Source organism: Lampetra planeri, chromosome 2 (genome assembly GCF_965212315.1).
Source record: "Lampetra planeri chromosome 2, kcLamPlan1.2.h2, whole genome shotgun sequence".
NCBI lineage: Eukaryota > Metazoa > Chordata > Hyperoartia > Petromyzontiformes > Petromyzontidae > Lampetra > Lampetra planeri.
The window spans coordinates 14436746-14580924 of NC_136108.1; the positions used below are offsets into that span (position 1 = coordinate 14436746).

The 144179-nt window shown below is 45.0% G+C and overlaps 3 protein-coding genes, 1 long non-coding RNA gene and 1 pseudogene across 6 annotated transcripts in view; 2 read left to right on the forward strand and 3 right to left on the reverse strand.

The window, feature by feature from the left end:
- LOC144728684 (uncharacterized) overlaps positions 1-4727 on the reverse strand; it is a 14603-nt pseudogene extending 9876 nt beyond the window's left edge. The window contains exons 1-3 of the transcript XR_013587553.1: positions 4494-4727; positions 1348-1553; positions 440-532 (exon numbers count right to left, since the gene is read on the reverse strand). The product of XR_013587553.1 is annotated as an uncharacterized LOC144728684 (transcript). The remainder of the gene's footprint in view (positions 1-439; positions 533-1347; positions 1554-4493) is intronic.
- Positions 4728-18731: 14004 nt separating this feature from the next.
- Positions 18732-19550, forward strand: LOC144728707 (uncharacterized). The gene is made up of 2 exons (XR_013587561.1): positions 18732-18860; positions 19415-19550. It is a non-coding gene; the product is annotated as an uncharacterized LOC144728707 (long non-coding RNA).
- A 23-nt stretch (positions 19551-19573) lies between these two features.
- Positions 19574-25980, reverse strand: NAGLU (N-acetyl-alpha-glucosaminidase). The gene is made up of 6 exons (XM_078608304.1): positions 25388-25980; positions 23891-24038; positions 23431-23577; positions 23158-23243; positions 22546-22802; positions 19574-21153 (listed from the first exon to the last, which is right to left on the reverse strand). Exons 1-6 carry the CDS (start codon positions 25915-25917, stop codon positions 19949-19951), a joined length of 2373 nt encoding a protein of 790 aa, XP_078464430.1. The 5' UTR covers positions 25918-25980; the 3' UTR covers positions 19574-19948.
- A 2205-nt stretch (positions 25981-28185) lies between these two features.
- On the reverse strand, positions 28186-79826 carry LOC144728694 (cyclin-dependent kinase 6-like). Its single transcript, XM_078608319.1, has 8 exons — positions 79560-79826; positions 67646-67901; positions 55747-55882; positions 50379-50546; positions 40897-41006; positions 40549-40599; positions 37216-37351; positions 28186-36232 (listed from the first exon to the last, which is right to left on the reverse strand). Exons 2-8 carry the CDS (start codon positions 67873-67875, stop codon positions 36071-36073), a joined length of 993 nt encoding a protein of 330 aa, XP_078464445.1. The 5' UTR covers positions 67876-67901; positions 79560-79826; the 3' UTR covers positions 28186-36070.
- Positions 79827-83967: 4141 nt separating this feature from the next.
- On the forward strand, positions 83968-103593 carry ZSWIM2 (zinc finger SWIM-type containing 2). 2 transcript variants are annotated; one of them, XM_078608327.1, is made up of 9 exons: positions 83968-86478; positions 87633-87709; positions 88350-88390; positions 88546-88771; positions 89562-89819; positions 92555-92639; positions 95539-95639; positions 97764-97935; positions 99586-103593. In XM_078608327.1, exons 1-9 carry the CDS (start codon positions 86329-86331, stop codon positions 99793-99795), a joined length of 1320 nt encoding a protein of 439 aa, XP_078464453.1. In that variant the 5' UTR covers positions 83968-86328; the 3' UTR covers positions 99796-103593. The 2 variants fall into 2 exon arrangements, with proteins under 2 accessions (XP_078464453.1, XP_078464459.1); XM_078608333.1 differs by lacking the exon at positions 99586-103593 and adding an exon at positions 98897-99556.
- Positions 103594-144179: the final 40586 nt, after the last annotated feature.

The following is a 144179-nucleotide window of genomic DNA, read 5'->3' on the forward strand; positions in this document are numbered from 1 at the left end:
GAAAGGGACCGACACCGCAACTTGTAGACATTTCGGAATTGGAAAGGGTTAAGAGCAGATTATAATTTATGTATGAGAGGTTAATTTGTGTATATGCTAGTGGCTATAATTAAGAAAATTATAATGTTATTACTGATAACTGATATCCCTTGATATTGTGCTTATACGCAAAATAACAAGAAAGATGAGTAAGTTATCCCAAAACAAGGACTAATCTAAAGACGAAATTCACCTTAAAAATGAAAATTATTATAAATGGTGGAACTCTTTATAAGATTAATGAAAACTGGACCTGCTAAAAATATCACTTCAAAGAGTTGCAGGGAAACTGATTTTCAGTTGTGAATTATAAACTTGTAACATTTTGCTACACTTAAAGGTGCAGAACATAAGGGACTCGATGAGGGGCCATAGAACACAGAATGACTGGGATCCTCACCTCATTTTGAGTTGTGCCATCATTTACAACAGTCACGAAAGGACTGTAATCTTGTGCCCACGCCTTAAACTTAGCATGGAAGAGCTCATTCGTCTGCACACACAAACGAGAGCCTTTAGTCACAATCGCAGCATCAGCTCCAGGCCACAGGAAGCCATGTTCGCTTGCAATGATTTTCTGGATAACGGTAAATGTACGACTAAGAAATACTCAAAAGTTTACCTAATAATATGTTCATATATCAATTGTCTCCAAATGTCAGCTACCCACAAAGCTCTCACTGCCTTAAAAATATATTATGTCTGTCCCCTTTGGTCTGCAGAAGGAACACTGCTTTAAAATATAGGCATGCAATGATTCACTGTTCCCCCATCGTAATTCCATGAATTGTCACGATTCAGGATCACAACTTTATGCAACAATCAATGATATGCATGCATCTTGAGAATACGCAATCACGTATTATTTGTGCAATCAGTTGAATTTGAGTTACAAAGTGCCACACAGTAAGTCGAGATAAGAAAATAAAAGATTAAATATAAATTCACGTTTAGGGAAAACAATAAGCAACAAACATCAACAGAAGCATCCGAAGATATCAAGTACTGTAGTAGAAAGAATGTATGTTCATTAACTTGATGCGAAAGAAAGCATGCAAGAGCTTACGCATGTGTGATGTACACAGACAATGCAATACAAGATTACAGATGTTCGGCACACGAAGAACTATTCTGCTTGCATTTTAATTTTTGTCGTTGCTTTCCTCGAATTTGTTGAGTTGTTGATGGTGACACTAATAATGTGGATGAACATCAGTGCTACGTTGTTTCCATGTCGACTGGAAATTCACGCAGAAGAGCGGCAGAACTAAAACCTGCTCAGGGAGGCCCACAGGAGGATGCACTGACCACCACGTAGACGTGCTCGACATGGCGGCCACGTGCGTTGGCCTCCCCCAGTGCCTGCATCCAGTGGGAGGCTAGGGGCAGGGTCCCCACTGGCAGTAGAGGCTTGGGGCAGCCGAGCAAGTGGGAGTATACACCAGTGACGTCCGCCCGGACGTCCCGCTCCAGTCTCGTGCCGTAGCCCGCAGCCAGGACCACGGCCCTCATGCCTGCAAAGCAATTAGCCAGGGGTCAGAACTCGGTCACCTCCCGCGTAGGCTTTCGCAATCGTGCTCTTCAGCAGTGTTTTTCATCGCAAGGCCCGCGGGCCACTGGCGGCTCCTCGTGGCCTCTAGTGCGGCTCATGACGTGCGGCCTCCGGCAATACACAACCCCCATCGTGCTGTCAAACCCAATGGTTTCTAATGTGTGGTGGCCCTCACACTGATATATTTAGGGGCGAAAGTGGCTGCCCTCCCAAATGAGTGAACAAACAACACTGTTCTACAGTATAGCTATTTGATGTGTTTTCGGGTTACGTGTCAATGTCCGTTTTCCTCCACGTGCCGAAGAAGCTCCTAGGACGTGGAGAAAAATGTCAAGACATCGTACTGAACAACGCATGGAACACACAAAAAAAAAACATTTAAAAAGTGAATTTGACACGAGATAATAACGCCACCATGGTCAAGTGTGAGGTGTGCTGGGATAAGGCATGAATATGTTGTATAGCACTTCAATCGAATATGCTCGAAAATAGATGTTGGAACAATGGTGTCAAGTCACACAACCTTGCAAACAGTAAATATGAAGTTAAAATAAGTTTTGCATTTGAAATCTACACTGCTGTTGATAATTATGGAACGGTTGTAACCCTGGCTGTGAAGTTTGATTCAAGTAATCAAATCATTACATTTGGCGTTCGCATCATTTTTTTTATAGTGCACAGCTAACATAAAGGAGTCATCGTCTGCAGCAGTTTTGCAGTTGAGGGCAATGTTTCTGTTTTAGCCCAATTGAGTAATTTGTGGAATATTTTTTTCAAACTTGGACCGTGATGCTGGCACACATGGCCCATTCTTTTTCGAATACATTCAAGGGATCTTTGACGTCCACTGTGAAGCAGACGGTGTGTTAATATATTAACCACCGCAAAACACTGCAAGCGACAAACTTATTTACCACTTGGCCATGTCACAGTCTATAGAACGCTCACCTCTGTCATTCCTCACCCCCATGCCTTTCTAATCTCCTCATATTTGCACCTTTTACCTACATTTTCATCACACTCACTCATTACCCAGTTGAAATCTACAAAGCAACAATCGCCACCTACTCCAATACCTGAAAGGATCAAGAGACTCAGTGAGTTTCCTGGGTAAACAAATGTCATTATTTTGATAACTGTTGTCATGCATCAACGTTCATCCAGCAGTGGATAGATCACGGACGACAGTGATGACGGTGACATCCCTATCCTGACATGCCAGTGGGAGTGCTGTAGAATCAGAAAGTGGTCTAAATTGTATTCACAAATAAGCGCATACAAAAACGCCATTTTCAATGAAAATTTTAAAACGTAAAGAACCAACACACCACATCACGAACCCAACAGCAAGTCCCTGGCTTCGACCTCCCTCGAAGACAGTGGGTGGCACCCAACCTACACAACAGGCCACGGGCTGCGATGCGGCCACATCGCTTGACAAGTGGAATATGGGAGGGATGTGACCCCAAGTGCGATTGTGGTCACGAGTCCCAGACCGAGGAATGTATCGCATCAAACCGCATTTCGTGGGAGGTGCTTCATTTCTCCATTTAGCATCTCAGGAAGCCACGGAGTGGATAACCATATAAGACATCCCATTATAAGCTTTGCCCATCGTACGAAATAAAAAAAAAATTAATGTCAGGTCGGGCAGGGGACACCAGCAACCGCCATGCTGGTGGTCAGCACGGACGCCAGGGCACAGGGTCACAAGACCATGGTGATGGTCAGCACGGGTGCTTGGGCATGGGTCACAAGACCATGCTGGTGTTCACAGGTGCCAAGGCACGGGGTCACAAGACCATGCTGGTGTTCACAGGTGCCAAGGCACGGGGTCACAAGGTCATGCTGGTGGTCAGCACGGGTGCTTGGGCATGGGTCACAAGACCATGCTGGCTAGTACTCACAGGTGGCAAGGCACGGAGTCACAAGGTCATGCTGGTGGTTATCACAGGTGCCAGGGCATTGGGTAACATACTACTATTATTTTACCAGCTATGGCCAACTCAGCCATTTACAGCATAGCTCTTTTTCAGAAGCGATCTGGATACAAATGATAGCTCAACGAAGTGGCTTATCACGTTGAAAATTATAGCAGCAAAATACTCTAAACGCGGTGTTGTTTCTAAACGTAGGGGGAAAAAACCAGAGGACCCGGAGAAAAATCCACGTGACCACAAGGAAATGAGACACCGCAAGCTTCAAATATACAAACCTGTCAACCCCTTATCAGTGGCTACCTTATTACGGCCCAATTCAGACCTTATTGGTCACCCCGTTCCCTTATAAATCTCAACGTTCATCCTACAAAGTCCCATTACAAGGGATAAACACTATATTTCTCCCCGTATTGAAACGGCTTCCGCCATATGGACCTGACAACTCAATTTCCCTGCACAAAGAATACGCGACAAGCCGTATGGGTTGACAGGTATGAATATAGATCAGGCATCAGGGTCAGGATCGAACCCACGACCTCCTGCGTACCAGGCGAGGGTGATCACATCTCGAGGCCATGCGGGTGGCGAGTCTCGTGAAAGTGAACCGGATAAAAGGCAATCGGGCTCGTACTGGAATTAAACGTAGACACCTCTAAGTGGGACGTAAGTTCGTGTAAGAAAAAAAAAACACATGAACAGTTTTCCGTGTGTACGCGTCGTCGTTGTTGATTCAACCGCAGTGAAGAGCACGTGGGGGCAGTGCGTGTGGCAATCGCCGTCAAATGCGTGGATTTAAAGCCAGGATAAATACCTGCCGCGATCTCACCGAGTCGAAGGACGACGGTACTTCTGGCTGTTGTTGTACTGCGTGTTGGTGTGTGTATATATGTTAAATGTATTTACACAGTAACCGGAACTGTGTGCATTGCCAAGTCGCTCTTCAGGGCAAGTGGCAAAGTCACCGTCGGTGGTCGTGGCGGTGACGGCGGAGACCCCCTCGGGTGGCTGAACCTCGCTGGGTTTTTCTGTTTTGTGTCCACCACCAGCCACCACCAGCTACCACGACCACCACCACCACAAACAACCAGCACGGAGACGGAACTGGAAGAGAAGACGCGGCCCACTCGCACTCCGACAGACACGGCACCTCCGCCGTGGCCCCTGTCGGCCACGTGGCGCTAGTGCAGTGATGCCATCTGTGGGATGAATTGGCTTCTCTTTCTAATGAGAGAGACCCACCACCACCACCACCATCCGAGAAGAAACATTGGCGCGCAAGCCTCAACGACGACACAATGGCCACACGTGCAGTTCTTTTGATAGAGAGAGAAAAAAAACTGGATAGGAACCCACTGTCTGAATTGTATTCTGCAGTTTGATGATCATGATGATGGCGACATAAATGATTAAAACCTTATAACTCTGTATGGTGTGGCCGTTTCTCCAAAGTGACATTGGCACGCAGAGAACGAACATGTTTGCATATTTAACTTGCACACAAATACTGTACCGGCATACACTACATTTAGTTAGTTTTTCTTGTAAAAAAAAGAACAAGACTTGACTTCGTAAAATCACTAAAATGCTGTATGAATATCGTTCCTTATTCTGGTATTCGCAGTTTCTGCCACTCAACAGCTATGAATTCTGCCACTAACATTCTTGCAAACGTAACGAGTTCGCAAACACAACGGTTTTTGAAAACCACAACAACAGCTGTCACTTGTACAAACGTTTACTCTCCGTCAATAGCTTCCTCATCGAAATCATTCTGTCGAGACATAAGACATGCATCCCTTTTCTGAGATAACCTTCAAACCGAATCCAAGAATGGCAAAATAAATGTAACCACTGTAAATGTTCTATGATACCTCCTTTACCAGTGGCAAAATATAGTAGTAGGTTTTTACCCTTTAAACTGGTACAAAACTGACACCTTTATACAAGGCATCATGTTTGCAATAACCGCAACACAAGCAGTCAAAATGCAAACAAAAATAAACAACTCTGATAATGGTAATGAGTTGTACGCCTTTTGACATCATCTGGTCCAACACCAATGGAGACTAGGCTCTAAGGAAAGCTGTCTCGGGTGTGGACCAATCAACTTCAAGGACAGTGCATATCATTACCATTATCAGAGTTGTTTCTTTTTGTTTGCATTTTGACTGCTTGTGTTGCGGTTATTGCAAACATGATGTCTTGTATAAAGGTGTCAGTTTTGTACCAGTTTAAAGGGTAAAACCCTACTACAACAACACTGTAAATGTTGTTTCGTTCCAAACAACATTTTGCCGAGATTATTTTAATCTCCATAATATAATGTTGGGAAAAATAAATGGCCAATTAAAACAATATTAGTTAATACACAGTGCATTGATGTGCATACAAATATCCTTAAGGAAAACAGGATGGGAAAAAACATCGTTACAAACAAGCAACTGACCCCGTTACAAGCCCTCTGCTTCTTGCCATTAACCCATTGTCCTCCACCGGAGATTAAATCAGCTATTATGTTCTCAAAAACAAACGATGCACCACTCTCGGCTTTTCTCTTTGTCAGACTTTTACTCCCATATGCCATGTGGAATGCCACTTCACTTGTAAATTGGCCATATTAAAGAAAGAGACCGCAAATGCAGCATCTTTTTGGATAGTACAGTATGTTGTTACATTTTCTTGTAATCTTATGAAGCAACAATTTTCCACTTCAGCCCAAATTGGTCCCAGGGAGAATGGGACTTGTATTTGCAGGAAGTAAATTTGCAGGCAGCATATTACTAAATAAAATACATTACAGTAGTTATTTACAAACCATTGGCGAATTCAAGTATCGTAACAAAGAATGGCCCTAAGTAGGTAAAGGTTGCAAAATTGTTTAAATTAATGCACATTTTCTGTATGGAGCCCTTTAAGGTTTGTGTTCATCGTTCACCATGAGGCACATGTTCGGCTTAAAGGCCACGCTCGTCATCGTTTTAAAGGCAGAGGCATCTTTAAACAGGTTGTTAAAAGCAAAAACATTAATCTCCAAAGCAGAGCAATTTAAAATCAGAATTGAAAAGGTAATAGTAATGAACTTGATAAACGTTTTGTTCTGCAATTGACTGAATACATTCGTTTACCTTCTTTGTGCAGGGAATTTAGCCAGGCTATTTTAGTTGATAACATGGCCTAAGTACCTCTGGAAAGTTTCGGAGTTTACGTCATTATCATCCTGGATACGTATACGTCATTATTAATGAGCAATGTCCCTAAGTGGAAAGCTGGTCTGTACGTGCAGATTTTAACAAACATACAGGGATGTTCATGTGTCATACCAGTTAGCACACTGCACCCTCCGTCTTGCCTCTTTCGACCCATCAGTAGAAAGGGTTCACTACAGTTTGCCGATCAGCAGATCGCGCATGGTAGGGTAAAGTATGGGTATTCCCACATCTTCCAATAGTCTGGCCTGTGTTGAAGAGCGAATAAAAATACCTTCTATAGTTTTCCTCGAGAGCTCCCTCCAGTCGACGCAAATGCAGGGCTGCACCTTGCTATTTTACGTGATTGTATATTAAATGTCTCTTAACAATGGAGACTTTGTTTTTCAAATCGACTTGTTTTCTGAACGTGTACCACGTTAAATCAACACACAAATACGTCACCTCTTGGTACATTACAACTCAATTCCAGTTTGTCCCTCCAACGTATTAAGAACTCTTATTATCCACAACCCTAATACACACGACTCCCTGGCAGGTGTAGGATCCTTGAAAACTCCTATTTTCTGTGGCCCTGTTTCTTCCTATTATCCATGATTAACCATAATTTCACCCATCATGCATAGCAAGGATGCTTTCAAATATTCGTGATTGTTTGCAGATAAGAGGAGTTGCGCGATTAATTATCTTATTTGTGGGTTATCCGTGAAGTTTTTACTCTGCTGCTAAGAGGGGTAAGATCGCAGATTACCCCGCAGAGAATAGGATCGACAATATTGGTCCCCCATATCAGCGTGGTTAAGAGGAGTTATGTATTTTCAATTGTTTAGCAAATTTGTTGTGCATGACTTTTGTCATTCTCATATTTATCTGGACCCTAGCTATCCAGCCTTATTTATTAAGTTATTCAATAATATTCTGTAGTTCACTTCCATTGATTAGAAAATCTGCCTTCTTTAAAATTATATATATTATTAATATATCAATAAACATTTCCCGTTTTCTCTTTGATGTGAATACCTTTGTCGAAAATGTGTCTCCTTGTCTGATGCCCATTCTATTAACTCCCCTTTTAATATGCACATCAGAGTGTTATACCTAGGGCAGTTATTGAAGGCAGACTAGGACAACATTATTTAAATAAAGGGGCAAGCTAGAGAAGTATGATGTTCGTTTCAAAGACTGAAAAGCAATATACTGATTTGCCTAATTAAGTACTTTTACATCAGTTAATGTTACATGCAGTGGCACATATATCAAAACATGGACATTAAAGAAAATGGAGTGTGAAAATAAGCACGAAGAATTACACTGATAGGGTGCCTTAAAGGAAGGAAGAAATGAAGTAAATTTGGAAGAAAAAAACGTCTAAGAGCTTGTGGGCAGGAGCTACACTGTGAAAGATGGCGAAAGCTTGACAAGGCCTTCATCCAGTAGTGCATAGTTCACGTGTGAAAATAACATCTTCATATGCCCATAGCCTTCACAAAATAATGGTTATCATTTATAATAAGGTGAGAGCCCACTGAGATAGAAAGTATATTATCAAGGGAAATCTTATAATTTTTCAGTGATAACATGGATTTAAGAGGGGCAGCTGATATGTGTGAGTTAATTGGTGCATGCGATTTCTCCGAATACATTAACTATGTCATATACTACATAACGGTACCACTTTGCACCGAACAAGTGTTTATACTGAGCTCCTCGCTCTTAATCTCTGGGTACGCTCCACTGACTGCAGCTTGATTCGCGAGGAGCTTAACACAGCGGGGTGGCTGTTTGCACATGTCAAGTGGAGGCCTGAGCAAATGCTGCCCTTGCCAAGAGCAAGGTCAGAAGTGCACAACAACAAAACTTTATCCAGTGCCGTATTCTCCTGGTCACAAGCTCACACTTTAGGACACCTGCTTGTGTAAAACCCTGCAAGACGTCACCACCGACTGACATCCAACTACACGTGATTCGTATGAAAACAACGGAGCACAATTGAAAAAGTCACTTGGAAAGGAGATTGTGAAGCGATGGATAAAAGATGTGAGAACTTAACTGTAAAGCGATCTGTATATGTGTACGGTACGTCTACAGAGACATCGACATATTATAAGCAAGAAGGCAATCCGAGCCCTTGGTGTTTATGAAATCATTATTTAATGGTCTCAACAGGGAATCATGTAATGTGGGCCCTTGCAGTAAACTGTAATTCTAAAATCACGAGATGTTTTTGTGCTCGACTATGTTGTAGGTGGTTGTTTTACCGTAGCCTATATGGTGCACAGTTCACACATTCGATAACCATTCAAGGTGTGCGCGTATTGCTGCCGCAACGAGAGTGACGAATTGGACTTAACACCCACGCGCATGCTGCCTGAACACTGCAACCGTGAGACAATTAATCCGAGGCTTTTCTTTCGGGTCGAATCCTTGCAGCTCCAGGTAACAAGTCAGGACGACAGATGGTGACCACCAGTACCAGCAGCAGCAACAGCGGCGTCGGCAGGAAACAACCCCAGAGGGCATCTGACCTCGTGCACGGCACGCTGTCTCCAGCGCGCCTGACCCGCGTGTGTCGCTGGGTCGTGGATGTGGAGAGGAGCCGGGGTCAGAGAGAAGGGCACGAAAAGATCACCGACTCCCGTGCGTCGTCCACATTCAGGGGTGCTGGAGAGACGCTCGCAGTGGCCGCAGCACTGACCCACAGGCAGTTCGCAGCACGTGCCAGCTCAATGCACGTGCCCACGGCTCGTGGAGCCACAACAACAACAACAATAATGCAAGGGTGCTTGGAGTTTTTGCCCCCCTCCCACGTTCTCATCACCGGCGGCAATCGCGTGGAGGGCTCGCACGAAGCGAAGGCACCGTCGTCGGTGCGCGGACGCGGTGCCGATCTGCTGTCCTCCGCACATGCGAACGCGCGCCCTGCCGCGTCGGGCGTCGTGGGCAGACGGGCCCAGACTGTCAGAGCCAAGCCCGGCGAGGTGAAACGTGAGGCCACAGAGGGCAATTGAGGACACGCGAGAAATGGACTTGGCCTGGCTGCGTCCGCGTCTTGCACAGCACATCACATCGACTCCTCCGTGGGTGTAATGCAATCGTCGTAACACTTCCCTGTCTGCCGCCCACGCCCCACCTTATATATTAAGTGAAAATGTAATTCAGCTTCCACCTATGCTCTTGTCAGATATCTAACCACCCTATCACCATTAAAATAAAATATGAAGTGTTGCTCTGGGCGTGTTGTTTTTACGTATTGCATGTTATCCATCTTTGATGTACTAATGTATATAGACATAACTGTGCCGTGTTGTCATGAATTGGTTGGTAATGACCGATTTCCCTGATCAATATTGATGTTTTTGGCGATGCCTACTTGCTGGACTGCTTATGTGCTGATCAATGCACTGTTTGCCCATGACGATGTCAGCAGGCTCCATGTGCCTAATCTCCAGTTTTTGAAGCTCAGCAGCAGATCGATGTGCAAGATGTTCACCTGCAGGAGCCCAGTGTACTCCCTGTGTGTGCAAGTAGTACAGCAAGTAGGTATCGTACAGACTGTGTGCACAGTTTGAGTGTGATCATTTCCTTCGTGTTGATTTCCTCAGAGTCCTCTAGTTTTTGTCAACATGAAGGATCCCTGTAAAATTGCTGTTTAGATTTCTCCAGAAGGAACTTGCTGGATAAGGTACAGTACAGGGTGCTTAAATATGTATTAACACTTATATGGGACTATCGTTTTTAATGGAAAAAAGAACGGATGATACACTTTAACATGATAACAAATGTATGTTAATAGCTTCAAAGAGTCTCCATTTGTTCGCCATCATTGTCAACACATGCCTGGAATCTTTCCCAGGTGGTCTCCAGAGCCAGGAAGCACATTTATTGTGGTATTATTGCAATGTCTCAAAAGTGTTAAGGTTTTTTTAAGCACCCTGTATAGGAGATTCAGTGAGGCTTTCTTGGATGAAGACAAAAGATGTCACAATACCGTTAAAATTATCCTTAAAGACTCTGCCGTACGTCCAACATCTGAATGTGATTGTGACTCAAAGAGGCAGAGTGATTACGAGCCCTTGTCATTATCCCGTGTAATTATGATTCACTGCAGCTGCGCACAAGAGCAACCCAATTATCATTAACGAGCCTACAGAATTGTGTCGAGAAGACTGATGAGTGACGATTCTAATGCAGAAGGCCTACCCGGACATGAATAATTTTAAAAGTATGTTGGGTGATGAAGAATTTTGAATCTACGCTTATCAAATCACTGAAATATTCACTGACATGCATGAAACGCCCGTTGTCTGCAAACCCCATGATAAATAGGAGACTGCAGAGCTTGGAGAATTTTTGGTGCCAACTCACCTCCTGGCTGCCTTCCAGTTTGTCAGTGGTTCCTCTGCGATTCTGAGATGCAATGTGCATGGACGCTACATTAAACTATACATTATTGTACTTTGGTTGTCAGTAGATAATACCTAACATTTATGTATTCTAAATGATTAGCAGTTGCTTTGGATTTTCTAAACATCCGAGTTTTGGGTTTCGTGTGACTCAAGTGTGATTATTGCAAGTAATTGTTTATACAATAATACATGTGCCCGCAATGAAGTGCTCCCCGTCCATGTCTCCAATTTCACGGAGAGGTTTCAGAAGAACATGCCAATGGAATCATGGGATGTTTGACGTGAGAAGTCTTCGGTTTCGTACGGAACTTGGCGGGGTGGTACTTTTACTTTCCACATCGTGCTTCCTGATGCTGACATCTGACACCAGCCACCCATCTTCGGTTGAATCAATGTAGGGGAAGCCCTGGATATCAACACATATCACCTTGCCACAGATGAACATGGGCTGAAAGTGGAAGGTATCGCAAACTTAGCGGTGCGCTAATTCCAGCACAGCGTGGAGGACTTTATCAGGCTGATTGGCACTATGGTTCAAGGCCGTAATTATAATATATATTAGGGGGGACACATCCCCCCCAATAATCAAATATGCTCAAAATGTCCCCCCCAATATATTGCTATAAACAATATAACAAAAATTGCTATGCTATGTAAATAAAAACAACAATTTGATAAACCTTGGCCACAATATCTGGACTTGTCTTCATATAGCAATGCATAGATTTCTGTTCATATGATTGTGGTTATGGTTGTACTTAATCCCTAATCTTTGCCATTACATACAATGAAGCAAAAAATGGTAAAAAAAAAAGAAAAAACAGCAATGTAATACAATACATTATTAGACATTATTCTAACATTTTTATAAAAAGTCCATCCCATGTGTTTGTGAATTTTTTTATATTTTAGGCAGGAAATTCGTTTCAAATTTAGATTTTTTTTTTCTGGGGGGGGGACCCCTAGACCCCCTGGAAGATTTGGTCCCCCCCAATGTTGATTCCATGGCTACGGCCTTGCTATGGTTATCACATTCAACTCAAAATTGCACGGTTTAAAGCTTATATTCCAGTTGGTGGTCAAACAAGCCCAACATTCCTCTAGGATTATTTTAACGATTACCGCTGTGCTCGTCGATTAATAGACTGGCTTCTGCTAACGGAGTGGTGGGGTTTCTACCACTGGCGGAGAGCCATCTAAAGATGAATGCCACCTCAATGCCCATGTGGACAAGGATACATTTTAACTTTTTGAAATGATCAGAGTCCGCTACTCTGAAGGGCAGAGTTCAAGTTGAGTTGCACATATTCTTTAAATTGTTGCTTTTGACATTTAGTTGCGTCGTCCAGTGCCTCTGTGGAAATGCCTCTGACCCTCTCCAGCCCACCTCTAAAATTGCCTTTCATTACAGGCCTCCGTCTCCCTGTGAAGGACTAAATTGCTATTCATTGTAAATAATTGCACGCCATTACATCAAATTTTCTTGTAAACAGTTACGCTAACAATGTAGACGAAGGTGCATTTAATGCAGGCAGAGCATTATGGAGCTTTGCATCCTGCGCGCAACAGGTTGTGGCCATTTACTACTATTGTAGCGTAGCGTTATATCTTTATTATTAAATTGCTCCACGCACTTACCGAAATGTAAATTTGCGAGTGCCTAGTTATTTTTTGGTCTCTTACAATTGCACTCATTATACCGCTCTTGTTACACCTTCAAAATATGAATCATCCATTTGTGCAATTTGGTCTGTTGCTTATGTAAATGTTGTGCAAATGTATAATACGTGTTGTGTACAGTTGGCGGCATCGGTTGCACTATTGTAGAGAGTGGCTCCCACCAATGGAAGATGGTATTATCACCGCGGGCTCCACCATACTTACTTAAGTGGGGAAACTGACTTTTACGCTTTAATATAAACTTTTTTTTAACCAGGTAAGGCCCACTGAGCTACATAGCTCTTTTTCAGAAGCGACCTGGCCACAGATGATAGTTCAATGAAGTGGCTTATCATGTGGAAATGGATAGCAGCCAAACACTCGAAAACGCATGTTTGTAAATGTGGAGGGAAAAACCCGGAGAAAAAATCAATGCGACCACGACAAGAACATGCAAACTCCACATATACAGGCGTCAGGGTCGGGATCGAATCCAAGAACCTCCTGTATACCAGGTGAGATGTTATATTCCCTCTTCCAGATGCCGTAGCTGCTGCACAGTAGACACGCGATCTCCATGACCTGTCCGAACAGCAATCGACCATCTGATCTTTGGTCATCACCTTGGTCGCCTGACCACAGTCTTAAAAACCATGTTTATTCAGGAAAGCCTCACTGAGTCTCAAGACTATTTTTAATGGAGGATCCTGCTTGGGAAGTGTGAACAACAACTAATTTAGATTGTTTTAATTGCTGCTTCGGTCGTCACCGGGGAAATAAGCCAATGAAAAATACCTCTTACACGAATGCTTGGATTGAACACCACAACTGAGTGACACGCGGAGGTGACTTGAAACTGCGTAGGCTGCGGATAATGAGAAGCCATGTCACACGTGCAGCTCTTGACGTCAGTGCCGCACAAACAGCGCGCGTGTGCGTCCTGCTTGAGGAAGTTCAATGACTTTATTTGAAGCGGCTCCACACTCACGAACCTACGGTCCCGAATATGAAACAACAGCAACTGCCCAGAACTGCAAAATGTTTCGATTTAAAGCTTTCGTGACTGCAGGGATTCATCTTCTTGGTTCTTTCGGTAAAGTCACGTAGAAGGGAAGTAATAAAATAATAAAAATAAAACATAATAAAATAAAATAATATAATAAAATTATATTATATAAAATAATATAATAATAAAATAAAATAATATAATATATTTTATTTTATTATGTTTTATTTTTATTATTTTATTACTTCCCTTCTACGTGACTTTACCGAAAGAACCAAGAAGCTGCAAAACGTTGTGTTCTACAAAACACCTCGACGCACTTAGGAGCTAGTGAGAAACACTGGGTGCATCTCACTGCTGCCCACGTGCACTTTAATTAGCCTTGTATTGTCATAACATTTGGGCTGCATATGAATGTGTATGCACAAGAACATTGTCACATTCTCAAACGCACAACTGACAATCTAAAGCAATTTGGTTTAATAATTAATTGCAGCTTCAAGCAGAGGCTAAGAATTATTAGTCATCATGAATCCACTGCTGGATGAAGGCCTCTCCAAAGCATCACTATTTCTCATGGTCTTGCGATGCACCGATCCGTCAAACACCTGCGATATGAGCGGATGTGATTACTTCATCACAACGGGGGATGCCCTCGTAGACTTGTTTTCTGCCACTCCACGTTCGTCTCAACCACCGGCCACGATCCCTTCTCGTGATGTCTCCTTCCCAAGCAGTCAACATGATGTCTCTAACTTATGTTCTATTTTCTTTGCCAATGTCCATATTGATGATTACATATGCCATAGGTAATATTCGTTTGCTGTCCTTCCCCCGCACCTTTAAATATCATGGTTGGCTATGCACGGTGTGAAAAAAGTAAAAAAAATGAAAGTAAAGTTTTAAACAATCGCTCTTATCTGCTCCTGTATGCCTTTTATTTCCCATGATTTTGAATCCTGACCTCCATTAATAAATGTCTTAAGGTTACATAAATTGACATGTTTCTGTGTTTCTCTTGAACAGATATTTTCAATTATTTAGCAAATTTGTTCATGATGAGATATTATTATTCCTATTTATCTTCAGCCCCAGTTTTCAGCCTCCTTTCTTATGTCGTGTCGTTCAATTCCATTGTTTGCTATCACGACTAATCATCACATCTGAGATGGGTAATATTTTCTAAATTTAAAGTAAATGTATGCCTTTATTTCTGTAGCTGTTCCCATTTTGTAAATTGTTTAAAAACATGTTTTATTCAGGGCTGTGTTTATGAGAAATGACTGAATCAATTTCCACTGATTAAAATGCCTTTTTAAAGAATAATTTACAGAGGTTAGGCAATAATAGCATTTGATATTCATTAGCCTTTCCCAGAATATGATTGATGGTGTTTGCTAGAGAACATTTTCCTTAATACATCTTGCTCATGCGGTGTGGATGGCTTATACATTTTAATTACTCTGTTTCTAGCGATCTCCATAAACAATTATTTATCTACGTGTGATAAGAGGCGAATAGGTATAATTGTTTTAAGTCAGTTGTATTAAATTTCTGAATACACGTACTGTAGAGGTCCGCTGATATTGTTGAGTACTAACACGTGGAAGGCGTAATTAAATACATGTATAAACGCGCAACGCTTACAACCCAGCTTACCACGAGTGTAAGCTGTATTAAACAGCCCTGTCTCGCATTTTCTACTGAACTGGTTAAATGTCTGTAAACAGTCTCGAACATCGCGCAGTGGCAGTGGGTTCCAGGCCGATGGACTGCTGCACACTAAGCTGCAAGGTGCAAGTGCGTGGAATTATAACTATTTTCATTTTGCCAGGTAAGGTCCACTGAGCTACATTGCTCTTTTTCAGAAGCGACCTGGCCGCAAATGATAGTTCAACGAAGTGGCTTATCACGTGGAAAAATATAGCAGCCACATACTTGACAATGCACGTTGATTCTAAGTGTGGAGGGAAAACCCGGAGGACCCAGAGAAAAAATCCTCGTGACCACGGGGAGAAAATGCAAACTCCAAATATTCAGGCATCGTCAGGGTCGGGTTCAAATCCACGACCTCCTGTATACCAGGCAAGGTAATTAACATCTAATCACTGCAGCGCCCTGCATGATCGGGGTCACCATAAACTGCCGAACGAAGATGGCGATGATTGACAATGTCGTGAACCGGCACACACATGTTCATCAGATAATGGGGAGTGGATTGGTGTACACGGCAGTATACGAATGTGCACATCTTGTAAGCAAATCCTTTGTTTAATTGGCAGCCAGTGCAGGTCACCATGTGGCTGAGTTCAAGACAAACTGGAGTGAACGTAGATCGACGGCACTGGCGCAGATGAAGACACTATAAGAATTCGTTTCCATGACTGGTGATGAATGCGTGGACTAGTGTCTTAGTGATGAATGCGTGGACTAGTGTCTTAGCTGCATCAAGTCAATGAACGGCGCATTGTACGCAGCTGCTGTCCTTAGTAATAGCACTTTCCCGCCAGACGTTGTGTGTAGAGAATGTCAGTGCAGGATCAAAGTTAACTCCCAGGCAATTGACATCAGCAGATAGTGGGATGTCTGTGCCTGCCAGGGTGGTGATCCGACACTAAACCTTGGCGAGTTGCTGCCTGGTACCAAGCCAAACGAATTGGCTCGAGGAAACTGTAAAATGGAGCAGATGCTGAAAATACATACGTGTGAGGGGGCAACACTCTATCCCATGCAGATTGAACAGGTGGAGTCCTCATTTTTGCTGTATCGCCTTCTCCTGGCAAGCTAGGGTATGACACCTCAAAATCCACGGGAACGTTTGTGTGATCCACCAACCACCGCCTCCACCGTGGTCGATTACAGGCATGTGGCATTGCCGGCGTAGCTGGATGTTCGAGTATAGATTTGAATTAGTGTAACATTTAGTGGTTTGAGAGCATAAATGTTAGCCAGGCAACTCTTTCCAATGTACCCTGAAAACCTAAAACCTACATACAACACCATGTGAGTTTGTGAGTCACCCAAGGACATGAAAGGGTGACAATAAAAGCCTGGTTACATTAATATTGGACAGATAAAAGAGTAGTACAAGTAGCAAAATATATATATACTCCGCTCCAGAGCCCCTTGAGGGCAGAAGCACAAACAGCCAGGCTTGTGAGTCTACTCACAAGACACAAGACGGTAAAAATAAAAGCCTGGGGACATCAATAAAGGACAGATAAAATAGTAGCAGAAATAGCAGTAATAAATAAATTTCCTGCGTAGCCTCTTGAGTCTAGGGGCACCTGCAGCCGGGCTGGGCAGAACGGGGTTGGTCACGCATGCGCCTCTTCTCCCTTATATAAAGAACGTCGGCTCAGCGAGCAGAGAAGTCCCCCTCCCAGCCCTCGTCCCAGCCCTCGTCCCATCCCTCGGTCGGTGGCCGCTCTGCTCGTCCACACGCAAGGCTGCCCCAGGATGAAGAGCACACGGGTCCTTCTGCTGCTGGTGGCGCTCGGCTCGTGTGCGTGCGGAGCGTCTGTCAACTGGAAGTCCCTGGAGGACCCCATGGCGAGGGAGATGGTATGGATCGCTTAACAACACTATTTTAAAGTATGTATCCCCAGTTATTGGTTGCATGCAAGCGCTGATGTGTTTGCCACGGCTTCTACCTGGTCAGGTGTACAGCCATTGTTTGGAGCGCTTGACTCACACAATTTACGGTGAAGAACACAATTTTGGTTAGTGGCTGACTTGACCCATCATCTTTGGTGGGGTTGTCATAATCGTTACTACTTTGTGGGACATAGGCGGAATATTTTAAACTCCATTCCAGGTTTCAACAATTTAACAATCAAAATAAGTGTGCACTGTTATTGTTATTCAATGTATATCCGTATTGAGATTGGTAAACCTGTAAAGATGGACCTCGGGGAGATGTGTCGACTAAAATTTAAGGGCGATCTTGACTTAATCCGGGGTGGCTGGGAGACTGAATGGAGTCAGTGTGGCTGGACCCTCAGTTGGTTCGTGCTCCGGTCTAAAATGTGAATATTAGTTAGGGATAACATAATCAGTGTGAATTATATTTGCAGCACCCATTGTGTAGAATCTGCATCTACTGACCCTCCTTACACCATATCCATGCTGCTAGATTCCAGATGCTTCTTTGAGGTGTGGTAATGGTTATTTCAGGAGGACCATCAACTTTTACGCCTTTTGGCGTCCTCTGGTCGAACACCATTTGAAACGAGGCTCAAAAGAAGGCTGTCTCTGGTGTGGAACAATCCGTTTCAAAGACAATGCATATAATTATCAGTATGTTTTTTGTTTGCATTTTGACCACAAGTATTGTGGTTAATGCAGACATGATTCCTTGTGAAAGGTTTCAGTTTGGTGTTTTAACAACTTAACACCTGCTTTGTTGCCAGATAAAAGGGGAAAACCTATTCTCAACACCCATTCTTAGGATATTTTATGGAAAATTAAGATGTCAACAGGATTTCATGCATTATACTGGTCTCATCATTTCCTCATGTACTGTGATGCTCTCAATAACGTGCTCAAAAGCAGGATTTTTCTCCTTTGATACGTCATACTAATAGGTGTATTCGTGTGTGTAAATCTATTGTGGGAGCAATGTTATACTGCTAAATCAGACCGAGTTCAGATCCTGGTGACTTAGATAAAATTTGAATCAAGGAAAATAAACAAATGGCAAGCTGTGCATGAAACTGTCCTGGACTTCACTGTTTCCAGTATTAAATGAATGCACGGTGGAATATAAGAGCATCACTAATGGGAAGATATAGGCAGCAATGCTAGTGCTGACCATATCACCTCATCCTGTGCAGTGCTGGCCTTGGTAGGTTACCAACAGAATTTGAACTCAGGTCTTTATAAGGCTAAAACTGTCTTTGTCTTTTATATGTGTCTGTGCAGTTTCTACGGACAATGCAAGCATTTCTTTATGGCCAAGCCAAGGACGGTGAGACAGGTGGGCCACCGGTGTTCCCATCTGTCTGGCAGCCCCGACGCCCACCCCTCACCTTCCCCCCGCAGTCTTATATGGTGAGCACCAGACACCCAGGGCAAGCCTTGGGTCTATTTTATGGGACCAAGGTTTCCATTGAGAAAGGGAAGTGGCAAGGAATGATTGGTTTTGAATGAGTCACCGGTGGCTAACAATATATATTACGGCGCAGCTCTGCAATTACTTGCTCACACCACTGGTGTTGAAAGGGCTCCACTAGAGGGAGCTATGGAAAACCTGTCCAGGGGGTACTTAACCTACTCTTCCACACTAGCCAGATGTCTTGGAAGAGGTCAGAGTACCCACTTTATCCCGCTATACACGACCTGCCGATCAACTGTGTACACATTTATTCTGATGGATGGACAGAGGCAGTGGGGATTGTTTCAACTGCCGTGCAATGAAATTGAACCGTGATCTCTGGATTGCAAGCCCGATGCGCTAACCATTAAACCAGCATCCTCAATGTCTACGCACCTCCGATTAGCACGGTTGGTGACGTACGGTGCGAAAGAAGTTCAACATACATACTATTGCTGTTCTACTTGTGATAATTTAATTTAACGCCATTTTCAATTGTTTTGTTTTTCAGATGAAAAACTACTTCAAACCGAAACAAATGTCCAAGATGAACGATCTTGTTTAAAGCATTCTGTTATCTTTATGAATATCTGTGTGTGTGCATGTTTATTGTTTAATTTGTTGAAATAAAACAGGCATTTCCCATTGCCCGCGTTTTTTCCATGAAAAATAACAGTGAAAAATGTCTTTATTTCAAAAATATTTATATTCTGTTCAAACATTTATAAAAACAATTATACAACTTCTTCCTCTAGTTTAGACATTGGGTAAATTTTGCACATAAAGAGAATGCTGCACATACCAACCGATACACACCCAAGGCAGTTCACCCATATGTGTGCAAACAGTATCTGTAAGAATTTTTTTTTTTAATCATTGAAGACCACATTATTAACCGTGTACATATAACATCAACCATATAGTGTCCCTCGAGATCTATATATCCACTGCACATTATGTGCATGACACACAGGTTACGCCAGGAAATGAAATGCAATCAACATCAAGATAGTGCAAAGTGACTGTATAATACAAATAGAAGACATCACCACCCTATGCCATGCAGGTAACTCTTGTACTTCTGAAAGAGCTTTCTGGCAATGCTCAAGGTGTCTCCCACGGGTGCTGTGGGGTATTTCTTCCCATTGGACACAAAGGCGCTCTCCAGTAGGAAAGCCTGGGCATTAAACTCATCCTGGTGGAAGGGCAGTCCACTGCTGATGCTCTCCACGAGCATGTTGACAAAGCGCTTCCAGCGTGGGGCATAGTAATCCTGCACCAGTCCCGCCCACTGCTTGTTGCCATAGTCAAGGATGTTGCCTTTGGGTCCCCACAGCGTGATCTGATTGCGGGCGTTGAAGTCGTACATGGCGGCCTCTGAGGGCGACGTGGCCATGGCAGCTGCATCGCGCAGCCAGCGACCCAGCAGGAAGTGACCGTCGCTCGCCAGGAGGGCATCCAGGTCAGGGAAGAGATCCTCGACAATGATGCCACTCGCCTCAAGCAGCTCGCGGAGAGAACGTGCGGCAAACGCAGAGCGCACCCTCTCGTAAAAGTGAGACACCAGCAGCTGCATCGCTTGCCGACTCACGTCCGTCAAGTCGTATAGAAAGGTCTGACTCGTGCCGAACTGCTCAGAGCCATTCAGCAGCAGCTCCCACGCCAGGGTAAGGTCGCTGGCATTGTACCACGTCGCCGTGCTGAGTTTGAGCGACGGTCGCCACACGAGCGGGCTCCGGTTGTGGTCCACAACATCGGTGGTGCAGTTATAAACACTCCGGAAGAGCAGCCTCCACGCCGCGATGGCGTTCGCGTTTGCCACTCCGTACCTGCGTGTGCCGTAGTCGCCAGCCCAAGTCGCGAGGTCCACCGGCTCATCGCTCCACCCCTTCTCATTCATCAACTCGTACACCACGTCGTTCTGCTCGATGCCCTCAGGAGCGAGTCCGGTGCCCACCATCGTGGATCCCTCGAAAGCGCGTGCGGCCGCCGGTCCCGTGTTCACGCTCTCCACTTTGCCAAATAGACCGTGGTTCCCCCCGAAGTTGTGCAGCATGCACCAGATGAACGGCTGGCCATAGAAGGATTCTGTCATTTTGTAGACAGGGAAAGTTTCCGCGAAAAGGTCGAGTACCAACATACTGCCTTGAGGGACGCTCTTAAGCAGAGCCTGGACTTGGGGTGGCTGCCAGAAGTCTTGGTTGTGGTAGAACAGCCAGCCTTGCATCAGCCACACTGCTTTGCTGTCCACTAATTTGGGCGAAAAAAGAAATACAAATTAACCTTATGGCGGGACACCGGGGTCCTGTAAGCCCCCGGCTCTTACGTAAACTGCGTTGCGACGTAATTGTATGTTGTGTTGAAGGTGAACGATACGGCAATCTGTTCCTCTCGACGAGCTCTACACGATGCGCTATTCAAAGTTTTGTTTCTTGTGCGCATTCGTCCTTGCTGCGCTTGGACGACATGACAACAGAATGATCCGTGCCAGGTGGGTTACGGAATTTATGTGCGCGGTGGGACGGAGTCGCCAAAAATAAATTGATCAATTACGATTTTGACTTCCGTTTATTCTGGACCCCGGGGTCCCACCATAAGGTTCCAATGATAAATCAAAATGCTGTACACTTGTAGCAATGAAATTTGTTTAGGAGCTTAATATTTAACGAGAAAACTGACACAATTTACTGACATTCGGGTTTAAATATTTATGCGGTAATATAATCTGGTGGAATGGTAGTGGCAGACTACATGACTGGCTCGCGGAAGATTGAATATGTTAATCCGAGTCAGGAGTTGACCCACCACCACAGTCCTCTGAGGTTTATAAAACGAGTACAGTGCCACCTTGTGGGAAGTGAACGATGGTTGCGCTTTGGAGATAAAGGAACCTAAACTAAAACAAAACGAAATATTTTTTTATTTTACCAGGTAAAGCCCACTAAGCTGTATAGCTCTTTTTTTAGAGGTGACCTGGCCACAAATGATAGCTCAATGAAGTGGCTTATCATGTGGAACTTTATAGCAGCCAAATAATCTAAATGCATGTTTATTCTGAATGTGGAGGGAAAAACCAGGAGGGCTCTGATAGAAATCCACGAGACCAAGGGGAGGACATGCAAAGTCCAAATAGACAGGCGTCAGGGTCGGGGTCGAACCCACACCCTCCTTCATACCAGGGGAGGAGGATGGCATCTAGCCACCGCTGTGCCCAACAGATTTAGAGCCACCAATTAAAACATTAAATGACACCAAGGTTACTGCTCGTTTGAGCAGAGAGGCTTTGTGACGTTGTGCTTACAATAAGTGTATGTATATTCTTGGTTCTTTCAGTAAAGTCACGGAGAAGGGAAATAATAAAATTATGACGTTAGGAAAAACCGCCACTTTTTTCAAATATTCTTGCTGTGGATTTCACACCTGATGGTGATTGCTGGTGGTGTTGCAGTCGAAACGTCGTGATACTTTTTATTGTTTTATATCTTTTTTATTTTATTATTTCCCTTCTACTTGACTTTACCGAAAGAACCAAAAATATGAATCCCTGCAGTCACGGAAACTTTAAATAAAAAATAAGTGTATGTTTACGAGTTTAAAACAATAAGGTGGGTAAAGCATCAGGTGCGAACCACTCACACCTACCGGCTGTCATGGACTTGTAAATGGAGGCGCTCAAGCTGCCAAGGTAGGTGGGCTCCGAGGAGGAGGGTGTGTTTTCGTTGAAGGTATCGGCACTGTACACATGGTCTGTGCCCAGCGTCGCGATGATCCTGGAAAGGAATGCGCTGCTGATGGTGCGGAATAGTGGATCCTCTGGGCTCAGCAGGAACGTGCAGGAGCAGTTGCAGTCAAAGTGGCCCCACGTGCCCAGACGCGTCACGTTGGCCTTTGGAAACACCCTGCAAGAAAAATAGGACATGGCATCATGAATGATGGCCTCCTCCCACACAGTGATCGTCCTTGAAAGTTGTTCATTACAATGCAAATTGCTGCTCCACAGCCGTTAATAGCAATACATGTAAACCCTCCATAGACCTAGCTGAAACATTCAGAATTTTCAGTTTATTCCTCGAGTTGTCGTGATTGCAAAAAGCAGTCATATGATAGTGTAAAAAAGGACATTTTAAAATCAGAAAATAACCATTACCAAAGTCGAAAGGACCACATTATTCAGAAAATCATTTTGTTTCACAACACATCTCTACATCCTCATGAGGCACAGCCCGAGTCTTGTTACCCGGCGTGTTGGCTCACCGAGTGATGGCCTCAGGAACATGGCCAGCAAACGCGGGGAGGACGGGCATCATCCCAAATGAGCGCATCCGTTTCACAATCTTCATCTGCAAAACACCGCATCACAACAGCCTCACTAAAAATCACAAGAGTACGCGTAACGTGATTCGATAATGTTCAAAGCGTGGGCAACCGAACAGCGTGTTGGTTTGAGTCTGGGAAGGAAGTATTGCAGCTTCGTCTGTGTGCCTCTGTTACATAAACATGCATGGGGAAACATCCGGAGGCAACAACCTGAAGGGCGAGCTGTCCTTGTTGCCAGCTCTGCGGCAGTGGTCCTGCCCAGCTGTGCAAGTTGCCCATGCGCTGCCAGGCCAGAAAGGCAGGGCCCACCATGAACGCATCAAACTCTGCCTGCGTTAGCCCCAGCGCCAGGTAGACCTGGAGTTACACGCGAGGGAATAGGGATAGTATTAGCATGAGAGAACATCAATGTCAAGGCACCAAAACAAGGGCATGTGAAAATGCACTCAAACAATGGAAGGTTCTGCACTTTTTAAATGGTGTAACAAAGGTCAGCTAGTGTGCAAATACGTAATCGCAGATACAATTTACTAATCTGCACAAAGGTTATGTATTTACAGTACATACAGTAGATACATTGTCACATGAATTAATGATTTCTCAATCCAACTGAAAGTGCAGTTCGAAGGTCTTTATTCTCAGAGCAGTATTCCACACTGGCAAGCAGAACCTTCTGCCAAATGGCCTCCTGTCCGGTGAGGGCGAGTGGGAGGTTGATGCCATTCAGGGCCATCCAGTCGATCTCCTGCTGCCAGCGCTTCCAGCTCCACCACACAGCCGAGTAGCTTGGCGTACACACGTTCTGGTAATAGCGGAACCTGAAAGTGCACAAGCCCCGGGTTAGGGGTCAGGTTTATTTACATCAGGGTTCAGCCAATGTCCTGTTGCTATGGCTGCAAAAACGACATTTGGAGGACCAGGGAAAATGTCAGATGAGGTGCCCTGTGGCTCATTCTAAGGTCCATGATGTCCTTTTTGATGCCACCTTAGATCCGAAGACTGGGGCAAACAGATCCACCTGCCCCCGAACTCGATCGGGTCATGTCAGCGTCAGGCTAAATGCAGGACTATGCTCTCTTGGTGTTTTAATCGGGGTTAATGCCAGTAGGATGTGGCATTGTTTCTCCATCACCACATAACCGTGCAGGCTGATGGGCGAGGTTTAAAGGATTAGATGTTCACTTGAGTGTTGGGGTTAGAGGCAGGGCAATATTCTGTTAACATTGTTCCTTTGAATAGGGATAGATTTAGGACTGGCCAAACACGCCACTTCCCGTGAACACATCATAATTAGCGTAGTTGTGGAATAATAAACCAAAATAAATAAACACATCTTCACGTATCTGTCCGTCCACGTAAAATAAAGTCTTTGTTTACACTTCCCATCAACCACAAGGGCTTCTGAGAGTGCATAATGTAAGCAACATTGTGGTTCAACACAAGCAAACCTTTTTTATCAATACTTTCGGACAGATATATGAATATATATTTAGTTTCTTCACGTTAATGTCAGAATAATCATTAGATGCATGTCCATTTCTTATATTGTCCTCTAAGTGGGTGTTTCAAGATCAGTGTGCCATGGTGAATTTTTTTTCTATTTTGCACTCCTATTTGGATAGTTTGTATTGTTTGATGCTGTAACTTGCTGACCCGAAAACACGAGATATCTGTGAAAAACAGCTTCATAGCTCATCGGATTCCTCCAGGATAAATACAGATTTTGATTCGAAAGGGGTAGGTCAGTGTCAGGGCCCTGGGATGTGTCAGGATGAAGGGCAGGGCCAGTGTCAGAGTGAAGGGCAGTGTCAGAGTGAAGGGCAGGGTCAGTGTCTGGGTGAAGGGCAGGGTCAGTGTCTGGGTGAAGGGCAGGGTCAGAGCGAAGGGCAGGGTCAGTGTCAAGAGGGAAGGGCAGTGTCAGGGTGAAGGGCAGGGTCAGTGTGAAGGGCCAGGGTCAGTGTGAAGGGCAGGGTCAGAGTGAAGGGCAGGGTCAAAGTGAAGGGCAGGGTCAGGGTCAGAGTGAAGGGCGGGGTCAGTGTCAGGGTGAAGGTCAGTGTCAGTGTGAAGGTCAGGGTCAGAGTGAAGGGCAGGGTCAGAGTGAAGGGCCAGGGTCACTGCCAGTCAGTCAGTGGCGGTGCTGTCCCCGTGTTCTCCACCCCCCGCTCGCCTGTTGGGGCTCTCCACACGCACGAGGCCCGGCACCCGAGGCAGGGGCCTCTGCAGGCGAAGCTGCGCCCCGGACCACGACACGTGACAGCCGCAGTGGCGCTTCAGGAAGAAGTAGAAGCCCGAGGCGGCCGCTACGCCGCTGCTGCCCCGCACCTCGAGGCGGCCGTCGGCGCCGCTCTGCAGCTCGAAGGCACCGCCGGGTGCCGCACGGGCCACGGCCGGGTCCACGGACACCGAGAATTCGCCCGACCGGCCCGGCAGCAGCCGCTCGATCAGCAGCTGCACCGCCCTGGACTGCGTGCGCGGCTCGGTGGGGGAGGACAGGCCGAACACCCCGGACCCCGAGCCGGACTGGCCCTCCGGAGAGCCGAACACGACCCCGAGCCGGCAGAGGAAGAGGAGAGGCCAAGCGAGCCCCGAAAGGGCCACGCGGGACCGGGTGCCAGGGGACCCGCCTCGGTCCGGCGGGGACCTCGAGCGGAGGCATGGGGACATCGCAGGGAGATGGGCGATGGAGGGCAAGATCATCCACCACTACCGTTGTCCCTCTGCTTCTCTCTCCTTCCCCCTCCTTCCCCGCACCCACCGTGTTCAGGGCGGAGCGAGTAGAGGAAACACGCACGCAGAACCGCCCTGAAAGCAATGCTGGGGGTGGGTGGGGTGGTCTCGCTTGACATTTGGGGGCATGGCTAGTTTTAAACAATGCACAGACGTGTGTTCAACGAGCACTATTGCCACCGTCATGCAAAAAGAACCACCAACACTTCACGAATAACTGCATTGTGAACTTCCGTGTGTTGTTTGAAACGTATGCTTACTTGGCCTGCACTGGTTTATGATGGTTTGTTTCGTCATTTACAGATTTTATTATTGGGCATGGCTGTGTTACATGGGGGTCTGGGAGCATTGCTGGGATAAATTTAAGTCCCAAAGCTAGGGCCGGGCTACACAGGGGCACTGGTGCATAACAAGGTCCGATTGGGATGTAATTGGGTCTAGGGGCATGGCTAGATTTAATAGTCATCAGATTATAACAGATCATAGCCAGGCTGCACGTGATGGCAAGGTTACACACGGGTCCATGGACAAAGTGGTAAATTGTGACTATCCAGCCCAGCGTTCTTCATTGCTAGGCCCGCAAGCCACCTGCGGCCCCTGGTGGCCTTTAGTGCGGCCCCTGGGGACCTTCAGTGAGGCCCCTGGTGGCCTTTAGTGAGGTCCCTGGTGGCCTTTAGTGAGGTCCCTGGTGGCCTTCAGTGCAGCCCCTGGGGACCTTCAGTGAGGCCCCTGGTGGCCTTCAGTGCAGCCCCTGGGGACCTTCAGTGAGGCCCTTGGTGGCCTTTAGTGAGGGCCCTGGTGGCCTTTAGGGAGGCCCCTGGTGACCTTTAGTGTGACCCCTGGTGGCCTTTAGTGTGGCCCCTGGCGGCCTTTAGTGAGGCCCCTGGTGGCCTTTAGGGAGGCCCCTGGAGGCCTTTATTGCGACCCCCGACAATACACAAACGTGAAAACGCCTCATTATGCTGCAAAAACGAATGGTTTCAAATGTGGCGGCCCTCACACTGATGTCTTATCGGCGAAAATGCTCCCCCCTCGCCCCCTCTGAAAATTAGTGAAGAACACTGGTCCAGTCCATAATACATCAATCGTAACTGTCCAGTCCGATTAGCACGGTTGGCTAGGTACGGTGCGAAAGACGTTCAACATATACAGTACTCTACACAGGGTTTAAATTGACGGCTGTGTACGAAACACCACCTCTCACGAGTTTATAATTAACTTGCCATGTCTTAAAGATGTACTTCCTACAATGTTATCCACCTACACATTTTTATAAGGTACAGTATTTTAATGAGGACAATAGTCAAGTGTTTTTCAAGTTTTTAAAAACGTGTTCTTTTTACCTTTTTTTCTCCGCTTGTGAATTATATTTTACAAGGCGGAGAACACTGATGGACAACTCTTGTAAGACACACCTGGGAAATGTTGATTTTAAAAACAAAAGACTGGCAACTTAGGAGAAATAAAAGGTTATGCGACCAAAGGTGTGGTGTTAACGTGTTTCAACCAAAGCTCTATATAAACCTGTGCCACCAGTTGCCAAAATACATGACTAATTATAAATCCCTCATGGGGAATCTGCAGTAACACTTGCAAAGAAAACATATCCAACAATACATCTCAGTAAATTCTAGATTTTAAAAGGCAAATTGTATATTACAGATAGTCCACAGTATTTTTAAATTGGAAGAAATATATAATTTTCAATTGGCTACCTCCATCACGTCAATGTAATGCACCCTCCAAAGTGGATTCATTTTAAAAGCAGAGAAAATAGGTAATGTAAACCACTCTACTGCAAACATAAATGAAAATATTTTGATTAAAGTGTTGGGAAAGAAATCAATACATTTCATGAATTAAAGCAATATAGAACTCTTATTACCCATGACCCTATTATCCGTGGGATGTTGGTTCCACAGAAACTACAATTATCCGTGGCATTCTATTTAGTGCAATTCGTTTTTCCCATCCTGCTTTGCGGAATGGCTTCCGATTATCCACAGAATATATAGGGTTAATCAGCAAATTCATCCTATTATCTGCAATTATCCATGATTTCCCCCGCAGATAAGTAGTCAATTTACGGATTGCACAATGGATAATAGTGCATCCGATATTCGTCCCCACATCACCACGGATAAGAGGTGTCCGTGTTCTGTATTTGCAAAAGAGTGCACAACCGATGTATTGAACCCTTTTCCAGAAAATAATACGAAACACGCAAGACGCACGGGCTATGCAGAGTTTTACTTTATTGTATTCAAGTGGTGTACAGTGTTTTGATTGGACCATAGTGTTAGAAGGTGTGCAGTCCGGCACCTTTACTGCCGGGGTGGGAGGTGGGCCGATGGCACCACACAGCCCAGCGCTTTTGTGGAATGATGGGAAGCATTTTGCAGACAAAACACAACGAAAAGTATACTTCATTAAATAATACATCCAATAAAGCCCAAATTTGAAAGCAGGAAAAATGATGCCCCGGGCACGCACGCAGGGAGATATCTGAAAAGGTGTGTGAGACCACATGCTCAACGTTTCAAACATTTAGCAAAAACATTACACATTAAATGCAAAGAGATACTTTCTGTCGACGTTGTGAATTTTCTTCAACAGATCATGAATACAGATTAAAAGCTCTGTGACAATCTTGCAGAAATAAACTGTCATTCAAGGTGAATCGTAGGTTTTTACATGATTTACTGTGTCTCACTGGCAATTCTCAGATGATACACAACACATCAAACATACTCAAGCAGCAACAAGCTCTTGGGAGGTTTGCAACGTTGTGGCATGGCACTGCATTACAAAATAAGTTGTAAATAACTTTCATTCGATGTGTGTGAGCCACTCAGGCCTTTGTGCCAACATCAATTCCCAGAGCGAATCTGTGACCTATTCCATAGAGGTCAAGTTACTGCAACTACCGTACGAGAGAATAATACATTGCTAATGATGCTTGTGTTTATCATTTGCATAAGCAATTCAGTTTATTTTTAACTCCACTCCCCTGCAGATTCATTTTTACCATTAATCAAAAAGAGCTTATATGCAACGTTTCAATTTAATCTCCTTAAACTGGAGACACGGTAAACGTGATACCTGCGAGGTGGAAGACCTCTAGAAATGTAATTAAACACGGTCCTCGTAGGCAGTGAGGTGTCCAGTACCAAAAGGGCACGTGACACACGAAAACCATCCTCACCGCTCACTCCCACTTCTGACCAATTTTCTGAGTTATTTGCCACAGATGTTGCAACTGGCAAACCTACACTAATGCATTGGAATACTGCACTCAAGAGATGCAGTAATGGAAAAAAAGGCATGGGCTGTCGCTTTCCGATTTTCCTGCACGAATATGCACAAAAGAACCCATATCAACCGTGCTTTTTAATGCGGAAAAAAATTGGCAGGTGATAAATTACTCCCAAGAGCAAATTCTAAAATAACACATCAGTGAGCACGAGTGATGTCAGCAATGTGAGTTCCATATCAATATTGTTGTTTGCAACTACAACTTTGAAATGCATTACATGCCCAACACTATATGTGTTTACATCCAGTATTATGTTCATTTTGCCATGGCAGCATTGTATAAAAACATTTTACTGAACATCATAATGAACCATGCATAAAACTAAGACTCCAAACACAGTCAATTAATTGCACCAAAGAATTACTGTGATTTTCCCATTTTTACTTTGCATTACAACGGTCAACTAGCACCACACAGCGGCAATGCAGAAACGAAACATTTACATTTTCGAGTATGAGACTGAAAGCAAAACAATACAAAACGACTTGAAGATACTATTTTCTAGGCACTTATTTTGTGTACCAACATTGGCAGTAGAGACATTTGTGCACCCACTCTGGCAGCAGAGACAAATCATTCTTCAGCAAAAGTCACTTATTGACATTATTTTGAAGTAGCACAAAGCATGCCTTTGCATGCCAACGAGAACGGCAGTGATCTTGGCTTGGTAGCCAATCTTCATTGAGTAAACACGCATTCCAATGGAAGGCCATGAGAAATAACAAGGCAGTGATCTCTGGTTTATGAAATTCTTTAGACACGTCGTTATCACGAGAAAAATCACAGGACTTAAATACCCCAAAAAGGCACCATTTTTACTTCTCCAACATTGTTACAACAAATTTAAGATTTTAAAATGTTTTTTTTAAACACACGTGAGCAAGCAATAACAATTCCCATCAAAATGTTGATGACACAAGTTTTGAAACAAATTTTTTTTTTGATTTTTGGTAATGACAGTTAAGACCGTTATCTTAAACCCTTTTGCGGCAGTGAGGCAACATATGAGTCGGGTCCCATGACGAGACCACTCTCTGGTTCGAAGGGTTCAAGTATGGCTGTTGATGCTGCATCCAAAAGGCCTGGTTACAGGCCAGAAAATATTGTGTCTCCACTGTGGTGCAGGTTGGAAACAACAAAAACCAACGTGTGAAGGAGCAAACGTGAACACATAAGGCAAACATGTCAAAGACATGCAATTACCATCATCACCCTGCGACTCTTGTTAGCTGGTGATTTTTAAAATATCACTACGCTTGTACAGAAGTTGCATAAACATACAGCCTGATTGTACACTCTTCTTCCTAGACAATGGGATAGTTAACGAACAGCTGAGCAGTGTACATTTACTGCGTTGGCTCCAATTCACGTTTAAACAACCTGCAGCTCAAGTTTAATCTAATGAGCATAGTATGCACAAACACAAAAGCAAACCCAGACCAAACCACCAAGGCCCTCCCTTCGCCTCTATATGGAGGCGGCAATTCTGTGAGTAGAGCAGCGACTGTTACGGTTGAGCCTCTGCAGCGTTTATCACGGAGTCCGACCATCCGCTTACAATTACTGCAGTGTCATTCTGTACAAGAGCTCTAACACCTTTAGAGCTTACAAAAGTTGTTCCTGACAGTTCAATAGCAGCGTTAAGTGATTTTTTTTTTACGTTTTATGTTTTGATGTACACAATAAATACCTCATCTCTAAAATAAGCTTTTCCGTGTATTGAATTGGTTTGCTGTCTGCCCTGAAGTGTATAAGGTTTTGAATACCATTCCCTGTGTTCATGTGCATGTTAGATCAAATAAATAAGCCGGCAGTGGCTGGAGCAGCTACTTTGGTCCCTTTAGGTACGTTTGCGAGCGCTGTGCCGTTAGTTTTACCGTCTACATTGAGGAATTTGGTTTTTGCAGAACCGGGACGAAAAAAAAGATAACATTACAATTCCAGAGTCTGAAACGTACACACAGACTACTACGACATTTAATTGTGCAAATTAAACTGATCTTGTTGTTGTTGTTGTAGATAGCTGCCTGAAAGCACATGCAGGTTTTAGAAATGGTTTTCCAATTATCCAAGAATGGAAGTTAGTATGTTAGCACACAAAAACATCCCATTAGTTGCAGGTCGTAATATAGACACAGCGCATGTACTTATTAATTGGTTATAAAACCAACGGTAACATTAACAAAATGTCCTCTATAGTTTTGCATGCAATGATAAACCTGAACTGCATAGTAATGTACAGGTTCTACAATACCGCGATAGACAACCGGACAGGTGTCAGATTGAATGCTTCGAGTTTAACATTAGCACAGCAGTGCACGTACAATGCAATGCACAAGCAGCTGATGGTGCAAATATTCATGCTACCCAAGAGCACATCAGACTACACATTGACATTACGATCAGCTTCATGGACAGCCTCTTAGGAACGGCCTGAGTACAGGGCACCAGGCCACCCTCTCTCATGCGACTGTGCTCCATGACCAACAGGCACTTGTTTTCTGACTTGCGCACAATCAAGTCAACCCCTCCGAGAGTCACTCTGGTCCAGAAATCAGCGGCCCAGTGCAGCAACAACTCCACGAACAGAAACGGTGTTGGATGCACATCACAGGTTTCAAGTGACCCTGAGGAGGGACTCCCCCCACATCCTCATTTAATGCATAATTGACTTAGCAGAGACCATCAATGTTAATTGGAATTTAAATGGAACCTAGCTCAAAGGGCCAAAGGTATAATGGTGCGGTGCCACGACCATTGTAACCACTTTATGCTATCCAGGTCACTATTCTGTAATGATTAACAGTGTGTAATACCAAGTGTAAATTTAAGGCAATTTAGACACCGACCTATTTCGTGTTTTAATTTGTTTTCGTCTTGCCATTCTCACCAGTATCAGCCCAGTCTCAATAATAGGCAATACTGCAATAACGCAGAAGGCTGTCACCTCCACATCTGCTGGCATTCAGGGAGAACAAATGCATAACATCTTTAGCCCAGGTATCTGACATCAGCTGGAAGTGCAGCACTGGAGAAGCTGATTCGAATGCTCTACAAATTTAGCAAGGCACTTTAGCAAATGTATTGCCTGCTGAATTAAGATAAACTATGCAATGGAAGCAAAACTCACAGTGAATAATTGGTTTGATAATCAAGATTCATTAACTCGCAGGCAAGGCACAGATGGAGCTGCACATGCAAGCTCCTATTCTGGAAGCAAATGCATCCACGCTGGTTAGTAAGTGTTTTACCACAACATCAGTTCAGTGTGAACTTTTATATCCTTAAAAAACTTAATTGCAAGCCATATAAATCGCATATTTACTGTAAAAATAGTCTGTCAATTATATTAACGTCTGTACCCATGTGAGAGAGCGTGAAATTTAGGCCGACAACATCAAGATTGGGTCGAGGTGGCAGAGTGGCTTGAGATGTCCTGACTGGCGGCGATTCCTGGTGGAGGAGTAACACTGCAAGCTCCTCCACTCTCAAAACTCCTCGCTTATTTTTAAAGTTAACATTGATTGATCGTATTGTGTGAACTCAGTTACAATGCAACTGTGATGACATGGAAAATTTGTACGTTCAAAATAACGAGTAAAATTTGGGTTGAATTTTTAGTTTTTGGCACAAGAAAGCAAAAAAAGGTGGGTTTAATAAATCAGGAAAATGTTAAATTATTTAGCTTAATGCTCAACAACACTTATCCAGTATACAAAAATACAACGCCTGAATAAGTCAGTTTTTACAGTTGGCTTGAATCCCAGACAGACAGCTGACATGGCAGTGAAAGCTTGTCGGGGTAATTTATTGATAAAGCGACATTTTATGAATGTGCCTGTATGTGACATTCGGGAAGCATTTTCCAGGCAAGTGCGAGCAAAATAACCCTGCTCTTCAATTGGATCGATCCTGAAAGGGAAAATCTATAAAAACTCCTACAAACATCACCTTCTCTTCCTCCCAAACACATTCCACTATGACCCTACAACGTAATATTATTCAAGTAACAAAACTCTTATTTTTACACATGTGATCTATGCTGGTCAACTTTTTTCAGACTATTTATGTGCGTTCAACGCGGATGTATATGAATAGCCAGGTACGTGTCAACTATGCAAACTATGCCCACCATGCCGTCTTCAGACCAATCAAAAATGCATTGGCCTTGCCCCTCACCTGCTCTTCATGAATGTAACAATGCCATGAATGGCCGAGTAACCCATCAACTAAAAAAATTATGATGCACCCCCCCCCCTACCACTATCTCTGTTGACCTTGAAGTAGGCAGATGCCCAGGTTGGACGGTCACTTCACGATGCAGCAAACACAAAGAAGCAGCAGCTGAGGCCTCCAAGAAAGGAGTGCATTATTGCGAGAAGTCCCACTATGATGAGTTTGCCAGCTGCCACCTTGGCACGCAACACTCACACAGAAGGGAGAAAAGTGGACACTTCTGCTCAGGCCCTCAGCAGGGCACACGTGGCAGGGCAGAGTGTAGGAAGAATTTGCCTGTGTTGCTCCCGGGCAACCCTGCTAGTCACAGCTGATACATCCTCAACACCTTCTCCATACATTACATCGTCTGAAACACTGTGTTGAATTACACTGCAGTCACACACAGCCACTCCCTAACGACTTACACATTTGGAATATTTTTTTGTTCTCACAATTCTCCCTCTTTCGTGGTTTAAAGGCGACGCAATTGTAAAAATAAATTACTTGATACAAGGAAATAATTTAAACACAACCGCGCCTTTTTGCCTGTGCTTTCAGAACCAAAAGCGAGCCTCTAAGCCTATATCTTTGTCAAAAGAATGAGCAGTTATCCCAAAAAGGAATGCCATTTGTCATTCAAAGTTGGCCCTATATTGATGGAATTTTTTTTTATCACTAAAGAAAAGGTGTGGGTTCAATGCGTTATATTTAGAAAAACACATAGCTACACATTCGCTGTGGTTAGAGATCTCACCGAGATCTGAATTTGCTTTAACACGTAGGCTTTCGCGACCAATATTGTTCATAATCAACGATTTTTGGGTTTAGATTGCGTTATTTATAAATGTGTCGTAACCCTCCACCACCCGACACGGCCAATCAGTAAAAAAAAAAGTGTCACGTTGACAAAAGACAAATAGTTCACTGCTTTAGCCCACCGGTGTGTTGAAGCGTGAAACCACAACATTTACAATTTGAGTACGACGTTTCGCTGGTAATTGCATCCAGCATCATCGGGCAATTCGCCAGAATGGTGAGGCTCTGCTGTGTCTCCCGTTCTTATATAGAGCAGCAGCAGGGTGACGTCATCATTAACTCATTAACTCATCAGGTGCAAAGATTTGAGGGGGGGGGTTATTGTAATTATATACTTGATTAGTAATAAGGCTATTGTTACGATGCGAGTTGTAGATTAGTAATCATTTGGAATGTGTTCTATTGTGATTATGCTACATTAATAATCAGTTAGTGCTTGTTTCCCTTATAAGGAATTGTAATGCATCTTATTTAATAATACGCTTCCAGGCCGCACTAAGCCTGTAGCTGTCTGAGCGATTAAAGTTATTTCTGTTTCTCTCAATCTCAATGGATTCTCTAATTAGTCTTTGCCAGTAGTAACTAGTTTTACACAACACTTCAAGGTGTATATCGGATTAATTGTGTATGTGGCAGATGCTATATTGGACAGACAGGGCGTAACGTTAGTGTAAGACTAAAAGAACACCAGAGAAATATTAAACTATCGCAAACACAACTGTCGGCAGTGGCAAAACATGCTTGTCAACAGGGACACTCAATTGATTTTGACAACGTTGAAGTGTTGTGTAAAACTAGTTACTACTGGCAAAGACTAATTAGAGAATCCATTGAGATTGAGAGAAACAGAAATAACTTTAATCGCTCAGACAGCTACAGGCTTAGTGCGGCCTGGAAGCGTATTATTAAATAAGATGCATTACAATTCCTTATAAGGGAAACAAGCACTAACTGATTATTAATGTAGCATAATCACAATAGAACACATTCCAAATGATTACTAATCTACAACTCGCATCGTAACAATAGCCTTATTACTAATCAAGTATATAATTACAATAACCCCCCCCCTCAAATCTTTGCACCTGATGAGTTAATGAGTTAATGATGACGTCACCCTGCTGCTGCTCTATATAAGAACGGGAGACACAGCAGAGCCTCACCATTCTGGCGAATTGCCCGATGATGCTGGATGCAATTACCAGCGAAACGTCGTACTCAAATTGTAAATGTTGTGGTTTCACGCTTCAACACACCGGTGGGCTAAAGCAGTGAACTATTTGTCTTTTGTCAACGTGACACTTTTTTTACTGATTGGCCGTGTCGGGTGGTGGAGGGTTACAACACATTTATAAATAACGCGATCTAAACCCAAAAATCGTTGATCTGAATTTGCACAAACTTTGTGTGAATTTAAGTCGTTCTAATTATAGTTATCGCCATCACCGACGCTTCCATCAAACTCCCAGCAGAGGTCGCTGCTCTTCCATGGCTGCTCGTGCAGTCCTCGCCAGCCAAGGTGATGATGGCTCCCTGTAGAGGACGATTCATCCAGAGGGGTGGTCCTTCTCCTCTTGAGTTTTGCTTTTGAAACAGCAGCGCTGACGTCCCCACAGCCTCTGCCAGCTCCACATGACACGACCACCGCAGCTGGCAGGCGAGCAGCTCATGCCCTCCCCCCACCCCGCACCAAAACCTCCCCAGCCCACTGGCTCACCTGCACGCACCCTTCACACTCCCGTCCCCTACCGCGGGTCGGGAGGGGTGCGAGGTTCAGGAGGGCGGCGCATTCTCCGCCTGCCGCTCGGCACGGCGCAGCGGAGGGGCCGGGAGGTGAGCGCCCTCGCACTCAGCCTCGCCTGCATCGGAGAAGTACGGCTGCTGGAGAGCGCTCAACGCAGAGATGCGCTTGCTCGGGTTGAAGGTGAGCAATTTCTACAGGAAGCATGGCGCACAAAGGGGAGAGAGAGAGAGAGATAGATGAGATGCGGTCATTGCGGTCAGCGATGGTGTTGCGATACCAAGTGAAACGTTTGTGAGAGTGCTAAATAAAAATAGGAGGCATGTAACAATTCTGACGTTTAGCATACACGGATGGAATCGTTGATGTGAGAATTTATTATTTACAATGATTGCAAAATACATGCGATTTACATGCTGTTAGTTTTAGGCTAATGGGACAATTAAAACTGTCCAAATGAGACCAAAAAAACGAGGAACAAATGTGACAATAAACATTTGCCCAAAGAATTGTTAATTTAATTGTGACCCTGTTTCAATTAATCAGAACTCTGGAGGGTTGAATCACTAAAGGCTACAAAATAAAGGAACAAGTGTTTAAAAATGTTCTATTTCCTGGCAAGTATGGCTTGATAATCTTTGGGCCAACTCAACTTTCAGAAGTATTTCAGGTATTCCACAATATGGGAGATATGGACATGTTTCATGAAGCCATATAAAAACTACGGATGAGGAGACCACAGATCTACAAAGACATCGAAGATTAAAAGTGCACCACTAGCACAGGAAGACTTGCAAGTGTGAGGGTCCAAATTTGACAAGTTCTATAATTTCCTACAAATTAGTGACAGTCTCGTGCACCAAGTCACTCTCACAAATTATACTTCTCTTGGTCTCTTAAGATCTCACCTGGTTTAAGAAATTAAACTTAAAACTTGAAACACTGGGTAACACTAAGCAAACCGTCATTGTACAAAAATACAACAAGAACAAGGACGTGTATACACGTAGGCGCTGGTTTTCTGCACAGATCATGAAAGATGGCATAAAATAAAACGTAAAATTACGCTAGTTCTACTGTTGTTATCTTAGTGCTGGATGTGCTAAACGGAAGTGCTGGCGCTGTGACGGGAAGTGGGAATATGTTGCGCCGCCGGGGTAGAACAAGCCCCTCTCACCAGCAGCAGCTCCTCCCCCAATGGGCCCATCTCTGGCACAACGTTTTTGAGTGCCTGTGGGGGGCGGTAGGCAAAGGAAGTGTACGGCAGCGACACGTCCTGCGGCCAGTCGTCCCGGTTTGGCAGGCCCAGTAGACTGCACACCATGGAAGCGGCAGCAGCATTAATGTCGGAACACATTTTCAACATTGCCATCAGCATCGGCGTCAGCACCATCACCAATCAGCGTCATCATTCCAATCAGCATCATAATCAACGTCAATTATTTGTGTCACAATCTGCCTAAGCGTAACATTTCAACATGACCACCTGCAGCAACAGCCTTTCCATAAGCATCATCAGCATACATTTTCAACGTGACTATCAGCATCATCGGCATTAGCATCAGTGTCTGCATGTGCGTCAGCAGCACCAGCCTCTTATGTTGCTTGAATAAGTAGTCAGAGACAAAGGGGCATCTAAGCTTATTTTATATTTATAGAGTAACTTTAACATAATTATAAAAAAACGGTATAAATAAATAAATTATTTCGGTGGATAGGGGCGTTCAAGGGATGAGGAATGGGTGATCATGGTAGAGGATAACTAGAGGGTGAGGAAAGAGTAGGGGAGGGAAGAGAATAGGCGATGGAGGTAAATATGCAGCATACTCTAGCTGGGAAGATACAATTGGTATGATGTCACATATCCTGTCACAGAGTGACAGTGATTCATCTCAAAGAGCACAGGGACACGCACGGCGTCCTGTTCTTCTCTGCCAATGCCATGACCGTTGCTTTTCTTCCAATTAACATATTCCCGCGGAGAGAGCTGGTAGGAACTTTGGGTTGCTCGGTCAATGGCCAGGGTCAACGGCGGCGTGGTGTATTCCGCAAATATGGCCGACTGTGAGGGCAGGCACAAGCCGGCGTGAGTAGGTTAAACGTTGAGTTGTATAAGGGCACCACGGGGTGACCTGCCCCTCCCCTCCCAGCCCCACCCCTCCCTCCCACCCCCCACCCAGCCCCTCCCCAACCTCCCCACCCAGCCCCTCCCCAACCTCCCCACCCAGCCCCTCCCCACCCTCCCCACCCAGCCCCTCGCTCCCCACCCTCCCCTCCCCACCCAGCCCCTCCCTCCCCATCCAGCCCCTCCCCACCCAGCCCCTCCCTCCCCATCCAGCCCCTCCCTGCACGACGGACACAATAATCCCCTGTGGGCTGGTGTAACCAGGAAGTTCCTACTAGTAACAGCCACTTCTATGGGTCCTTTTAAATTCCATTGACTTGGCTCGCGATGTGGAGAAGTAGTCATTTACATTCCAATGATACCCCTTTGAAATGGTGTCAAAGTGGACACATTTGCTGGCTGTTCATTCACCTGCTTACGTTTCAGATACTGTACTTGAGTTGATGTATTTTGAAATGATGCACAAATACGACACGACAGTTCACCTTCATAAATTGCAATCCCTTACCAAGCTGCACAGAACACAATTCACATTCTGCTGCTGTGTTTTCATTTCCAGTTAAAATGCACGTTGCAAGAAGATGAATGCGCATTGACGCTTTTTGGGGAGAGCTGCTCGACTTTATACATGCATTCGCATTCAAGTGGAACACGCATGGTGCCTGTGCTACTCAGGCACCACATTGCTTCCTGTGCTCCGGTGTGGAGAAGTGAAGCAGTGGGTGAAGTGCATGGTTGAAACCAACACAATAACTCAAGGCATTTCCGTTGTCAAAACAATTCCAGAAACATTATCATTTTTGGCAACTGGGCTTGTCACGATCGAATCCTACTTGTCAAATGGGATGGATGCTGCAAATGCCCCCAGGGTGGTTTAGGCCACATGAGTCAGGTCGTGGTTTCTATTTTAAGTTTATAATGGAAGTTGCTTGTCCAACAGTTTTGCACTCATCAGCTGGGGCAGGAAAGGGCCAGTTAAACAACCCAGGAAAGGAGCAAAGGTCACAACCTCTAACCTCATACCCCCACTCGCCCCGCGTGTGCATTTCCCAGAACTCTCGCAGGCAAGCGGTCAACTCTGCAATTGGTTCATGGGCTTCCACACGTTGACCAATCAGGGCCGGTCCCATTAGTGGGGCACACCTCGCTCACAGGTCACAAGCGGGAGGAAGCTGCGGAAATGAAGCTCAATCTGCTGGACCCCACCTCCACTCGTGGACACCCGTAAAGCAGTAATGGAGCCGTTAATCTCTCCCGAGGAAGGCGCGTCCCGTTTAGAGGGAATTATCGGGCAGCAAGAATGTGAAGCAAGAGTTTACTCCCAAGTCACAACAGTGATCCAGAAACTGATTGGTTGAATGCACACACAGGCAGATGATGTTAAGTGACATTAAACTCACGTGTATCTCCACAAGTATATCTCGCTTCCATTATCGTCACTTTTATATGACAGAATATAACATATCCCGTGCTTAACATTACATTATTAATTGAGCAGCTGGTGAGGATATATATTTAAAAACTAAGTTTGTACCTAAGACATTTAGATTCAAATAATGGCAGGCGGAGCAGTGGTATAGTGGTGAGTGTACCGTGGTATGAACCCCACAACCCCAGTTTAAATCCTAGCCAAGGCTAACATAATCTATGAGTGATATTAAAACCGATACTGGGTACTGGCATCTCTTCCCCACCCCCTTCACCAAACCACACTGACCAGCGTGGTGAAGTATGATAACAAAAAACCAACATGGGCGACACGGTGTGAGGATGCCTTCATCTTTTGGTGGATTGAAAAAAGGGCTGGAATTTAATAAGATGCCAGCAATTGGCTTTTTTCCTCCTGAATGCTTCTGAAGTTTTATAGTGCTCTATTCATGAATGGAACAGACCACGCTGAACTTGATGTGAGAGCTGCTCATGTCTGACGTGGGGGAACGGAGGATTGCGTATGCACACAGGTACCAACGTGTTGACATGAGAGAGGAAGTCCAAGGTGAAAGAAACATAAAAACTAGAACAAAACCTGTGAGTCTCCCCCCTCCACGCTTGCAAAGGCAGGAAGTCGCGAGGGCTCGTAGATAAGCGTAGTTAACCCGCAACGGACACTTTTCCACCACCACCCAGGCCACACCTCCCCAGTGCTGCGCTCTCGCTGCCCCTGCCTCATCCCTGCCTTCCCTCCCGCACATGCATGGCCGCAGTGGCGGCAGCGCCATCACATGTGCTTGTGCTGTGACTCGGTTGTGCGGAATGCACTCAATCCTTCGGTTGTGAACAATGATATGGATGTTGATTGCTTCAAGTATTGTCCAGGCAACAATGGAAAAATAACAAAATGCTGTGGAAATAATGTGTTTTTTTCTTTAAAGAAACAATACTTACTCAAAAATCTTTGTCAGCTGATCAAAATCGGAGCTTCCGCAGAAGAGAGGCCTGTGAAGAAAAATGAGACACTTACTATAAACAGTGTCTCGGCTCCGAAAAACCAGGCTGCAGTCCAAGCCGTTAAAAAAGTGGAACTTTTTCAAGTAATAATTTAATGGGGAGAGGTGGCATAGTGATTAGTGCACTATGGACCCAACAACCTAAGTTTGACTGCCAGCTACAGCTAACATCTGTGGTGTGCAATGTTTAGACTGGTTCAGGGCCTTCCTCCATGTGAATAACCAGCCCTGCTGGGCCTGTGCTTATGGTATGTGCGGCGAGGTGGGTGGCCCGTGGCAAAGATACCTGCGTCTGAACATCTCGGCAAAGATGCAGCCAACGCTCCACAGGTCAACGGTGGTGGCATAGCTCGACTGCAGCAGGACCTCCGGGGCGCGGTACCACAGCGTGACCACCTGCAGCCCATGCCGCATATGCACACACAAGCACACAAGCGCACACACACGCATGCACCGTTATAAGAGTCCTTGGACATTACAGCAGCCACTGCCGGGACGGGAAGCACCTCCCACGCTTTCCACATTCGCCAGTCCACTCCGTCCACCTGTAGACATTGTCTAACGCCTTAGAAACACCCAACGGTCACGATCAGTAGACCCAAAAGAGGAGGCCACATCTGGGCACATGGTGTGGCAATGAAAAGGGGTCATGCTGCATTGTCAATACCACTAACATCCCCGTTACCATGTAGCCATGTATGTATGTGGTGTGGGTGAAGGACAGGCTGTCACAACCATCACCACCACCATCCTGTCCATCTTGTGCGTTGCACCCACCACAGTGAAACGTGGTAAATCGTGATAGTTGTATTCAAGATCAAGACGTCACCAGAGCCAAAACTGTTGATGCCACCTATGCGTCGGCAATGCTTTAGACCTTCCGTCAGATTCCGCAGTTGCTGCACAGTAGACACGTAACCTCCCAGATCTGTTCTCCACAGTATCCCACCATCGGGTCTTAGGTCTTCCCCTTGACTTAAAACTAAATCAAGCAATCAGAGGAGTCTCAGATTTGTGGTACGTATGTCAAGTCAGCAGAGGGCCACAAGCTACGTGGTATAAATAGGCCTGTTGCTGAGCAAAATCCTCCCATGAGTCACAGCGAGAAACGCAGCTTTGGCACTGGTGCCGATAAGGGGTTAAGCGTGTCATTGTGCGGTGGTCAAGGCGGCCTGCGGCCGGCCTTGCTGTTGACTCGGCAAAATTGACCTCAATCGGAAAAGCTTGCCTTCTCATGGCGGGCCTAGGCAGCAATCGCTGCCATTCACATTCCCATTGCCACACCTCTGCCCTTCGATGACTGATTTGATGATTCAGAAATGCATTCAAAATATATTTCTTACTTAATGTGTAACAAATTAAAGAACCAATGGATGGATGCATAGCTCTTCTCTTGGCTAAGCAACTTGCAGAGCTTCTGTGATGCTGCTAACAGGTTTTGGCGGTTTTCTTAGTAAATTTTCTGAACGGTAAACATTAACACCACTCAATGTAATGTGAACATTTTACACCAGTGTGCAAGTGAGTATGGACATTGGAATAGTTTCTCTTTACTAGAGTTCACGAGTTTACCGCATAAACATTCTCTGAACATTAAATGAGCAAAAGAAAAACACCCATGGCAGCTCACAAAAACACAATGTGAAAGTTACACACGAGTCAAAATCCAGTGTTAAATAAATTGCTGACGGGAATTTCCTGCCGGAGCAACAAAGGACACAGTTTGCTCAAATGCGCTCACACACCTAGTGCTCTCACTGGTATACTGCTGCCAATTTAACTGTTCAGACCAAAGGAGAAATTAATCTCTTTTTTGGATGCGATGTTCAGAAACGGCGCACAGGACTTCCTGTTGGAAGTGTGAGTGACACGCATCTTGGCCAACTCAGCCGCATTTGCAATCCTAGGTTTCACAAAACCATTAAGCCAACAGCCGTGACAGTATCTTGACATTATCTGGCACAGTGACACTCACACTGTCATGCCTCATCATTGCCAGGGGGACTTTTTTCTCTCCTGACTTTTGAAGACTGTCATTTAGATAATTTGTGCAATTCAACAATACACTAAAGTAAAAAAAACTCATCTGTGAAGCATTAAGACTTTGTGAACACTATCAAGTAAATAAAGTTGTTAGACCCTTTACACTTTGAAACAGAGGCAGCTCATAGTTGTAAGCCAGAACGTTGAAATGTATCTGCTGAAATTAATGCTGTTAATAAAGCAAATTGCTCAACAACGGGGCGTTTGGCGGTGGCTACACGATTCGCCCTCTTTATGCCGAAGGCTTCTCCGCTCCGCGCCCCAGGCCGCCTGCACTGTGGTCACTGCTGCTGCGCTCGCTTTCAAAGAAAACCGGTAGTGGCCCCCGGCCGGGCGAGGCACAGTCGACCGCGGCGGAAGCTGCAGCCCTAGGCCACCACTCGCAGGGAACATCCTGACAATAATCGGTCGCAACACGCGCGGCATCGCACGCTCACACGCACGCACGCACGCTCGCTCGCTCGTGGCGCCGATATCACGACGCCAGAACCCACAACGTTGCAAACCCCAGCCAATCCGTTCCTCTGCAGCCACCAGTGCTTCAAGCGAAGAGGCTTTCTCAGAAATCCCACAAACGTGGCAACGAGCCACCCCAGCACTCTCCCACCCGGCATGGTCTTAACGAGAAAACGGGACTCCCTAGAGACCGCAGTTATAATGCATGGGATCTAAACGCTACCTTTTTGCACGACCATATATACAATACCGCAGGAGCCAATCATGCACCAGCTTTGGCCTCATGTAACCTTCACAAATATAGATATGTCAATCAAGCAGCAGTGAACAGAATAAACACTAAAAGCAGTCTCCGATTCATACACAATCTGTACTGTATGATGATGATTGTCATCATTTTTTCATTGTTCAGTAGATAGTTAATGCTTTCCAGATAAAGGCCTCGACATGCTATTGCCTGCAGCAATGCATTCCCTCCGCATCGGCATGAACTTTACCATCTAGAATTCCCACTCAGCCCTGTGCAATCTGGAGCATTGGCCTCATGTCTCTGCTGGAGCAACTCTGCTTTGCCAGATAGCCTGCACACACATGCCTCCCTGCACAAGAGGAAGATCACCACTACAGGAGTACCATCAATGGCTTTTACGGTCAATCCAGCAATATTGCCCGATGAATCATCGCTTATCGTGTCATGCCACCGAGTGGCCGCCCCCTGATGCAGTTATCCTGGGTTAGTCACGAGTATAGGTTTTGTACGACCCATAACTACGCCCCCATCACTGCCAAGCCACTACTGTAAGAACCAAGCACAGGCTCCTTTAGAGTAGAGAGGCGAATGGCCTCTGTGCTCAAAATAACAGTTTCTGCATTTCATTTCTCAGTATTTTCTTTCGATTCCATATAATTCAGTTCCGGGCCAAGAGAACCGCAGCGTATTTTTGCAATGAGTGGTGCATCGGGTGGCAGAGCCGGGTTGGGGCTGAGTACGATCACCGCCTGTTCTCTTCCCCCACCCTCCCCACTTACTGTGCAAACACCATCGCATCCGGCGTGCACCAGCTGGCTGCGTGGATGGAGGCCCCACGCGAGCTCCAGCTCAAAGGGCGGAAACGGAGCAGCGGCTCTCGAGCGCATGACTCATAGCCAGGACCACGCGGCTCCGGCTGCCAGAATGGGACCCATGATCCTCACCCCGCAGCACCGCGGCATCGCACACACCGCACAGCGCTTGGCGGAACAGCACGCGTGCCGTCACGAGCGATATTGGCAACAACGAATACTGGATTTTTATTCGTGCTAACAACGTATTGTCCACTATCGCTGAGAACGTTGGCTTTGCTCATAACCAATTACTGGGGAATGAAGAGAAAATGTTGGATTAAGCAATACATTCGCTTAAATTCATCACACTAAATCGGGTATGTATCTGTTGCAACTTATTCTTTGTACAAATTGTTCCATCTTAATTATCATGCAGGCACATAATTATCATTCAACATTGCTAAACGTAGCGGGCTGTGCCCCCATAATAAACAATTAAATAACTACAGATGATTTTCATTGTTATGATTACGCTTTGCTATTTCAAGAGGATGCAAACTTTTTCCACAAAATTGAATGAGCTGCAGCTCAATGTAACCATAATTCAGAAGTGATCACCTACCATACTTAAAAGTGAGTTCGCACGAGCAGTGATGCAGTAGAACAGAAGGTTCCCTCTAAAGTGCAGAGAGGCGCTCAGCGACACCGGCTAAGGAGCTGCGCTGCTCACATGGGCAGCATGCCCGGGCAGGCTCCGCACTCGGCACCCACCGCCTCCATCACCGCCAACGCATTGAAGCCTTCACGTTGAAACGTCTGCTACGGCAGAGCTCTGCCTGCGCCTGTTGCTGCCGCCACCGCCTCCGCCACTATTGCCGCCGCTGCCGCCGCCACCCCTCACTGGTTGCGTACCGATCGCGATTGCCGTGAGTACCGCACGGCATGGCTGCCCGGCGCGCAAACGCTCCCCACTCCGCCCCATCGCAACTCGTGCTCAGGATGCGCCGTTCCGGGGATCACCTTCCATTAGTTTCCGCTAAAATCTTCGACGTGACTGCCGCAGCCTCCATCGCCCACCTGCGACGTTCCTACGAGCGACGTGCACGGTAACATCCTCGCGGTGACATCCTCATGGTAACATCCACACGGTAACATCCACACGATAACTGGGTAGCGGTAACATCCATGCCGCGGCGGGCTTCTGGTAGTATCCACGAGGACCTAAGCCGCAGTCGGCGTTCACGGCGCACAATGAGAATTGGCGTCGCGATCCGGGACTACTTGTACGCCGAAGTGCGTAAATGCATGGTCCCGTCCTATTGGTCGACCCGTAAATACGAAGGCGCCTTGCATTATTATTCGTCGAAAAAGATTCCCACGCGAGTCGTTTCTACACCAATCCTAACGGAGCCAAGCCGCCCGCCTGAATGTCCTATTAGGGCAAGGGATGCGACCGGGACCTGTTAGCGATGCACTTACCTAGGGTGATGCATTGATAGATAATCTACCATTTTATAATCAACTTCTTACTTTTTTCTTAACAGGTGAGTGAATATTCTTGGTTCTTTCGGTAAAGTCACGTAGAAGGGAAGCAATAAAATAATAAAAATATAAAACAATACAATTCTCACGACGTTTCGACTGCAACACAAGCAATCATCATCAGGTGTGAAAAACACAGCAAGAGCATTTGAAAAAAGTGGCACTTTTTTCAAATTTTGGCACTTTTTTCAAATTTTCTTGCTGTGTTTTTCACACCTGATAATGATTGCTTGTGTTGCAGTCGAAACGTCGTGAGAATTTTATTGTTTTATACTTTTATTATTTAATTTTTTCCCTTCTACGTGACTTTACCGAAAGAACCAAGAATATGAATCCCTGCAGTCACGAAAGCTTTAAATCAGGTGAGTCAATATTGCAAATTTGATGGCTCCATATCTTACAGAAAAACAGATAGAAGGTGGTAGCAATGATGGAGATTCATACATCTGTGCCTCACCCTACACACGCACTGTGTCTATTCCAGGAAAAAATGTGGGGCATACACCGACGCAAAAGAAAACTATACAAATTCCGTGACACCGGTTCAATTAAAAACGTGACACTAAAAACAGTAAAAACCCTAATAACTGAGAATGTGATGCTTGCAGGAGGCCATGCTTAGCAACCCTCAATCACTATCTATAACTGTCTCATTTTCCCATATTATTTAAGTGGAGTATCTATAAATGGATCACCCTGTATTAATGTCAACTGGTTCTTCACCTGCTGCTCAGTGCGGATTGGTGGAGGAGGAGCCCAAGGCTGATTCTTACATTATTTGCCAACTCGATATCGTACATTTAAGAAACGTTATTTTATGAAAACATTTAAATAGTTTAAACGATAAATGTCAAATGATAAAAAGAACATCAAACACCGGGAGGTTTTTCAGATTTTTTTTCTGTTGAATTCAATCCAAGTCACATGATACTTTGTGCTACATACACTGGCTGTGCTAGTCGGCAGATGTTTTACTTTGGGGTTTTTTAGATGTTTAAAAATTACATCAATGCAGGGCCCACAAAATGCTAATAATATTATAACGCCCTTACTAGGTTTTACGTTGATAAGAACTTGCCCAGATTGTGCTGGTAGCTTAAATTTTTCCTGCATCCAACAGGAATACTTGAAAATGAAAAGACATTGTTTTTCTTTAATATGTTACATCAATCCCTCAAGCTGATCATCCCCTACTCAGCTCAATATCAAAACATTGACAGTCCATCCACCTTCACCACGATCACACAACTCCTCTCTACACTGGCACGTGACACAGGTTTAACTGAGAAGGCCAAGATGACAGAAGATGTCCTCGGCACAGCTTGGCTACAACACAATTCACAACAGCGTCTGGCTGGACAAGTTCCTGGGCTCCAAATCGTCACGACAGTGGACCAGCGTGTGCTGCGCTGGCTGTGAAACTTGCTGACGTGCACATGCTGGATACTTCAAGACAAATTAATCACTTACCGTCCACGTCTAGCACCTGTTCTCCAATAATAAAAGTGCATAACTGGAACTGAATGACAACAAGCACAAGCGCGATTCTCTCGCAATGTTTAGCAGGTGGAAAACGGACTGCCAACACAGTGTCAGCAGAGAATTGGCCGCAGGTGAAAAAGGCAATAGATAATAATTGAAGAGCGGCAGGCATTTAGAGGTGAGGGGGTGGCGAAGAGAAGCAGCAACAAACATGCAAGGAGTAACTCAAAAGATTAAGGGCAACACAAAGGTGAGGAGTGGCAGGTAAAGGGAGTCAGGTGAGCGATGAGCAGCAAGTGAAGGGCGATGGACGGGCGAGAAGCGCGGAGTGAACAGGCTGGGGGGGGGGGGCAGGTCTACGCACACACACACACACGTGCGCACCGTCCTTCCCTGCGTCACACACAGGAAGAGCCTTCAGGCAAGGTTAGGTCTCAGCTGGGTTAGACCAAACAGTTTTCATGCCCCTCAAGGATAATTACCAGACTTTGACTTTTATTGCAAATAAGCCAAGCATTTGTACTGTCTGTGGTGCTTCAATGTAAAGGTTCCCTAAGCGCCTATCTCCTGGTTTGCTTCCATGTTCTCGTTGCCTGAACGTTTGTGTTGTTTAACCAAAGGCACTGGGCAATCCACCCCTAAATAAGTACTGGGACTTGGCGAGGCTCTTTTGATAAAACGAGCAAGGGACAATTCTAGATTTGAAGCTTTCGTGACTGCAAGGATTCATACTCTTAGTTCTTTCGGTAAAGTCACGTAGGTAAAAAATGAAATTAAAATTAATATAATTATTATTTTATTTTTATCAATTTTAATTTCATTTTTTACCTACGTGACTTTACCGAAAGAACAAAGAGTAAGGAACATTATTGTCATTCAAAGGGAAACAGTGGCGCAGTGGTAAGTGCCCCGCGCTAGGATCCCGACGACTTAAGTTAAATTCCCCACCACGGTTAACATCGGCAGCAACTAACAATCGAACCACTCCTGCCTTCCTCAACCCCCTTTTCACCAACAACCTGTACTGACCAGCATGGTGAAGCATGGTAAAAAATAAATATATTAACAACATAGCCTGGGGATGTCTTCATCCAGCAGTGGATTGAGGTTTGGTTTAAAAATGTTTACTATATATGAAAGAAACCAAACATAGCTGAGCACATTCTAGATTTGAAGTTTTCGTGACTACAAGGATCCATACTCTATGGTTCTTTCGGTAAAGTCACGTAGGTGAAAAAATAAGAATAAAATTAGAAATCAGGTTTTTATTACTATGGTTGTCCCACATGATGACAGAAGCTTGCGTTGCTTCCGAAACGTCGTGATTTAATTTGATTATTTTTATTTTTTATTTTTTCACCTACATGACTTTACCAAAAGAACCAAAGAGTAAGGCTGAGCACGTAATGCAGTGCACAAGCGCTGCATTGTCAGCACCGGCCGGGCACCTACCCCCTTTGCGCCGTCATGTGCCTCGGCAAGGGCTCTGCATCTTCACCCCACTCTGTCTGGTGCTCATTCACAGATGCAAAGTGCCCTCGAGCGGTGCGTTGGAAATGCAGATGTTCCATCGTTACACTATATTTTAGTTGCTATAAAAATAAATTTCCTCAACGAGCCGTCTGTTTTGAGTTACTGTTGAATGTGATGCACATTAACCCACTTTACTGTACCACTTCCTGGAGCTCATTGTTATTAAGTCACTGATTTGTGTCTTGAATTAAGTGCCAAGTTAACCCCTCTGCCATCACTGCATGTTTAATTTAATGTTGCACATTGAGGTGAGGAAACACTCACAACGACAGCATTGGATTGACACCATTGCTCGTGATCATCACATAGTTATCTGAATTCCTGCAGCGCAGCCATGCTAGAAATCTCTCGTGGAGCTCATCATGGGACCTGCGGCACCGAGTAGTGGATCGAGATCACTGGCTTCCCTGAAGGTTTGCAGGTTTTAAGTTACTGTGCTCCCCCGAACAGTGCCCGGGGGCCAGCAGTTGGTTTAAAATGGTAAAGCTTGAGAAGTAGAGATGAGCCGTAACTTTTTAAAGAATAAAAAAATCTGTTGGCATCTTTCACATTTAAAAATGAAAAGTGGTGGATTATTTTTAACGGCAAGTTGGACAAAGAGAGATTTTATAGCAACTCTCAGACCGAAATGCACTGATGAACAGGAGATACATCTGTGCGAGCGTTGCGTAAAGCCACACTTTGACCACACAGCAAACAGTTTGAGACTTGGCACGGGAGACGGGGAAAGCGTCTGGGCCCAAAACTAAAAGCTCAAGTAATTTGTGTTGTTTGCAAAAGGCAAGATTTACATTTTCGCACGGACCAAAAAATAATGCACCATTGCCATAAAAAGAAAACGATCTGGGCGCTTTTATGGTGTCAACGAACAAGGCACAATTTGCCGGCTCGAGGCCATTAGCTCCACTTGCATCTGTAGGTGTCGCGGTGCCAGCGGGCGGTGAATAAGCCTCCATTCACTCATCGCCAAGGGCTCCGGGCCATTTCTTGGTTCATCACCCTAACATAATCTCAACAGCTGTACCGAAATCATGTAAACAAGGGCGCTTAACAAAAGAGATGCTCCAGGACAAAAATTGTACAACTGTTATACATGTCCTGTAATTATATAATTACAGCCCTTTGTCAATTCACTGTTAGATTGCTGGATTAAGTCATCTCCATGCCATATCAGTCATGGGTGTTCATTGACCATACTTCACCACGTTGGGCAGTGTGGGTTGGTGAATAGGGGGTGCTCAGTAAACACTCACCACTGATGTTACCAGTGGCCAAAAATAGGACTCAGGCGGCTAGGTTTATAGCTCAGTGTGTGAATCGCTGCACTCTATTTGGAATAACACTGCTTAGGACTCACAAAGCTGAACGTGATCAGTCGGCCTCAAGTTATAAATATCACCAAAATGAAAGATCTCCATATTTTGGCCAACTAGCCTTTGAGCGTCTTTTAACTGATGCCTCAACTATTAAAACCATCATCTTTAAATACACATTGTTTTAGCTACATTAATTTTGTTTTTAATGTAAATTTCAAACTCGTAGCAGAAACATATTTCCATCAACTGATGGAGATGAGCCGTAATCACCCATTCATTTTATCTAGGAGACGCTTTCACTTTAAAGCATTGCAATATCTAAAGAGTGAACGTGCAAACATATCTGCCTTACCACCGAGGTAAGAGCCATCTGGAAGCTGTAGATGCGTGCGAGGCCAAAGTCGGCGAGCTTGACCTGCCCGTCGCTCGTCACGAGGATGTTCTGGGGCTTGAGGTCGCGGTGCACCACGCGGTGAGTGTGCAGGAAGTCCAGCCCGTTCAGCAGCTGGTGCATCATATCCTGGCCACCACAGGGCACACACAACGCGTCGGCATGGCGGTGAGACAGGAGGCGTTAGCTGTTGACGAGCGCCAGTTTAAACGCGTTCGCGTATCAAATGGAGAAGCGCCAAGATTCTAGGCAGAAGGCACCGCACTGTGTATCACATGCATGGTGGAAAATACAGAATTTCCGTTTCAAGTGTACATGCACAGCTGTTTATAGATGTAATGAAATCACTGCTGGTAGCGTGCCCATTTGACAATGCTTTCCAGTAATCCTCGCACAATTTGCTCTTTCTCTGCCAAACGTGGTCTTGATTATACGTGAGCTCCAAAGGGGCCACACGAGTGGTTTGTGTTATACTCCTTTCCTAGACAAAACCGACATTATTTTCAACAACAATGTTGCCATGGCTTTTGTGATGAATGCACTTTTCTAAGGCAATTCTGACATGTGGTACAAGGCTCATCTTGAAAAAAAATTGTAATACTAACGGGAACACGATGATGAGAAATTCTGCATCGCACATGGCCACAAAATATGATGATTTTGTGATTGATGTGCCTGAGCCAGTAACCACAGACACCAATTTCACATCACCTGTTCCATAAACTCAGCCTCAAGAGAGTCGACAGAGCAGGCGAGAGGCAAGGTGTTTCAGGTAAAGTAATATAATCGAAACATCACCGTAAAACAGCAGCGCTGGTACTTGAACATAACCTTGCCTGATCAAATAAAATCATATCAAGTAAAAATGTATTACTCAAATATTTAGCTATGTGCCTGTCTGTCCGTTACCACTATTATTACGTAGTATAACAATCACGTGGATGATAGGCTTCGTGCACAACACTCTACAAGGGTCATCATTGAATGAAAACCTATTCTATAAGTACGTGAGCGACTCCAGGCTAAACAAACCAGATGATCATCCAACACTGGACTTTCATTCGATTTCGTGACATTCAATTTGTAAATCAGCAGGTGGACATGGCAGGGACACGGGCCGCAAGGCCAGCCTGCCCGCGCTATCACGAGAGCCCCTGTCTGGCCTCGGAGACTCCGTCAGGTTGAATGGTTTGGGCCCCCCGAGGCCAGGCGTCGGCTGCGCTATGCTCGCGTCGTCGCATATAGTGGCGGCGTGAGCGGAACCGGTGCTCCCCAACTGTGGGGCCCCTGCCCCAACACCCACACGCCTTGCGCACCACCACGGTCGAACACATCTCTCCAACATTCCTCCTTTATGAGAATCCTGCCTAATGTGAATCAGATGGATGGAAGAACAAAATTACAACAATTACCGCATGTCTTTCTATTCAACGGCCTCGCAGTATTTTTATTGGCGAGCAGACCTCGATTGGGCCCTCTGAGCCCTAGGCATTTCCACCGACTTTTTAGGAATCTTCAGAAACTGTGTTATAAAGCACATTTACAAGGAGATATTTAGAGCAGCAGTTGGCTCACTACCAACACTGCCAGAATGAAGAAAAAGGGATTTATTGTATCACTGGGCTCTCAAGAGGTTAAATAAAGGCAACAAAATACTACAATGAAACTCCTTTTGCACACAAGGCTTCTCAAAAGTGCTTAAAGGTAGGCAATCGGAACAACTTATGTGCGCTTGATGCAAAGGCTCGTGTACCACTGAGCATCCCTGTCCCACCGCAGTCGCACGAGGCGATGGCTCTGTGTTCCATGAATTGATGGTGGGGGAGGAGGAGCTGTTCAGACTCCTGCCACGGATGGGGCAGCAGCAAGGAGGAGGGGAGAATTTTAGTGCGCTGAGGAAAGCAGACCCACCACGTCGGAGCTTCCGCTGCCAGAGCAGGCCGCGCCCGGCAGCCCCAACCACGTGGCCCTCTCTGGCCCGGCCGCCCAGCCTCGCACAGCCGCCGCTTTGTGCCCGCGTCAGCTCACATTTTATTAATTATGCCAAGAAGCGGCAGCGGCGCGCACAGCCACGGGGACCGGCAGCACCAAACTCCGCTCCGGCAGAAAACCACAGCAAATGAACAGCTGGCCCGAAATGTTAATTATTTATTTAACGGACAGAGCATCCGGGCCATCTGCCGTACTACAATTGTTTCCCGTCCATCTCACAATTCATTTGCGGGTTTTTTTTTTCTTGATCTCTCTCTCTCCTCCCCCCACAATTTGGCAGCCTTCTTTTCTGCTGGTGGCAACGCAGTGTCCCGTGCAGCTGTCATCCTCCTCCGACAGTTACCTCCTGACCCAGCAACCGCATTTGTAGATGAGTGCTCAACAGCAGGTCCATTGAGCACAGAGTGCTCCAACAGCTGTTCATTCAATTGTCCAGCTTAGGAGTTGACCACAAAGACAAGTTTTAATACCAATTCGAAAGGCTGTAAAAATGAACCCAACAACTGAACAGAAAAGCAGCTTCTCCGACACAAGCAATTGAATGCATTAATAAGTAATCAACCCCTATCTATATTTTATATCTCAAGCCAACTTTAATTGTAGTCTTGCTGCCAATTAATTGTCAAATTCATGAGCACGTGCCATTTAAGTTCACAGCTGTCAACTGGTACAACAATGCAGCGATGGTGCACTGAAGTGAAACTCCCCACGTTTGGATGCGCACTCTTAGGGGGCATCACATCTATTATAAAAGCCCGGCGTTCCGTTTGTCCGACAACTAAATTATAATAACATTTCAGAAGGCCTGAAAGAACCGCCCCCCCTTCCCCCCCCCCCAGAAGAGGGGGTCAAAAGTTGATTCAACAGGTTTACAACAATTGTCGACGACCACCCCCCCCCCCCCCAAAAAAAATAAGTTCACCCCCCTCCCCCCACAAAATGATTTTCACTCCCCCACCCCCCCTCCTCCCAAAAATAAATGTATTTTGTAGGCAAATATGACAACACACCCTACATAAAATAGTCAGTAGTATCTGCACACATTGGGGAGGGGGGGGGAGAAGAGGACATCAGTGGGGGCGATAGGCAAGGCGCCAAGCGCCAAGAAGCCCTCTGCAGGAGCTTGAATAAGGCCGTAGGCCGCTGAAATTCTAGTCAATAGAAAGTGACGAATACGGGACTTCGTGTTCAACCAGCCTGGAGCAGCAGCCGAGGAAAGCTTTTACACTGGACCAATGGCCGAGGAGACACCGAGAACGCAGGCAGATGCACACCCCCTTCGTTGCTGCTATCAGAGTGTGGGAACCAATGAGTCCTGCATATTCATGTGGTGCTAAGCTTCAAGAGAGCTGGTGGGAGAAGGAGGAGCGACGAGCCGTGGCTGCAGCAAGCGACTTCTCGATCACAAAACCGCTTATCGGCAGCGTGTGAGCCAGGTGCGAGCTGTAAACTTTTATGTCACAAGACCACCGGTGGTTTTGTCACACCTGAAAGTGGGAAAATGGGGTGTGGGGCCTGGGAGCAGGAGACGCGTTTCCCTTCCACCAGTCCCAATATGACTCTTTTACCGTACTCTCGTTAATAAATACGACTTCAAAAGAGGGGTGCACTGACACCTTACATTTTCGCAAAGAAGCCCCTCTTTAATACCCATGATCCCAGAGGAACTGTAAGATAACAGAATATTTTCGTCAGCGCTTCTTTATGGAGGACACGTTATATTCACAATTTTCCTTCCTAATTATTCAATGAATTTTTACCACTCTGGGTTGTGATTTGATTCAACTCTCATTTTTAATAACGTGGTGCATGCAGTGGCCACTTGTGGCTAGAAAGGTAACGTCAATCCACTGTATGCCATATATGTAAGGTTATAGATATTATGCGATGCACGTCTTAAGAATCGACGTAAACATTTTTATTGATGCAGCCCTAATACTGAAATGTAATATTTAAAACAGGCATCCAAATTGGTAGAATGACATCTCTCTTTTCTTTGGTAAACTTTGAAGGGCGTTATTGCTTTTAACATAATTTGACAAGAGACAACGCCGCTTGGTATAGTATAGTGTCCTCGGTGGTTTAAACCTCTACTCCAATGCAATTGCAGCATCTCAACAGGTCGTGACCTGTTCTCAATTCCTTCATGCAAGGCCCATTTACCTTCAGAACAATGCCACTGCAAACACAGGTACCACCCCACTGCAAGCATGTGCGACCAAAGTCGGTGTGAAAGGAAACACATACAATAGACTGCTTGTCCTGCGGAGTGATTTTATGGCGTTCAAGATAACACCAAAAAAAGTTAAAATCGGAAAATAAACACACACTTTACACCCACTGATAAAATTCATTGGCCCATTGTACTGATGTATTCCAGTGGGGGAAGGTGGGAGGGTCATAAACAGATGTACATGAAAAAAGAGCATGTTCAGTTGCTAAAGTACGCACACAAAGCCACTGCACAGTCTTACATGTGGGGCAACCAGTGCATAACTTACAGCATTTTTCTTATCAAAAGTCAAAGTGATTTCCTGCTCAAAATATCATTGAGCCAGTGTTTATCACTTTCTTACATCCCTGAGCCATTTGTGGAGATTCCATAGTCATATGGGCGCGACAGAGTCTCTCACTGTTGACCTCCATCATTTTATTGATCCCGAAGGGATGATGGGCTGAGTCAACACTTAACCAGGATTTTAACTTAAAACCTTCTGATTGGGGGCTTCTCACTCTACCACTGAGACACCTGGCACAATTTCATATCAAGTCCCTTATTGAACATCTTCACCAAGGGATAAATTAGGAAGAGATAAAAATTGCATTTTTTAAAATGACCTTCAAGCAACATGTTACTTACTGGCAATGATGATGATAACACGTTTATATTTAAGTTTTATTTTGCCAACCAAATGATGCATTTTTGCAAAAGTCAACAAGTGCCACAGCCATTTCACACCGGCACGACTCCCATTATCACTCTCAACATTTAACGCACGCTGCAAAAAACATATTTACAATTATTCGCAACTCTACAATTACTGTAGCCGAGGAAGCTCGAATCTGCATCAGTGTCCAATCACAGAGCAGATATGGGCAGAGAACTGTAACAGAGCTCAAGCGAGGCGTGCGTGCCACACGCAGCAAAGAAGAACTACCCACGGCGATCGGCGATGGCGAACCGTCAAGGGGGAACCCGAGTGTTGTCGTGTGCACGGCTTTCTGGCCGTCATAGGTGCAGGAAAAGGCAAGGCATCGCTCGGTATTTGAATCTCTTCATAAGCAACGCGACCCTTCGTGTTGGAGAACAGTCCACGGGGCTCTCGGAGGTTTTTACCTTTATCTTGTCGGCGGGGAGGCCGGGCGCGGGCGCCTTCTCCAGGTAGGTGGACAGGTCCTGGTCCACGTGCTCGAAGACGAGCGTGAGCCTCGTCTCGCGGTCGGTGCGGGACGTGGCGCAGACGTCAAACAGCCTGGACACAAGGGCACAGGTCAAGCTACAAGTCGTATGTTTAACTGGGTGAGCATTCAAGATACCATGATAGTCTCGTTTGGGTCACTTCAATGACAAAAGCATAACAAATAAAATTAAATACAGCAATGAAGCCAACATAAATCAAGAGAAAAAAAACTGCGCCATATGAGTAATAAAAAAACCCAATAAATCTATGATGAATAAGAACTTAATTTTAACATAAGTCGGCTCCAGCAGATAATGTTTTTTTTTATCTATGGGACCCTTTTTGCCGGTATCAAGATAATGAAAAAATAGGCTTTACCCTTTCCGGTAGATAATAAAGGTGTTAAGATATTAAAACATCAAATAGACACCTATTGCAAGGCATAAAGTCTGAATTAACCACACGTGTGTCTTAAAACATGCAAAAAAAATGCTATGATAATGTATGCATTGTCCTTGAAATTGATTGACCCACACTAAAGACTTTTCTTTTCCTTTATGGCCTTGTCTCACCAGGGTTAGGCCAGAGAACACGAAAGGAGCAAAAAGCAATGAAAATACATTATCGAAGGATGTTTTATGAAATGACAGGACAGTAAGTGGGTTTTTAAAACCGTCTGTGTTTTAAAAATAGTCCTGAGACTCGGTAGAGATTTCTTAGACAAATATAAATATATAAGTTTCTTGAGACCTATTGAGGGTTTTTTTCTGGATAAACAATGGACATTGTCTTATTAAGTAATATCTGTGTATATATACAGATGCACTGGAAACATGTGCCACAAGCACATTCCTCTTGTGTAATTGTAACCAACATTCACGACCACTACATATTACAATGAAGCTATAATTATTTAATTTTTTAAGTGTAATTTCCCTCAAATTTTGTCCAGACTGTGCTATCGGTTTCACTTCAAAAGGTGAAGAGGCCATTCGAATCTCTCACAGAGCAGTGCAACCCTTGATGTTTAAGAACGACCCACGGAAGCGGATGTCACCGAGCTACCTCTGAGATCCCTTCAAGTGGTCTCCGGTCCAATCACTGATTATTTAATGCTTCACAAGCCACTGACTGGTACGGGTTAAACAGCACAACTATTTGTGAAGCTTCGATTTAAAGCTTTCGTGACTGCAGGGATTCATCTTCTTGGTTCTTTCAGTAAAGTCACGTAGAAGGGAAATAATAAAATAATAAAAATAAAACATAATAAATAATTCTCACGACGTTTCGGCCACAACGCAAGCAGCCGTCCTTAGGTGAAGAACAGGTGTGTCGGAAAGACAGCGTCTGAATGACAGACAGACCTGTTCTTCACCTGAGGACGGCTGCTTGCGTTGTGGCCGAAACGTCGTGAGAATTATTTTATTATGTTTTATTTTTATTATTTTATTATTTCCCTTCTACGTGACTTTACCGAAAGAACCAAGAAGATATTTGTGAAGCGTTTATGGACACAGGCACAACAGAGCTGGCTGCTAACTCCTCGTCCTACCAGGCTGGCGTAAGCCACTGTTCGGGGCCTAACTGCAGCAGGTCTTCCAGTGGAAAAAATCTCTGCGAGGAGGCGCAACAAAGACGCTGCGGAGAGAACCTGCTCGCATGGACGCACACACACACGCATGCACTCTTGGCTTTTGTATATTTCTCCACCATCCTGGCGACCAGGCTGAGCTGAGCGTGCCGGTCATGGATTATCAACAGCTCCGCTTTGATCTGACTCTCCAGCCCACCCGGACATGGAGTGCAGGAGTAGGGCTCGAGGGGGTAGAAGACACCTACAGAAGGGGCTCTTTATCTGCCCGGTTACTCCTGGCAGGCCTGGTGTGGTCGCCCACAGAGATCGCATGTAAGAGATTGAGATATCAGCAAACACATGCCACTTGTTTTTTTTCTAGGAGGGGGGGAGGCAGACCCTAATCATTCATTCAACCGCAAAAACAATAGCAGGGTCTGGCCCCTGCTCGCTGCTTCACACCGACTCCTATGGGGCCTCTGTTAGGAACCCTTGCCAGGAGCAAGGGTGCTGCACCATTTGCAACGTAGCAACAGAGATGACCCACGGTCAACAGCCATCAGCTGCAAGCAATTCAGAGGTCACCCCAGTGGCTTTGCATTTCAGTTGCTAAAATTAGCCCTGTATATACAACCTCTGAAGCAGGCATGTTTGGTATTGTCTCAGTATACAATGGTGCTACACTGTGCCAACAAAACATAGATACTGAAGTCTCAATTTATGAGTCAATGGCTGGCACTCGTGTGGTTTCCTATGAATGTTATTTAAAATTGTTTATTTAATAATGTAATAGACAATTCTTATCGTATAGATGAAATGGATACACCTACACTTGTACTTTTTGTGGAAAATTAAAACAACCACAGTTTTTGGGGGGGGAAATCCCTTCATTGCAAATGATATATATCGTGCAGTCACTCATGCACGTAGGAACATTGGTATCTTTGCTACAATACACACATTGGTACATTCCACGATATTAGATTAATCTAACTAGAATATCAGTGTAGAATGAATAAATCGTAGTGTCAAAGATGGAAAAAGTGAGGGCAGGGAGAGCAACATGAGATAAGCGTCATTGCCTGGGAGGCAGGGTTCACCCAAAAAGACACGCGCCGGTGAAGAGCTGAGCACACGCGGGGAAGGAATGGCATTTCAGGATGGAGGGAAGATGGTCGTCTCTTCAAAGGTTAACAGCTCGGGTTGTTGAGGTCATTGGAGGTGGATAAAGGGTCACGTACAAAGCGTTGGGGGGTGGGGGGGGGTAGCGGATGACACGGCATCCTGCTTAGGGACTGGGGAGGCACCCCACACACAGCTCAGCCTCCTGCCCGGTGGCAAAAGTTGTGCAGGTCACACGAGTATTCGGCTGCTATAAATTTCCACGCAATAAGCCACTTCATTAGGCTATCACTTGTGGCCAGGTCGCTACTGAAAAAAAGAGCTACAATAGATCGCTCAGCGGCCCTCATCTGGTAAAATAATAACAGTTTTAGTTTAGCTTAGAGTGGGCAAAAGAGATGACAGGGCAGCTTCTGGGGTGAGACCAGTAGGACGGGAAGAGGCTGGAGTCCAGCAAGAAAGGGCAGGTGGCCGAATACGGCCACACGTTGGCGCTGGGATCAACTTGGCACCGCCCTGTGCACAGTCGCCTGCGTTAAGACTTGTGGAAACCCGGCAGGAACTGAAGACTGTTGATGTAGATAGCAGTGGTAGTGTGCAGAGCAAATGTAAAAATGTTTTTTTTTCTGCTCAACGATAATTGTAAACGTCTACAACCAGGTGACAGCCCTTGGTTGAAGACCATTGAGAAGGAGACCAGGCCAGATGGGAATGTGGCAACGAAAGCGGAGGTCCCGTGGCTGGTACAGTGTGGCAGACACAGGAAATCAGACGGTAAAAGCTGAGCTTATGACCAGACACATGCACTCATGCATACGTGTGGGAGCATACACACACTGGTGCATGCAAAAACAGACACGCTCGGACAAAGCTCCAGACATTTGCAGTGAACCAGCTGACAAGGCACGGCGAGTGAAGGGACAAACCAGTGAGATGCACGGCAAGTTCAAATTAAACGGGAGGTGGTGGGCGCTTTTGTGGACTGGACCACTTGGAGTGGTGAGCATTGGAGATGGAACAGGGGCCCCAAGGAAGCGGGGTGGGGGGGTCGTTCGGCACACACGGGAAATGGGCCGTATTCAGCGGTGTTGGTGGCAGCGGTGAGCTACGGGGAAGCTGTTATAAGAGGTGCGCACTTGCACTGGGGCCGCACAGGGACTACGCCAGAGAGGGGCCACGGCAGGGCCGAGCAGTCGGGAGGGCGAGTTGGAGCGAGTAAGCGAACGGAGCGACAGCGGCAGATGCTTGGCAGAGGCAGCGGCCGCCAACCCCTTGGATGGCCCCCACAGGAGGGGCCAAAGCGGGTTAACTGCCGCAATAGCCTGCAGAGTGCTGGGTGTGAAAAGAAGACCAAATTCAACATTTTCTAATGCGTGAAAAAAAACGGCCTGCAAAAACAATCGGCCGGCTTAAATGAATGGGAGCAAAGGCTTTATTAATCCTGCACTACTCGAAACCTCAAAGCTATAGTTTAGGAAGCACTGCATTGCACACACTGGTCAATGTTCTCACATTTTCTGACTAAATGCACTCGTGTATGGAAGAAAAATAAGCCCTATATATATTTGACGATGCCAGAAATTCCCCTCACAAGCGAGCGGGTGAGCAAACCCTCAAGTGTAAAACACTGCAACCTGCACTCGTTGGATTGCTCCAGATGACACACGCGGGGCGCACACAAACCCCTTCCTGAGCAGACACATTCCCGAGAACAATCGCTTATCACTGGCGCTCAGCAGTCTCGCCGCCGCCACTATGCACCCTCGTGCTACTGCTGCTGCTGCTGTCAAGCACTCCACGCCAGAAGCAGTGGCTGCAAGCTCAAGCCAAAGTGTCAATCCTCTCCACGACCAGTAATGTATATTCCGCATTTCCATGGCAAGGACCAGTCTTCTCCATACGACAAGAGTCACGCTAGAAAAGTATTATAGAACTGTACATCCATTACAGTTCAACAGTAATTTGAAGCCCGACCAATCGATCAACTTATCTTGTATAATTAAAGGCCGTGTTATCATGCGATTAAATATGGAGGCAAATAGACGTATCTCTACTGGGGAAGTACTTTGTCCCTGAAGATACATCCTGGATGCAAAACAAAACTACATTTAGTTTTCACTTCGTTTTCTCTATTACCAACTGGAATTTGTACTGCGTGGTGCAGAACCCTAGGCCCAGAAGACCTGGCAAGTGTTGCCGTGCAGAGGCGACGCAAATGTCCGTGGAGACATTATGAGGGTGGCAGTGCATGTGTCAGTGTGCAGCAGCAGCTAGAAGCAGTAGCAATAAGCAGCGTGCCCCTTGGTCCCCATGCTGTTGCGAGCATCACATCCATGGGAGAGAGGGAGCAGTGGCACCGTCACCGTGCTCCACTAATCACAGTGCGGCTTCCCACGCAGCGAGCGAGCAAGCCGACAATAATGACGGGAGGATCCACAATGCCACTTGCGCACAGCTCAAGGAGGAGATGAACTTGTAAAGAGAGAAAGACAGGGCATCGTATGCCGTTGTTCTCTTTTGCACACCGCTATCTCAGAGCTATTTTAAAATGTGTAACTTTTTCTCAGAGGGGGGAAAAAACCGACAGGAAGCCGCATGAGCAGTTCTAATGCCAAAGACGATGATTACTCAAACGTCACAGCCTCGTGCCTCACCACCAGCGCCATGAAATATAAAGTCACATTTAATCCTGAGTTCAATACCAGCTTAAAGACCGGTCACAAAAACAAACCACCCTTGTAACTGATTTTGAGGACATCAACTTTAGAAAATATGGTTCAGATGCAGGAAACATCTTTCCACGGAAAATAATATTCCGCTAAGGATATTGAGCACGTTGAAAATGGGGAGGAGAAACTGCTGGTGAGAGACGGATGAGAGAGATTTATGCAGGAATGGGATGCGGTTGATAAGAAGCTACTGATTGGGATAATGTGGAAGATTGAGTAAACAGAATCCCTGCAGGTTTATCTGACATATCACTCCTATGTGAAGTTATCTCTTGCATTTCAACATGATGTTTAACGGCCACTTGACTAAACACAAATCCAATTTCTGCCAGCATGAAAAGACAAAGTGTTCTGTTAACAAACAAACCTCGGCACATTTCTTCTGGACAGAGCCTAATTGCACAGCAAAAAATATCCCCCTTTCCACTGGCGCATTCAAGCCGAGCCAGTGCAGGGCTCTCACGGTACTGGTGGTTCTTCACTAGCTATTAGTGATAGCTAGAGCCACAATCAAATCGTGGTTATTGCCATTAAAGACATCTGAAACTGGCTCGGGGCGGGGGGACCAAGGAGGACCATGCTAATGACACGTTCATTGCGCGAAACATCAGTCAGCACAACGTGAGGAGACGCCGTCATCGCGCCATCTATATGCGTCTCGACTCATTCGTCGTGTGTGACGTCAGCAGCACAGCCCGGCTTTTGGAGTGGAAAAACAACTTGGCACCTCCCGAGTTGGCTCAGCACGGCCCTGGCACGGCTCGGCTTGGTTGCACGGTGGAAGAGGAACGACGACCTGGAAAGTCTTGGTGAAATGAAAGTGCGCATGTCGTACAAAGTGCGACTCGGCCTGACGAAGAGCGACCAAGGCCAAGTTGTGCGAAGACTCGCACAGGGATTACAAATGTCTGCACTCAGCATCTCCATGTAGAAACGCCACAACTACTGTTGCCAACTTGGCAAACATTCTGGCCACATCTGGATATTTTCGATGGTCGTGAAAATATTTTGGTTTCCTAAAAAGCTGAGGTGGTAGCTCTTGAAAACTGTTTCAATTCAGTGCCGCAGTGATGAAAATGTAATTAGTAACATGCAGATTTAGTTAAAATGCATTAAGGAGCAGGTTTGGGGCGCCATGGTGGCGAGACGTTAACTACCTCGCCTGGTATGCAGGAAGTCATGGGTTCAATCCTGACTCTGACGCCTTTAAATTTGGAATTTTCATGTTTGCCCTGTGGTCGCGTAGACTTTTCTCCTGGTCCTCTGGTTTTTCTCTCCACATTTAGAAACATGCATTTAGAGTATTTGGCTGTTATAAATGTCCACATGATAAGCCACTTCGTTGAGATATCATTTGTGGCCAGATCTCTTCTGAAAAATAGCGATATAGCTCAGTGGGCCTTACCTGGTAAAATAAAAATAGTTTAGTTATCATAAAAATAGTTTAGTTTTAGCTTTATTAAAATAGGCAGCGTTATAAATGTCCTGTCTGAATATGTACCAAGAAGAAACATTCACTTGCGAGCTGTAAACATGTCTTTTTCAATGGGGACTGGGAAATCTATAATTGTTTGCTTGATGTAATTTTCAAGTAATCACTGATCGACTATACACAAATAAAAAAAAGTGAAATGAAAGTGCGCATGTCGTACAAAGTGTGACTCGGCCTGATGAATATAGCCCACTAAGCCTCTTCTGAACTCTTCAAATGTGCCACAACCTTGCTTGGAGAACACAATAAAGGGTGAGTGGGCTACATTGTCACATTACACCTACACAAGATGACTATGTAGTATCCTGACCGTCAAACAAACCTGTTTAATATCGTTACAATGAACGCATTCTGTGACTATATCTGATTGGCCATTGGGAAAATTATTCTTGCGGAGACAACAAAAATGCACTTCACGTATGATGTAAACATGCATGCCCTGCCACTGCTGTACTGTATGTGCTTCAAATATAATGGTCAGGAGATCTGGAGAAAACAACACAAAGGAATAAGCAGGGCTAAAATCCAGCACTAATGGTCAGAAAGTAGGTTTAAACATGTTCTGCTTTAACCTTATGACATCAAGCAGAACAAAATGGTGCAATCATGCATAAGAACCACTGCACTGTGCAACTCAACATATATATATCTGACATAAAGGCAGAAATCCACTGTATAGCCTTTAACAGACTTTTGGGGCAAGTGCTGCTAGCGAGCACCTATTAAAGCCAGCACGGCACAAGAGAGGGTGAGTGGCCGCAACCCGGCTTCCTTTGTCTCCCTAGTGGCGATGTTTGCACACCACATCGGCTAATAATTTGAGGCTGAGTAGACCTAGGGGAGGCCCAGGACCAGTTCAGATAATCGTCACTGGTGTTGGCCATGAGCGGGAACTGAATTTTGGTCGCGGAGCTCGTAACACAGCGCACTATCCACTACACTACCGCTCCCCATCAAAGATCAAAGATCCCCCGTATAGCCTTAACAGACTGTAGGGGCAAGTGCTGTTAGCGAGCACCTATGAAGGCCAGAACGGTACACGAGGGGGTGGGTGGCCAGCACCACGCCCGACCGCCTTTGTCTCCCTAATGGCAATGTTTACACACCGCACGAGGTACTCATTTGAGGCTGAGTCGACCTAGGGGAGGCCCGGGACCGGTTCAGATAATCGTCACTGGTGTTGGCCGTGAGCGGGAATCGAACTCGTGTCGCCAGGTTCATAGCGCAGCGCGCAAACCGCTGCACTATCGCTCCCCATATGCACGCACACACATACATACATAAAGACGTGCCTTCTTTGTGTGTTAATGGATGAAAGGGGATATTCGGCGAAATGCGCCAGCCTTTCCTCTCCGAACCCCAGCAGCCGCATGGTAAACTGCAAGCTGTGTCTGGAGGCTTCATTTGGCATAAGGAATAGGGTTAGGCCAGGAATTGTCTCACGCCACAAAAATTCCAAAAATGTCAGCCAAGCAATGTAAAACCCACCAACTGTAGCAGTGCTGAGCTATGTGCTGGTAAAACATTTGTGACATAGACCTTTAACCTTGCTTGTCATGGCCACGATGCTCACAGCATTCCCAGTGTGTGCTTCTCACATCCAAACAATTAATTAATACGTACAACATGCACACATTATCTTACGTTGACATTAATTATTACGACTGAATTAATGTTGATTGTTCATATCAATAATTAATGTGGATTGGTTTTGACGGGCAATTCCGACACAAATTAAACAGTTATACAATATTTGTTGTTGATGACGACATCAAATAAGTCAGTATAACGTGCGTTTCAAATTGTGCTTTGGGACAGTTTGCATGGTAAATGTAGAGCACACAGAATGCAGTCTCACATTTGTATGACGAATGGCCACAAAATGCATAGATGCATGGAAAAGATGAATGCATCGATTTGGCAGCCCGTGTGCCTAGCAGGTGCAATGTCAGAGAACTGCACATTGGACTCTGACATGTCGATGTTTTTCACCAAGTTTTCAACAGCAACTATGGCAAAAAGTGACTGGAAGAGGCATCAGTGGGAAGGAGACGGGCGACTAGGCAGGGTTCACTGTGACCACAATAAGTTACGCATTACGCATGTTCCTGAAGCCCCCACAGCCACAGGAAAAGACAAAGCCCTACAGAATACTGGCTTTTGCGGGTTTACATGAAAGAATAATCTCGCGTGGTCGGTAAAGTATTTAAAGTCGTGCATTACGCAAACGGCAGAGGGTGGTGAGTCACGGTGAAAGGGGAGTGTGGTGGCGGCAGTATCTAGCATGTTGCGCTGTGTACACACAGCGAGCCCCTGCTCACATCAGTAGCAAGTGATATCTGAATCGGTCTTAGCATTGGCTAGTGTGAAGAATGGTGAAACAACCCATCTTGGTGTGGGGAGGCTATTATCCAGTGGTGGATTGACAAATAGCTGTCAAATATTAATTATTACACTAATGAAGCAACATGAATATTTATTGATTTTTTTTAATTGCCTGATGTAAAATATGAAATGATCAGCCCAATGAATCTAACTTGCCATAAACTTCCTCAAAAAGTATGTGGGAAATATTTATATTTTGTTTATCTATTTAAATTCATTTAATGAAAAAAGTTCTCTTTCCTTTACCCAGGAAAGCCTTTTGGAGCCTGAAGACTGTTTTTCAGGGGGCTTTGCTTGGCATTTTTAGGCAATCACATTGAAAATATTTACTTATGGAGGAAACAGGAGGGCAAATCTGTATGGAGAGGTCAGCGATATCCTTGCTGTGCTATCTACTGATCACTTTGCAGGCCTACAGGTAAAGATTGTCACATCACAAGATGCTCTGTATATTATCTCATTGGATCTTAGAAGCTAAGCAGGGTTGAGCCTAGCTTGTACTTGGATGTGAGGACTGCTCAGGAGGGAATAATAGGTGCTATCGGCTTGGGCTACGAGATGGCCAGGAGATGAAAACATAGAAATGGATTAAATATTTTTTGTGCGGAGCTTTGCATGTTATTATCTTGTCCACTTTGGTATTCTCTGGGTACTCCAGTTATCTTCCACATGCCTGACGCTCGTTAAAGCAATTGACCAAACATCTCAATTCAGGACTCCTCGAAAAAAGCACCTTTAAACAGTGTGGCTTTCATGTGTAAATAGCGTAGTATTATCACTAACTCGACATGATCCACCAGCCCCACCTCCAGAGCACTGTATAGATGTCGCGCATCACGGCCACCACGCCTGCTACAATTCCGAAACGTTCACAGTCAGGGGTGGTGGCACTGTGTGAGATGCGCACATCCTGCAAGGGGGGTTTACGCGGCGTGCGGGCGGGCTAGAGGGCGGGTGGGGGACAAGCAGCCTGGCGATCGTTAGCTGAGGAATGCACGCCCTGCAGACTTCCCATTGTTGTGGCGATCCTGCTCGTGTATGGGAACACTGCACGCGTGGAGCCGCACCCCCGCAATGCTACACCAATAAGAAAGGGGAAACTTGAAAGGGCACTTGTGAAGTCTCTTGTGTGGCCCAGCGGACAATGCAGTGGTGGGTGACCACAGAAAAAAAGAGTTCATGCATTGTAGATTAGAGGGGGGCGGGGGGGGGGTTTTCTTCCTTTTCTTGCTCTGCACGTCAAAGCAATTTGGTCTACTCGGGACACAAGCATAACGGAGTGAAATCACGAACTCCAAGTGGTTCACAGACAAGATAAAAAAACACTTTTGCTGCCATACATGTTGAGCCTGATGCAAGTGTCAGGGAAAACGGCTTTTTTGGGTGGGGAAGACACTAAATGGCAGCATTGGCAGACACTGCCATGCTGCCAACTCAGGAAAGAGAGCTTCGACATTGGTTACTGAAACAAAACCATTCCCACAGCACTCGCAATTGAGCATCTGAACCCGAATATCGTTTTATTGCACTGCAGGGGCATGTCACAACCTCAAAACTGTGGCGTCACAAAAACGAGGTGTATACTACAATGGCACAGGAAGCCTGTCGGCAAGCCAGTCATTATCCTCCTGTAGATTCTGGGGCTCTCCGCACCCGTCACTGCTCAAAACGCCATGCAGCATTGCTGCAGAATAATGGTGGATAACAACATCGGCACCATCAAAGAGATACATCAGTCATTATCAAGGTAATACATTTTAAAGGTAGCCAAAATGATGGGGGAAAATTACAGAAGAAAACAAAATACGCAGATGCTTGATGAGCAGAGCAGACTGGTAGATGAATGCATGTCAGAAAGTATGTTCCCCATAGTGAAGGAAAGAAATGTTTAAAACATAAGCGGAGTAACAATAAAATATAATTATCCCCTCTTCTATAGCAAAATAGAGGAGGGAAGCACTCACGCTGCCTGCACGGCTGTTGAAGAGAAGAAACTTAAGGATCATATTAGGTCACGTGATCAAGTGAGATCTACTAGAGCAGTGGTTCTCAATCTTTGTGGACCCGCGGAATCAAGGTCAACCCTCAAAGGATTTTCATGGATCACCAATCAGAAAAAGAGAGGACTGTGAAAAAAAATTGTATACACAATCGTTCCAAAACCAATGTTCATAGCCTTGCCGACCACCAGTGGTCGATGGACCACAGGTAGGAAACCACTGTACTAAAGGGATGTCTGGCTTTGGGATGGCTTTCCTAAACACAGTGGCAGTATGTGCGATACGGAATTTTCTACTCGAACTACAAACAAAGACAATGGACGAAAAAACACACAGGGCTGGCACGTCCACGGACTGCATTTATAAACAGGCGACAAAAAGGTTTGTGATCACAACAATACACACAGCGGGACAGAATAAAACGGTGTCGGAGTTTGCCCACGCATGCGGTCACAGTGGAGGATGCAGCGCATAAGCGAGAGCAGGAGGGCCGCACGTGTCGCACAGCGGCCAGGATGAGGGGCAAACACCAACCTGACGACGTTGGGGTGCTCGAAGGTCTCCAGCTGCCGCAGCAGGGCCACCTCACGGATGGTGGAGAGCGGCATGCCCTCCTCACCCGTCTGTACGCGCACCTTCTTGAGGGCCACAAAGCGGCCTTCATTCTGCAGGTCGCGCGCCTTGTACACCGTGCCGTAAGCCCCCACGCCGATCTCCGCAATGGGCTCGTACTGAAGCCGGATGTCGCCGCCGCACTGCTCCATGCCGCCCTGTGTGCCTCCTCGCTTGCCTGAAAGACAGCACCAACCCGCTGCTCGAACGCCAATCCGCTATCGAATGACCTCTCTGCTGGAACGCTGATCCGCTGCCGGATCTCCTCTCTGCTGGAACGCCGATCCGCTGTGGGAGTCACCTTCAGCAGCGATTACAGAGTACGGCGTTTACTGCCATCAGTCTGTCAAGAGACGCTTGTTTTGACAACGCTGCAAAGTTGACCAATTTGTGATCCATCCAAGCATGGTTCCTCCAACATCGGATAGAACATGAAAGGCTGCCTACAAAAGCCAATATTCAAACACTGCTTGAACTTCAAAGTGTTTCAATAGCTCTGGCTCTTTGTATTTATTTAAATCTCAAATATGTACACTGTATACACAATCCATATTTGAATTCACTGCAAATCAGGTTGGTACAACATGATCCTGATAACAAAACCGTTGTGCCTCCCAACTCTCATTTTGCTCCCAAGCTTAAGAACAACATGTCACTCACTGGACTATCTTCACTGAGCCACCGGCTGCACAGCAAATAACAAGGCGGCACATGCCACAGCAAGATGCCATGCATGCCTGCTGCCCGACATGAACACTGTCACTTTCAAGTACTGCAGGACGGGGGTTTGAATAATCCCAGTGTATTCTTCAATGGAATGTTACAGTCCCCAGCCTGAACAGTCGAATCACAGACAACATCAAATGCTAAATAACACAACAATTATCTGGGCGATTCTAACAACCAACACGGCAAATAACAGATTAGATTATACTGTCCGTTGATTTATTACTTGAGATTTATTACTCTTGCAAGCGGTTTACAGTTTTACCCGTTTGTTATCATATATACACATTCACTTTATAAGCTGGGAGGTCAGCAAGGGAGAGAGTATGTCAGACAGGCAGTGGTATGAAGAGGAAACTATCTGATTGTGCCCTGCTGTTCTCAGCATGAGTGAACGCTGTTATACGTCAGATCGCAGCCGAGACCGTGATGAAGTCAGCGCAGATGGTTGCCACTGCCGTGAAAATGACGTGTTATGTCTGTGTGTTTTATCACCACACTGCACCCGTGGACATATCAATCTGACAGCGGCTTGAACGCTGCTGCGATTGTACAGGAGATCTTACTTTTCCTCCACTCGTAAACATGGGTTAGTTTCCCAAATATTTATGGGGTATTGGTTGTCAATGAAAACGAATGCATGATCAAACGTTACAGCCCAGTACTGTACAGGGCAATAAAGGGAAATACATACACAGTAAATTCTTACCCATGGAAGCAGTTTTGGAAATTAGAATTCTACATGTGATTTTCACCTTTTGTGAGACCATGTACAATGCTGTACCTGCATCGGTCGAACACATGGCTACTGTCAGGTGTTTATATAACATTCGTGTCATAGCCCCAATAGAGTTTGCTCCTCCGTAATTAAAATGAAAAAAACGTTGGGCCTATCAATGTTGGGAGTTTCCTTGGGTTTATTGTTGCAACTCGTGCTTTCTAAATCCCACTAGTCAACTCCAGAAAGGCCTCGGATACAAAAAGGGGGCAAGTTTGTTTACAACACAGCCCTCCAGTGTTACCAGAGAAACACAAAAAATGTCAAATATTTTCCCAGCTCCACAGGGCACCGGTCAGACTCCACCCCCGAGGGAGGTGTGATCGCGGCTGGCGAGGAGAAGCAGGATTCCAGGCAAATCCCCGAGCCCAAGACTCGGGCTGCGCCTTTCTGCTGCTGCCGCAGGCACCAAGTGCTCACTCACGTGACAATCCACCACCACCACCACTAAAACCACAACTACCACAGACACCAAAACCAACCGCAGGAACCACCTGGACCGGCACCACTGCCACCATCACCACCACTCACCCCTCATTCCGCTTGCCTGGTCGATTCGCATTGAGGCCATTTACTTTACACCGTGTGTAGCGAAGAGCCACGGGCGAAGCACGTGCTACTAAAAGAACAAGGAGGGGAAAATACCTGAGACTCATTTTTAAAGACTAATCTATGGGGTACTTTTCAAGTAGCCCTGAATTTCCATTCACCTTACGTGCGCTACAGAATGATTCACACGTGAAGTCAGAGGGATTCATGAAAACATGCCAAGCTCGTGTTAACGTGGAGGCTGAAGTGATGATTAAGTGGAAAATCATTGCCGGTAAATAATGGTCCATTTACAATCGCTTTTCTGGTTTCCTTTATTTGAATAGACAAATTGGCCTTGAATAGTTTCTACCATTTGCAGGAGCGATGTGAGAGGCAACAATATACATTTTTTTTCCAGTTCGCTTTTTTGTGCCACTAGAACTTGGGTGCACGAGGGAAAAAACGGTGCATGGACGGAGAAGAAAACCAACGGGCACAGAGACGACACCGCCTGGAGGAGGTGGTGGCGTTATTTCAGGACATCCATTTTTAGGGCTCAAGATTAATGTCGCGATTAAAAATAGTAAAATTGCTTTTTAATAGCCCGGTATCATACCACACTCATATTAAGGATTTGTGGGGCATGAACCCTGTTTAGATGCAGGGTTATAAGCAGTGTTCATTTATGGCTGTACCAATCAAGCACAGCACAACTATCAGCCTGGGAATAATTTACCTTAATTGTTAAAAAGCAGCAATCCCCTGCTGTTTTTTTCTTCACAAACCCACCCACAGCTCTATTAAATTTGGTAAGAAAAATACACACAGACTAACTCAAGCTTGTTGGACCTTCCCAAGTCATTAAATCAAGAGCATCTCGTAAATTAATGAGAGAATTCTGCTAAATGTGGCCTGAGCTAATAGCTCACGTTACAGATCGCCCTCCCTGTGGTCCACCCCCTGGTGAACCGGCTCTGACTCACTGCAGAAAACTCCTTGGGGGGGGGCAAGGTGTTTGTTCAGGGTGTATAGCAACACGAGACACATGCACCTCAACCACATAGCCTGCACTTGCGTTACGAAGGCAGATGCTGTCCAGATTAACAGTACACTACTCAAAAATCGTACATTTGACATTTACATTTTGGCCAAAACTGATCTTTAAATATACGGGCACATTTAACTGTGCCGTGTATTAATAGTGATTTCGTTTTAAATAGCATTTATTTCACTGTATTTCCTGCATTCTAAACCACCTGTTCACTAATCGTAACTTGCAAAGCCATCGGTTTAAACAATACTGGCATTGCAATGAAACAATAAACGGTGGTCCTGCATCAACACTCCCTTAAAGCAGTTTACAGCAAAGTAAATAACTCGATATTTACATGTTTAGTATTCTGCAAAGCAAAGACCACGTAGAAAATACGACTCATAACGCCATGAAAGCCCTTAAGTAGTGTTTGATTGTAAGATTAACCGAACTTAAACTTTCATGTAAAGTTCTAGGTACTACTCAGTATGCTTATTTTCACAAGTTATACTTCATCCCCGACGAATACCATTTTAAGCTCATTATAATAATTCAGTGACGAACATGAAAATTTTCACGGGTCGTATATATAACAATAGGGCTGGGGAATTTACCACGTCCACATGCAGTATACCTAACCACGCAAAATACCATTCTGAGATCATCAATTCCAATAAATGTGCACATATTTGTAGAATAAGCAAAATGCCACGCATGGAATTTTCCCACAAAACTTTATATTCCACTAAAAAGCATGGGTAATGAATTAGCCTGGGATTTATTTAGGGGGAACACATTTCGATGAAATTGCACTGCACACTACGTTAACCCGTATGTGTATATACCAAAGTGATCTGCGACACACAGTTGTCCCTCCTTCAATGTGCATATGAATGAAGTTACATAATCACTAAAAAACCCATTAAGGAATTGGCCAAACAGCCAAATGCAGGACCCCTTCTGACTTATGCCCCACATGCTCATGAACCACACAGCTCAAGGCAACCACCGGCACTCCATTTCCACAACTGGAGTTGCCAATTGGAGCAGGAGCCTGCATTCTCCTGAACCATTTCTTTTATAGGGCTGGCCTGAATTCCACATCAATATTCAGACACAGCAGATCTAGGCACGTATGGTAAACACGAGCGCAACTCAAGCCATAACTCAAGTAAAATCATGGGAATTAAACTTTTTTGTTGCTAACTTCAGTTGTCTATCAATTGGGAGTCCTGGGCAAAATCGGGCTCGCTCAGGTGAACTCAAGTTGTCTGTCCATGCCCACGAGCCATTCATTTGGATGACGATATTATGATGAATATCGTCCCACTATGAAAAGCTAACAGACGCTCATGGACATGTTTGTAGCTGATCGCTATGCGTTACGGCACTGATCAAATCTGTGAATGACGAGATCAAAAAAACATCACAAGATAAAAAATGTACTTGTTTTAATACAGTAACGATTAAACAAGCACAAGGCGAGCACTCACAGCCTGCCGGTGTCCACACTGCAGCAGCCTGAGGTCACGCATTTCCCGTATAGTAACAGTATAAATTGCACGCCTGTCACATTCCTCAGTAACCTAAATAACTACTGTACACATTGTATGAAACACGAAGACAAAGATTCCCCGCGTAGCCTTTAATAGGCTGTTTGGGGCAAGTGCTGTTAGCGAGTAGCACCCATGAAGGCCGGCACGGCACACGAGGGGCTGTGGGTGGCCAACACCACCACGCCCGGCCGCCTTTGTCTCCTGCACAAGGTACTCATTTGAGGCTGAGTCGACCTAGGGGAGGCCCAGGACCGATTCAGATAATCATCACCGGGTGTTGGCTATGAGCGGAAACAGAATCCGCTACACAACCGCTCCCCATATGAACACACACACACACATCCTCACTCTCACTTCAAAACGATGTCTCTCTCGGTCCGTAATTATCCAAACTGTGTGCAGAATATCTCTGCTGCTTTTCACTTTTCTCGGCCATGTGCGTGAAGTGTACACCACGCATGCACAAAGACACCCCCCCCAACCCCCGTGTAGCCTTAACAGACTGTGTGAGCAAATGCTGTTCGCGAGCACCTATTAAGGCCGGAACGGCACACGAGGGGGTGTGGGTGGCCAACATCACAAGCGGCCGCCTTTGTCACACCAGGTACTAATTTGAGGCCGAGTCTACCTACGGGTGGCTTAGGACCGGTTCAGATGATGGTCACTGGTGTTGGCCATGAGCAGGAATCGAACTCGGCTGGCCGGGTCCGTAGCGCAGGACGCTAACTGCTACACCACCACATCCCCATACACCTGCAAAGACAAATATCCCCCGTATAGCCTTAATAGACTGTTGAGCCAAGTGCTGCTAGCGAGCACCTATGAAAGTACACACACAAACACAGGTGCACAATTACATGTGCCCGTACACACACACGCGTATACAGATGCATGCAGACGAGGCGCACGTGGGTGCAGACACACAGACAAGGGGCCGTCCATAAATGACGTCACGCACCTGGGGGGAGGGGGGGTCAGACATTTGTAACGATGTGTGACGATGGGGGGGGGGTTGCGAAATGTGACGTCACACCAAAATGCGCAACTTTAAATAAATATAGACAACACGTTCCACTTAATTAAATATACTTTTTAATAAACGTTTTCTCCTACAACATCAGAGTGCAGCGCCACATTAAATACGCACTACAATGACAATAGTTTAAAGCGATTTGAAGCATGCTTTATATATTTGAGGGGGGGTAGAGCTTTGTGGCGTCATACTTGAGGGGGGGGGGTCTGACTTTTTGTGACGCCGTGTGACGAAGGGGGGGGAGGTCAAAATTCGTCCAAAATCGCGTGACGTCATTTATGGACGGCCCCCATGTACGCACGCAGAAAAGGTCTTTTAACATTTTCTCACGTCCGCGTGTACACAAACACACACGTACAACAAGCTCACCCACTCACTCCTCCAGTATACATACAGCGTGCACACGTGCCAACCACATACTCACGTATGCACACACCGTGCATACAAACGTGGGCGCGCACACACACCCACACGCGCGCTGTGTACACAAAGACACGTGCGTACACATGTATGCACACACACTCATAGCAGACAGAAGCTATTGCTTTCACTTACCAAGCTCAGTGAGGCTTTCATTCATAAAAACACAGCAGCCTCTCACACGCACATTCACACACGCGCCCTCCTCCTCCTCCTCCCCACCCCTTGGGCATGTCCACCCAGGGAGATGTGGAGGCACAAACGCTCATTAAAACTTAACACACATACATTACATATACACATACTCTACATGCATTCATATCGTGCGATTAGTTTACACACACCACTGATATCTAACGATTCACGCGTACTTTTATTTTCAACAGGTTGGTTTGTTGCACATCTCACGGAGATACATGTGTGAGAAAACTAAGGCTGAACGATTAATCGATTTGAAATCGAAATCGCAATTTGAAACAATGCGATTAGCAAATTGCGAAGGCTGCGATTTTTTGCGATTTGAAAAGTCCGATTACTTTCTTATTGGAATTGTTTTATTTTTAGTATTATAACTTTATTTATTTAACTTAACAATTGTTCTGTTTGATTGTTCTATTTCAATTAAAACACTTTATTAAATACATGTTCGAAGCAATTCATATATTTTAAGTTCTCATCCTTGCATTAGAATATATAGAGCAGTTCATATTTTGATGGTATCATGTGGTAATGCTCCATCACATACTCACTCTTTGATTCTTTCGGTAAAGTCACGTAGGTAGAAATAAAATAAATTACGACGTTTCGATCGCGACCCTCCAACGCTCCATCACATGTTTTAAATCGATTACACAGTGACCATTGCACTGAAGCAAATCAAATCGCAATATCTGTCAGAAAAATCGCAATTAGATATTTTACCCAAATCGTTCAGCCCTAGAAAAAATCCCATCACCAACAGAAACAACTTCGGCCAACACGCGGAGAGTTATTTTGAGCTGCTGGGGCCGCATACGACCGAGTGAGACAGACGTTGTATATGCAACACAAAGTCGTTGTGTGTGCTTAAATCTCCACGTACCAATGCGTAGACTGTACCGGGATGGCTGGAAGACGTGACAGAGAATGTAATTTTTTTCTCAATTAATTGGCTTTCATTTCAGTGGGGAATCTGTAAATGTCTCGCCATTTGAAATGCACACACGCTCGCACACATAAAATACACAAATACACGATGCTATGTGCACAACAAACGAGTGCACATACAAATGAAGGACAATTCATGTACGTGCAATGCAATTAAGTGAACATGCAAATAGTTTGGAATGAATCACTGTAGGTGGTGAACTTTATTCAACCAGGTGAGAACAACCTCTTTGAGGCTGAAAGGCTCTTTCAACAAAGGGTGGCCTGAATTATGCATACCGTACACATGTATACAGCACATATATACAGCACACATCAGATTGTAAATGTTGTGGCTTGACCGGTGTGCTGTACCAGTGTGCTGTACTAGTGACGAATTGGCCACGTTCTGTTTACGTGACAACCCTTACTAGTTGGCTGTCGGGTGGTCGCGGGTTTTAACGACACATATTTATGCGATCTAACCCCAAAAAAACCTCTATTATACACAGATATACGTGAGATTGATGGTCACAAGCAATATATTGAGAACTTTACTTGCAAACAGACAAGACTAAATTATAATGATTATGTTTCGAGTTTTTTGTGATATTGTGCTTTGTGCACTGCCAACGAAGAGTCACCAAAAATCGTGTTAAGGTCTGAATTAAAGTTACTCACCAAAAGGTCAGACTGAATTAAGTTTCAATGACTTTGACACGGCACATGCTGTACATACATGCACACCAACATTTGACAACTCCATTTAATGCACTGGGTGTACGCACCCATTATTTTATAGCTGAGCCGACCTAGGGGAGGCCCATGTCGGGTTTAGATAATCGTCACTGGTGTTGGCCGTGAGCGGGAATCAAAGTTCGTAGTGCAGAGCGCTAACTACTACACTACCACTCCGCACACACAAATACATAACATATATGCACAGGCACTGACACACGCGCCCACACTGACGCCGCAATGCCCGGGACCACACAGGTAGTCGCAATCCGGCTGCCAAGTCGTGCGGAATGTCACTGTGTGTGTCATTGTCATTATTCTCTGCGCGACTCAATAAAACTAGTTGCCCGTGAACGGGACGCTTTAATGCAATTAATGCGGGCGAGTGGGGAGACGTGGTTGGGGAAGGGGGGGCAGGGGGGCAGGAGGAACAGGAGGAGGAGATGGAAGACGGGAGGGGAATGAAGAGGAGGGAGAGGGGTTCAACAGCGGGGGAAATACAAATGAAGAGGCACACAAGGAACAGAAGGAAGAGTGGGAAGAAGTTTCATAATCATTGGGAGGATGAGCAGAAGCAGCAGGGGAGAACAAGGGGGATCAGGAGAGATGGGGGGGGGGACAGCAAGAGTGAAAGGCTGAGCAAGGGAAATAGGCGAGGGGAGCAGGTGGTGCATGAGAAGAAGGAACAAGCATACGAGTAGGAGGATAAAGAGATGAGAGCACGAGCAAGGGGGGCATGAGTAGAATGGGGAAAAGCAAAGCTCAGGAGGAAGGGGGCATAAGCAACAGAGAAAGAAGAACAGGAGGGTAAGAGAAGGAACAGGAGGAAGATAATAATGAGGAAGAGGGGGAAGATGGAAGCAGCAGTAGCACATGGGGCCTCGCCAGGGAAGCAACTCTCCTCTCCCAACAAAGTTCGCGACAATCCCCGGATCACGGACATTTCCGCATTCCCCGTGAACAAAACCGGAGCACACGACCTCCCCCCCCACCCGTTCCCAAGGCTCCTCAATAATCCTGCCGGCCCCAGACCCGGCGGACCCCCATAGACTGACCCAGAGACCCGCAATGACCCCACCCACCTCAATGACCCCTAATGCCCCAAAGACCTCAACGCCAGAAAAAGAGTCCACAGCAAACACTGTGACCCAAATCTTCAATAAGGGCACAGTGACCCTAAGACCCCAAGGAGCACATTGCCAGAAAGTACTCTGAGAACTGGCAAACCCAAACCACCAACAATTTAAAAAGACACCCCCCCCCTCAAATTAACATCCCAGAATCAAGCAACTCAAACTCAAGACCCCACACGAGGCAAGGTCCGCCCACCCACCCGGCACCCCCTCCCAGCCACTCCCAGCATCGTGGTGTCCCTTCAATCGCACACCCGGCACATAATAGGCAACAACAAAACACAACTCTACAAACACATAAACTCACACAGGATCCTCACGGTACACACCAACTCACACAAACTTACACACAAACTCACAACACAAACTCACAGAATACACCAACTGGCACCGCATAACAATATACTATTTCACAGAACTCAAAACACACCAATACACCAGCTCATAACGTTTTAACTCTAAACACACCCACAACACACATCTCACCACCGGAAAAAAACACTCATAACACAGCACACTCAAAACACACCCCATAGATACAGAGGTTGATAACACACAAACTCCTCACTTCTAACATCGAGGCACCACGCTTTCCTTCACTGCTGCACTACATTTCATCTTCACAAGAACTCACCTCGTGTCTCATACCCCTGCTATTGCTATAAAGCCAGCACACCGCTGCATTATAGACTACACAACTCAAGTATAGACCACCCCACTGCAGTACAGAACACTCCATTGAAGTATAGTGAACATACAATACAGTGCACACCATTGCAAGGCACTACATAGTGCACACCACTACAACACCCTGCGCACCGCTACAATAATACTTTACACTATGGACACCACTGTAAAACACTACAGTGCACACCAATGCAATGCACTGCACACCACTGCAATAATACACTACATAGTGAACACCACTGCAACTCTACACTCACTATACGACGCACAAACACTGCGACACACTGCACGTTGCAAAGCACTGACACTCGTGTTGCATATCGTGCACTGCACGCACGGTGCATCAATTCAGAATCAAAATATGTATTGAGACTGGGGGAATCCGATGAGCCACGAAGCTCTTTTTCACAGCTCGGGATGTCAAATGACATCCGCGAAACCGGTAACAGTTTGCAGTATGGGTTACCGGTTTCAACAAGTCAACAGGAACCGGTAACCGTTATCATTAGAATTTTAGTCATTAAATCGCAAGAGTACACAAACGACACGGCCCTCGTTTCTCGGTGAACAGGTAACGATGCAATGGCTCACGCCACGGCACGCGGAAAAGCCTCCACTGGAGTGAACTAGAGGGGGTATTTTGGCCTACTCTTCCACACTGACGCCAGACGTATTGGCAGAGGTGGGAGTACACAGAGTTTACCCCACCACACACGACGATTGACTGATTGTTGAACCAAATTATACTGCTGGGCGGGGGGGGGGCAGAGGTTGATGGTTGATTCATGAAACTTTCCCAATTGCTTCACCTGCCGCGCCGGGAAATTGGAATTGAACCAGCGAACGTCGTCTGAATTTCAAGGGCAAGCGCGCTAAACCATCCCACCACTGTGGCAGCTGCCTTCGTTTATCAGTTTAAAAACAAGGTAAACTTCTTGCGCGTATCGCTCGACATGTCGACATTTGCGGCAAACCGGTAACCGTTTCCCACGTGGTGTTTTTACAAACCGTTTTTTTTTACCGGTTACCGGTAATGCAACAACAAAAAAATCCACGATTTCAAACCCACGTTTATCTTCATGTACAGTAACAAAATCAAGTGACCGTAACGAAATAACCAGGAATTAAGTTTAACACGGTGGTGGCGGGCTTTTGCACCCAACCCAAGCCACCCACCAACCCCTAAAGAACGGCGCAATGCCGACGGTAGGACCCACGTGGTGGGCCCGATGCCACCACGGTGGCCCCAACGCTGACCACCGTGAGGGGCACAACCCGGCCCACCGTGGGGGGCCCAACGCTGACCACCGTGGGGGGCCCATTGCAAACGTGAAGTCGGTCTTTTGCCGTGTGCTCTCTCTCCGTACTATAAACCACCACCACTTGCGCTGTTAGATTTGTCCGCGTTAACCCGCCCGTTATCAAACAGCTGCTGGGTGAGCAGTGGGTGATCGATCGATTCTCCGTCCTTCTCGCCCACGTTGATCAAACTCAGGTGGCGGGGAGTGCGCATCGCGCCGTGCGCTCATGCCGCTGATCGCGAACTTTGGTGGAGACCGCTTCAAGTAGTGTTCACGGGCAGACGATGGACTGCTGATGATGATGATGGTGACGATGCTACTGGTAATATGACCATTGCGATGATGGTTCTGGTGTGTTGTGCTGATGATGATGACGACGACGGTGCTGGTGTTGGCTGGTTGTGTTGCTGCTGCTGATGATGACCGCTGGTGCTCGGAGGTGGTGGATGATGTGGTGGATGATGATGAGGTGGTGGATGATGATGTGGATGATGAGGTGATGATGAGGTGGTGATGTGGTGGATGATGTGGTGGATGATGATGATGTGGTGGATGATGATGATGTGGTGGATGATGATGATGTGGTGGATGATGATGTGGTGGATGATGATGATGTGGTGGATGATGATGATGTGGTGGATGATTATGATGTGGTGGATGATGATGATGTGGTGGATGATGATGTGGTGGATGATGATGATGTGGTGGATGATGATGATGATGTGGATGATGATGATGTGGTGGATGATGATGATGAGGTGCGTGTCGCACTCACCGGCTCTAGGCGCACGCTCGCACCGCCACGTGCACTCGCATGGTCAGCGTCTCCCTGCCCCCGGTGCTGGGGGGTCCCCCAGCGAGGTCTCTCCTTGCCCCTCCTCCTCCCCCCTCGTCGCCCTCCTCTCTCTCTCTCTGACCCTCTCACCTCGTCTTTCCCTCTCGCCTCCCTCGTCTCTCTCTGTCTCCCTCTGTCTCGCTCCGCTCTTCGCGGCCACGCGCTGCGAGGAGCCGCACTGCCTCCTGGGTGCCGCAGCGAGCGCGAGTCACTCGGCCGGCCCCGCCTGCAGACAGCCGCCTCCAATGTGCACCCCCCACTCCATACACCCCCCCACCCCATACACCCCCCACTCCATACACCCCCCCCCCACTCTATACCCCCCCACCCCATACACCCCCCACTCCATACACCCCCCCCCACTCTAAACCCCCCACCCCATACACCCCCCACCCCATACACCCCCCCACTCTACAACCCCCACTCCATACACCCCTCCCCACCCTATACACCCCCCCCCCACTCTATACACCCCCCCCCCACCCTATACACCCCCACCCCATACACCCCCCCTTCTCTATACCCCCCCCCACTCTACACCCCCCCACTCTACACCCCCTCCCACTCTATACCCCCCCACCCCATACACCCCCCACTCCATACACCCCCCCCCCCACTCTATACCCCCCCCACCCCATACACCCCCCACTCCATACACCCCCCCCCACCCTATACCCCCCCACCCCATACACCCCCCACCCTATACCCCCCCACCCCATACACCCCCCACCCCATACACCCCCCCCCACCCTATACACCCCCCACCCCATACACCCCCCACCCTATACCCCCCCACCCCATACACCCCCCCCCACTCTAAACCCCCCACCCCATACACCCCCCACCCCATACACCCCCCCACTCTACAACCCCCACTCCATACACCCCTCCCCACCCTATACACCCCCCCCCCACTCTATACACCCCCCCCCACCCTATACACCCCCACCCCATACACCCCCCCTTCTCTATACCCCCCCCCCACTCTACACCCCCTCCCACTCTATACACCCCCACCCCATACACCCCCCCCCCCACTCTATACACCCCCCCCCACCCTATACACCCCCCCCCCCCCACTCTATACACCCCCCACCCCATACACCCCACCCCATACACCCCCCCACTCTACACCCCCCACTCCATACACCCCTCCCCACCCTATACCCCCCCCCACTCTATACCCCCCCCCCCCCCCACTCTATACCCCCCCCCCACTCTATACCCCCCACTCTACACACCCCACACACCCCCCACCCTATACACCCCCCACTCTACACCCCACACTCCATACATCCCCCCCACTCTATACCCCCCCACTCTATACACCCCCAACCCCATACACCCCCCCCCCCCACTCTACACACCCCCCACTCTACATACCCCCCCCCCCACTCTACACCCCCCCCCCACTCTACACCCCCCCACTCTATACACCCCCCAAATCTACGCCCCCCCCCCCAACTCTACGCCCCCCCCCACTCTATACACCCCCCAACTCTACGCCCCCCCCCCCCACTCTATACACCCCCCCCAGGCTCTACGCCCCCCCCCCCAACTCTACGCCCCCCCCCCCACTCTATACACTCCCCCCAGCTCTACGCCCCCCCCACTCTATACACCCCCCCCAGCTCTACGCCCCCCCCACTCTATACACCCCCCCCCCAACTCTACGCCCCCCAACTCTAAGCCTCTACTTTATATTCCCACTATACCCCCTACTCAACCCAATCCCCCCTCACCGCCATATACGTTTTCCCCCCTCTCTATACCCTACAACCCCACGCTATATCCCCCCACTCTATGCTACCCCTACTCTACACCCCTCTACTCCATACCACCCTCCTCGTTACTCCCCACTCTATATACTCCAGCCCCTGCAGCCCGATAACCCTCCACTCTACTCGATACCCACACTAATGTCTCTACCCCCCCCCCCCCCACTTTATACCCCTCTAATCCATAGCAATGTCTCCAAACTATAGCAACGTCTCTTTTCTAGCCCCCTACATTCTATACCGTGCCTTTATCCCCTCTACTATCTGAAGCCATTCTCACTACCTCCACTCTAGCCCCTCTTCTGTCTTTCCCATATAGAGGGACTACACTAGCAAGAGGCTTGTTTACCACCTCCTATTGGGCCCCTGAGTTCCCCAAACCAGCCTTGATCCCGTCTACCACCCTCTCAATCGCCATATACCCCATAATCTAATGGCCTAGTGCCCCCCTTTTCCCTACCCCTGTCCTATGTCGTATTTAGTGCCACAGGGACCCCTAATAACAGTACCTACCTACTCCAGGTCCAAAAAAGAACTGTTTACATTAATTAACAACCATCCCAATGCTGAAAAAATCTATTTAAATTACTGAGTTGTGTTTACACAAAGCAACATCTCCCACCATTGCGAAAACTTGGCAGGACCCTCCTGAAGAAGTCTTGAAACCCGGTGAAGCTTTTGTGGATAAACAAACGAGATTAAAGTAAATCACTCAAGGGAATAAAGTGGAGATTGCGTTTGTGGGTCAAATGTTATTCAACATTTTATAGATGTCGAAAATGTGCTCTGCTAGTCCCTACCACAGCACACTACTAGTAAAAATAGTATAATACTATAGTTCAAATACTATTAATGCACTAGACAAGCTTTAAAATAAGTCTACAATGACCTATATTCCAACATCTATTGATCACGAATAAAATGTTGCTGACATTGCATAGGACGACAGTGGCAACTTTCAGTTGAGTTGGCAGTTGGCCGGGTGGTTTTGTTATTTTATTTATAATTTACCACAGCTATCATCAGCGGCAAGTTATATTTGTGTAGGACTTGAAATGACACGCGTTTGGTTGCGCTAATTAAGGGGTCAGGTCATTAAGAGACGCCACAGGTGTTAAGGACAACTGAGGACATAGAGTTGTTGCGCCAATTTTATGAACGCGGAAAGAGCCCACTTTTTTCTTTACCAATATAAATCAGCAGACAAATATGTCTCCATATATCCGCCTCCCCACATTAAGTATTAAGTATTTTTTTTACTCAACCCATCGGTCCCATGGCTTTCTGGGAGGGCATAATTTCAGCAGCATTGATGAAAAACCCTGAACAGTGTTTTAAGAGCAAAGTCAAGCCTGCTTGAACCAAATATCTCAGAGAGGTGCCCTTTCCTATAACGTCTGGCAATTCACCAGCATTAATTGAAAAGCAGGCCTGACTGCGAATGAGACACTGTATGTCAAAACCGGCTCAAAGTTGGTTGTCTTGAACCAATGCTGTTGAAATTGTGTTAGGGTACTTTCAGAAGGCGTTGTCGTTGACATGCAGTGTAAAAATTAGTATTTTTATGTGGAGGGACAGATATTTGAAAGAAATGTATCATTGTCTGCTGATTGATTTTGTTGCATACACTTGGGCACTTATCTGGCAGAGGGGCCCAGGAATGCATTGCCACAATGGCCAATGTTCCAGTAAACATGTTATGATTTAATTCTCATCAGGCCCCATGGTGTTCTTTGAAATCTCCAAACCATCATGAACTCTATCCCTCTCTGGTCTCTATATTTACATGCTATGAAGAAGATCAATTGCCCGAAACGTCGCCTATTATATATTCGTTCTCTTTTAAAGGTCAACACACAGAGTGTTGTTATTGACGTGTTGCTAGTTTTTTTTGCTAATTTCTCTAACCCCTCTCTCTCCGCCCCCGCCCCCCTCTCTCAAGCTTTTACACCTTGCCTCTCACCGTTGCCACTCATGGACATGCTAATTTCTCTAACCCCTCCCTCTCTCCCCGCCCCCGCCTCTCTCTATTTAAGGCCTCGACACTGAGGCGTAGTTTCTCTGTGTGCCTATGTTTGCTCTCTCTCTCTATGTATCTCTGTGATATCTGTCTGCTTATATGTCTGTCTATATGTTTCCGGTTCTGTGTTGTATCTCTCTCTCAAATTTAGCATTCTCAGGAAGAACGTAATCAACCAGATAGGGTGTTGACTGTTATGTTATCCGACTCTCTGTTGTATTACATTACATTTCTAAGTATACTAGATTTGTGTTTCTATTTAATTTATACCTGATGATGATTGCTTGTGTTGCAATCGAAACGTCGTATGCTAGTATTTAATTTATTATTTTATCTTTATACGTGACTTTACCGAAAGAACCAAAAAAATAATTCCTGCAGTCACGAAAGCTCCAAATTAAGTTTGTTGAGAGTTTATTTTACACCAACATGGGAGGGGGGCGTGGCCTATCGGTGGGGGGCGTGGTCTATCGGTGGGGGGGCGTGGTCTATCGGGGGGGGCGGTGCCGCTGTCGCCACGGCAACGAGCAAACAGGAAGACGCCGTGGTGATCAGTAAGGAAGATCGCTCTCTCGTTTATCGCATTTACGCTGCTTGAACATTTGGCCATACGTCAACGCACTCTCTTGTAAAATGTCAGATATTTTACATGTATATACTTTTGTGTTTCGCACACGCGAGATCGGCGTTAGCTCGGTGGACACGCGGCTGGCCGGACGCTTCGGTCTGTGGGTGGTCTTCCTTATCCGGCGGGGAACGTTTAACTTGGAGAGAGGGAAAAACATCGCTTTGTTTAAATGCGCTGCCTGCAGCATATGTCAATGCGAACGTAAATTACTCTTGTGGGATTATACATCGCAATCACCCCCCCCACCACCCCTCCCCTACTGACAGACTAATGCCCGTTCGCAGGATCGGTGTGGAGCCACATTGTGCCGCACGGGGACAGCTGCCATTGGGGGGGGGCTTTAAAAATCTGTGAAATAGAGCTTCATAGCTCATCGGATTCCTCCAGTATGAATAAATATTATCATTTAAATGTGTTGAGATGAGATGCGACGCGCGCTGAGACCGCCCAGTGTATAGGGCGCTATATTAAAAGCAAATAATTAGTATTGTAACATTCATAATAGGTTTTTTACCCTTTTTTTCTGGCAGAAAAAAGGGTAAAAAAACTATTATTATATTTTGCTACTGGCAAAGGAGGCCTCATGATGTAAATATTGAAATATTCTTACCCGCCCCTACTGGACATGTGTGAAAAAGAGCTTAATATCTCATCGGATTCCTCAAATTTAAGTAAACGTGACCCCCATGACCTCCACGACCTCCACATGTGTTTCCTTCGAGCAGTCGTTACGAGCTTGGAACAGAAGGGTTTGTTTTTACAGACAATTTTATTTCATACGGACAGAGTTGAATGTCATCAACGGGAAGTGTGAACGGTCAATTAAATAAAGTGAGAGACCAAAACCCATACTACAATATGAAGACCAAGCCAAATGGAACAGTATTGTGCCACCCATGAAAAAAATCCTTCAACATACTATACAACACCCGAGCATTATGACCATACATTTACTGACATTACTACCAAACGCAGTGCAGCAAACTGAGGGCTTTTAAAAGTTTACTTTAATTGCCAAGGGAGAGGCTACATGGCAGAGAAAGAAAGGAGAGACACTTAATAGAAAGGGAGAGGCTACAGGGCAGAGACGGAAAGGAGAGACACTTCATAGAAAGATAGCCATAGACCGATGTGAAGGGGAAGGTCTTGAGTCTGGAGTTAAAAAGGGGAAGTGTGGATGACCAGGGGAAGGGAGTTCCAAACTACGAGCACAGCAGAGGAGGAGTAACTGCCCATTGAACAGAGGGTACTTAGTGTTCCACAACTTCTAGATAGAAGCCACTGTGAGGGGCGTTCTGCCTGTTGATGGTGTGGATTTCACACTTTACCATGCATTTTGCGTCCGAGTTACAGGCCCAAGTACAAATTGCATATTCATCATACAGTTCAGTCATCACTGTTGCATGACGGGTTCCCCAAGCTGACGTTATTTATGATCCTGCAAAGCAATGGCGGAGCCAGGATTTTCAGGTAGGGGGGCAACCCCTCCAGCAATGAAAAATGATAGAGTAAGGACTTGTCCCTTGCGGCGATGGCGCAGCCATCGATGGAGGGTCGAATTCGAACCGCGTTGTGTGATCGGCATCGCGCCCGCTGAAGGTGTTTGCCTTCAGGGAAGTCGTGTCCTGTATACGCAACTGCGCACAATTCTGAGTCACTTATAACTGCTTTGCCGTTACTTATTGCCAATTATGGACTTATCCTATCATCTCATAGAGTCCCTGGCACGTAATAATATGCTACAGTAGCAATGGGGGTCGCAAAATGCCGATTTATTACGAATACACCTCAATGATCCGATCAAAATGAGGGATTTCGATCGGATCATTGGGGGGAGGGGGGGGGCACGTGCCACCCCACCCCCACTGGCTCCGCCAGTGCTGCAAAGTGTTGTAATAATTATCTAAGTACCTGCACATGAGATGATTTCATCACTCTGTATCCTTGATAGACGTCAACTAGGACACATTCCAATCCTTGTCTGTCACTCCATCACTATTCTCGACCATCGGTCATCATCCCTCCTCGCGGCGTGTCCTGCCCAAGCCCACTTGAACTACTTTACCATATGTTTTTAACTGATATTTCTCTTTCTTCCCTCAGTGTAAATCTAAGCATGCCTCTCTCCATGCTTTTTTGCACACTGTTCAGATTTTGTTCTTCGTTCATGACCATGACTATGTTTCTAGTCATACCGACGATGTATTTGTATACTTCAGGGATAACAGCTGATGCTGGGGCCCCTTGAGCTGCTTGCAAGCAGAGTGAAGGTGAGGAGAAGGGATGTCTCGCAGTGTGCGGTGGCGGCGTGAGGCGAGCGACCTCGTGAGTTGGAGCCAAGACCAGGCCCTGAACACCACCATGTACATCCTGCGCCAGTTTGGACCCACCGGCTTCATGTTGCAGGAGGAGGGGCAGCGTAGCACTGTCAAGGTAACACGTGGCATGTGTCATTATGCTTCATTAATACACTTCTCATTTTCTTTAGCCCCCCTCCCTGTCGCTAGTCTTAGAAGTAATTAATGGAAGGAAGATATCACTCAAAAAACTGGTGCTTACCTTGTAGATAGTGTCATGTATTCTAGGCTGTCCGCCTTGAATTTGAAGCTCCGTTAATGATTTAAAAAATCATGTTATGATTCTACACATCATTTTGGGACTATGCTGATGTAACCGTGTTGTTCTTTGCATAATGTGTATTAGGTCACCACAGGGACGTCACCATAGTGCTATGATGGAGTGCCTGACCTTGATTTTAAATTATCACTGTTTTAATTGTTCGTGCAGTTGCAAACTCAAGTTAAAGAGCCTGCATGTTTAAACGAGCAATAGAGTGGCTCATTTCTGTTGGCGCTCCTTTGCCAGTGATGGAAATTCTACATTTCCATAGGTGAAGCTAGTCTCTCCCTAGGACAATGATGTTGACTTCCTACAAAGTGGTACTTATTTATAGAACATGTAGGGATGAGGGGTTGAGTCAATTCCAAGCCAGGACATTTAAAACAGTCTGCATCAGCAGCAGGCCATGCTTTCCCACCTGATGACGGATGCTTGTGTTGCGCCCGAAACGTCGTGATTTATTTTATTTTATTTTTATACCTACGTGACTTTACCGAAAGAACAAAAGAGTAAGGATTTGGAGATTAGTGCTCTGCCACAGTGCTATCTGGCTATGTGTTCTAGACACGGGTGATTTAAAACAGAGAACAAAATAATGCTGCTTTAAGTTTTCATATTTCTAATATATTCTTCATGCAGTTTGAGATAAACATATGACTCGTCATCACCACATTAGCAGTAATATAATCAGAAATAACATCAGCAATAGCAGCTACAGTAGCATAATTTAAATAAACCAAGTTTTCTACGGAAAATGACTTTGTCTTAAAACACATTTGCTCGAACACGTAACATCCTCTTCATTATGAAAACAGAGGTTTTTGATTAACACCGTTTACAGGAAGAATGTTCCATATCTAGAAGTAACGGTATATAACATAATCTTAACTTCTTAAAGAGTACAAAATGCGAATTGTTTTGATGTGTGATATCCTTACTTTGTTAACTGTTTAACCTTAAATATCTAGGTTCTGCTAGGGGACCCACACCACTGCAGCTGCCAAACATTTGTTAAAGAGAAGGACTTGTGCAAGCACATTTGCTGGTTGGTTGACTTCCAGTACTTTATAACTAATGGTTTCACATTGTCATCGCATTAAACACAATATGTTATTGACGAAGCATAAGGTAACATCAATAACTTGATTTGGGAGATTATTTTTGACATGCACAGCGTTCATTTTTCCTCACATGTCACACCTTCAAACACGTAAAATTGTATCACTTTTGTCTTTTAATGACACTTCACCCTGTTTTGCATCTTAAACATGAGTCCACAGCATCTTTAGATGCTTACGTATTGGACGCTATAAAATATATTCATTATTTGTGGTATTATTATTTACCAAAGTCACTCTTGCAATTGAGACTGGCTGGGTTTCTTGAATTCTTACCTGGTTCAACAAAATTAACTTGAAACTCGATTTACAACAACTATGATGTGTAAAATTACTGTCGCCACAGCGAGGCTAGATTGGGTAATGCTGTGAGGCTGCCACAGACAGATATCCACATACTATTTACTCATTTGCATGTGCTGAGTTTAGAATGTTGTCACTTGTCACTACATACCCTTTAACCTTAGAGTTAATGTCAGATTACTGTAGTCACCTTTAGTAAAACAAAGACAGTTCTTATTGTACAGTACAGTATACATTGCATAAACGCGTGTGTTGTTGTCAAAGGCTTCTCCTGAAGAAGTTTCGTCTGCCAAGGGAACATGAGTGTAAGAAACCATTTACGTATTTATTTTTTACACATAAGATTTATTGCAACAACATTGCTTCTCAGGATGTAGTACTAGAGTCCCAACATTCTAGACGTCTTTCAACAGATAGACTCACACATCCATGGTTGGTTGCCTCGCTGCTGCATGTGCAGATGCTTTTCAGGTTGGCTTGGTTGCACGGGAGATTGTGGAGCTGCTAAGTGGATTGCGCCACACGCAAGCTGCCCGGCCTGCCAACACCCAGCCCACGCACCTCTCCAACGTTGCCCATGCTGGCAGTCACGCCTCTATGGCCCAGAAGGACATCGGCATCAATGACATCTGTCCCATCTGTCAGGAGGAGTTTTTTAAAAGGAGGCTGCCTGTCACATACTGCAGGTCAGAATTACATGCAAGTGTTTATTCTCTTGGCTGCCACTATTTATGTGCAAGTCCTGGACCTATGTAAAATTACACGTGGAAACAGCCATGGTCATGTTGAGTGGATGATCTACCCCTTATGGTGTTACCTGTGACAGAAAAATGAGGTAGTTTGCACCTTTATTTTGGCCGTCTTGTTGATATGCTGTGAAAGCGTTACGCATAAGGATGCCCTATGATACCATGTTTGGCTTACAGCTTTTGTCTTATAAACATAGACCACTGTTGCATTCATATTTCCATAATGCCCCAAAAAGAGGGCACTGTTTACATTGGTGCCCATTAACTACATTATTAAGTTACAGTATCTGTTTGGAAAGGACCTCATCAGTACCACATATAATAAACAGTATTTTAAATAGACCCTCTAATAGTCATGAATGTACTGTTAAATGATATGCTTTCCAGTTAGGAATGTAAATGGCCAAGGCCATAGTTTGTATGAGAACTGCCTGAGGAAGTGGTTACTGGGACAGAGGGATGCATTTTCTTTATGAATACAACTCTCAACGTTCATTGCAGTTCATGGTGTGCTGGTTATTCATTGGGATGAATACTTATTTAACAGGAAATATACTGCACTGCTAAATATTTATTAGGATCCAATGCAGAAATTGCTGTAAAAACGTGTAACTTCTGAAACCTAATAAGCTCACTGTAGTCGTTAAACCAGTGGCTGGTAACAACACAAACTGTCACAAATACAAAATGCAGGACGCTATGCAGGCATGTTGCTCATGTGCTCCAGGCATGGCTGCGGCAACAGCGTGCACATCAGTTGCATGAAGATGTGGGCTGACCACCAGACGAGGGAGGGCGATGATGGCTCGATGACGCTCAGCTGTCCACTGTGCCGGGAGTGCTTTGGCACTTATGCCCTGCTGCAGGAGGAGGCAAATAATGCTGAACAGCTAATCACAGCTGCCGAGAGGGTCCGTCTACACATTCATTCTGGCATTGCGTGCCACCACTGTCAAATGCGCCCCATCCAAGGAACCTGCTACAGGTAGGATGTGGCTCTAGCATGGTCATCTGCATTGCATTCTCCTGCAGCATACGTTGTGAGTCAGCTTTAGGGAACCTTATATTTGTACAATGTGTTTTCTAGTTTGGTAAAAAACTTGGAAATCATAACAATAAAATATCCAGTTTGCTACAGGTTACAGCTGAGGTGTGTTTAAATGTGTTGGGGAAACTGTGCTGGTTCAGCTGCATGATTTACCAAATTGGAGATTAAAACAGGAAAAAGCAATGAGTGTTTTCATCAAAGCTATCATGCAGGAATTAAAAAAAGAGAAACATTGTCAAGTTAAGATGTACCGCTACTGGATTAGCTTTGCATTGGAATGCTTCAGTGTAGGACATATCCAGTTCATAGTTGTCTGACAAATGAAATGGGTTGTATTGACTTGCCCTGAGACAAAATGTGGGATTATATTTAAAATTCCAGAAACAAGTATGTCTGCATTTTTAAGTAAAATTTATATGGCTTCACTATCGTGAAATAAAACCTTTTTGTTCAAAGGGCAGTTTCAAGAACGATCAATTTGTAGTTCAAATGATTTAGTTCAACACCAACTCTAGTGTTAGGCTTAACACCGAAGTCCACAATTTTTATTTATACTGGAGGAATCCGACGAGTAATAAAGCTCTTTTTCACAGATGTCCAGTTACAGAATGTAATGACGTTTCAATTTGTGTTTAGCAGAGCGGTGTTTTGTCACGTAATAATTTAGAGTGAAAACTAATTTCACCAATTACAATACACCACATTCAGCAGTTGTTCATTGGGAGTCGAAGCTGACTTAACTTAATTTTACATTATAATCTTGTAGCACTGGATAGTGTCATGCATAATTTGACTAACTTGAGAACTCCAGATAACGTTTTAGGTCTTGAGTCATTATTTTTATATTTACCTACGTAAGTAAATTCTGAAAATCTATTTTCAAAGGTTAAAACAACGTGACCGTGAAGTCTTGAGTAATATAGATGAATCATGTCCAGTTTTTAATGATAACATTTGGAGTATGCGTTAACTAGAGCCTTATATATTTAACTGCATTGCTACTACGATATAAAAAACATGGCGTTACGAACCCAGCATTTTTCAGTGAAAATCCTTCAAGAACTTTGTTCTCTTTTAAAACCATTCCTTTTATTTTCCAAAGAAGAGAAAACTACACAATGCCACTAATTGGTACACATTACTCATCACTTAATCACGGGCCCCAATAACTTTTTAAAACAGATTCTTCTCCACTCGTGCGTCAGTTTTTTCTGTCATGTGAACTCAAGCTGTCCAGGAACATTTCTATCCATATGGTTAAGAATTATATTCACAGTATGTCATACATCAGTCATTTTCATGCACAAAATGTCTAGTGTGCCACCCGTCTTTCATGCTAGCATTGAACTATATTACATATTGCGACCACATTGAACGCTTCAAAGCACATGTACTGAAGTTTTGTTATACAGTAATGTACCGTCATAATTAGACATGTCCTATCAATTCCTGGATGAAGGCCTCCCGATGCCTTCACCGTCGCACATATTTCCATGAAGGAACAAGCAGACGTGAAACTTGCAGGCTTAGTTTACAAAATAATATAAAAAGTATAGTACTATACTGTCAGAATAATAATAATACAAGTTTTTGGGTTAGATCGCATAAATATAAATGTGTCATTAACCCACCACCACCAGACAGCCAATTAATAAGGTTTGTCACGTGAATAAAACATGCCAATTAGTTATTACTTTAGCACATTGGTGTGATGGCGAGTAAACCCACAAAATGTACACTTGAGTATGACGTTTCTCTGGTGATATTAACCAACTTCGTCAGGTGATTTGCCAGAATTGTGAAGAAGTCGTCCTGCTTCCGGTCTTAAATAGAGCAAGATGATGTCATGATTGTGAGCCTACAATATTGGTCATGAAAGCCTACATGTTACATTTACTGTACTGCCATTGTCAGCAAGCGCCAAGGTGTACAAAACAACATACTACATTTGATTTAGCAGCTGCCTTTACAGGTTTATAGGAGGGCACTACTTTGCCGGGTTCTGCCAGATAACCAAATGTATGAGAGCTATAATGGGTGGGTCACAGTGCTATCTTTGATTCGCTTATAGCACAGTGCCCTGCTAGTTAAAACATTTGCAATGTGAAACCATGTATTCAGGAGACAAATTGTTATTCATTAAGATTACTATGTTTTTCATACTATTGTGCATTTTACTCATTGGCTTGCAAGTTTAATATATATGATGGACATGACAGATGTGTTTTTAAGGATAATTGTACTACATTTTTAATGGCAACAAGCCCTCTTTTTACATGCAGTTATAACAGGGTTAAGCCTAAGTGTTGAACTAACAGGGTTAAAATTTGTGAATTAAATTAAAGGACAATGAAACATCAGTTTCTCAGCTAAACACAAATATGAAAGTCTTCTTTCACGTTGAATATGTTGCAGGTGTTTTACTATTCGCAACATATATATTTTTTTGCTTTACAATTACGTACATTTATGGTATCCATGGATGTGAAGAGCTTGAATTGTTGTAAATCTGTCTCTTTTAATGATTAAATCACACTATTAATGTTTGACGCTGCTATACATTGGCCAAGTGGTAAAATGTGAATACAGTAGAAAATGTTTTTCATTTGAATGATTCTGCAGTGTCATAGAAGTACTGCTCTTACCAAACACATTGTTTTTTCTGCTGACAGATGTGCAGAGTGCATGGACATACACCTCTGTCAGGAGTGCTTCTCGGCTCGCAATCATTTCCATCACATGTTCGTCTTTAGAAAAGTGAGGTTTTTTTTCAATTTAATGTTTCCCCTCCAATCATACCCATTTTTACATCCCTCTTGCAAACTACTGGTAAAGTCATTGTGTGTTTAAGTCTCAACATAGCTGCTCATCTGTCTGTCTATGCAGTACAGAATTATATAACCACATGGTATCACATGTGCCCATCGGCATTCAGATGTGGAAGCACATGTGCTCGCTGCTATTATGCATGCGCAATTCATGCTATCATGCAGGAAACACTTTGCGAAGTTTTGAGAATAGATGAACCAATCACTATAAAGCTTTGCACAAAAATATGTATGTATAATGGATTTCAGTTACTATTTGAGATATCTGAAGTAATATTACAGCAAAGGTGTTGTTATTTTACGTGATAATGTACATTGCGTTGATAAAGTAACATTCCCACCAATATATGTGGACTATACGATGCAAGCCATTTTCAATAGGGGAATAACAAAGGCATGGCACAGCCTGTATGCACAGTGTTTGCATTGCTTTTCATGTGACTTTGACTGAAACCTATTAGGCTGAACTGGAATGCAAGAACAAAGTAACGAAAAATTCTTAGTTTGCCGCATAAAGAAAATGCAGTGATTTTCACCGTTGGTTCCTTCCGTGGCAGAACTGCATGCCCACTTGTACCGACCCTTCATGTCATGCTCTTGCAGTTGGGACGCTCTGCTGAAGTATTTCAGGATTGAGTCAAGTTTGTGGTCAGGGCGTGTTGGGGCCGCATTGCCTTGACTGAGACTATGAGGGATTTCTATAACACTTAGGATTTTGTGCCAGGGATGCCACAATGAGTGCACACCCACGTCGACTGACTGCCTTCCTTTCACTTGGATGAGTGCAAACATGTAGGGATATTGTATTAACATACTTTGTTTCAATGGATAATTTCTCTTGAGTGGTAAAGGTTGTCTTTACATACTGTATTGCACTTTTCACAACATAAAAATTACCTACTGTAGCATCTAGGTTAGTATACATGTACTCAATTACGAATTTCCAAAATACATTGGTTGCGAGATGTTAACTTTCTCGCCTGGTATACACGTGGTCGTGGGTTCAATCCCGACCCTGACACCTGCATATTTGGAGATTACATGTTCTCCCCGTGGTCGCGTGGATTTTTATCCAGGTCCTCCGGTTTTTCCCTCCACATGTAGAATCACGCGTTTAGAGTATGTGGCTGCTATAAATTTCCACATGATGTGCCACTTTCTTGAGCTATCATTTGTGGTTAGGTAGTTTCTGAAAAATAGTTATATAACTCAGTGGGCCTTACCTGGTAAAATAAAAAAAATGTTTAATAGTTTTTTTTTCACGGAGTTGCACATCAGGACAGTTGACATGCATTGTGTTGCACTCTTTTACGCTTCGCTCCACCTGCTACTGACTTCCTGAGCTCTCGGGGTGTAGTCTTACCCTTCTTTTTGTCTTGTACCGAGCACCCTGAAACTTGGGCTAGGTATGCATTTCCTGCCCCAACCATTGGTAAGAAGGAGAGCTAGTAGGCAATTCTGTACACTCTTTATTCACAGATTTATTGAGGTACGTTGCCTGTGAAACTGAGACGGCTGCAGGTGTAGACTTTAAAGGCTCGGAAGGAAGCCAGTTGTCCACCCACTGTGCTTTGTAATCAGCCAGGCTTGCAGGTGCTGCCATTCAGGCATTAGTAACCATGCCAGTGCATGCATTTTTCAAACAATTTTTTTGACACAGAAATTCTATACGTTTAAGTACATAATGAGGGAAAGTAAAATATGGCTGTTGTGTGATATGTATTCTAGAGTATGTATAGTAAATGTTAAAATAGCTACATGAATCATTTTACGTAGTTAATTTATTTATTTTTCCTTTCTTCAGCATTAGCTTTTCCAAAATTATACATTAATCGTAATTCTAATATTAGGAAGCCACTGGAGGTATATACTTTTAAATCTGGATTGAAAACTAATTTCTTTTGAACTGTGTTTGTCTTTAGTTGGTTGTCCTTCCCCCATACCTCCGATTAGTGCGGATGGCTATATACGGTGCAAAAGACGTTCAACATATATATATAATTTGCTGTCAGCTAGCCCAGAAGGGTGGGCCCCCACATAGCAATCTGCGCTGAGCCTCCAGAAACTTCTGGGTAGCCCTGTTTGCACTTAATATGTGCTGTTTTATATATATGTGTGTGCATATGTATATTGAGTAATCCCATGAAAACGGGAATAAATCTCTGCCAGAAAAGAATGCAGCACACCCATATGTTTACTCCCTACTAATATTAATGGTGCTGAGCCAGCAGCAAGGGTTGCAAAGTGTTTAAACAGCGAGGCGATGTGTCAACCTAGTCTTTGTTCCACCACACCTGAGCATTATATATCAATCTAACCACGAAGTGAGAAGGTGCTAACTTTATCAATAAAGTCACAATGTGCAGGAAATCAAATTAAGTCAATGCAGTTTCATAATTGTTATTGTTATACATGGAGTACATTGTGTTCGTTTCATGCACATAACGGTTATACCATGACTGATTGATGGACATTACACTACCTTTTTTTTCAATTGTCTCCGAATGTTGTTTCACTAACTGTCAGTTTTTTTAAATAAGGCTACGGAAAGTAAGAGTGCAGCCCTGCAATTTCTTGTTCATACCACTGATATCGGAAAGGCCCCCACTAGAAGGCACTGTAAAGAGCCCCTCGAGAAGGTATTTTGATCTACTCCTCCATACTGCGACCTGCTGATCACCTAACTGTGATGTACCCGTTTATACTTCTGGGGGGTGGGGGGACAGAGATGCAGAGTGCTAACCATTACACCACAGCACCATGAAGACAAGTAGAACGTGGTAATATTATTTGTGTACACTATGCATATGCATCTGGTTGTTTTGTAGACACGATCCTCCAGCTGGTGTCCGGTAGAAACAGAGTCCGGGCAGCTGCTGCCCTCAGTGAAGCACCAGGGGACGAATGCCAGGGAACAGGGCTGTACCAAGTATGAATCACCACAGCGTCCTACGCAGTGCGCTTAAGCTGTACACACTTCACTTTGTTAACTGGCCAGGCATGGGAGAAAAGACTTCTTCTCTCCTTTGACCTATGAAGAGCAATTATTCGAGGTTCAGTTGTAATTGATTTATCCATTGCATTGCATTGTCTCAGAGTTTGTGAATTGCAGACACACCCACCCTTCACATCCACATTTATATTTTGCGCAGATCAAAGTTATAAAGTCCACGGTTTGGAGTTTGTAGCCACAGTCACGCACAGGAGAAAGTCTTTGATTTTCCACCTGTGCATTAGGTGTCCGTGTCTTCCATGGTTTCTGCGGATCCGGTTCAGCACAACCCATTGTTTCTTTGGAAGACCAAAGCCGAGCAGTGTAGTGGTGGTGGGCTCACTGAGTAGGTGTTTTTTGGGCACATTGCTTGAATGCCACGAGTTTATCCACATATTTTCCATGCTGAAATTCGCGTCACGCATCGTGTGTGGGTTTCCAAAACGGTTCTCGAGATCTTGGCCATGGACGTAGGATATTGTAAAGATCGGGTGAAAACCACACAAAGTGCTTAAATGCTTAGAGTAGAAGCTGTAACAAAATTAAACACTGGGACTTGTTATTCTCTTTGTATTTGAGCATAGTCTCCCTTGGAAAAGAGTCTTGTCTCACTGAGCTCTGACTTGGTTAGAAATGCTGCACTGCTATTGGTGCATTCAAATATTCAACGTAAAGATTGGTGATAATTCAATGTTTCAGTGTTGTACTTCCGCTTGAGCAGACATTGCACATATCAAACACAACCGGAATATGCTTATCTGTTCTGCCCTTTGCCATGCTGCACCACCCTGTCAGGTACAATAGCAGCAGCTCATTGTTTAGCTTGTCCACCAGAATGTTTGCTAATGTTAAATGATAGACACCCTCATTATTATCACTTGTTTGCAAATAAGGGTGTCGACAGCAAGGAAGGAAAACATGGATGTGATTGCTATTGCAAACATTGCCAGGATGTCGTGTGGTGTAAACACCTTTCACCTTTGTGTGTATCATATGACATGGGCACTCTTCGAGTGCCAACTCTTAACAACAAAGACGGGTTTCCTTATTTTAATACATGCATATATCGAGTAGCGCTGTTGGTAGAGCGTTTAATTTACAATCGAAAATTTAAGATTTAAAATGCTGGTAGATGAATTATGATCTGTGTCGGAAGCCTCGGCTCATCATTACTCCACATTGAGTACCACATGAAGGAGGTCATTATTGGAGAGACTGGCCCCCCACCAAGGGAATGTGGAATTTTCACCGCTGATTCGTGATTGCCAACCAAAATGCATGCAAACTCAATGTTCATTTGAGCATGGAAACTATAACTTTGACTTTACTCTTCTTGGTTCTTTCGGTAAAGTCGTGAGAATTATTTTATTTTGTTTTATTTTTATTATTTTATTATTTCCCTTCTACGTGACTTTACCGAAAGAACCAAGAAGATGAATCCCTGCAGTCACGAAAGCTTTAAAGCGAAATTAGACTTTACTCTTAACCACTCTTGAATGAAGTTACCCCAGTTGACATCTACTACTTTCCATATACTCTTGCACCATCTGCAGACTTCTCCAATGGCAAAACTTTGAAACTCCAACATGTCCAATATTTAGTTTCTCAATTACACTGTAACAAACCTCTTTCTTAAAGTCATCAAGCAGAATTGTTTTCTTTTGTGCATATTAGCCTTTTATCAAACATCCTTCCAGAACTTCCGCAATGAAGCGTGAACCTCTAAGAATGAGTCCAATCCACATCCTTTTCTGGGTTATTCTCATTATACTCCTCTTTGCTCTGTCTGCGCCTCGGTTGAGGAATTCCTTACAATTGGAAATTAGTTTATCCGATAATGTGGATACTTTTAATTATCGTCTAAAATTACATCTTCTTAAGTCCGTTTATTTTATTTAACTCCTTTTCTCTTGCCCTTCCTTAACCTTATTGTTTGTTACAAGGCACCTTACAAATGAATGTAAATTAAATTATTATCACCTACAGACATGTACATATTTTTAAAAGTTGTGTTCATGGAAGTCCCGTTGTTCACACTGTTATTCTTGTGCTCCTTTGCAGTGCAATTGCCTCTTGTCCAGGTGAAGCACTGCAGGAGAGTGCCCTGGCCTCGCTCCCCATCCTGTCGGTGGGTCCGCGGAGTCGGCTCATGGCTCCAGGACGACAGTGTCGTGTGTGCCTAAGGTCATTCAGGCAGGGACAGCACGTGCGCCCTCTACCCTGCCGGCACATGGTAAGAGTCTCTCTGCTCTATCATGTAGTTCATGGGTGGTTGACATGGTCTTGCGGTAGCACGTTCGCCACTTGTTTTTTACGGTTATTTTTTGCGTTTATTTCGTTGTCCTTTCTCCGTACCTCCGATTGGCATGGTTGGCTATGTACGGTGTAAAAGAAGTAAAAAATACATATATACATGCTTCAAATCCAGCAGCTACCCTCATTAATGCTGCAGTTGTATTAACCGTAATAATACGCACCGTCTGCTTCACAGCAGCTACCCTCATTAATACTGCAGTTGTATTATCCGTAATAATACGCACCGTCTGCTTCACACTGAACGTTAAAGATCTCACGCCATAATTTGCAACATCAGGCCCTTCATGTTCCGGTGCCATGGTCCAAATTTGTCAAATGTGCAAAATGACCCACAAATGACTAAATTTGGATTATATGTAACAATCATCACCCCTATTGCAAAACTTGGCAGGACCCTCTTGATAAAAGTGTCACGGGACTTGGCGAGGGTTTTGTCCGTAAACAACTGCTGATGTACACACGCTCCTGCGATATGCATATCTGACTGAACACACATCTCGTTACATTTCACTCCTGCTCACTTCGGGGATAAGCGACTTGTTTGCCAAAGTAGCTTGGCTGAAACTTTCATAAAGAACGACACACATGCAGGCCATTCATGCTCCGATGTAACCAGGCCTTAGTGGCAACACACTGTTGTGACTTATAGGGCAAAAAATAATGCACTTTGTACTTTATGTAAAATTGGCTCTGTTGTGCAATACATTATTGATTGACACTTATTGGTATGCCTGTGTTGTGCAATGAAATTGATTAAATGCCCGATATACTCTACTCCTTAAAATGTGTTAGAAACACAACCTTTTTTCTTGCGCAGGTATGTGCTATTCAAACCATAATAATCCCTTTAAGGCTATCTTTTCAACACCACCCTCCAGGTATACAGTACAGTATGTGGGAACCAAGCTTACCCTAGCTTCACAAAATGTGACCTCGCTGGTAATGCCTTCGTTCGATGGTATTTCTCCACGCGTGTGGGAAAGTTTATCATCACCGAACTGTGGATGCAAGTGCTTGCACAGGAGTGTTTCTGCAATCGTCAAGATACAAAATTAGATAACACTTTGGGCGATGCTAACGTCCCTCCTCTTAAAGGAAGCACGCACAAGCATAGCCTAAACATGTTTATGTCGCATTAAGTCTTATCACCCACTTTTTCACTCCTTTGAAAAATACAAATATTCACACTCGTTCGTTTTCATAAGAGTTAATTTAGTTGAGAAGTGTGTATACATTTTTGTTAAATTTAGGTACTGGTTCTATATAATACGTGACAAAATGAGGCATACTGTAGTTCATGTAATGTTCTTAATTTTTTTCTCGATTCATGGTTCCCATTCGCGTAGCTGAAGAGATGTATTTGGTTGAAGGTTAGTGTTTACTTAAGTTGCTTACCTATTAAGAGAAGCAAACAGCTTTGTTCATGAGAGATGTTACTGTTTGGTTACTTCACAAGAGATGTTATTTCTTAGAAGTATCATATGTAAACTGTAATAATGCATGGTAGTTTTGTTGCATGCCAATACAAAAAGCTTTATATGGACATATTTAATTATTTATATTGCAGTTCCACAAGGACTGCATTGACCGCTGGCTACTCAATGTGTCTGGGACATGCCCAGTGGATGACCTGCCTTTGACCCAGCCTGCATTGAGAGGTGCACACAAGGAAGAGGTGAAGTTGGGAGTGAGGCAGAGACTCCCAAAGCCAGAAGGCCTACCTGAAGGCTTCTTTCTCAGTGGGCTCATGCTAATTTCAACACACAAATCTCAATGAAATGTATATATGTGTCGTGGATTCAACTAAGTCGCAGACGTACTTCTTGGAGGCAACACATTTATTAACACCAACACATTTACACAAAGGCGTTACTGCCCCTTTACCAGATAACCTATGGTGGTGGACCACCAGGCTAACTACGCTAATTACTGGGAGTAGCTACAACGGACAGGACTCTGGCTTTGGTCCTCGTCCACTTGTTGGTGACTTCTTCTTGGACGTAGAACGTATATCGTAGATCTTCAGATGACAACAGCAACGCCGAGAGCCCCGGTCCCTGTGGGGACCCGGTTTATATGCTCCCAGGTCGTGGCTGGCTCCGCCCTTGGCCACGACCACCTTCGAGAAACCTCTTGTCGTTTCCCGACCCTTCCCGTAGGATCTCACCCTGACACGTGACCACCCCCATGCCCCCACCTGGGGCCCCTGTGTAGATCTTACTTGTCACGTGCATTACAGGGTCAACCAGAGTGCCATGGTCTAGGGTATCCTTATCCCATGGCTGACACTCTCACACTCCCTCCTGTAGGAGTCAGCACTGCACGCCACGCGTGGTGCCGCTGAGCGCTATCCCAGCGCTCACCGAGCCCCCTCTAGGGCTGGTACTACACCCACCTACAGGGTGTCCGCGATGTCAATGCATCACACACCGTGCCTCGCTAGAGCCGGCATTACTCAGTGACATTCATGATGTTGCTGCATACGTGATGTCTGCGATGGGAGTACATCGCACGCCGTGCCCCTCTAGGGCCGGCACCACACAGTGACATCCACAATGTCACTACATATGCATGGGACTTCTGGCCCAGGTGTCACAGCAGAGGGTAGTGCGTTTGGGTTAGACCAGTCGCCCCGTTACACAGTATTGACATCTGCTTATAGCAGAATATAATTTGGTGAGCATCAATGCACATCGGAACATTGATCATAGATACGGAACTTGTTCATTAAAATTAGCCCTTTCAGGTGGTCTTTTGAACACAGAAGAGTTGACACTGAATGAAAATTATGGCAAGCAGCAGGTGACAGGTATGCAGGTGGAAGCCCAGGGATTGGCACCCAAAGGATGGGGGGAGAGAGTAAGATCACTGTTGGAAAAACCTACAAAACCCCCTCCCACCTACCGGCACTCCAAATGGCTGTCTAAGGCCTTCAAAGGGAAAAGAGGAAATAACTCTTAACTTGGTATTTTGCCCACTAAAGAGGACACAGGCAGAGCTATGCAATGTGATTTTAGTGATCAGTCTGTTGAGAGCCATGTTTATGGAAACTCTAATGGTCCATACTTGGGAAGAGCTATTTCCAGAGACCTGCCAAATGTGATATGCCACATGAAGCACCAGAAAGCTGCAGCCCTCTTGCAAGACCGGGCAGGGTTCTCCCCTGCCACACCCATGCCTCATTGAGACTCTGGTCCTCGCAGGAATCATGCTGAGATACAGCTAAACATTACTTGTTAAGCAAAAAAAGACAATCACAGTCGTCCCTTTATTTCTACAGGCCTAAATTTACAACATAATGCCCATTCATTACTGGTGAAGAATCATCTGTTTAGAAAATGTTATTTTATGGCATCTGTTTTTATTTCCAAACTATAATGATGACAAGGGGATGTTTAAACATAATAATTCAGCTGAGTTCCAACTGAATAACCTTGCCGACATCATACTTATATGCATGCTGTATTTCCAGAAATATATTTAAATATATGTAGACAAATGCATGCACTTTGGTTGTAAAACATTTTGATTAGCTAAGCCTTGGAGTCATGCGTGTTCAGCCAGTCGTTGACCATAGCACCTCCGATTAGCACGGTTGGCTATGTACGGTGTGAAAGAAGTTCAACATACATACATACGCAGACCACCCACCCACATGCCTGCATTGGGTCAGAGGTACGCCTCGGGCTTATTCAGCAACTTTCACCCAACATTGTATAAGCCTGGATCCCTCAATCAAGGGACTTGAAGAATGTATAATTACAGTAAGGAATTGTGGACAGATAATAATTTACATTAGATTTGGTTTACATAAAACTGTCAAATTCTGATCCATTATTTCATATTTATCACATACGTGCTCAGTAATTTACATGTTTCAATCAAAGTGAGGTTTTACCTTCATTCAGCATGTGTGAGAACTCAGTTTGGTGGTTCACAGATGTTATCAACTGTAGCACAGTGATTATTGCTGCCTAACATGGTCACTATCTGCATTGGTGTGCATGATTAAAAATTACAATCTGAACAAATAATATAGCAATGCAATTTGCCATTCTACCAAGAGAGCAAAAGGTGCACCAACACAAATGTATTCATAAGATAAACCCACATAGGTGCCAATTGACAGAACAGCATTGCAACCTTAGAGACCACCATACACAATAAGGTGCTTTCTCCCTTCCCGTCCAATCTGACATGGCATGTAAGGAATGCGGGAGACTTTGCCTCCTTTTAACGTGGTGGTTCTTAATCCTTTTGTCATGGATCAGAGCCCAGCCTGGGAAAGCGCCAATTGCTGTTCCCAAGCCCACGGAGCAGGGAGACCAGCACGCACGCACATTTTATCCAGGGCAGTGTTTACTTCCTTGACCCTGCTGACACCGTCATGACAACAACATTGGGGCAAATATATATATATATTTATCTTCACTTTAACTTTATCCACATAAGTGTTGGTAAAATGCATAATCTGACCATACGCTTGCGACCAAAGTGGATAAAATGAACTGCATAAATGCATATATCCTGTCACACCAATATAGATTATGCACGGAAATCAGTGAACCAAATAATGGTCAAATATAGAGCTGAACCAGGTGAGGGTTAATAGGAAAGGTATTTCTTATTTTGACCAAATACATATGACCCTAGGACTACACCCTATAAAACAGTCTGCATTCACAAGCTTTCCTCCTGATGACGATCGCTTGTGTTGTGATCAAAACGTAGAAGTTTTTTTGTTATTCTTTGGTTCTTTCAGTAAAGTCACGTAGGTAGAAAAATAAAACAAAATAAAAATAATAAATCACAACGTTTCGATCGCAACACAAGCGGTCATCCTCAGGCAGTGGAACTGCAGGATTATTTTTTCTGCCTGAGGACGACCGTTTGTGTTGCGATCGAAACGTCGTGATTTATTATTTTTATTTTGTTTTTTATTTTTCTATCTACGTGACTTTACCGAACGACCCAAAGAATATGAATTCCTGCAGTCACGAAAGTTTTAAGTCAAAATGTAACCATTATGCCTGATGAAGTGAAAACGGATGCAGCCATCCAAGCTCACAAACCGAGGTCTTCAAAAATGATCAAAACTTTAGAAAGAAGGAATTGCTGTAATGAGATTTTCATGAAAAGTGTTACAATATAAATCTGAATAGATGTACAACCATTCATTCATGTGATACAGAGGCGAGTTGGGCAACACCTTAGTACAGGGTTAGCCACTGCTATGCACTGCACTTCTTGATAATTATATGAATACGGAATAGTTATGATGGTAGATTTAAGTTGTATTTGACATATATCCTTGTGTACTTGCATATTAGTGCAATAATAAGCATAAATCTGATTAATGTTTCTTTCACTTAATTTAACTGTGAATGGTTTAGAAGAAATGTGTCTAAGACAACTTACATTGCAGGAAATATGTTTTTTTAAATATAATTGTGCAACTTTTTCAATTTCTCCTGTTGTCTTTTAACTGATTTTCTATTTGCTTCATTGGTGTACAAATGAGACTATCTTGGTCTCAAGTTCTAACTGCTTAACAAATAAACTTAACTTAACAGTACTTTGCAAAGTCGTCTTTGAAAAGTTTGTTACCTTTAATGTTCGGGTATTTATCTCTGTAGGATGTCACATGGGCAATAATAATACTGAGTTATTAACCCAGCATGCCTTCAGGGAAATGGCAGCAATAGGATAGAGCCTACTGATGCCTGTGGTATCTTAGTGAGCCATCAAGCCTGGGCAGGCATTCTGCAGCCCAGCACAGAATTCCCACAACCGCTGACCCACAAAAAGTTGGTTCTATGCCATTTACATGAAGTAGACAAGAATCCACTTGAGACCTGGGGCCTGTTATTAGATCAAATTATATGGGAATAAGTTGTCTTTCAGAATATCAGACACCAGCAGATATGATCTCTTTTGTGAAGGGACATACATAGATGACCACTAACTGCCCTTTTAAAAAACTAGGATTTTGGAAGCAAAAATGATAATCAGTTATCACCCTCACCTGTGCCAGTGGATTCGTTGGTTTTAATCTTCTTCCAGGCATATGAGCATTTCCCAGCAACCAAGCACATTTGGTGATGCCTAAACAGTCGAACTGAGATCTCTGAATCAAGAAAGAGCTTGCTGTCACATTTTTCAATGATTGTTTTATCATGCAACTGTATGTGAAAATTATTTAATCAATTAAATCAAGCTTCTAATCAAGTTTTTACGTGTCACTTGCAAGCCCTACCACAAAGCCCTGACTTATTAAGAAAACAGTCTGAAATTAACAGATGGTTTAAAACAAAGGACAACACTGCTTCAAAGTGTATCCATTCGAAAAGTAGTTTTTTTTATTTTGAAACCTTTGTTGGGAATTTAGCATTTTAAAGATGTCTATCCAACGTGAAATATGGGTTCGCTGTAGTGACAGTAGTTTGTAAGTCAAGAAATAGATGCTCTTAAACAAGGCGCAGGGTTAGGATGCAACTTGGATGCCCAGCATTTTTGGGTTGTTGGATCTTAACTGTCAACACAATGAAATGTCAACATGACTTGCTGACAGCCTGCTCCTGTGCTCTGTTTGGGCAAGCCTTGTGTACAGCCACACCACATTCCTTCATGCCAACACCACCTCCTCCTTGTTTGGAGATTTAATGGTGACATGGGCTATGCAACAGGCTCCATTCAGCCTGATCTTCCATTCACAGCCATAATAATAAATAATTTAATCCGTCTATGAATGAATGGGGTTATAGTAAGCTACACGTACATATTATACAGTATATTAAATTAACAAGCATTAAAGTATTTGTTTACATAGATTTTTGTATTTGTCCAGGTAAATTGTAAATGTATTCCAGTACAAATGACAATAACATGCGGATTCATATAGCATCTAAATGCAGCTGCACTTCAAGATGCTATACAATTGATTTGCACACTTATCTATAAAGTTGTGAAAATGCTGCTTCATGCGTACAGTTAAGTTACAGGAATATTTTGTATGAACAAGTAACTGCAAAATACATATATACTGTACTGTATTTATGTTTAGAGATATGCAAACATGTTTGTAAATGTGTCTGCAAAGCTTCTACTCTTACAAAAAATACAAAAAGTCTAAAGTGATTAACTGCAGTGTTCATTTCCTACGAACAGTCCCGAGCCAGTAGTGAAATTTCCACATTACTATGACGGGGATTCGTCTGTCCACAAGAGAGCCACTTTTGACTTCCCTACAAAGTGATACTTATTTTATTGACCCTGGAGGAAATGATGAGCCTAGTCGACTCCCCAACCAGAATTTTGACTTGCCAACTTTCAATTGCTAGCCATTCACTACCACGGAGCCACAAGGCGGTGGTGGTCTTAATGCAGTCGGAATGAATGTCAAAAAGTCGCAGAATAATACAACTGGGTGGCTGTCCTTGAACATTCAAGGGGAAAAAAGGGGATCACAACATTAATTTGCGTTACAGGCAGCGTGCATTTCTGGCAGGCTTAAAAAGAATTTGGGAAAGTGAAAAATTCCTGTTAAAAATGCGGAGGGGTTTGGTTTGTAGTCTTAAGCTTTACTTTATCACCTCCCGCCTGCATACACATCTACGTTGTGATCAACACAACATTGGCCATATTTAAGTTCCTTGAGCCACTACTGTGACGGGCAGTATCTCCATCGCCATTCAATTCACCCAAACCAATTACTGATAAAAATCAAACTGTCAGTCCAGTCCAATGCACTTAATACAATGCTGTACAACACTGTATTCATGCTCTATTACAGAATGTGGAGCACACAATTTAAGGTTATAAACCAACATCATGTACTTATATTCTTGGTTCTTTCGGTAAAGTCACGTAGAAGTGAAATAATAAAATAATAAAAATATAAAAAAAAAAATTCTCACGACGTTTCGACTTTACTGAAAGAACCAAGAATATGAATCTCTGAAGTCATGAAAGCTTTAAATCAAAATCATGTACTTAATTATATATTTTGTAATCAACATCCATGTGGTGATATAGAGGAGCAATGAAGGCGTGTTATAACCTGGGTGGTCCCGTGGTTAGAGAAGTTGGCCCACAATCAGAAGGTGATGATTTCAAAAGCTAGTTGGTGACCAACTCATTCTGTCATCCTTACAGGGTCAATAAAATAAGTACCACTTTTGTAGCGATTCAAAAGTGGTTTTCATCTGAAGACTCGACCTTCGAGCATGGTAGTGTAGAATGTCGCCACTGGCTGTGGTTCTGCCCATTGCTGATCTGATCAGGGAGACACTTGCTGCACCTGCACACGAGTTACGGTGCATCTATCTTAATCCCTGGACCGTACAGCTTGCGTATCCCAATCGCGCCTGAGCAAATATAAGACCAGTAGATTGACTAAGGGCATACCATCTCCATTGTCATCACTTTGTAAATAAATCCACTTATTTAAGTGGTCAGGTTTCAATTGTTTAGATGCATTTATGGTGGCACAGCCCCCCGCGTATCATCTGCACAGACAGACCAATGTTATGAGGTCAAACATTGCGTACTAACCAGTTTGCCGGGTGTGCATGAACAACTGTGAATGTTCTGCCTGGGGATGTACACCAGGTGTTACGGGGAAAGCCGATAACACAGAGACACTGCCTGGGGATTCAGTGCGCAGAGGCTGACAAAGGAAACGGTTTCCCATTGCATAAAGACGCTGCCCACAGCTATCGCCCGTGACGTGGCAGTCGGTATCGCAGCGAAATTTACCTTCAGCTGTGCTTGTCTATGGCAGCGTATGAAGACGCTGTGGATGCAGGTGCCTGTAGTTCTTCAAACACGTGGTCATCGCCGGCCAGATGAGCATTGTAAGAATGAGTGATATATCTAAAGCAAACAAAAAACTCATTTGTTAATAACACTGCCTTAAAAGAAAAACACATGGAAATAGCGGACGTTTTGGGAAATGGCCCTTCGGCAAATCACAAGCTTTATTATCAGTGACTCTCATTGGGTTTACACTTCATGCTGCATTTCCTAACATTATTCATGGCAAATTAGATCATTACAAATGTTCAGGCACCCACGATATTCCAAATGCCATTTCACTCTGCCGTTTCAGTAGAAAGCCCATCGCTCCTAAAGTGAGGTTTGCTCAGTGCTGCGTGCTGAATGGGGAAATTGGCTCGGGCACAACTCTCCCCGGGGAATTTATCTCACCCCGTGGCTCCCGGCTAACCCACCGGTGTCTCACTCAACACCGTATTTCCGTGTCACTTTCAGTTGCTAGAATTTCGGTGGCCTGTGGCCGCCTTACCCTAACTCCTGCGGAGGGCTTCGTGTCTCGCCCGTCGCCCCACTGATGTCCTCTTGAACCCCCCCCCCCACAAATACGTGCAGATACTACTGACGCTATTGTATGTAGAGTGTATAGGCATATGTGCGGTCAAAATAGAATAAAAATGGGGGGGGGGGGGGGCAGTCGACAATTGTTGTAAACCTGTTGGATGAACGTTTTACCCCAACATCTGGGGAGGGGCGAGAGGGGGGTCCACTTTCTATAACTTTTTGATTCAGGCCTTCTGAAAGGCTCTCATAATTTAGTTGACGGACAAACGTAACGGCGGGCTTTTACAATAGATGCGAGCACTTTCACCCTCTTGCCATTCCTTGCGGACGCTGTCTTCATACACACCCATACAACCTACGCCTAGTAGCAAGTTTGTCAGGGCGACCTGCTCCTAATAGGATCTATTCCACACAGCCGGAAGGTAATATGCAGTCGGACTACATGGCTGATAACACCCAATCCAATTTTCTTTCTGTTCATTCTCCACCTTTGTTCTGAGCTAGAATTCCAAAAGTACAACCTGTTTTTGTTCATATTTAACCCTCATCATCACAAACATGTAGGCGACGAAAGCCCTCGTTGTGCCAACCGCAAGTGTCCACGTTTCACCGCGTTGTCGAAGGAGGCCTCCTGCGAGGTTAGGCGGCTGTCACGAGAGATCTGATGGAGCCACAAGTCCCTCGGATCGTCGACTGGACGGTGCCGTGATGGAGATGGACGATTCCCACTCTTTCCCTGGATGGATACAAGTAGGGCACGGTGTGCAGCAGTGACGTGCTCCATCCTCGACACGTGGCCAAACAAACGGATACGTCTTGAGCGGACAATGTCATCGATGGCGGGAAGACTGGTCCTTGATGAGACTCTAAGGACCGAACTATCTGACCCCAAGCAGCTGTCACTGACACTGCGTCTGGGCAGGAAGGTCGGCAGCCTGTTTGAGAGTGACTGCAGGAGACATCACATCTTTTTTTATTTTTGCCACACAGTAGGCCTGGCATCACATAAAGTCTCGTATATTCGGATTGTTATAGATGTGCTGAGGCGACCTTGAGGCACGATGTTGTGCAAAGATTGCAAAATGGATGCAGCTCGGCCGACCCTGTGGAGAATGTCAGGCTTGCAGTGGCCGAATGGCCGCTCGACGGCTACTTGCAACCGAGGTATTTAAGGCCCTTTTTGCCACCGTCAACAATGCTGGCATCGCCTGCAGTGTTGGTGTCAGGGGGGTCAACTGCCACGTTTTGCATCTTTGGATTCTGCCATTAAGACGGTGAGTCCAAGAGTGCATGCGATATCTTGAAATTGTTGGAAGCACACCTGGATCGTCCTGCGTCGTCAGCACAGTCGATCTCCTGAAATGACTGGTCTCACATTATTCCCAAGGATGTAGAGGCTAACTCCATTATCCAGCCCGATTCGACAAAACAAGGCTGGGGCAAGGATGCATTCTTGGCGTAATCCAGATTAGTTTTTTTAAAATCACAAAATACTTTCCCAGTGTTCCTCACAAGTGGGCGTTTGCTCACATCACGCCCCCTAGTGACTACATATTTGTAAGACCTCCACCACGAACTCCTCTGCAGCAGTCCGGACTGCTGGTGTTGTGGGTTGGATGTCTGTGTTTGTACATTCCACTGCCAGGTGTGGCGGAGGAGGTCACTTGTTGCTAGTTTACATCCTCCGCACCGCAGTTACGATTCCCGCAATATACCACTCCTCGGTTCCTGCAATTCCTCCAGCACGCACACTGCTGACCAATTCCACTGCTAACGAACCACCACCACTGTGGCACTGCTTCAGCCATAGCCTGGCACTTACTCCCATGTCCTCTCCGCATGCAGGAGTCCTCCGTTCACAATACAGAACATCACCCATCCAATTATCATGTGCTTACATTGAGGCTGCATAACGTGTACATACATTCATGTGCATGCAGAGCAGTGTTTGTATCCGTTGGGTGTTAATGGAAAAGTGAAATGCATAATTTGAAACGTTCTCAGTGAAAGTGTCCACTCTGAAATTATAATTTGGCGTTGTCCTTTTTTTAATGGTGGCCCTGAGCCAGGTGTAGACATTCCACATTCATATCGTGGGGCACAGTCTTTCCATATACAAATTGTTTGTTGCTTGCAGTGATTCAAGCGCAGTGCATTGCTAGGGTTATGATCTGAGAAGCGCCATCTCCTAACTTTTAAAGTGCGATATCATGAATGCTAGTTTAAAACGTAGTGTTTTGTGGTGAAATTAAAAAAAATACATTCCAAAGTAAATACATACTTTAAGCATGGCATGCAAACAGGCCGATATTAAGAGGATGTCGTACACATGCACCACAATGTACAGGATATTATGAGAGACGATAGCCCCCCTTTAAAGTCAATAAATAAGCATTTATAAGAGAGGGGCGTAACTCGGAACTGTAAGGCACTTGGGATGGTATGGCACGTGGGAAAGAAGCAGCTATTTTATTTTAAGAGGCCACGGAATGGGAGAGAGCACTGCAATGCGTATAGAGGCACAGTCAAGGCGAGCTGCCCTGTAAGGCATGCAACATTGGGCCAATGTTGCCCCAACGTTCCATGTTTACTGGGTGTACACGAGGGGGGGGGGGCAGACATGAGCTAAGGTGGCTCGTTACCTATCGTCGATACCCACGAACTTCCCTGGATTTTAATTAGAACGAGAGAAGTCCCCACCGCTTAACGATGCCCCCCTCCCCATCAACAAGATCCAGACATCTCCCTACCTCCAGATGCCCCCCCCCCAATCCAGCTGTACCCCCCCCCCTCCGGCCCCTCCCCTCGCCCCCCGTAGGCTGGACACCTTCCGACCCGTGCTGGACGTAGCCGGGCAGCCAGCGACGACGTTGGTGGACCAACGACGGTCAGCCACGGAAAATACTTCGTCATTTTCAGATAGACGATAGGATTAGGATTCGAGTACGAGCAGTGATGTTACGGTGTTTAATGGCCCATATGGTCAGTGTTACGAAATGTGTTACGGTTCAACACAAAAGGGAAGCATTGTTAAACTCCTAAAAAAGAAGAAATATTGCACATTTGCGTATGAACCTTATGGCGGGACGCCGGGGTCCCGAATAAACGGAAGTCAAAATCGTGATTAAAACATTTATTTTTGGCGACTCCGTCCCACCGCGCACATCAACGCTGCGACCCGCCTAGCGCGGATCGTTCTCGTGTCGTGTCGTGTCCAAGCGCAGCGGCGATGATGAATGCGCAGAAGAAACAAAGCGTTGAAATTTTGATTAGCGCATCGTGTAGAGCTCGTCGAGAGGAATAGATTGCCGCATCGTTCGCCTTCGACAGACATAAGATGACGTCGCAACGCGGTTTATGCGAGAGCCGGGGGCTTACGGGAGCCCGGGGTCCCGCCATAAGGTTCGTATAACACTGTAAAACAATGCGAAATCGAGTTTTGATGCTGGCTTGCTTGTCGGAAGGGGCGCAATGAGTCACCACAATTTGCACACACACACAGAAAAAGATCCCCTGGTAATACTTAACAGCGAAAGACGGGGTGGGTGGCCAGCACCACGCCCGGCCGCCTTTGTCTCCACAGTGATGATGTTTACATACCGTACCAGGTATTAATTTGAGGCTGAGTCGACCTAGGGGAGGCCCAGGGCTAGTTCACATACTTATCGCTGGTGTTGGTCATAAGCGGGAATGGAGCTACACTATTACTCCACACACAAAAACACGCGTGCACGTACACACACACGCGTGTGCATGCACACTAACTTTAACACACAACTTTAACACACAAACACTCATTCCCAGCGCGAGGCTGACTTATTACATTTCGCAGTTCCGTTTGCAAGTGGGAGTTTGCGTTTTAAGTCGATGTCAAAAACTATATTTCATGGAAACTGGTTCGTAAGTGCGGGAGTTCGTAAGTCGGGTGTTCGTAAGTAGAGGACAGTCTGTATTGAGTTTTTTTTTACAGATATTTCTAACACTGCCTTGCGACCATTGGAATTTTGTATTATTTCAACGGCAGTTTTTATGAAATCTTACCCGGTGACATCACCGACTATAGCGTGCTCGGTTTGCAATCATAACTTTAGGTGGTTTTAAACACATCATCCCTGGGTATGTTGATTTTAAAAAATCACTTCATTGCGGAAAGTCGACAAGTGGTGGTCCAATTGAGAGACTGCTCTTGGCCATAGGGATATTGAACTTCCACCACTTATACTCTCAGATTAGAAAATAAGGAAGATACTTCGATTTAACTTTACTCGGTTATGTAAACAATAATAATCCTCACAGTGGGCTGTACTGATATCACCGAGGAGGAGATGGAACCTGCCAAAGTCAGCCCTGACACTGAATCAGATGTGTCACCCCTAGGCGGCGCGTGAGCGGTGCGGTGGTGAATCCACGTGGCAGACTTGTGGCAGTGGTGGCAGCAGTCAGCGGCGCTCTGGTGGGTTTTTTTTTACCCAGGCTGTGCCAGACAACTCTACGCTTTGGCTGCTGCCCGGCAACAAGCCACATCATCGCGACTCCCGCCACGGGATTGGAGCAAGTTGCGCAACATTGTTCAATTGGCTCGCGTCTGATTGGAGAGAGACGGAGGGGAAAAAATTGGCCCTCGCACATGATGAAAAACTAACTTGGTGGTTCACACAGCCACTCTCGCCCACATGCTTCACACGGGTGGGGAGGAGGCTTGTGGGGGGAGGGAAACGGTGGGAAGGAGTCGTTTTTGATAGTGCATGTTGAAGCTTGATGCATTCCGGTGTGTGTGTGTCTCTCTCCCCGTGTCGCTGCGTACGAGTGGATGCAAGTTGTAAAACCTTGCGTATGCAGTCAATGTCATAATTTTCGGTACACACACCTTGTCAGCAATGTTTATCTGAAAATTATTTTATCGATTCGTTACTGTGAATTGCTATGGTACCAAGGGTGTTCTTGCAGGGCTCGGGCAGGTCATGCGCTGGCCATGTTCATGCACAGTTGGGTCAGCTGCAGAGGACTGATTGGTCAGCAACATATCTCGTCTCTGCAAAAAGATGACGATCATTGATTATCTGCAAAGTGGTAATTATTTTATTCATCTGAAGAGGTGATAGGTTGAGTCAACTTCTGACCAGGATATAAACTCTAGGACCTTACGATTATATGTCAAACACCCCGTTAAATTTCGATTTAAAGCTTTCGTGACTGCAGGGATTCATCTTCTTGGTTTTTTCGGTAAAGTCACGTAGAAGGGAAGTAATAAAATAATAAAAATAAAACATAATAAAATAATTCTCACGACGTTTCGGCTACAACGCAAGCAGCCGTCTTCAGGTTCAGACGACGGCTGCTTGCGTTGTAGCCGAAACGTCGTGAGAATTATTTTTATTATGTTTTATTTTTATTATTTTATTACTTCCCTTCTACGTGACTTTACCGAAAAAACCAAGAAGATGCACCCCGTTAAAGTCACCCAGCCAGATTTTATAATAATAAAATGTTTATTGCAGCCATCATTAGCGGCAGGCTTGCATTTTATGTCTAATTTAGTCGTTGGTAATATCTACACAGGTTAAAGTGAGCGTGAAATAAATGCATATACAGTGCATGTACTTATACGCAACCGTTTAGCTTTTAAAAATAATATTAACAATTGTTATTGAGTTGTTAGTGAGATTATATTGAGCGTGACTTGTGTCCCCAAACAGAGATTGCTCACACGGATCTTCATATCAAACTCTTCAAAGTTATGGTGCTCCCATTGCTTGAAGTTCTTGTATTTCGGAATGTGCAGATGATACATCTTTAAATTCTGACATATCACGATGGCAGTTTTAAAGATGATTTACAGCCGCAATGACTCGCTTCAGACTGCCTTCCACAAACAAGCAAAAACTGAAGGTTAAGGTCACCCTCCTGGCCTCCTTTAATGGGCTGCCAATGCCACAGGGTTGTGATAACATGGGTGGAGGGATCACAAAATCGCTGATTACTCAGCTCTTAATCGACAATAGCGCAGGGCAGGGCAGCATGAGAAGTCCACTGCAAGTAAAACCACATTTTCGTCCATAGCCGGGGACTCCCAGGGCAGTCGTGCGTGCGTTGCCTTGCGCACCACTTTCACTACCGCACCGTGCCACGATCGCCAGCTGCGATAGGAGTTTATCCGAGATGACTCCACATGGCCACGAGACGACGGGTGGCAAGTGGACCAGGCGTTTCATGTCAGGAGTGTCTTCCCATGAACAGGCACTGCAAGAGGGCACTGATGACCGAGGCACGACGGCGGTGTGGGAAATTGTACCATCGCCGTGCTGTTATAATGTGCCCCGAATGTGATGCAATTGTTTTAAAGTTGACGAGGCCGGGAGGTCTGATAGAAAAGTGGTTCCGGTCGCTGGCTTTGTCACTGGTGGAGGGAGTAAGAAGAACCTCCACAAAAAAGAGGGAAGATCTTCCCAAAATCCATAAAGAAGGCACCCCGCTACGACCCATCGTGTCGACGATAAACTCTCCGACGTACAAACTAGCCCGTTTTCTATCAGATACTCTGCTCCCCTTCACAGGCAAGACCTCTTCGGCAGTACTCAACTCAACCCAATTAGTCTCTATGGTTAAGGACATGGTACTATCTCCTGATGACATCCTCGTCAGCTTTGATGTAGTATCTTTGTTTACCAAAGTCCCAGTACCGGACACCCTAACAATAATTGAGGACTTAGTCCAACATGGATTGAATTCTGATGTACCTGTGCTGGTTAGGCATTGCCTCACCAACACCTATTTTACCTGGAATGGCACCTTCTACAAACAGAATGAGGGTACCCCTATGGGCTCCCCCTTGTCACCAGTTATAGCCAACATGTTCATGGAAAAGTTTGAATCAGACGCCATCCAGACATCCACCCTGCGTCCTTCCCTGTGGAAGAGATATGTGGATGACACTTTCGTCATCTGGCCACATGGCCTCCCAGAATTGAACCACTTCTTTGACCACATCAATTCTAGACACCCATCTATCAGATTCACCATGGAAGTGGAGAAAGACGGTAAACTACCATTCTTGGATATTCTGTTTAAGAGGAGGCTTGACGGATCCTTGGGACATTCTGTCTACAGGAAAGCCACCCACACAAATTCCTACTTGAAACCGGATTCCCACCACCACCCATCTCAAAAGAATTCTCTCATCAAAACGCTATACCACAGAGCTCATGGCATTTCTGACCAACACCACCTGACTGATGAATTAAGACATGTACATCGGGCCCTCAGGATGAACGGATACTCTGACCGCACTATCCGCCAAGCTGTCTCTCCCACCACACAGAAACAACCACATGAAACTCCGACCAAAACTATCACGTTACCATACATAGCAGGCGTGACCAAAAAGATCTCCAAAATTCTAAACAAACATAAGATCCAAGTCCGATTCAGTACAGTGCATAAAATCCGTGATCTGATTCCATCTGTGAAGGATGTCGTTCCTGATTTACAGTATCCTGGAGTCTACAAATTGAGTTGCATTTGTGGTGATTGCTACATTGGAGAAACAAAACGTCATGTTGCTGATCGTGTCCGCGAGCACAAGTCAGATCTGAAACACGGCAGAACTGATTCTTCGGCCGTTGCCGATCATTGCTACAACTCGGCGGGCTCTCATGAAATTGTCTTTTCCGAGACCAAGGTTCTCTGCAAACCTCCGGGCTACCATCAAAGGTTTGTACACGAAGCCATACAAATATACAAACACAGACATAATTTCAACCGTGATGATGGGTACAAACTCAGTAATCACTGGAAAGATGTTATTAACCACGCAAAAAAGACTTAATTACACTTTTTGGACCATCTTATCTGACAGGCACTATTTTAATTTACTTCACCGAGTGTTAACATCCACAGTGTTTAACAGTAATCTCTTCATTGTTCTTTGATCACCGCTCGCCACGTTTCCATTCATTGTGTTGAGCACTACGTGATGTCTTTGATCACCGCTCGCCCTCCGTCCCGGCGCGTCTCCATTCATTGTGTTGAGCACTGCGTGCAGTCTTTGATCACCGCTCCTCCTCCCTCCCGATACGTTTCCATTCATTGGCTACCACAGCCTGATAAGCTCTCCCCCCCCTCTCCACCTCCCTTCAACTTGCTTATAAGGGATTACATCTTGAATCATTGCTTCACTTGATGCAGCTAATTCGGCTGTGACGGTCCCACCTGATGACGGAGACTTGTGTTGCCTCCGAAACGTCGTGAATTTTATTTTTGTTTTGTTTTATTTTACTTTCATTAATTTTAATGTTTTTACCTACGTGACTTTACCGAAAAAACCTGAGAATATCAAAGCATATCCCTGTGGTTGGTGCCTGATTAATGAGCGTGCGGGCCGCGGGGTGGGGGGGAGGGCGGCATGAGGTTGGGGCCCCGGCGCCGGGAGATGAATGTGGGACCTGGGTGGCTGCGTCCGGGAAACCCACGCGTGCGGCAACAGAGCGGGGCCTTTGCAGCCTTTAAAAATAACACGGCGTTCCACGCCAAGACTCACAGCACGGAATCGCATGAGCTCACCGGGACGTGCGCCAGGAATTTTATTTGAAGGAACCCCCACATCCCACCCCACCCCACAAAATGAAGTGCATGTACAAACACAAAGTTCCTACTGTTGGGTGAGCTGTACCAAATCCCCCATGAAATTGTGCAGGGATTGGACGAGTGGCAGGCGCCAAAGGAGGATGCCTGCCATCGCTGTGCAGGGAGCTGCAGGCCTCTGCTTCTTGGAGACAAGAGTTACACCAAACAAGAAAAAAATGGACACAAACCTCATGACAATACAACTTCCTTGCCGCCTGCCACGGATGACAATGGGGAACGATGCAACGCAGCGTCCGCATTGTTTCAGCGGAATCTGCGCTGCACTGACCCAACGACCATCAACGCCCCACTCGCAGCAGCAACATTCCTCCTGCGGCTTGTGCCAGTTGTTTTGTTCCATTTGTAGTAAATGCCTTCCAAGACGATTCGTGTAGAGCAGGGGTCAGCAACCTTTAAGACATAAAGAGCCACTTGGACCCGTTTCCGAAGGAAAAAATAAACTGGGAGCCGCAAAACCATTGCAACTATTCAAACAAATATAACACTACATATATTGTTTCTTACCTTATTGCTATATACAGGATCGTGCAGTCAGCTGTCAATCTGAATAAAAAAAGGACTTTTTCACTTAACCATGTAAAATATATTTTTGCAAATTAATAGCTAAATTACCTGGTTAATGGGATTTTTGCTCCTGAACCTCAGTGCACAGTGTCTGCACATCAGGGCTGTAAGACGTCACCTTCATTTTCACACAGGCTTGCAAGCTGTCATCTGTGAGGCGTGATCGATGTTTGTTTTTAATATAGTTCATGTTGGAGAAGACCTGCTCACATACATATGTGGAGCCGAAGATCGACAGGACTCCAAATGCATACTTTTTCATGTTTATATAAGTGTTGGGGATGGCATTCCATGTTTTGAATACAAGTTTGTCCTGTTTGGGAAGGTTTTCAATATCACTCCATTTATGATTCTGAGCCAGAATGGCCTTCTGACGGGCAACATCCTCAAGAGTAGCGGTCAAGCATTTGAACTTGGACACCCATATATCTTTGTCGGCTATATCGGCCAGTTCCATCTCAAGATCAGGTTGACTTACACCTGCAAATGCAGTCATATTCAATAGGGATGGATCGATCGCCAGGGGAGTGACAGGGAAGGATAATGTCGTTTTTTCCTCTCTGAACTCACAGAATCGTTTCCCAAACGAACTTTGCATTGTGGTGATTGCAGACTTGAAATATTCCAAATTTATCGTATCATGACTTTGTTTGAACTCTCTCAAAGAGGGAAAGTGAGACAGTGTACCTCTCTGTAAATCTTTGACAAACACTGTCAACTTGCGCTCGAATGCCAAAACCTCCTCCAGCATGTGCAGGGCTGTGCCTCCTTTCCCCTGAAGGGTTGTATTTAGCGTGTTTAGATGTTCTGTCATGTCTACCATAAAATGTAATTTTTCCAGCCACTCTGGCTGTTCCAGCTCAGCAAAGGTGAGCTCTTTGCTGCCCAGGAAGGTTTTTACTTCTTCCAAACATGTGACAAAGCAACGGCAACGTTATTGCCTGTCACCGGGCGGGCAGTGTAGAGCGGAGCGGCGACCTGTCAGCAGCGGCAACGCCAGAGCAGGTGTCACAGTGCGCCTCCTCCCCTCGCTAGCATCCGCCCCGGAGCCGCGGTCAAGGTTCAAAAGAGCCGCATGCGGCTCCGGAGCCGCAGGTTGCCGACCCCTGGTGTAGAGGGTGCTTTCGTTCTTTATTTCCCAACTGCAGTACAGCACAGACCCCGCTCCTCCTCTCTCTCCGAATATTCTCCCGGATGGCAACGCCCTTAGAAGACGCGTATCTCCGATCCGCTGGCAGAGCCCATCCTGCTCTCTCGGCCTCGCTGCTGGCTGGCGGCGTGCCGGAGAGGAGAGGCGAGCTCCGCTGGAGATCCGCCACGTGGTCGGGTGGCGAAGAGAGGAGACGACGAGCAGCGACGTAGTTTGGACCCAAGGCTCCCCACACCGACCATGAGTCCTCCTCAGCCCCTGCTTATATCCTGCCGGGCGCAGCTAGGCTCCGCCTCTGGCCACGCCCTCTCATGGAATCTTCTCGATGGTTTCAGAAGCATCTCTCCCGATTCCGCCCATCACCTTTGGCCGAGATACTGTTCCCTCTTAGGATCGGATGGTGTTACATAATGGTGAATGTGCCGAGTTACCCTTTTACAACCAATAGATGGCGCGCTCTCATTACACATTGATAAACGTCGCAAGGTGAATGCAGAAAATAAGAGGGTGTGTAAAGTACCCCGCTACATTATTAGGGACTGTGGCCGAGTAGGAGGTGGCAGACACACAATAGCATAGTACGTCAAGTGAAGTTGCAACTTTTGAAAGAATTCCCGTCAACCCTGTAGCGTGACTGTTTAAAAGAAAGACATTAAACATGCCAAAAACAAATATCCCCCTTTATAGCCTGAATAAACTTTTGGGGCAAGTCAGAAAAATAATCTTTATTTATCCTGAAGGAATCCGATAAGCTGTTAGTGAGCACATATAAGAAGGCTGGAACGACACACAAGAGGGTGGGTGGCCAACACCACGCCAGGCCGCCTTTGTCTCTGTCGTGGCAATGTTTACACATCACACCGGGTACTCATTTAAGGCTGAGTCGACCAAGGGGAGACCCAGGACCAATTCAGGTAATCGTCACTGGTGTTGGACGTGAGTGGGAATCAAACTCGGTTCGCCAGGTTCGTAGCAAAGTGCGCTAACCACTACACTACGTATATGCACACACAGTGCCCACTCACTTTGACTTGGCTATGGGGCTGATTGGAGGCATGTCTTGTGATGCACATTTACCCTGTATATATTATCCTGCAGCATGGCCAATGATTAGGAAAAGAGTGGTTCTCCCACACCTAGACCGTTTCATATTCACCGCCCGTCCCAGTCGATGGAAATGCAAAACGTGAACGTGTGAGTGTAGGGATGTTCCGGCACTGAGCCAGTTGCAGCGCTAGGCCTGTCGTCAAACATGCCACGGCCCAGTGCATTGCAATGTTCCAGAAGCATCTTGACGGCCAGATTAGCGCTCACGTGTTTGTCCATAGTGAAGGACATGGGACAAATGCACGAGCGGATGTCATCCCTTGCACTCCTCTCCGGGGCCTCGTCTTGTTGCTGGGTGGTTTGGACCCCTTCCCCACCCACCCAGTGGTTCTCGGGTTACACAAACCACGATGTCTGCTCCACTGCGGCACTGGAGGCGATGGCCTCGTTTGCCCCGAGAGTGAGACACTGCAGCTGCTCCTGGACTCAAGGCTGGCCCCGTGCCCGACGAACAAGCCTCACAGCATATGTCCCCAACTGCACAAAAAATACCCCAAGTTGTGGATTCTCGTCCAGAATATTTCAGTCCCTGACATAATTGACGAACTAGCCATTTTTTAAGATAAAAAAAAATTCTACCCGCAGCAATGATCATGGTGCATCTGTCAAATATTTTCCCATGTTCTCCCTTGAATTAGACTTTTGGTCTGAATGGGTTGTTAACCGGTTATAAAGGTAGTCTGTCCAAGACGCCAGTGTTCTCCGCAAGGAAAACAATGATTACAGCTGTTCTGATGGAAGTCTTGCCTCCCACGATAGATGTCTGCCAAAGACAGCTGCTGCTGAGACCGTCATCCATGCTTTCATCACATTCTGACTTGACTACCGTAACTATGTCCTCTACAGCCTCACCAATTGCCTCATCTGAAAACTCCAGATGATCCAAAATGCTGCTGCCAGACGTCTCAGCCGAATCCTTAAACGAGACCGCATCACCACAAAAGTACATTCGCTCCACTGGTTCCCAATCCAATCCCAGATCAAGTTCAAGGTCGCATTTACTGTCTCCTGCCTACCTTTCCCCATTTGCATCACTCTACTTTCCCCTGTGCATTCTGTTCCAGCCACAAACACTTTCCATAAAAGTCAACAGTCGATCTTTGGAGGTCGCTCATCGTCGTCTCCTGCCGTTATAGTTTGGAACTCTCTTGCCCCAGCATTTCATGCTGTTGACTACCGGTTCCTCTTTAAGTTCTGGCTTCAGACCTTTTACCTATGACTGAGCACCTCTCTACACAATGAGCTATGCATATTCTGTTTGTACGCTGTCTTGAGATCCGTTCACAATTCGATGCTAAATAAATAGAAATTGTATTGTAAAGTGTAGGGTTGACGCCATATACATGTTCACGATATGATAATAATTTCCATGATATTACGACAATCAAAATATCAGTTTTCCGTACATTTGTAATTATATTTAGCATTTAGTCATGAAAGCTTCAAATCTAGAAATATTTAGCATTTGTATCCTCTAAATGTGTGTGTTTCACTGTACTTCCAGCAGAAATAAATATCGAAAGGTTATTCAACTGCAGTTCACTCAACGTACGCCTGCCATAATTTTACATCACGTACCAGCTTGATTAATGCATCTCTACCTCTCTACAGCGTTTGCAATCTATAATGCATATACCGCTCATGCTGGTAGTTACCCAGGAATCAATTGGGGCAATTAAAGACACCATAAATTATGTCATTCAATCACTGTTCCGTCAATTACGCCAGAAATCAGTTTGTACAGAGCTAATATGATGGGTAACATGTATTTATCTCGAAGTTTAAATATTGTGCTTGATTCTGATTTCATAAATGTTTCATCAGGATAAATAAAAAAATTCATAAACAATTATTGAGCAACAATAACCGTGCTCGGACAATGATTTAGCAGAGTGGATGATACATTTATTGTGGATTGTATATCGCACGATTTAGCATAGCGTCGCCATATCCCTGTTAGCGCTAGTAAAATTGTATTGGCCACTGTTGAGAGATGTGCGTCCTCTTGGAGATGTCCTCGCTGAAGATGCTGACCACTGAGCCCATTGACATTAAATAGGCTGCAAGATCCCGCCGTGCACAACAGACATGGCACAGCAGACGCGACGGGGTAAGGCTAGGGTTCATTTAAATTAAATTATGAAATTACGCCCCAAGGCTGCCACAGCACACAGCCAAGTTAAATACTGTCTCACCGAGGCATGTGTAAGCAATTTACCTCCGCAGTGGCGGCCTGGTCATGAGAGTGCCTTGCTCATGCACCATTCCTACAGCACTGCCTCGTGTTGCAGAGTCCACGCAAGTGGTGTTGGAGAATGAAGACAACTTCTCCACAAAGCAATCAAAGGAGAAATGTTGGAAAGATTAATTGATACATTTAAAATATATCAGTGAATACCGTACTTACATGACAGTGTGATGGTGAGAAATTAACGACCGAATGTGCCCGTGTTGATTTTGTTGATGTTTTGGCCTCGTTGCGTCGTTGCTCCCTTTAGAAGTCTTTAATTTATCAATTGGAAATGTGTTTGCAAAACGGGGCACGTGCTTTCTGGCAATCGTTCCATCGCCCACTCGGTGGCGAATGCTTAAAAATGCTTTTAGCAGAATTGTATATTTATTCCCAAAAGAGAGCCCTTTTACCAGCATGATGCAGTTCTGCAGATTGGATATATGCCACTATGCAATCCGGCTGGAAATGTGGCTGCAACATAAACAGTGGACGGCACAAAGTGCTTGACTGTTCCTTCCTGGGGTAGCAGTCAAGGGGGCCGCTCTGTGTGCCGCAGTTACTGCTCAATGCGGGACTCTACTGCCCTGCTGCTGCATGGAGGCTCCTACCCCAGGCAATCTCCAGACGGGGACATTGCAAAACTTGAGCAAATTCCTTATAATTTTCCTTGATTTGCATGTGGATCGTGCGCTATTTATAAATCACGCACTTTATCCATGGTAACTTCACTGTGATGAAAAAAAGCATCTTAACACAGATATTCTTGCTGTAAAGGGTAAAAAGGCTGCACTTTTTTCATCATATCAATATTTTGCAAAAAGGGTCCCATAGATATAATTGATCGACCCGAGCTATTAATTATTTAATATTTACATTGTTTTGAGCTGTTCGTCTTTTTTTCCGTTCTTCGGTCTAACACTGCTGAGACATTGCCACAAAGGAGTCTCTCGCTGGTGTAGGAGAATCAGTTTAAAGGACAATGCATATACGGTATTATCAAGGCATGTTTTACCACAAGCGTGTGTGGTAAATGCAGACTTGATGCCTTGTGATAGGTGCATGGCCGTCCATATGGGTGCGGGGCCCGGGGCATATCCCACCGTTTGGGTCCCTCGGCGCCTTCAAACTAAACCACTGTGCCCTAGGGGCGGCTCTGGATTTGTGTCTATTTTATATGTTTGAACCTCTTAACACCCGTATTCTTGCTGGACAGGGTAAAGCCTATATATTTTTTTCATCATTTTGATTCTGGAAAAAAAAGGGTCACATAGACACTTCACTGTGTTTTCAGTCTGAGCAACAGTGTGTGACTCAATTTGCACAGCCGTTTTGTAAGCAATCACTTAATTCCTCACAGGAGGGCATTCAACACGCACGTTTTCAGAATTTGACATCATGTATATATAATGTAAATGTGTGTGCAAGTTTAAACTCAACAGAGTGAGTCAATATTGAAAAAACATTCCTATTTGAGTCACAATTAATCTTCAAAGGTTACAGGACAATGATGTTGCTTGGGTTGAGCTTATACCTTAAACATATTCGTTTGAAAATGTATAGAGCTGAGCAACATCCAACATTACAATCGAGTCGATTATAATCTCCATCATTAGGAGGTTGTAAATCAACAGATGAGTGTGTATTGTTCATTAACTACTGTACTTTGGTTATCATCAGTGCTCACTTTTTCCACCCAGGGACAGACTTCTTACTCAGGAGATGCAGGACAAATCCGAACAATGTTGCCTCAGCAAGCTGTGAGCTGCGCTCCTGCCAGGCTCAAGCTGTACCGTGTTCAATAAATGAATTTTTCTCTTTGAGAACCTTGCCCTCAACAATGGCATCATTCTCTTCTCCCTTGGCTTTGACTTTTAAATATTGAGTTGTGATCTAACGTGAACGGCATGGCTGTGTCGTAGCCAGAGCAATTGCAATTCTCAATCGAAGTTCTGTACTCTGATGGACAAAACATGAAATACAATTTTCTCCATTAATCGTTGACCATAACCACCACCTCCCCACCGGTGACTCCAGATGGCGGGTGGGTATATTATAATTTTTGGGGAGGCTAAACAATGCTTGAATTATGATCAATTAGTTGTTTTTAATGTCCATAAACGAGAAATACTCTCGCAGCAATTTTTAAGTAAATTAAATGATCTGCACCTTCTGTTTGAAGACAAAGTGATGTGATCAAGACATTTCCCATTAAGATGCGTTATCTGATCGGAATTGTAAATGTCTGGTATTCTAACCACCACTAATCTGGGTGGCACTGTGGCACGGTGCTCGAATCAAAGTCGTAAACCCAGCTGAGGGTCAACTCAGCTCAACGTCCCTCCACTGTCAATAAACTTGCTAACACTTTGTGGAAGAGACCGGCCCTCAAAATCGGAGGTGCAATTTCATTCATTGCCTCAGAGGATGTGATGGAGATAAGCACGTGTGCTCGCATTGTTAAATAGGCTTCTCATTTCAATACGTTCTTCCCGAGTTATAAAGGTAATCTGTCGGTCTCGCAACGTTCTGCTTTTGTAAGCCGGGTTCTTCAGTTCAAAGAAGCCCCTGAATCAGGGGAACAGAGTCAAGTGCACGGTGCGTGATCAGCCCTGACGAGTCACTCCAGCAGGGGTTACTTACTGCAAGACGGCCTGCAGTCTACACACATTCGGCTTTAAGAGTCTTCTCTCAAAGCATACGAGCCCCACCTAGTGACGGCTCACTGTGTGGTGCAAGTCAACGCATCCTTTTTTTAGGCTCCCTTCCAAAGAGGAAGCAAACCCGTCCACAGGCAACTCGGGAGCGTAGTTCCTCCCACGGACTCTCACGCACCTTCCACGTCCCGTCGTTCCCCCTTTGCTCCCGAAACAAGTCTAGTCAAAGTCCACTGTCACAGTTTCCCTCCCCTCCCCCGTGTTTCGGCTGGCCGGGCTGTTACCTGCGACTACACGTGTTTAACTTTATGCCACGAGCTATCAGCAGTGACAGGTGCCACTGAGCATTGCCCAGGGCACAACTGGCACCACCAGGTGGCAGTGTCTACCAAACCCGCCAGCCCTGCAAAACTGAATCGTGTCGCCAGCTGACAGCCAGCGTGACTTTTGTGACTTTCACGAGCAGTCATCACATTTCATCAAAACGACTGGCGTCAACATTTGGTGACTTTCACTGCAGACGAACGTATGCAGATTCAGGAGCGATTCTCGTGTATGTGTTTAGGATCCTGTAGCAATCAGCTACGTTTAATGCTGTACTTGGAAAACTGTCAAGTGACATTTCGACGAGTTTCAGAGGTACATAGAGCGGCGTACAGAGATTCGTTTTCATACCTTTCGCTTAACGGAAAATGCTACATTGACAGTATTAGTAGTTCCATTTTTAATTTACCCAATTTTGGCCTAATTTAGTTTATATTGTAATACTATTGTAATAACACAAACTAAATTATATAGGAACTAATATATTATCGTAAAATGCATGGCAATGTACATCATCGCGGATATACATTCAGCCGACGAATTTTTTTAAAAATATTATTGGAACCGTTAAAAACAAGTTCGATAAATAATTGGAGATATATGCCGGAGGGGCAGAACTGGAACACACTGTATATTATATGTATATACCTAGGACAGCTATTGAAAGTGGACTGGAATAAAACAATACATTTATAAAGAGGTGAGAGAGCGCTGGCTGGAGTTCTTTTGAAAAGATAAAGTTGATCGTGGAAAACAACGTAGCGATGTGCCTAACTAAGAACGTTTTCAATCAATGTGCACTGTCCCTACTCTGACAGATGGATCACAAACGTGGGCATTTTAAAAGAAAACGGAAACAAAATTTTTAAAATGCACACAGACGCGTGGAGAGATGCATTGTAGTACCCCGGGATTTTACTGAGAAACGCAAAGAGGACGGCATTCACAATTTAGTGACATCATATCCACTGTTAATGAAAGTAAGTTGACTTGGGCAGGGGACATCCCTAGAAGGGAGGATGGCTGGAGATCGATAGGATCTACAGAACGGCAGATAAGGAATGGAATGCGTCCGAGAGAGCGTACACGGGGAGATAAACTATACTACTAAACTATCCTTAATTTTACCAGGTAAGGCCGACTGAGCTATGTAGTTCTCTTTCAGAAGCCACCTGGCCACAAATGAGAGCTCAACGAAGTGGCTTATCACGTGCAAATGTATAGCAGCCAAATGCTCTAAACGCACGTTTGTAAATGTGGAGGGGAAAACACGGAGCACACGGAGAAATATCCACGCCACCACGGAGGAGAGAGACATGCAAACTCTAAATATACAGGCGTCAGGGTCGGGATCGAACTTAGGCAATGGAGTTAACATCTAGTCACTGCGGTGCCCCATGGAGCGATGAAGTCGGCATATTTGCAGGTGCTCGGTAGGATCGTTACATTGCGAGATTGTGAGGGGCAGTGACTGCTAGGGGAGGTCTTTATCCAGCAGTGGATTGAGTATAGCTGCTGATGATAATTCAATGGCAATGCAATGAATACAGTAAAACTACGTAGAAAATATACTTAATTTTAAGTTAATAAGTTACAGGAAATCCAACACTAAATCTATAAAACACACAGTATAAACATTACAGTTAACCTTGATTCATATTTTCTCCATGACTGTACTTTATTGATTGATTTGCTTTGCTTTTGTCATTTAGATGTCCCAGGTCACACTTGAAAATGTGGTTGCCCTAGTCTCTTGAGTCTTCACCTGGTTAAACAAAATCCACTTGAAACTTGACGCTTGAATAGTGAGTAACAGAGTTGTGGCTTGCTGAAGCTTCGAGGAAGAATTGCTGAGCTTCTTTGGTTCTTCTCATGTGGCACGTATTTGTATTAACCTCCTTTTGTGGTTTGCAGTTTTGTTTGCCTCATTAGCCAGCCTAATTATAACATTAGCTTATCATGAGCGCACCATTTGAATAAATACATATCTATTCTTACACATGTGATTTTAAGCCTGCCAACATGAAGCAAGACCTTGATAATTCATATTAATCTATGAATCAAAGCGTATTTACACCCCTAATACATACATACTCATCTTATATAGATTTATATAGCACCTTCATCCAACCTCACTGATTTAACCAATTTTCAAAGCAAAAAATTGTCTAAAGTTAGCTTTGAAGATAAGTACGCAGTACAATGGGTTTAAAATTGAGATCCTACCTCTTGAATAGGAAGGGTTGGCAAGTGTGCTTCTGTAATGTAGTGAATGGCAAGGGCCGTATAATATCTTTCACCACAAAGAATATAATTACACACTTTGCATATTCGAAAGCACATCAGTGTGTACAGATGTCGCACTGGAAGCTGCTGACGTTATTATCGCCATGGAATTAACTTCATACGCCCAGCGAGAACCCTAATTGCGCACTTACATAGGACACAAGGCTGACTCACAAAGAGCATTGCTGCTTCATAATCCGGGCAATGATGCTTCAATCATACAATTACCAGTGGATGTGCCTCATTCATAAGGGTCAGAAAATATGAACTCTTTAGGGAGGTGAAACATAATTAATAAGCCACAGATGTTTGTTCAATTCTCCTGAGAACTCACCGACCCTGGTCAAGTTGAAAAAAAAACACGAATGAAATGAGTATAGCATCCCATAGGCAACAGGTGTCACTCAAATTTAGTTTTCTTCCAAACAGGATTTGTAATGCAACGTGTCAACAACAAGGGTCCGATTTACGTACTTTGGAAAAGCAGTTTTTTCCCAACTTTATGTAAAAAATAATAACAACCAAATATGCAGGATGTTGTGAAAACTTGATATTTTAGTGGAAACTGCTGCAAACTAAATTACCTCTGTCCCCAGAAATCTTTCACAAAGAAGCATTTTTTTAACTGACGCGTAAAACTTAATTCTGACTTCATCATTATATCACATTCATGACAAACTCACTCACTTTTGCACTGTGAAGCAGCGATATTACCTTTTCACTGTTCACATTCAATGCCACGCCAAGGAGGTCTCATTGTACATGCACAAAATCGTTCTTCAGCTTCTCTTCAGTTCTGTATTACACGTGACAGAAATGTGTCTGAGCTACGAGTAATCCTGCACATCCTCAAATTAACGTGACCACCGCTGGTGTGCCTGTAATTCCTCCCTCTGAGCTGATCACTGCATTTAAATCCACTGGATTAATCCTTGTGCACAACGCAACCAGCACACAAAGCTCTTAATATTAAACGCTTCTACGAAACGACCCTTCCCAAGAAATAAACTCTGGCGTCGTTTATCGTTGTAACATCCAATTGTCACACCGCCCTAAATACTGTATTCGTTTAACAAGAACGTGACCCCAGTTTGATTGTGAACAGGGCATGATTTGAAAATGTCCCAGATCGCTGGTAGACTGGACTGGTCACGTGACGAGTGGTCGCTGCCATAGCGAGAGCCAGCGCTTAATTTCTCATTCGTTATTGTCTGGAACGCTGCTCGGCTGACTTCAAGTAGGGATTATCAGCGTAAGCATACAAGGTAAGGACATATGATAACCCTGAGCAGACCACCGCACACACGACCGCTGTATCACGAGTCGAAAATGCGGCGAGATGGATGTGGCGCGGCACAATCATTCCCAGAACAGAGTTCTGGACTCTGCCGGTTGAAATTAAGCACTGACGAGAGGTTATACTGAATGTGTCATGCCGGGCGAGGAAACGTTTTCTGGGTCAGTCACTACCCAGACAGACAAACATATCCAGCTTAAAGTAAGTCCTCATTATGACATGAGGAATGGAATAGTCGTTTTTGACATTCGCTATGCTTAACGTCGGCTGTATCATTGCCACTCGCAGCCCCAGTTTGAATGTCTTACGCAATATTCCGTTTAAAATAAATAAAAATTCTGCTTTAGAATTGTGTAGATCTACTGCTGGCACCGTGGTTTCTGGTCAACTGCATTCTTGTTTGTTCCATCGCCTGTCCTGTGCCTCGTCTCCTACAGGGAGCCTCGGTGAGTATTTTAGCCCCACGGGACAGGTCACACGGGGTCACTTAACCCTACACGGGACAGGTCTCAGGATTCGGTGCTGACGCAGATGACTTTATGTGATCTCCAGTGACCAGCGCTCACAAAGCTCTCCATCCAACACATAAGCACATCGCTTTCTTTTAAGGACTGTATAAATATCAAACCTTGGGGAAAACACGCTCAGTTTTTTTAACGGTTGTGTTTTACGACAGTTGTTCAAAAATGCACACGTGGAAGCATGTAAACTGGAATGTAAATTATTACATGAATGAGGATCGATGATGGTTAATGATGGCTGATGAACAATTATGATAATGATGATGGCGGTGGTGATTAAATTACCAGAATATCACGAATCGATTTACCACATTATATGCATCTTCCGCTAATTATGTGCAAACTAGAGGTAGCTATATAGATGCTTTTTATAGGGCACCCTGGAACGTGACGTCTGACAGCAGCTGAAACGCCAACAGTTTGAAATGCATGCCAACACCAGTGCATCACCGCACGCCAACCAATGCCCCCAAAGCGGCACGGGTGGCTTGCCGCAGCCGAGAGTAGCGTGGCGCGAGAAGGTGCCTCCAACCCCCGGCACCACTCTCTCCATCGCACGTGGGCGTCCTTTGGTGCTTCTGCTGCTTCAAGTGCAACCGGCAGCTGAGAGCTGCATCAGCCCTGGGGAATGAGCGTCAACTCCATGAGACAGCGTCCGTGGATTCTCACAATCTCTTTACAATGCCAGCGGGCTGGAATAGACATAACAACGGGCGTAAGACGCTTAGGTGAGGATTGCAAAAGGACCGTAACTCTCTGTGATGGAAGAGGGAGTGGGTTCAGATGCCGGGCTGTCACGAACACAAAAAGCAAACACCCTCTTAAAGCCACGACCGCTGCACGGGACGCGTTGTCTAAAGTGCACTTTCCCCATGGAGACATCATAAAAAGGCACTTAAGAACTCTTTTAATCAATCGTTAAAAAACATTGTTGGAAAGGACCTCTTGGACAGGGTTCTGCACACTAGAGGCGAATGAGTACAAACAAACCGATGTCCGGGAAAGCGAGAGATCACAGCACTTACACTCGACTTTGGATAGTGGTTCTCCACGCTAACATTTACCCCGAAGAGTGTCTGCATGATTTTATTTATTTATTTACAATATGGTGCATATGCTGGCATACTTTAAGATGAAAGGTCGTACGCCAAAGAAAAGGGACACTATTGGACAAAGTCATCATCAGCCATGATAGTAATAGAGAATTGACATTACAAAAACAATTAACTTGTCAAAGTAAAAGGTGATAAGGTATTGTCAACGACAGATAAGGATACAAATTGTAAAAGATAGATGAGGATAAATGAGGTGAGGGGCAGAATGAAGGGGGGAAACCCCCATAGCAGAGGGGTTTAAGGGTGAAGATCCAATCACGAATTTGGTCAGAAATGTAATGGATGGCAAGGCTGGACCACGTGAGTTTTTCCACTCTGTAATGACAGAGCCAGGAGGCCAAGTCCATTTCGTGGCTAACACAAGACTCCATGCTATGGTGGCGATGTAAGCACTGTACAAAAATGTTGCGTTTCACAAAATGTATCTCAAACGAATGTCCCCCCCCCCAAAAAAAAATATCACACGTTGGCATCAAAACGTTCACCTCTGCAGATTAATTTATCCAAAGTACATTTGGCACGGTCCGCCGAGTTTACTGGGGACAGTGGTACGCCTGCAAATGCAATTCGCAATCCTTCCATGAAATCTGTCATGCATTTGCATTCGAATTCGTATGGTTGGTTAGTCTTAACATTGCCACGAATCCCCTTTGACAGGCAGAGGCAACAAATTGATGCCACCAACAACAGCCGTTTCATCGTTTTTTCTGTGAAACTCCCAAGTGTGAAGACAATGCCATCTGCATGCGTTTTTTGCTAACACGAATCCACCATAAATGCGACAGTAAAAATCACAGCAGTGAAGGCTGCAGCCACCGGCTACTTCAATCCATAAGTTGTCATCCATCAAAAATAACACCCCAGGGTTTATTTGCATGAGCAATGCGGTAAACTAACATATTACAGCATTGTTATATTGTGAACCCTTCAGCAATCCGGGGGTATTATTCTGGAAGTGAGGGAACCAAATGCTTACTTTTAATGAAGGGTAAACAAATGTTTTTGTTTCGTGAAATTACTGCATGCAGATAATGAAAATAAGTAGAGTACATCGTGTGAAGACTAGAACACTGCATGCACAGGATACAAGAAAATCGGCCACATACAGGACACAGCGTAATTCGGCTTTGGAACAAGGATGTTCAGGTATTGCTTGAAAATGAAATAACATGTCATGATGAGCAGCCGAGGAACGGAACGCATCCTCGAGGGGTCATCCAATGAAGGAGATGGAGCGATGAAATCAGCTCGTGTGTAGGTGCTAGGTGGACGTTTACGTTACAGGATCATGGGAGGTGGCAGTGGCTCAGAGAAACATTCATCCAGCCATGCGCGTTGCTCGTTCTAAGACTCAGCAGTCCAATCCGACTTACATGACAGAGAATTGATTTATGGTCGCACAATATTTTTAATTTCTCACATGACACATTGTTTTTGCTCTAATTAATATTTGCATAATTGCTGTACTTTATCTAACGTGTTTCTCTTTTGTTGCTTTGGAGACCCAGATCACTCTCGAAAATAAGGCTCCATCCTGACCTCTTGAGTTCCACCTGATTCAATAAATAGACTTAACTTGAAGGGTGATGATGATGAATAGGCTCTCAATAGGTTATAACGAGACAAGCATGCGAAGATAAAGCACTTATCTCATTATGAGATACTTTTTATTATTCGCCATTGAACGAGACATGTTGTGCTCTTGAGTAAATTAAAATGAGAACATTTATTCGAAATAAGTGCAACGGTAAAACAAATTAATGCTAAGCCACTTAAAGGCAATGTCTGAAGACAATAAAAACTGTTTTCAACTAATGACATTGTTATATCAACCCACCCCCCCTAGAAATTACGTGCAAACTAATACAATTCAAACACGATTTCACATTACATCTATTAGATGCCACATTATTTGTTATGTCGATTGGAAAACGTTCTCAAAGAGGACATTAATAACAGGCCTTCATGTGAGTTTTAATATGGCCCGCCCATGATGGAATATAACCCCTTTGAACTATATGATGTCACTGTCCACAGAAGCCCCTGCAGAAAAGTCACATTTAATAAGTATTGTCAGTGCCATTGGAAAAGACTAGATTGGAGTTGACACACTGTTTATATGTATACAGGGAGGGAGAGAGGCAATTTCTTTCCGTTAAAGTGGTATTTGAGGGCTACAGCACACACACATTTGGTGCGGTTACGGAAAAGTTAAGCCGTGCAGAGTGTGCACAATAAAACTGAGCTTTAGTAATGTCAACAGGGTGAATATTGTTTTATAGGGTGTGTTGTGAAGCCCAAAAAAATACCATTTATGGCCGCATACATTTTTATCAACATTCTTTGGCCGTTTACAATACTGCACATTTTTAGTCAGGGTGTACTCGTGATAAATAATACAAAACGCACAAAATAGTCTGAGGAGCTCAAGGTGCACAAGAAGCATTTGCTGAGACGAAATTGTACAGTGATTATTACCAAACACGGTTACGTTTCTAAAATGTACAATAATAAAAAAATGTAAAGCAACTTTGTACAATGTTCACAAGTTGCTGTAATCACGCAAACATAGGCAAGATAATAATCATGTAACTATTGGTAAAGAAATGTATAATAGATGGCTTCTGTGGCCTGAAGTCCCATGTTTCAAAGCCATTCTCATCCCACAACATTTTGTAGGAACGTTTCATTCCGAACCAATTCCACAGCCAAATGAAGAGCTCTTTACAGTGGCTTCAAATCTACAAATCCTTGAAGAGCCTCTACATTGCTCTGATGTCGTCTCCTCTAACACACTGACACATATTTACGACACAATTGCTGAGCAGAAGACCACATCGCCCAAAACGTCACGCGGTCCGCAACAATCGGCAATTTTAAAGTTGTCATCGATAAAAGTCAACGTGCTTATTTAATGAAAGCGAGGTTGCTGTAAGTGCTTGGGAAAAGAGACGACAGGAGGGCATTGTGATCAGCGCAGACAGAGAAGTGTTTTGACCGGCAGTGTTCTGAGTGAGTGAGTGAACAAGTTGTTGTGACCTGCAGTATAGTAGTTGGACACAGCATGGATGAGATTAAACAGTCAGTCTGGTGGACCGAGTTCTTCAGCATGGGTGGAGGAATCAGTGAGTAAAGTTCACAGAAACAGTAACCATAGTAGCAGCGATAGAAGAGTGATACCGAGGTGACTGACCGTTGGCGAGCGAGTTGCAAGAGTGGATTAGTGAGTGCTGGATTATCAATCACTCTGACCGTTTTATGTTAAATTCTCTTTGGTGCAGTGAGGTAAGAACGGGGTGCTCCAGCCCCAACACATGACAACAACATTCCAACTTTGGCTGAATGTGTCTCTTGCCTTGTATAGTCATAGTGATTGTTCGGAGTTACACGCTCTGGCATGGAAAAAAATGACCAAGCGTCTTCAATGCCTCCTTAGCCAGATTAGCAACAGCCAGTCCATGGGTTTACTGTGGATAAGAACATCGTTATTAAGCATGCTTGGAGGAATCGTGGTATTGCAAGCCCGCCATGAAATGCCCATGGATTGATATTTTCTTAGTGGAAGTCATCAGGTTTTTGTCACCCCAGTAAATAATTGGTTTCAAGATGGTGATGATTATGAAGTATTTGCACATTGGGAAGCTAAACGTCGAATACTTTCTTCTTGTGTCTTAAATTAGTTTAATGCATAAAGTGTGCTGTCATCTGCAAAGGCGTGGGTCATATTTTGAGTGGAAGAGAATGAGTAATTAACAAGGCGAAGAAATAATGTTCGAGACAAACCAGGGCATTGAGTTCATGGTCACATTGGCTTCCATCAAGCACCGCATATATTGACCTATCAGTTAGAAAGCTAGAAGTCTATGATTACAGATTAGGGTGGATGCCAAATAATTGTAGCTTGGCAATTGGCGTGCGGTGCAAGACACGATCAAATGCTTTCGGAATGTCAAGCGGTATGATCATTGACTCTTCAAAATAATCAAGTCTTGAACTCCAAGCATGAGTCACATTCGCGAACAGGTCCATCTGTAGATCGTGCATGACGTAACTCATCATCACGAAGAAGCTATAGTAACTCCAAGTGACGGAGGAGCTGTACTATCAGGCGGTCTGCGAGGGAAACCGTGTCGATGGGGCCACCCTCATGACAGGTCGTGCTACCATTAGAGGATGCACCGACTCCAGCGACAGTCGAAAAGTATTGGATCAAGTGCTGGCCGACAACCTCAACCAGATATTAAAACAAGGCGGAGTTCCTTCAGAATATCTAGGGTATGAGGTGGCGGTACTTGTATGTTGAACTTCTTTCGCACCGTACGTAGTCAACCGCGCTAATCGGAGGTACAGTACTTCCCTGGGCGGTACGTTTAGAGCGCACCGGTGGCTTAAGAGACCAACCACCTATGACAACGCATCTTGACATCTGCACTGGCGCACAGTTCGCTGGTATTCAAAGAAATCGGCTCCACATTCCAGTGCAAAGTTCAGCCATTATCAAGCCAAAGACAATCAGTTGCACAGTATCATTAAAGATAACCTTCCAGGATCTTGCAGCTGCAATGTCAAAGTCTGCCTTGCTAGAATGTTCAAAAGGCTTCAGGTCGTTGGCACCACCTGTAGCCCTCTCGCGTGTCTTGGCAGCACTGAAACATCTTAAGTATAATTTACTATACAACCCACGGTCAATGCTCAATTGCAATTATGATCATGAGAGACAGAGATAGTCACTCAGTGGTTCACTGATTGCGGGCTCTTGCAAAGAAATGTTACTTCGAGTCTCACTTTATTTCTCCAATTCGACAGAATCGTAAAAACAAACTCAATAACAACGTTGGTTCCTGTGGGAACAATATAACAATGATAACAAAATTGATATGCTATGCTAAGGTTCTTGCTTTCAGCACAATCCATTGATGGAAGTATTCACGTAATAATACTGTACACAGAATGCTATTCCAAAATGTATGCTGTTAAAACTGTAGGCGTAACATTCTAATTGTCGCGCAACGATACAAATGCGAATTATTTGGCGATGCTGCTGGCAGTGGTGTACAAAGACGATTAACAAAAAAAAACTCAACACAATCGTCAATAACACTTAAAAGAAAACGTATATAAAAGCCAATGGTTTGGACGATAGTCCTTCACAGCACATAAATAGAGAGGCCAAAGAGGTGATCCACTCTACTTACGGTCCACTCTTCCCCTCTGGCCTCTCTGATCCACACAATAATACAGATAGAGCACTCCCGCTTTAAATACCCATTTCATAACCCTCAGACGTATCTCTCTTCCCTTTCCAAAGTGGTTGTCATAGTCCATCACAAACCTGGTAAAGCAATACCCCTATTGGCCTCTTTCTCGCAAGAAGGGAGGGTGGGGGGGGTTGTGATGAGCATCAATCAATTGACAATCAGCATCAATCAATATCTGATTTTTGGAAAGTTCCTGGGTTCAAGAATATCCAACCGATTACAAACCTATACAGGTAAAGTAGGTTGATGCAAATGAGAGCGCATGTCGTGATGTTTTACACGCCGCACAATTAAATACAAGTTGATCCACAGGGAAGCACAAAGTTAAACGGTCAGAACACCCATCAATATTAGCCAATTATACTCTTAGGTTTTTTTCGGTAAAGTCACGTAGGTAAAAAATAAAATTAAAAGTTAATAAAAGTAATAATGGAAATAAAATAAAATAATAAATCACGACGTTTCGGAGGCAACACAAGTCTCAGGTGGGACCGTCACAGCTAAAATTATTGATGCAGTAAATTACTGATGCAGTCACGAAAGCTTCAAATCTAGAATTAGTCAATTACTACGACACACACACAAACGAACACTCCTTTCTGCACATTCCGCGTGCAAATCAGCGGACCTTGACCCCAGAGTGGTTGCGTACCGCTCCTTGCCCTCCGCGGCACATTTGCACCGACACGTTCACGGCTGTACCCTGCTGGTCGATTCAAACACAGATCGATGTGTGTCAGATGTGCGCACAATTCAGTAACTGTCCCAATTCTTGCGAAATTATAAAATGCAACCGCTCATGAAGAGCTGGCCATTCCAAGGAGAGCACGTGGGCAGTGAGGACCTCACGGATGTCTTATGTAAATATAATAAAATATATAAATAAGAATTTTTTTTATATAATTTGCATGGCTGCTCTGTAATTAAATAGGAAAATCCAAGATTCACTTTAAGAATAAAATAGCAAAAATGATATGTTATAGCCACTTTGTCAGCCCAATTATGCTGTGTCGGTCATGGGGGATGTTTGACCATGCTTCGCCATGCTGGCCAGCGTGGGTTGAATGAGATGGAGGATCCTGAACTGGTTCAGATATCACACGGCACTAATGTTAGTCGTGGTCAGGAATCTAACTCAGGTGAGTAGGTTCATAGAGCAGTGCACTAGCCACTGTGCCACTGTTCCAACCCAGCCAGATTTAAGCAACACAGACATTTGATTTTCAATCTGGAAGAGCCCGATGAACCATGACGCTCTGTACCACATGTGTGCAGGCCAAGTTGGGGGTGGCATTGGTGGAAAATTACAGGAAGTTACATGGGTAGATCGGTTAAACAATGATACGTAAACTCGAACAAAACAGCAGCATAATATCGAAAAAATGTACAGCAATAATTAAAAAAAAATACGAAAGAAACGATAAATCACACTTGCAAATCACTGTTGTAAGTCAAAGTTGCAAGTCACAGTTTCAGATGTAGCTGTAGCAAAGGTTGAATGTCTTCTATAAATATGTTTTCTGTAAATACTGTGCACACTTCATATGCATAACTGTCGCGGTTCATAACGTAGAACCGTGATGTTGGCAGGGAAACATGAAGCGTGATGTTGCATAACTTTTGAATGATGATGCAGTGAGTGCAACAATAGACCAGACACCTAGCTGCAGCAACATCCAAGTGTACTGGGTCGTTCGGATGTCTTATGCCACCCAATTAATTGACTCCTAACGTATTTTTTCCTCTTTGCATATTCATATTAAGGTTTTATAGAATTCAATGGGGGTCACAAAACATCTGGAGCACCCTATTCAGTGTATTGTTTTTTAACAACCAGTTCTCAAACTGCAATGTTAACAGTTGTTGAGTAAATCCGTTTGTTTTTATCTTTGTCAATGCATCAAAATAGCTACGTTGTGTTTGCACATTAATACACAGTAGTTTATTCGTACAAATGCATTGATATGTATATTTGCTGTTGGAGGCATTAAGGTGCTGTTAGCCAGTGGGCATCCATTTAGGCTAATGCAGCACAGCACGGGGTGATGTGGCACGGACCCAGAACAGCTGCCTTTGTCTGCTTCAGTGTTGATATTGAGCTCAAGAGTTAATAACAACAACAACAATAATGAGAACACGAACAATAATTTACATAGCGCTGTGACGTGGCAAGCTATTGCAGGTTGAGTCAACCCACTTTTAAAGCCGTAACAGCCTGTTGGGGCAAGTGCTGTTAGTGAGCATCTATGAAGGCCGGCACGGCACTCGAAAGGGGTGTATGGCCAGCACCACGCCCGACCGCCTTTGTCTCCCCAGTGGCGATGTTTGCAAACTGCACTCCTTGCCCTAAGAGTAAAACCTATTATTATTTTTTCATATTTTTCTTTTAGTAATCGTCACTGTTGGTGACCGTGAGCGAGAATCGAATTTGCCGAGGAGACATTGTGAATGAAATGTCCTGGGTTCTCAACGACAAACGTATAGTCAGCTGTCTTGGTCCTCAGCACATTCAACACTGGAAGTCATTATGGCGTGACATCAACATCGCCAATGAGAGAACAAAGTTAATTACAGGCAAGGGCAAGGCAGTCAAGAGGAGGCTGAGGGATTTGGACTGGATCTGAGCAATAAATGTTAATACACAGAGAAGCCAAATGATGACCTCGATAACTGAGAATGTAATGGCCAGTGCACCACAAGTTGAGGGCAGAATAAAAAAAAGGAGAGGACACGGTTTTTATCTGAAACCACAACATGCGTGTTGCAAGAACAGGAGAGATACAGTACTGTACTGTATTTAGGGATTAAAAATGCTCAATTAATAGATGATACATTTTAAATGAATATATTATATAATTAAATGAGTTACACAAATTAACATTAAAGTATTTGAATAAAACACGTTCTTTTTTTTACAATGTAAGTTTACAGATAATTTGTAAGAACCAGCAGCTCTTGAACTATAAGGAGCACCACCTCTTCCACCACTGCTGCGCTCTGTTATATTTAGGTGCTATTTGCTAAAGGGCAATGTCATATTCCCATCAATATTTCTGACAGCCACGTGCATTTCATTCCAGGCACTTCTCAAGTTCACTTGCTGTGTCGCTCGGTTGTTCTTGTCGGCGCATAGAAATCACGACGGCTCCACGCTCGGCACACAAAGACGACTGGCGACATTTCCCGAACCACGTCTCAGGCCACCGTTCACCAACCGAAAGCAAGGGAAACCCAGTGGAGGCAAATTCCTAAACTGTATTATTCTAGATTTGAAGCTCCTATCCTGTACACGGTCGACCTAAACGTGTCCCTGCTCTCCTCATAGCTTGCCTTTCCAAAACGTTTCCAGCAGGTTAAGGCTCTCCATTTGAAATTAATGTTCTCTTTTTCTCTCTCTCCCCCCACCACCATCATATCAATTGAGAAGAATTTCACGAGATGGATGCATTTCGATGGTGAACTTGGGCACCAAGGAGTTCACCGTTCTGTGTCACCCGGTCTCCTTGCAGAATATTAAGGTATCAACCAGGTTGTAATTTCCCGAAGCCCCCGCGTCGCTTACAGGAAGAAGATAGGTAAGGTGTGGAGGTGGGGATATTTTTTTCTGGAGCCGAGCCCAAGACAGGTCTGGCAAAAAAATAAATCCTGGGTACTGAAGGGATGATTTTGCTAACCATAGGCTACTGCACGATGAGAATTGCTACCTGTACGATTCAGGAATATCAACTCGGGAACTTTAAAGGCATTTGACTCAATACCCTTATGTCGAGCCTGCCTTGCAGGTCCTCTCTGCTCTTTGTGGGTAGTCGAGGTCAAGGGGTCGGCCACAGGCCTCTTGGCTACATCAGATCGACTGTTACTGTCAACAAATGAGGATTGGAATGGAGCTCTCCCTTAGGGAGTTGATAGGAGGGACCCAAGGGATTGGTGCCGGAGGGTCGATGGTGCCGTTTCGGCTTATGCTCCCACATCCGACTTGATTCCTTGTCAGAGAATGAGCCCAGGACGACGACTTCACAGGGCAATTTTTTGGAGCAACGTCAATAGGCCCGATTATGAAAACCCAGGGCACACCGTTTATGTGATCCTGTGAAGAGTGGTCATCACATGTCAATCTAACCAACATTTTCAAAGTTGAAATAAGCTGAATTTAGCAGAACAAAACCCCCGAAAATTTAGCAGATTGTCACAACCATTAAGATATTTCCAGCACAAAATTTCTCTATATACTTTTTTTTCAATTACAGATGTTGTAAAAATAAAACCACAATCATTCACGTAACAAAAAACCCCGTTGTATTTTGTCAACCTGTGTATTCAATGTCTGATTTAAATAATTGTTTGCAAGTCTACATTTAGGCATTTTATTACTTATTTTTTTCACTCATTAAGGCTTTGTTCAGTGCAGTGCTGCCACAATTATCAATGCTTATGAGATGGAATAGTTACTAATTGCTGAAAATGTGGCAAACTCCCAAATCATGTTCTCATCCACAGCTATTTGTGGAACATTGGAAGTGAAATCATGCATGAACACGCGGTCTGTCCAATACAGTGTGTGCTTGAAAGGCAGTAGTAATGCTGACATTGTATCAAAGTAAATTTCACTTGGATCACATTCTTTTAAGATGAGCAGATATGTTGAAATTAAATAATTCCCCGTAAACATGCTATGTTGGGCATACGTAAACATGCAATGTTGGGCAAACGTTTTCCCAGCATTGCATGTTTACTTGTGTCACGTTGCCTATCCATGGAGGGCTGACGGTTGGGGTGTATCACGGCAAGCTGTTGTTAGACCACTCAGAGACCTGGCTGTTAGGGATGTCAGCTTTTATTTCTACCTGAGCCCGACGCCGACCACTCCAAGCAGAAAAGTTATAGCCTGGTAGCAGGCTACCACAAAAAAATCAAACGAATAAGAATCAGCACAAAACCACTCACACACATCCAATCACACCTAGTGTTCCTGTGGTGCCACGTCGGCGGAGCAACTCCGCAAGCGCCGCGACTACCCCCTGGCCCCCACCCTGAGCACACCCACACGCAGCGCACACACGTAGTGTCCCGGCGGGGGGTCGCCTGGCACAACGGGTTTTCATCCGAAGGGCCCCTAGGAGGGAAGTCCCACGGTTTCCCGATGCCAGGAGATTGGCCGACCCCCACAGGACAGGCCACATTGCGGTGCCCCTAAATTGGCTTAAAATTGTATGGGCGCACAAAGGTTCACCGGGCGAGCAGCAATGAGTCGTGCACGACATCGGGGAGGGGTCTGGGGTGAAATATTAAGCGAGCAGAGCAGACAATGAGGTCAGGGGATTTCAACGCCACAGACCGAATGCACACGAGCAGGGTGTGTATTCGTCAGCCGGATGCCCTTCCAGATTAAACAGGCTGAGTCAGGAATTAATGAGTACGGGTGCAGGGACAATAGGTCGAGAAGTGACCATTGTAACGCTCCATGTAAGGGAAGAGAAACTATTGAAAATCACAGGTAGGCAAACGATGGGCTGCGCAGGATAACGTAACCCTGGATTTTTGAAGTCAAGTGGCATAAAAAGGGGAGGCAAATACGGTCCAAGAGATCTTATCTTCAACAGCTTGGTCGCCAAGACCCCCTCCTGCCGTCCTGCTTCCTCGAGCCGCTCGCAGTATCCGTGTAAAGCCAGCGAGTGCTGCTATGAGCCAGTGATAGGCAACGTTTTGTCGTCATCCTCCCTCCGACTCTCACAGCGGCCGTGCGACGCCGTGAGTACAGCTGCGAGGTACGTGATAGAGCGTGTGAGTGTTTGGGGACTTGGATAGCAGTAGGCTAGGCTCTGCTTGCAAAACATTCTCTACGGGCAGTGCAGGGTTTGCGCCGTGAATAAACGTTAGCACAGAGCATAGGTGTGGTGTCTGTGATTGATGTGTGGAGCGACTGCGTGGGCGGACGCACGGCGAGAGTGAGGGCGGAACCGCAGCACGAGTGCACGTTGAAGTAATCGCCCGCAGGTGCGAGTGTGTTCACGCCACTGCGTTAGCGTTAGTCGGGGTGCGAGCACTGCAGGTGGAGGCGCGTTCGCGGTGCCACACTAGCGGTAGCTGTGGTGTGTGCGCGTGTTAGAATATAATCGCCTGCAGGTGCCATGCGTGTGCTCGCCGCCACGTTAGCATTAGTGGTGGTGTGTACGGGTGAGTGATGGCTAACTCTGTATGGCGGTAAGCCAGTAGTTCAGTCATGTCTCTCCGAGAGCGTGCTAGCGCGGGAGGGCCGATCACTTGATCGGCGGGGGCCAAGCGGGAGCTGATCGATGCGGTGGAGGAGAAAGTGGAGGGAGCGAAAGTTGCGCCCCACCTGCCCAGCGAAGGCGGTGGGGCAGACGTCGGCCCCCACATTCCTACCGCTTTCCCGAGACTCACACAGAAGCTCTCCCGCAAGCAAGTCTGCTTCACAGAGTGCCCCGTGTTCTTCCTCCGGGGTTTCCACCCCTCACCTGCTAACCCCTGATGGCAACATACTCCACTCTTGGCATTGGCCAGTGCCAGGCTGCAGCCAACTTGGTTCCCCGCTCCTGCCGCTCCTGGCATGCTCTTGCTCCGTCCCAGACGTCCCACCTGCCCTGGCTCAATCCCCAGGTCGGCCACTGGAAACAGATAACAGTAACAATACTACCTCATTTGCCAGTAAAAAATATGCTAATAGTTTTTTTACCCTTTTATCTGGCAACAAAACTGACACCTTTTTTACGAGGAGTCATGTTTGCATAGACCACAATACCTGCAGTCATAATGCAAACAAAAAACATAACTCTGATAATGTATGCACTGTCCTTGAAGTTGATTGGTCCACACCCGAGACAGCTTTCCTTAGAGCCTAGTCTCACATGGGTTTTCCATTAACATGCTAATCTCTCACATTAACATGCTAATCTCTCACATTAACATAGCCACCTTGGTGTGCTCACTGTGGAGGATGCTCAGCGATCTTACATGAACATGCTAATTTTTTACCTGGCAGCCCTTTGATTGGTGGAAAACCCACCACCGCCGCAGTCGCTGCCCACCACTCACATTAACATTGGCTGCTGACATTTGGGCTACGCCCATTTCAAACCTTTATAAACAGTTGTCTTTATATTTTAAGTTTTCGTGACTGCTGGAATCCATACTCTTTGGTTCTTTCGGTAAAGTCACGTAGGTAGAAAAATAATATATCATTCTTTTTCTACCATCATTATTTTTCTATCTACGTGACTTCACTGAAAGAACCAAAGAGTATAGTTGTTTTTAGAAGCTAACCTCCCTTTTCCTGATGATGACCGCTTGTGTTGCGATCGAAACGTCGTAGTTTTTTGTTATTTTCTTTGAACCTATTTACGTGACTTTACCGAAAGACCCAAAGAATATGAATTCGTGCAGTCACGAAAGTTTTAAGTCAAGATTCATTGCCTTCACTTCATGATCAATTTGATCCTTCACTGCAATTGGTACAGGGTAAGGATTATGTCTCACGGGCATGTGGAGGGTAGCTAGTTCTGTACTGCCTGGTCTACTTGTTAGTACCCCCATTATACCTTTTCAAGAGGTTCCACACTTGTTGCTGTTGTTGGGGCATTAGGTCAATACCAACACTAACGTCCCCCCACCTCTCTTCTGGATCCCGTGGTAATGGTACCAAAATAATGTGCTTGTCAAAGAATTAGCAGAACCTCTGACAGGACAGACTTTCCCGGCAAAAACGACATATACATCCATTCCTTCTTGTGCGCTATTAAGCTTAGAGTGGATTTATACAGCAGCCTGAGGGAGCTTCACGGGAGAATAGTCTTCTACATCAGCCTCAATGAAGCCTCGACAGTTAGGATTACGAGCCCACAGGTAAACCTCGATTGACACTGCAGGTCGCAGTAGTGTGGGTGTGACTGTGCAGGTGTGGGGTATGCCATATGCAAACCTAAATCTATTTTTTTGTGCAAAGGTGATGAGATTGTCTGAAACTTGTTAGTAAATCGAAGTGGCACCTCACTGTGGAGTGTGACCTGGTTCGTTGTCACCCAAATCATGAATTCTTCTTTGCAGAATTCATTATTTGGATTGCAACAGCGAAGAATATTTGTTGCACTTAATATTGTTATTTTAAATTACAGCATTTTTATCAATGAATAATAAAAGCGTTGTTTTTGTTATCATGTGTCAATACCATGTAATATTAATTGATGGAAATATTGATAATGTGTGTAACTATTGCTTGAATTTATGCTTGTTATATTCACAATTGTCTGGAGGGATAAACACGTTTACCAAGAAGTGGGTGTGGTGAGGGACGGGGAGGGGTTAACCTGTCAGTGTTCTCAGAGTGAATCTCGCCACGGACAATCAACGCCTCACATCTCCAGGGCAGAAAGACCGACATGCACAATCATTGTTACTCCAAGACGAGGCAAGTGAAGTTGCATTGTTTAGTACGCAAGAGACATTAATATATCACACCTCCACGGTGTTTTATAATGTATTGATTATAAATATAAATTAAGGACACTCTTATTTAACCTTATTAAGCAGTTTGTGTGCAGTTGCCAGATTGATTTTTTTCATCACGGAACTGTGAGAGATGATAGTTTGGAAAAGCCTTCACCCAGCAGTAGATCGATCATAGATGGTGATGATTATTTGAAAAAGAGGCAGACTAGTTCATACTGGACTGGCCAATGGCTTAGTGTCCAGCAATTATATATCTCTACACATCAGGTGATGACTCTACTTCTGATATTGGACCATGTTCTGGTGTAAAAAAGAAATCAACTCATAATTAGAGATGTAGATACAGAATCTGAACTGATACAATAGTTATTTATTTATTCAGGAAAGCCTCACGGAGTCACAGGACCTTTTTTACAAGTGTCGTGTACTAATTCACAGACACTAGTAGGAGGTACTCTCGCTCTTTCATTCTGGCCTTCACAGCCTGAGGGGATAACTACACACCGGGTCGGGACAGCCAGCATGCTGCCAGACCCATAGCTTGAAGAGGGCGAAGATCACGACGACGACGGAATCACAATGAGTTCCATTCCAGATTGCAGCAGCCCCGACTGTGAGTCGGAGCTCGCCTTTTATCCTGCCCAGTGTGGCCAGGCTCCGCCCTCAGCCCCGCACCCTTCTGGATCCCCCAGAGGGCTCCGTGCCTCGTCCACGGGTCCAACACGTAGAACAGGCTGCTACCCCTAATTCCATTGTCTACCAATCTCCCAGCGGCACGCGCTACAGTGACTCATTCAATGTCACGACACAAGCATCTTGCATTTGATGGTTGGATAATTTATATTTCATGAGTGTTTTTCAAGTTAGAGTTACTCGTTACGATACCTCGACAAAATAACACGTATATTAGGAAATAGTACTTAAAATCTGAACAGATGGGTTCATGAACTCATTGCTGTACTGCCATCTCCCACCCACCTCACAGCCCTGCAGGTTGAGCATCTGATAGCACGTGATAATCTGGATGTGATTCATAAATCCCATCTCCACAGCACTAGACTCGAGCTGTGTGTCACCACCCGGACTAAATCCATAACTGCAACATGGACTGCCACAGAAACCAGGGCTTAATTTCAGCCAGTTCTGTACGCGTAAGCAACCCGGAAAATATTGATACATCTAGAATTGAAGCTTTCGTGACTGCAAGGAT

What these genes read in the sequence shown, in the direction of transcription:
- NAGLU (XM_078608304.1), bottom strand. Translation starts at nt 25,917, where the DNA reads ATGATCTTGCCCTCCATCGCCCATCTCCCTGCGATGTCCCCATGCCTC. An exon ending in AAGGACAGCTCGCCCTTCAG is followed by an intron (nt 23,244 to 23,430) that starts GTTGTTGCCTCC and finishes GGTGTTTTGCAG; the next exon opens with ATGAAGATTGTGAAACGGAT. An exon ending in GTTCCTGAGGCCATCACTCG is followed by an intron (nt 22,803 to 23,157) that starts GTGAGCCAACAC and finishes TTTTTCTTGCAG; the next exon opens with GGTGTTTCCAAAGGCCAACG.
- LOC144728694 (XM_078608319.1), bottom strand. Translation starts at nt 67,875, where the DNA reads ATGGAGCAGTGCGGCGGCGACATCCGGCTTCAGTACGAGCCCATTGCG. An exon ending in GCCGAGATGTTCAGACGCAG is followed by an intron (nt 40,600 to 40,896) that starts GTATCTTTGCCA and finishes TTTTCTTCACAG; the next exon opens with GCCTCTCTTCTGCGGAAGCT. An exon ending in TGGGGGAGGAGCTGCTGCTG is followed by an intron (nt 36,233 to 37,215) that starts GTGAGAGGGGCT and finishes TGCTTCCTGTAG; the next exon opens with AAATTGCTCACCTTCAACCC.
- ZSWIM2 (XM_078608333.1), top strand. Translation starts at nt 86,329, where the DNA reads ATGTCTCGCAGTGTGCGGTGGCGGCGTGAGGCGAGCGACCTCGTGAGT. An exon ending in TTGTGCAAGCACATTTGCTG is followed by an intron (nt 87,710 to 88,349) that starts GTTGGTTGACTT and finishes TTGTTGTCAAAG; the next exon opens with GCTTCTCCTGAAGAAGTTTC. An exon ending in CTCTACCCTGCCGGCACATG is followed by an intron (nt 97,936 to 98,896) that starts GTAAGAGTCTCT and finishes ACCACCCTCCAG; the next exon opens with GTATACAGTACAGTATGTGG.